The 118,563-nt window shown below is 51.5% G+C and overlaps 5 protein-coding genes and 1 long non-coding RNA gene across 30 annotated transcripts; 3 read left to right on the forward strand and 3 right to left on the reverse strand.

Moving 5' to 3' along the window:
* Positions 1 to 3,994: 3,994 nt before the first annotated feature.
* On the forward strand, positions 3,995 to 5,258 carry Npw (neuropeptide W; the record flags this gene model as incomplete). The annotated part of the gene is made up of 2 exons (XM_021644728.2): positions 3,995 to 4,629; positions 5,069 to 5,258. Coding segments are annotated over 2 exons (750 nt in total), but the record flags the coding sequence as incomplete, so codon positions are not given.
* A 7,289-nt stretch (positions 5,259 to 12,547) lies between these two features.
* On the forward strand, positions 12,548 to 23,038 carry Nherf2 (NHERF family PDZ scaffold protein 2). Of its 3 annotated transcripts, none has more exons than XM_021644779.2 (7): positions 12,548 to 12,926; positions 15,148 to 15,348; positions 20,281 to 20,460; positions 20,683 to 20,836; positions 20,901 to 20,944; positions 21,634 to 21,696; positions 21,899 to 23,038. In XM_021644779.2, exons 1-7 carry the CDS (start codon positions 12,714 to 12,716, stop codon positions 22,055 to 22,057), a joined length of 1,014 nt encoding a protein of 337 aa, XP_021500454.1. In that variant the 5' UTR covers positions 12,548 to 12,713; the 3' UTR covers positions 22,058 to 23,038. The 3 variants fall into 3 exon arrangements, with proteins under 3 accessions (XP_021500454.1, XP_060219991.1, XP_021500455.1); XM_060364008.1 differs by lacking the exon at positions 12,548 to 12,926 and adding an exon at positions 13,263 to 13,295; XM_021644780.2 differs by lacking the exons at positions 12,548 to 12,926; positions 15,148 to 15,348 and adding an exon at positions 17,657 to 17,841.
* Positions 13,272 to 14,924, reverse strand: LOC132646333 (uncharacterized). Its single transcript, XR_009584502.1, has 3 exons — positions 14,872 to 14,924; positions 14,547 to 14,642; positions 13,272 to 13,655 (listed from the first exon to the last, which is right to left on the reverse strand). It is a non-coding gene; the product is annotated as an uncharacterized LOC132646333 (long non-coding RNA).
* A 512-nt stretch (positions 23,039 to 23,550) lies between the features above and the next one.
* Nthl1 (nth like DNA glycosylase 1) lies at positions 23,551 to 29,777 on the reverse strand. 3 transcript variants are annotated; one of them, XM_021644713.2, is made up of 6 exons: positions 29,595 to 29,777; positions 28,341 to 28,576; positions 27,503 to 27,673; positions 26,568 to 26,727; positions 23,862 to 23,967; positions 23,551 to 23,783 (listed from the first exon to the last, which is right to left on the reverse strand). In XM_021644713.2, the coding sequence occupies exons 1-6, from the start codon at positions 29,695 to 29,697 to the stop codon at positions 23,660 to 23,662; spliced, it is 900 nt and encodes a 299-aa protein (XP_021500388.1). In that variant the 5' UTR covers positions 29,698 to 29,777; the 3' UTR covers positions 23,551 to 23,659. The 3 variants fall into 3 exon arrangements, with proteins under 3 accessions (XP_021500388.1, XP_021500387.1, XP_060219992.1); XM_021644712.2 differs by having other exon boundaries at positions 28,341 to 28,579; positions 29,595 to 29,776; XM_060364009.1 differs by lacking the exon at positions 29,595 to 29,777 and adding an exon at positions 29,065 to 29,459 and having other exon boundaries at positions 28,341 to 28,579.
* Positions 29,778 to 29,793: 16 nt separating this feature from the next.
* Tsc2 (TSC complex subunit 2) lies at positions 29,794 to 64,764 on the forward strand. Of its 13 annotated transcripts, none has more exons than XM_021644741.2 (42): positions 29,794 to 29,900; positions 30,379 to 30,545; positions 32,228 to 32,314; positions 33,639 to 33,749; positions 35,577 to 35,721; positions 36,534 to 36,651; positions 37,815 to 37,863; positions 38,179 to 38,304; positions 38,646 to 38,719; positions 39,731 to 39,857; positions 40,597 to 40,740; positions 41,594 to 41,731; positions 42,212 to 42,315; positions 42,601 to 42,682; positions 43,858 to 44,013; positions 44,450 to 44,566; positions 47,763 to 47,885; positions 48,421 to 48,527; positions 48,728 to 48,878; positions 49,910 to 50,032; positions 50,820 to 50,954; positions 51,685 to 51,874; positions 52,659 to 52,752; positions 52,897 to 52,999; positions 53,192 to 53,286; positions 54,403 to 54,531; positions 55,816 to 55,980; positions 56,195 to 56,347; positions 56,431 to 56,543; positions 57,628 to 57,840; positions 58,519 to 58,722; positions 59,333 to 59,401; positions 60,442 to 60,572; positions 60,923 to 61,413; positions 61,628 to 61,703; positions 61,894 to 61,980; positions 62,550 to 62,736; positions 62,912 to 63,051; positions 63,935 to 64,013; positions 64,081 to 64,172; positions 64,266 to 64,364; positions 64,462 to 64,764. In XM_021644741.2, exons 2-42 carry the CDS (start codon positions 30,408 to 30,410, stop codon positions 64,624 to 64,626), a joined length of 5,430 nt encoding a protein of 1,809 aa, XP_021500416.1. In that variant the 5' UTR covers positions 29,794 to 29,900; positions 30,379 to 30,407; the 3' UTR covers positions 64,627 to 64,764. The 13 variants fall into 13 exon arrangements, with proteins under 13 accessions (XP_021500416.1, XP_021500418.1, XP_021500419.1 ...); XM_021644743.2 differs by having other exon boundaries at positions 55,819 to 55,980; XM_021644742.2 differs by having other exon boundaries at positions 29,820 to 29,900; positions 30,384 to 30,545.
* A 4-nt stretch (positions 64,765 to 64,768) lies between these two features.
* Pkd1 (polycystin 1, transient receptor potential channel interacting) lies at positions 64,769 to 109,163 on the reverse strand. Of its 9 annotated transcripts, none has more exons than XM_060364002.1 (46): positions 108,624 to 109,163; positions 95,253 to 95,324; positions 95,070 to 95,141; positions 94,731 to 94,900; positions 93,823 to 94,494; positions 93,524 to 93,707; positions 91,980 to 92,200; positions 91,609 to 91,724; positions 90,966 to 91,092; positions 90,436 to 90,668; positions 89,243 to 89,992; positions 88,004 to 88,135; positions 87,619 to 87,794; positions 87,188 to 87,321; positions 82,969 to 86,591; positions 82,613 to 82,762; positions 81,480 to 81,623; positions 81,118 to 81,397; positions 80,837 to 81,050; positions 80,608 to 80,785; positions 80,180 to 80,332; positions 79,297 to 79,441; positions 78,592 to 79,212; positions 78,119 to 78,275; positions 77,672 to 77,924; positions 77,365 to 77,560; positions 75,596 to 75,766; positions 75,376 to 75,519; positions 75,065 to 75,275; positions 74,851 to 74,977; positions 74,140 to 74,253; positions 73,985 to 74,037; positions 73,347 to 73,531; positions 73,162 to 73,255; positions 70,217 to 70,335; positions 69,937 to 70,139; positions 69,668 to 69,862; positions 69,034 to 69,173; positions 68,298 to 68,410; positions 67,911 to 68,052; positions 67,653 to 67,778; positions 67,266 to 67,440; positions 66,883 to 67,173; positions 66,656 to 66,790; positions 66,274 to 66,579; positions 64,769 to 66,179 (listed from the first exon to the last, which is right to left on the reverse strand). In XM_060364002.1, the coding sequence occupies exons 1-46, from the start codon at positions 108,836 to 108,838 to the stop codon at positions 65,712 to 65,714; spliced, it is 12,900 nt and encodes a 4,299-aa protein (XP_060219985.1). In that variant the 5' UTR covers positions 108,839 to 109,163; the 3' UTR covers positions 64,769 to 65,711. The 9 variants fall into 9 exon arrangements, with proteins under 9 accessions (XP_060219985.1, XP_060219984.1, XP_060219983.1 ...); XM_060364001.1 differs by having other exon boundaries at positions 73,985 to 74,034; positions 90,436 to 90,671; XM_060364000.1 differs by having other exon boundaries at positions 90,436 to 90,671.
* Between the last annotated feature and the right edge of the window lie 9,400 nt (positions 109,164 to 118,563).

A 118,563-nucleotide genomic window follows, 5' to 3' on the forward strand; every position in this document is an offset into this window, starting at 1 on the left:
AGAGGAGGGAGGGGAAACTTTAGTCAGAATGTAAAATAAAATAAAACATTTTAAAGATAACGAGCTGCTTTGAAGACTTTATTTATTGTATTTGTGTGCATGTTGGGCTTCTTGCATGTATACGCACCTGGTGCGCATGTGCATATGTACCTGGCGCGCGTGGAGGCTAGAGCAGGGCACTGGATCCTAGAAGTAGAGTTACAGATGGTTGTGAACTACCATCGCTGGAAACAGTCTGGAGCCTCTGCGAGATCAGCAATTGCTCTTAACTTTGAGCCCTCTCTTTTTACATTTTTAATTTTAGAAAAGATGTTCCTAAGTTGCCCATCCCCCTGCTACAGCCTGCCTTTGCTTGGGATTACAGACCTGCTCCACCAAGCTCTTCTAGCGCCAATCCCAGGATGGAGCACACACTTGACACGTTCATATGCATCTGCATTTCCCATGCTTCCTTCAGGGGTCACCTCACACTTTCTCTGTTCCATTGCTATTCCCTGAGGTCCCTAATTTGGAGTGAGCAGCAGCACCTGGGGATCCTAGTGCCCTGGCAGTGGCCTGTGTCGTGCTGAGCCACCCACCCACCACACTCTCCAGGCCGCTCTCTCCAAGACGAGGGCTCCCATAGGAACAGGCGGTTGATGGGGGCGGCTTTCATTGACGTCTTCCTGGTCCCACAGGTCCTCATGCAGAACAGCCTGATCCCTCTATATTCTCTGCCCACTCCATGGAAGTGTTCTACCTGACAGGCCCCGGGCTGTTTCTCCTCTACAAGCACTGAGTGCCTACTGTGTGTCAGATAAGGTGCCAAGACAGACACCTTGCAGACGTGTGTGTATTTTTCATGTTTGTTTGTTTGTTTGCCATGTAGACCTGGCTAGTCTTGAATATAAACCAGATCCTCACTATATAACCCAGGCAGGCTTGGAGCTCACCATCTTCCTGCCCCAGCCTCTCAAGTGCTTGGGTGGCAGGCATATACTGCCACAGCTGGCATTTTTTATTAATGCAACAAAATAGGTGGTCACTATCACCATTCCCTCATGTGAAGGGAGGAGACAGAGAGAGGAGATTGTAGTGTATACTGACTCTCTGCCTACATGAGTATCTGATGAAGAGTCTGGGCCAGATCTGAACCCACCCATCCAGAGCCAGGGTCTCCAGGTGAGGAGGAAATCTGCTGGAACCCCTGCGACCCTGCCGTCCTCTCTCCCTTTTTAAACTCAATTTTAAATTCTTTATTCTTTTATATATATGGTTGTTTTGCCTGCATGAATGTCTTTATTCTTTGTTCATGACTGGTGCTCAAAGAGGCCAGAACAGGAACTGAGTTAAAGACTGTTGTGAGCCACCATATAGGTGCTGAGACTCAAACCTAAGTCCTCTGGAAGAGCAGCCCGTTCTCTGAGCTGCTGACCCATCTCTCTGGCCCCTACCCTACTCCTTTTATTTGAAGATGGAAATAAGTATTTCAACCTGAGAATGTTGGTGTGTATCTGTAATCCTATCATTGGAGGTTGAAACACGAGGGTCATGAGTTCAAATTCTTAGCTGCATTAGCACATTCCAGGTGATCCTGGGCTACATGAGAACCTCTCAAGAAACCAAAGCCTAGGGCGTGGAGAGATGGCTTTGTAGTTAAAAGCTCAGAATGGCTTCAATCATTGTAATCCTTCTGCCTCAGCCTCCTGAGTGCTGGGATTAAGGGTATACACCACTGTGCTCAGACAACAGCTGTGTTTTAATGGTGCTCTTTCTGAAGAGGTATAATATAGTGACCGTGCCTATCTCCCTCCAGGGGTATCCAACTCCTATGGCACCTTCTCTCTAAAATACACAATTTTTAAAAGCATAAAAATAGACAGACAGCCATGTAAGGTGGCACATGCCTTTAATCCCAGCACTTGTTAGGCAGAAGCAGGCAGATCACTGTGAGTTTGAGGACAGCCTGGTGTACAAAAGTAAGTCCAGGATAGGCGGGGCTGTTACACAGAGAAACCCTGCCTCAAAATAAATAAATTTACTTTAAATTTTATTATTTTAAATTATATGTAGGTGTGTGTGTGTGTGTGTGTGTGTGTGTGTACGTACTAGCTATGTGGACATGAGTTCAGTGCCCACTGGAGGTCAGAAGAGTCAGGCCTCTGGAGCTGGAGTTACACATAGCTGTGTACTACTTAATGTGGGTGCTGGGGATCAATCTCAGATCCTCTTGAAAAGTGAAGAGCAGCTTTTTATTAACTGATGAGCCATCTCTCCAGACCCAAAAATAAATATTAAAAAAAAAAAAGCTGGTTGGGGCTGGAGAGATGGCTCAGAGGTTAAAAACAGTAGCTGCTCTTACAGAGGTCCCTGGTTCAATTCCCAGTACCCTTCTGGCGGTTAACAACTGTCTGTAGCTCCTGTCCCAGTAAATCTGACACCCTTACACAGGTATACATGCAGGCAAAACACTGACACATGTAGAATAAAAATAAATCATTAAAAGGTACTCTATTTAAAAAAAAAAAGCTTATCTCTCTGAGTTTGAGGCCAGGCTGATCTATAAAGTGAGCTCCAGGACAGCCAGGGCTACATAGTGAGACCTTGTCTTAGGAAAACGAACAAACAAACAAGCCAAGCATTGCCAGGCAGTAGTGGCACACACCTTCAGCTTCACCACTCTGGAGGCAGAGGCAGGCAAATCTAGGTTCAAGGCCAGTCTGCTCTACAGAGTGAGTTCCAGGACAGCCAACTCAGGATCCATGCTGAGATTTTAAGAATGTGTTCCAAACTCAAGGTCTCCAAACATTTATCCACCTATGGTGGAGAATGGGTTTTGTCATAGCCAGGAAGGAGGACAACTAAAACAGAGAAACCCTGTCTTGAAAAACTAAAATTAAAAAAAAAAATTTTAAATATGAGGAGCCTGGAGAGATGGTTCTTTGGGTTAGAGTACTTGTTGCTCTTGCAGAGGACCCAGGCGTTCCCAGCAGCCACATGGTGGCTCACGACCGTCTGTAACTCCGGTTCTAAGAGTTCCAATGCCTTCTGATTTCCATAGGTACCAGCTGTGCACATAGTGGCAATACATTCATACACATAAAACTGTAAAAGATTGAAAAAAAACGATGATCTCGAGCAAAATTCCTGGTGTCAAGTATTTGAATGGTATACCAGAAATAGCTTGTTTGTTGGGTATGGGACAGTTATTAATTATGAAGAAGGATGGCTTTGGATAGTCAGGAAAGACTACATTAGGCCCGCCCCTCTTCTAGGAGGCTGGAGGAGTGAGCTGAGGAACCATCCCACCAAAGCCATTTCAGTGGAGTCTTGAAGGAGTTAAAGGAGTTTGCTGGGAAGAGAGATAAGGGAAGAATGTTCTTGTACACAAGTGATCAAGTCACCGGCTATGGGTGACCTCCTCCTAATTGAGTTTGGCTAGGGAAGAGGTCTTCTGGAGAAGCATCGTCACAGAGAAGGCTCTGGGCTTGGCTAGGGCCCAGTCAAGCCTGCTGAGGCTGAGGGTTCCAGGAGGGGCTGTCTCTTAACACTAGTCGTTGGGAAACCACGGGGATGGCTTCATGTGGCCAAACTGTCCTACCTACCTGCCTTCCTTCTTCCTTCCTTTCCCTCCTTTATTTCCTTCCTCTTCTTAGAGCCAATGTCTCCATGGCTCAGGCTGACTTGAGCTCGGGATCCATGCTGAGATGATAAGAATGTGCTCCAAACTCAAGGTCTCCAAACTTTTGTTGGAACTTAAGAGGTGTAATAGACAGGAAGAACACTCGCAGCTCCCAACTCTGCTCTCTCCTCTGTGAGTGCTCCACCTCCACCCGTAGCAACTCCTACCGGCCCATCCTTGTGTTCTGGGACCATGGTACCAAGCCTCCTTCCATGACAGTTCCCTTCCCGGGGGTGAGGGAAGGGAAAGCAAGGACCTCCCCACTAGATCTTCAAGGGCAGTCAGCTTGCGACCTACTCAGTGAGAGGCTTTTAACTGCCTGGGTTCCCTCTTCCTCCCTCTCTCCATCCTCCTCTCCCTGGGGTGAGCGTGGCAGGTGCCGCGGGGGCGAGCCGGGGCGGGGCCATTGAGAGGCTGTACTCATCGCACCAACTGACTAGTCTCCTCCATCCTCCTGAGCTCCCACGACCTAATTCCATTGCAGACACAAAACCTGTTCTTGGTTTAGCCCGCCAAGGGGGCCATCGACGGAGCGCACTGGCGCCGAGCAGAGAAGCGAGGGGCCCCGGGCCCCGGGCTCCTGTGACCCGGCTGCTGCTGCCGCTGCTGCTGCTGCTGCTCCCGCTGCCCGCGGGTGCCTGGTACAAGCACGTGGCGAGTCCCCGCTATCACACCGTGGGCCGGGCCTCGGGTCTGCTCATGGGGCTGCGCCGCTCGCCCTACCTGTGGCGCCGAGCCCTGGGCGGGGCCGCTGGAGCGCTGTCCCCCGACGCTCTGGCCCCGGGACCGGCCTCCGCTAACGCTCTCCTGCTCCCTTCGCCGGGGCAGGAGCTGTGGGAGGTGCGACGCGGGAGCTCGCGGCCAGGGCTTCCCGTCCACACTCCCCGGAGTCCCCGGGACCTGGAGCGGACCCGCCAACCCCAGCAGTCGCTAAGTCTCCGTTCCCGGCTCTCAGAGGAGTCCCCTAGGTAAGTGCCCCAGGGGAGAGGAGACAGGGGTGGCAGCCGCAAAGGGAGTTTCCAGGGGTGTCAGGCCACGTAAGACCACCAGCCCCTGGGTACTGCTGTCTGTTTGTTTGTCTTTGTAGCTCAGGCTGAGCTCCGCCTGATCCGTCAACCACCTGCCGAGTGGTAGGATCACAGGTGGGCACCACCGTGCCCGGCTTATGTGGCACTAGGAATTAAACCCAGGACTTTATGCGTGCAAGCGCTCTGCCCACTGAGCCTATCCAGCCCCACCCCCCACTCCCCAAAAGTATTCTCCCCCTTCCTCCTGGGACCCCTCTCCCTACCCATTCTGTCTCCCAGTATGTTAGGGGATTTCCCCTGAGTCCCTTCCATATCATCTTGACAGAGTGGAGAACCTTGCCCCTGTCTCCAGAGTCCCGCTCTGCTCTGTTCTTTCTAGAGCCTTCTTTGGAGAGACGCTTCGCGCCCAGCCATGGTTCCTACAGCAAATCGTCATTGCCGACCCTATCAGACTGGACGACGGTCCCAAGAAGCTATGGCGCCCCAATGCCTGACCTAGGCAGGAGCACAGCTTGTCGCTCCAGCCAGGCCTCGTGGTCTGTCAATAAAACCAGCCCGATTCCTCCGCCTCCGCCTGTGACCCTTTTCCTCTGTTGTGTACTTTGCGTCTAGCTTCAGGGCGCACATAGCCGAGCGCCTACGCCTGGCAAATGTCAAGAGCCCCCTCCCTGACCAGGCCAGCTCATCAATCTGTCCTTAGGGGCACAGTCAGGGAAGCAAGGCTGAGACACTTCCGGAGGCTTAGGTTGCTTCCTCCACAGTGTTCCCTTCCCTGTTCATGAGTGTATACACTAGTCCTGGATCTAGAATATGGTGACCCACCCTACAGACTCCTACCCAGACCAGAGCAAGACACCTCTGGGTCCTGCCTGTCCACCGAAGCATACGTGCAGGAGGGAGAAACTAGTGAGCAGTTTCAGTCTGCCCTCTGTCCAGATTGAGGAGACTGCACTGTGAGCTTTGTCTCTAGCCCAGGCAGCACATCAGGACTTTAGCCCACTTCCTGTAAAGCCTGAATTTCCTGGAATCCCTTCCCTCCCCTCTGTATCTGGAGAGTAAGCAGAAGGCGCCAGCTTCCTTTCCGACTATGCTTCCACTCTAGGAAGGAGACTCTGGAGCTCTCACACCTCACTCCTCCTTCTCTTCCTCCTCCGCTGCATCCTCAGCCATTTGCTCTGGTTTCACATGAGCAACCAGGCTGTTGTGGCACAGGCCTGTGATTCTAGTACTTGAGAGAGGGAGGCAGGATGATTGCTCTGAGTCTGAGGCCAGCCTGAGTTACGTAGTAACTTCCCGCTCCCTAGCTTGGAGCAAAACACACACACACATACCGCTTTGGGTCCCTCAAGCTTCACACAGCTGGGACCCTTCACCCTCTGCTGCCTCTTCAAAGGTCTCCAGTCTGTCTTTTCTCAGATCTGAGTGCTGGGATTACACTGTGACCTCAGGCCTCATCATCTGCTGTGGGAACGCTCCTGTAAACATGGATCTTCTAGATCCACCAGCAAAGGATCTGAGCAGGCAGATTATGCTGCCCACTCTAGCCACTCCTTCTGACCCTCTGGGTATGTCCTCCTCCCAAATGGCCCCTATGTGTCAGTGCTCCCCTCCTTTAAAAGATTAAAAAAAGGCTGGCCCTGGTAGTGCACGCCTTTCATCCCAGCACTCAGGGAGGCAGAGTTCAAGGCCATCCTGGTGTACAAAGCTACACAGAGAAACCCTGTCTGGAAAAACAAAACACATAAAAAAATGTGTGTGATGGGGTTAGGGATTTAGCTCTGGCAGAGTGCTTGCTTAGCAAGCACAAGGCCCTGGGTTTGTCCTCAGCTCTGAAAAGAAAAGAAAAAAAAATGTGCATGAGTGTTTCGCCTGCATGTCTGCAAGCATATCACAGTGCTCATGGGTGCTGGAAGAGAGCACTGGATCTCCCAGAACTTGAGAAACAGGTGGTGTGAGCCACCTGACATGGGTACTAGGAATTGAACTCAGGTCCTCTGAAAAAGTAACAAGCACACTTAGTTGCTGAGCCATATTTTTGGCCCCTAATTTTTAAAATTACATTTTATTTACTTATTTTTATTCTCTGTGTTTCTTGTGTGTGCACATACCTCTGGACAACATGCTAGAACTGGTTCTGTCCTACATGGGTCCCAGGGAAGAAAATTAGAGCATCAGACTTAGCAGAAAGTGCCATTACCCACTGAACTGTATTACCAGTTCATTAAAATTTTGTTTACATTTATTTTGTTCATTTATTCATTTATTTGGGTTTGTGGGTGTATGCTTTCCAAGGCACGTGTGTAGCTGCCAGAGGACAGCTTGCAGGAGTAGGGTCTCTTTTTTCTCTATGTGAGTTCCCAATTCTTTATTTTGTTTTGTTGTTGTTTGTTTGTTTTTGCTTTTTCAGTTAGGGTTTCCCTGGATGTCCTGGAATTTAATCTGTAGACCAGGCTGGCCTTAAACTCACAGAGATTTGCCAGCCTCGGCCTCCTGAGTGATGGGATTAACCTTTTTTGTTTTTTGTCTTGTTTTGTTTTTCCAGACAGGGTTTCTCTGTGAAGCCCTGGCTGTCCTGGAACTCACTATGGAAAACGGGCTAGCCTCATACTCAGAGTTCTTCCTGCCTCTGCCTCCCAGGTGCTGGGATTAAAGGCGTGGGACACCACACCCCAGCTCAGTCTTCCCTGTTTTTGACTGTGATTCTCAGCAAATTTAACCTGTTTGTTTGTTTGATTGTTTTTGCTTTTCAAAACAGGGTTTCTCGAAACAGCCTTGGCTGTTCTAGACTGGCTTTGTAGACCAGGTTGGCCTTGAACTCACAAAGGTCCACCTGCCTCTGCCTCCCTGAATGTTGGGAGAACAGGCACAGTGCCACCTTGCCGGACTTAGATTAACCTTTCAAAAAGTCAGTGTCCTGACCTTGTCACCCTCAGAGGTACGACACTCCTCAGGGCTTCAGGCTTCTTTAAGTGATCCTTTGGGGGCTTCTCCAGCTCTGGGCCTCTCTTGCTCAGGCCAAGGTACACAACCTCTGTCTCCTTGGGTATAAGCAGTATGAGCAATGTTTACCCAGCGCTAGCCAGTGCTGGTGGCAAACGCCAAGTAGTTGGCAAATGTTTGGTCACAAGGGCTGGGGCATTTGGTTTGGTTGCTTAGAGCTATCCCATTCTAGAGAAGGGGGCCAGGGCCAGGGTGAAGGGCTGAGGTCTATTCCCCAAGGCTCACATTCCTATACTTGGGTGTGTAACCAGCTCCAGGGGTTCAACCAAATCATAAGCCCGCAGAACTGGAACTGGTCTAAACTAGGGCAGTGAGGTCGGAGATGGACCTATCTGCCTGTTGAAGCTTGTCCCCCCTCCCTCCGTCCCTGTCCCTCCCCGCGATGGTGCAATAACACTAATTTCCACCAGGTGGCGCTATGTAGCTGCTGTTGGCAGTTCACAGCCAAGAAAGGGAGCAGAGCCAGACCGGGAAGGGGGCGGGGCGAGTCTCTGGAAGCAAGAATTCTTGAGGTGGTCAGTTTCCTGTCCCTCCTTTCCACCCTTTCTCTCCCTGCCCTGCCTCTTTTTCTCTAGATTTCTTTTTCCTTTCTTTACGCTGATCCCGCCTGCTTCAACGTGAGGCTCCAAAGAGAGGCGCGAGTGATGTCGTCTGAGGGAGAAGGCCCTAAGCGAGACCTAGTGGATGAGTGCAGAGCCATTACTATCCATTAAGATAGCAGCCTTTCCCAGAAAGATTCAACCTTTACCTGTCGGAACACTGGCTCCACCCCTGAGACAGGGATTCACAGGCCCCGCCCACACCCAGACTTTACAATGTTTAGTGAAAAACCCTCTGTCCCACCAGGGGTGCGGGGTAGCCCGGATTGCCTTAGATGATCAGAGTTGGGGAGGACTGAGAGATGGGATAAGCCAGCTATCTGTCACACAGGCGACCCAGTTAGATAGTAGGTTGTAGGGTAGGGAGCTGTATCACCCTTGCTGCCTTGACCTTCTTGGATGTCGCTGGCCTCACGGTTAGGTCTCCCCCCCCCTTGAAAAACTAGAAAAATACCGGGCACGGTGCCATACGCCTGTATCCCAGCACTCTGGGAGGCAGAGGTAGGAAGATCTCTCTGAATTCTAGGCCAGCCTGGACTACAAAGTGAGTCCAGGACAGCCAAGGCTGTCTCAAAGCCCTGTCTCGAAAAATAAATACAAAAAAAAAGAAACAAACAAAGAAAAAATAACTAGAAAAACAAAGCCCCCTGGACTCTTCAGCCCTCACTGGCCACTTACCTTCATATCCCATTCTCTGAGGTCCTACCCTCTTGGGAGGGTACACCTTCAAACCCTGTTGGTCTGTTTCTTGCCACTGTCTGCCTCAAGCCTCTGGAAGGACGAGGGACGGATTAAGTGGTCTTTGAGAGACTTGTATCACCCCCACCCATGGTGCACCAGACTTTCTACTCTTCCATTCTTCATGTCACTAATCCCTGTTTCCTCTTGAAAAATGGCCACTCCTCGTCTGTCCTGGTCATGTTCTTTTCTTTTTGAGACAGGGTCTTACCATGTAGTCCTGACTGACCTGGAACTTACAGAAATCCAATTGCCTCTGCTTCCCTAGTGTTGGGATTAGAGGCATTGGCCACTGTACCTGGTTCTTTCTATTGTTTAAATAGGCTTAGTTTGATCTGTGTGCCATGTGTATTTTAATTCTGCATATGTGTTCATGTCTGTGTGGGAATGTGTTTACATGAGTGAAGTTGCCTGCAAAGGCCGGAAGAAGGCATTGAGCCTCCATGAAGCTGGAGTTCCAGACAGTTGTTGGCTGCCATGTAGGTGCTGGGAAGCAAACCCAGGTTCTCTGCAACAACAGTGAATACTCCTGACCCCTGCGCTGTCTCTCCAACTCATTTTGTTTTGTTTCACTCTTGAGACAGAGTCTCTCTCTCTTTTTTTTTTTTTTGAGACAGGGTTTCTCTGTGTAGCCTTTGCTCTCCTGGACTTACTTTTGTAGACCAGGCTAGCCTCCAATTTACAAAGATCCCTCTGCTTCCCCAAGTGCTGGGATTAAAGGTGTGTGCCACTGCAAGACAGATTCTCATGAAGCTCAGGCTGGCCTCAGAGTCAGTCACCGTGTAGCTGAAGATGATCTTAAACTTCTCATCCTCCTGATTTTACCTCCCAAGTGTCCAAGTTACAAGCATGTACACCAGGTCTATGGAGTGCTAGAGATCCAATTCAGGTCTTCCTACATGCTGAGCAAGCACCCTTCAGCTGAGCTACGTTCTTATCCTGTGTTTGTTTTTTAGAGACAGAATCTTCCTGTAGCTTAGGCTGGACTCCCTGGAGCTGGAATCCTGAATGGTTCTGAGCTTCCATGTGGGTGCTGGGAGTCAAACCTAGGTCCTTTGCAAGAACAATAAATGCTCCAAAGACTCTTAACTGCTGAGGCATTTCTCTAGCCCTAAAGTCCCCTTTTTTATTAAATAATGGCATTCAAAACATTTTTTCTTCATTTTTTTAAAAACGATATGTATTTGTTGCTAGGCAGTGGTGGTACATGCCTTTAATCCCAGCACTCAGGAGGGAGAGGCAGGTGGTTCTCTAAATTTCAGGCCAGCCTGGCTTACACATTGACTTCCAGGACAGCCAGGGCCACACAAAGAAACCTTGTCTTGCGGTAGGGGGGGTTATTTTTGTATTTTATTAATATGGGTGCTTTGTCTGCATGTACGTATGCAGAGGAAGGTGTTGGATCCCATTATAGATGGTTGCAAGTTGCCATATGGGTGCTGGGAATCAAACCCTGGTCCTTGTCATGGCTGAGCCATCTCTCCAGCCCCATTGTTTCTTCTTGTTTTTGACACATGCTATCCAGGCTGGCCACAAACTCAGGAGCATCCCACCTCAGCCTCTAGAGTACTGGAGACTCAGAAGTGCTGGCTTCTGGCCACCTTTCTTCTTTCTTTCCTCCTTGCTCTTTCACACTGCTGGTCCAGGCTTCATTGTGGCTCAGGCCCATTGCTCATCTAAGATGCCACTGTTTCTGTCACCTGCCTTGGCACTTTCCAGCTCTTCTGCTTTGAAAACTCCTTTGCTCCTTACTATGTGACTGCTGTGCCCTGTCATCCTTGGTTCCTGGCCCCTCTGCGATCACTGTTTTCTGGTCTTATTTTGTTCTTTTCCCATATTCATTCATGGGCTGAGTCCTTGGTGGCAGAAAGCCAGTGAGGGCCCGAGGTTGAGGTGGGAATGGCCCCTCACCTTCCTCAACTCCTGGCCTGAAGATCTCCCATCTTGCCAACTCTTTCAACTCTTTACTATGACCACAAAGCTGATGTTAGCAGGTCTGGGATGTCCCTGGTTGTTATGGGATAACTTCTAAACTCCACACAGGTAGGATATACAGTGATCCCACTGATCATACACATTATTTAACAGTCTCCTTGGGCAACAGCATTAGTCTAGGCCCAGAGAAACCAATCCTCAGACAGAGAGGCAAACACCGGATAGGCAGGAAGACAGATGGGAGAGGCCAGCCAGGCAGAGCCTGTGGCAGCAGCATCTAGAATCTGAGTGAGGGCTGGGGGCAGGGAGCAACAATGCATCTTCAGCCTAAGTGCTTTTCAGGGGCAGCCACTAGGGTGTGGGTACCCAAGGGGCTGCTGCCTAGGATGCTGCTGGGAGGCGGGTCCTGGTGCTTGGGTGGGGGTAGAGAGCCACAGCTAAGGGCTCTGGAGGGAGGAGAGGCCCAGAAGAACCCTGAGCTAGGGCTGCATCTCCTATCCACATGGGGAACTGTCTGCACTGGCTATGCCTCACTCAGGGGGACCAGGTAAGTGAGGAGCTGTGGGCTATCGAGAAGCAGCCTGCGGGTGAGCCTGGATTTCAGCTGTCTTATGTGCCTGGAAAGATGCTTCAAGGTGAAAGTGCAGTCTCACAGCGCTGGGCCCCAGCAGAGGGCCTTCTCTAGGCCTCAGTTTTCTGGTCTTTAAAATGGCCTGTTTCCTCCAGGGTTGTTCTGGGAAAACCTTATAGGAATGCATAAGTAATTCTCCGTGGGACTGTTGTCCTGTTGGGGTAGATGAGAACGTGTCCAATTGTAAAAGTAAGAGCGTGTGTGGGACTAGAGACCTGGGGACGAGGGATGGGCCTACAGGGGCTTGATATGGGACAGCTGACCATCACCTGGAGCTCAGGGGCCAAAGCCATCAGCACAGTTCGCACCAGGTCAAAAGGAAGGCAGCAAACACCCTCCCATCTGTGCCAGATAGACTCTTGTTCCTGAAAAGCAGGGAACGTGGGGACAGGATGTTTAATGGATAAACACTCCTGGGAGGGGCAGGGGGTCACCTACTCACTGGCCCCAAAGGCCTAGGTTCCTGTTTCGTCTCTTTCAATTCTTATTTTTGCCTGTTGCACTTCGTGTTGGGCCAACTTCAGGGATCTAAATTCAGACAGCAAAGAAAGGGGGAGCAGGCAGAGTAGTCCGGGTGGGTAGAGGGCGGGGTGCAGCCCGAGGAAGAGCACAGCGGGCTCTGCACTTCCCCGCTGATGTCTCTGGCTGGACCCTTTCTCTAAGAGGTTCCACACGTCAGGAACCTCTCTCAGCGTAGCATATGCAGGTGTCTAAAAAAGTGGTTCCTGGAACAGACGCCAAAGGTGCTGGAGCTACGGAGGGTGTCCAAAATGGAATAAGATAGGAGTCCCGGGGACTCTGAGGGTTGCCTGACGGTGCAATCCTCACTCGATGGTCCTCCAGGGTTTCTGGGCGCCCAGGCAGGGGCCTAGCTAGCGGGGCTTGGGCTAGGGCGGGGGCAGCCAAGAGGGCGGGGAAGGGGCGGGCGCGGGGGCGGTGCTGCCGCGGGAGCAAGGGCCAGGGCCAGAGCCGAAGCCGGAGCCCGAGGCGACGCGAGCCGAGCGGGGAGCCGCGGAGGCTGCTGCCTGCTCTCCCGCCCGCGCCTCCGCCGCCTCCGCGCTCCAGCCTGCGGGTGGTGTGAGCCGTGGCCAGTCGCGGCCAGCCAGGGGGCAGCGGGTGCTATGGCCGCGCCGGAGTCGCTGCGGCCCCGCCTGTGTCGCCTGGTGCGCGGCGAGCAGGGCTACGGCTTCCACCTGCATGGCGAGAAGGGCCGCCGTGGCCAGTTCATCCGGCGCGTGGAGCCAGGCTCCCCAGCCGAGGCGGCCGCGCTGCGTGCCGGGGACCGCCTGGTTGAGGTCAACGGCGTCAACGTAGAAGGCGAGACGCATCACCAGGTGGGTCCCTGCGCTGCGCCCCGCCCCCGTTCCCTCCTTGGGGGCGCGTCCCCACAGCGCTGGCCAAGATGCCAACGACCACCCTTCTGTGTGCCCCATGGTGGGACCCGGCAAGGGTCCCACAGGGGTCTGCTGTTTGGGTGTCGAGGTGTGGGACGTGGCTGGCCAGTTGGCCTCCTGGTGAGGAAGCACAGTCCTGCACAAGCGGGGGAGGGAGGACATCCTGGTAGGGAGGGGCCCGCACTGCGGCTGCTCTGGCCAGGGCCCTGGCTGCTTCTGCTAGTTTTGGCCTCCGTGTGCCATGGAGGGGGAGGAGGTGGCTAAGGCACCTTGTGTCCTTGTGGTATATAGATGCTTTTCTGTCAGTGTGTGAGTATGTATTTGTGCTTGCATGTCTGTCTGGGGTTATCCGTATGAACGCACTACTCAAGTGTTCCCGGAGTGGATGAAAGCACACTTGTGTCAGTGCTGGAATGTGTGCCTAGGGTTTGTGTGGACACATCAGGCGTGTGTGTGTGTGTGTGTGTGTGTGTGTGTGTGTCTGTCGCGCTCGCACTCATGCTTGCCTGCCTGCTTACCTGCCCAGTTACACTATTGCACTTTTGATGGTCCCGTGTGTCTGGGTCTGGTGGAGTCAGCTCTAGCGGCAGCATATTCCTTGGTCTCAGAAAGGGCCAACCCCTGAAAGACTGCCTGGCCCTGTAGAGGTCACTGTCCAGCTCTTGCCCGCTGCAGCAGGAGGAAGGAGAGATGTTAGGGCTGTTCCTCCTGCAGGTTCCACTTCTGGGGTGTCTGTATCCTAGTGAGGGGTAGACACACCTAAGGTCCTGGCTAGAGTCCAGCCTCCCTCCACCGTTTCTGTTCTGGATCCACAGTACCAGCCTGGAGAAAGCAGAGCGGTTCTTGGCTGGGCTAAGAGCTGAGCTCCTGTCTCCCCCAGGGGCCTGCTTTCTCCCTACAGTGACCGTTGGATTTGTTTGTGTGTTGAAGAGTTTGGGAGTGGAGCCCAAAGGTTGGCCTAAAAAGCAAGGGTTAGACAGGCAGAGTCGGTGTCATCCGCCCCTAGCAGTCGCTGGAATCTGCTTGTTTATCCCAGATTTCTGGGGGGCTAATCTCTAATTTGCATAGAGCCACATTAGACCCATCTACTGTTCAGAAAGATAGGGGCAAAGCCATGACTCTCATTCTATTGGTATGTAGATATTGTTAGTAACTGGCTTGGTTCCTATGCCAGAGAGCATCAGGGTGCCGGGATCCTCCTGTTCTGTTGGTCATGGGGAGAGGGGATGGCACAAAGGGGCCAGGTGAAGATGGGCCTGGGTAGGACCTTCTCGTTGGTAATGGTATCACGTGCTAAGTGGGGTAACGCTGGAGATCCTGGTGGGGGGGGCGGGTTGTTAATACTTCCTGCCCTTCAGATGTCCAGTGGTCACTTCTCCCTTTGAACTCACACTAACACCCTGAATGAGCCATGGTGGCCCACCTGCTCTCCACCCTTCCCAGGTACCCATCCAGGCACAGAGGCCCCTGCCACACCTGTTCCATTGCTGTACCTGCTGGAGCTGAACCCTGCTTACTTGATAGATAGGAGCATCCTGGTTAGAATTCCTAGGTCCTCACCTCTTTGCAGGTCCAGCAGAATGGGTTTCCGGTCCAGGTCTGGAGGCAAATTGGAATCCTAGAGCTTTCCAGGTGTTTTAGATTCACACTGCATCTCTGAGAAAGAAAGAGGCCCAAATACTCACATTGGAGCCAGTGCTCTCTCCTACACCTAGACAAAAACCAGATTTTAAAATAGACATACTCACAAAAGCACACACATATGCATACATATGCAGATAAGTGTGTAAACACATATGCAGACTAGCCAGAAATCCAGAAATCCTCAGCTGAACGGTTTCTGACTCCCACCTGGCTGCTCCTGGCAGCTTCTTCTTGTCCTCACCTGAGCTGAGTACAAGGCCACAGGAGGATCCCGAAGTACTTGCAGCCTGGGCCTTAGCTCCAGGGAGAAGAGGGAGGGAGCTACTGGAAACTGGGGGTGGGGGGTGGAGCCCGAAGGCTCCTCAGTCCAGCTGCCCACCCCCGGCAGGCCAACCCCTGCCCCGCTGATCGTGAGTCTGGGCCTAGCCGGGAGTGGTGCCCTACCGAAGCGGTGCCCTATCCATGTGCTGCCCAGGGTACTGGCTGCTGACCAGGTCCTGCTACCCACCCATTCCAGGTGGTACAGAGGATCAAGGCTGTGGAGGGGCACACTCAGCTGCTTGTGGTGGACAAGGAGACGGATGAGGAGCTCTGCCGGAGACAACTGATCTGCACTGAAGAGATGGCCCATCGAGGGCTTCCCCCAGTCCACAGTCCCTGGGAGCCAAAGCCTGACTGGGCCTGCTCGGGCAGCCTTGGCTCTGACACCGGCCAAAAGGTATGGTGGGCTATGTCTGTGAGACAATGAGCTTTTCCAGGACTGCCCTCACTGACTCTTGATGAGAGCTTTCGCTTTGGTCACTTCTTTAAGTTTCTTCTTAGGGCTCTGTTCCTATGCAGTCCCTACTCTCTGTGCTGTTGGTGACCACCTGTGGCTACTCTTTCTGCCTTTGTTCTCTCTGCTTGAGGTTCCAGCTCTGGGAGGGGCTGCTGGATCCCCAAAGGACTGAGTGTCTGTATTAGATATCGCTTGTCCTTGTTTTTGTCCATGTTTCTGTCTGGAACATCCATGTCTCGGCTGACTGTGTGCTCTGAGGCCTTGGGTGGATTACAGCCTGCTGCAGGAATCAGTGTTGTAGTGGGGTGGGATGGGGTGGGGGAGGGGTTCCAGCACAGGTAGGAAATGGGAACAAGGATAGGGACCCCTCTGAGCTGTATGCGGACCCTCCTAAGAAGCTTCTGCTGACTCCCCTCCCCTAGGGAGCCCCTGTGTGCTGTTGTCCCATGGCTCCTGCTGGGTACCACCTCCCCTTGTTTATCTCCTTCCAGGATAGGAGACCTAGAAGAAACAAGGGAAGGTCTGTTTTACCTTCTAGGTAACCTAGGCAGAACTTGGGGCAAGGAGGAAGGGCCTGAGGCTATTTGTTCTGCTTCTTGGAAGAGGCTGGGTCTTATTGTCTCTTGTGTCTTCTAATTATTATTTGAGCCAAGGGATTCCCCACATCCAACTTTGAGAACCATTGGCTTAGGGTTGGTGGTGTGGCAGGTCTGAAGTTTCTGGATGTGTTTCAGACCTTAATATTTACCTTTGACCTTACCCAAATGTCTCCTACTTGATCTGGTTAGGCCTGTGCTGATCCCTGTAGGACCTGTCTGGAGGTTGGATGATGACATTTCCAGTGGTAAGGCCAACCTGGGGAAAGGTCTGTGCTCTGAATCTGTTGGATTCTTTTCCTTAGAGACCTGAGGGCAGGTGCCAAGCCTTAGAATCTAGATTCTGCCCTCTGGCTGTTTAAGATCAGGAGTCTTTAGAAGGAATCTTTTGGGAAGAAGATGGTGCCAGGCCCACCTTCTTCTGGCTGGGGACTAGGAGCCTCCCTTTTCCCCAAGTACCCCTTTCTCCTCCTTAGGAAGAAGCCCCCCCAACCCCCAGGCGTGTATCCATTCATTTAGAAGCAAACAGCCCAGTTCACCTTCCTGTGGAAAAATCCGCCCTGGGGCCTTATCTGGAGATGGGGTGGCCCAGGCCCCTTGGCTATGGGTGGGGCCTTCCCTGTCACAGCTATTTCAGGCTTGGAGGGGCTGCAGGAAGCCCTAGGAGGGGGCTTCCTCTGGGCGTATTTTAGAGAAACAAAAGGGGGTACAATGGGCCTGTACCATTGTAGATGGGCCAAGTCTAGGGACAAGGACTCTAGGAGGCAGAGGAGCTCAAGAGAAGGTCTTACCCTGGAAGAGCAAGGGGAGCCTCATATGACCTCTACAGACCAGGTTTAGAGAGATGCCATAGCTCAGGCTGAGTGTGGGAGTCTTAGAGGGTTATGTTTTGATGGAGGTATTGGTGGCTGGACAGACTGGCGAGGCATGCATGCCTCTACTCTGCTGCAGGGTGGGGGTGTCCACTAGGTGCCCCCAGAGGAGGTTTAGGGTCTTCTCATCCTCCCTGAACCTGGGTCCTCCGTCCCAGCCTGCAGGAGAGGGGAGGTGGGACTAGGGAGATCACTGATGTGGTCTGCCCCTCCCTTTGGGGGTGGGAAGGGCTGGTGACTCAGTCCTGGGCCGTTCAGGGCTGGGGGTGGCTGCAGCTGCAGTGAGCTGCTTCTAGCAGTGATGACAGGAACAGCCCCCAAACAGAGACCCAGCAGCTAGCAGTGCCAGGGAGAGGGAGGCAGTGATAGACCTTGCCTTTCCACCCCTTTGCTCCTGTCATGTCTGTACTTTCTGGAAGACTTGGGGGACTGAGTCAGGGCTGATCGAGCTTTGCAGGTGGTGGGTTCATGGTAGAGGATGGTTAGAACAAAGTGACAGCAGGAAAGCTTTTGGGGACTCCCCTGGTTCCTACTGTTCTTCCCCCCTTACACACACACTGTCTTCTGTTCTCCAGCCAAGGTCCCCTCCCTTGACTCTCTGTCTCCACTGCCCTGGGTCCTGGAGCAGGGCAGGGCCTCCGGCAGCTTCCTTCCTTCCTTTCTTGGGACGGAAACCTATCTGGGTGGGGGGGACGCCAGACAGGGGAGGGGGCTTAGTAACTACCCTGCTACCCGAAGTGAGTCAGTCCCTATGTCCCCACCCATCCCCAGGGAACCTGGGCCACAGTGGGAGGTAGATAAGTGGGGTGGCAGTCTCAGCTGGCCCAAGAGCTCAGGCTGCTCCAGGCTGGCCACCTGCTGCCTGCCTTTCCTAGCCACCTCTCATGGCTCGCTCCAGGAGTACCATGCTGCCTGCCTCTGCCCCAGGCGCCCCTCCACTGAACTCTCAACAGGGGCTTGTTCAGGTCAGGTGGGGGTGGGGCAGAGCTGGGACGTCAGGACCCCAGCTTTAGCTCAATCTCTGGGTAAGGGACAGGGAACTTGGGGATGTTTGTGCATGCAAGATGGACCCCAAGAAACAATGGGGGCCTTTCTCTGCTGGGGCTGGTGAGTCATTATCTGGTGGGGGGGTAGAGCCCGGCTCCCAGGGCACCCCTATATCAGCCTTTGTCTGGTTATAGGCTCAGCGGGGGTACTGAGACTTGCCCAGCTCTATGGCTGTGTGTCTCAGAGCCCGTGGGAGCCAGAGGGCCTATCTGAAAAAGGCAGGAAGTGTACTCAGGGCTAGGGCTGGGAGAAAGAATTCCAGCAATGCACCCCTCCCGCTGCTTGCTGGGCCACCCTACCCCCACTTACTTGCTCTAGCTGTCCCCCTCTATCCCACAGGCTTGGGGGTGCCTTGCAGTCCTTGTACTTGAGGGTTTTATGCCAGGCCCGGCACCACTTGGGCTCTGCTTGTGGCCAGAGACGGTTTAGGCTGTTTGGTAAGAGGAATCTTTTAACCTCTGCTGAGGTGGCTGTTCTGGATTGAGGCTGGGGGGTAGCCAGAACAGCCCCTCAGGAATGGACCCTAGTTTCATGACTACAATAGCTTGCCAAGTCCTGCTTCCTGTTTGGGAGCCCCAAGAAACCCTGCCCTGTAGGCTACCACAGAGGCCGTGGGAAAAGGCCACAGGGCCAGTGCCGTGGACATAAGTTTGCATGTGTGGGTGGCTGTGTCTACGTTGATTGTTTATGAGTGTAAGCATGGCTGTCTTGTCTCTGTGGCCACATGATGTGGCCCTGCCTCCTAGGACATGACTTTGTGCCAGGAGTGGTCACACGTTTCCTCGTACTGTTTTGGCACTGGCTTCTATCTCTACTTCTCCAGTCTCTCTCCTATGAACTAGCCTCTGGCTATCTCAAGCTGATAGTTAGGGTCTGTCAGGGCCTTGCCCCAAAGCCCTATACCCGTGCCTTCAGCTATGCCTTTGAGATTTAACAAATCTGTGCAGTGGGGTTCTGAAGATCTTTGAGACCTTACAACCCTGAATTCAGCCAACATTGCCTAGCTGAGCCCCCAGGGGCTGGGGACCAGTTTTACCTCTATAATTCTTGGTGTAATGGGGCAGATGGTGGCTGGGCACCAAGGGCCAGCAGGAGAATCCAGATGAATATCTAGCTGGGTTTTAGGATCAAGGAAGGGGTCCTGAGTGTAGGCTAGACAAAAAGAGGACATCCAGGTTGAAGGGCCATCCCATAATCCGGAAGCTAGGAGTAGCCCTGCATGGAACACTGTACTTACTCCTGCAGCTGGCTGTCACCTATGGACATGGGCAAATACCACATTTAAGGTTTGGAGCTAGCATGGTGGTTTATATGGATAATTCCCGAACTCAGAAGGTAAAACAAAAAGATCACTCTGAGTTGTGTAGTTGAGGCTAGCTGGGTTAAAATGTGGGACCTTCTCTCCAAAACACCAAAGGGGGTTGGACAGCTGGAGTGTTCAGAGATGTTCTGGGCTGGGGGAAGACACTGCCTGAGACTTAAGAGATCTGCCCTGAGACCTGAAGGATCCTCCCCGCTCTAGAGTCCCTGAGCCATCAGGCGTGAAGGGGAAGGGGTGGTAGGGGAGGGTGAGGGAAATGCCCCCAGCCAGTACCTTGTCACCTACGCTCACACCCAGAAACCTGAGCTGCCACCTGCCTGCCCACCCCAGCCACCAGGTAACTGGGCACCAGCAGCTGCTGGCCATTCGGCGGCATAGCCTCTGGCTTGGCCCCTGGCTGGGGTGGGGGTCAGCGGGCTGTTCCCGGCCTGCATAGCCTCCTGGCCCAGAGACCTACTGCAGCATGCCAGAGGTAAATCAAGGCAGCCTGGGGCAGTGGTGGGGGTTCCTTGTGGGTACCGCGAGCCCTTCCATGTTGTGGGCTAGGAAGCATCACAGGCTGGGAGTGGCCATCACCAGCCCCTTCTGGGCCACCGGGTGGGGGCAGAAGCTCCGGTTAGTATTGGAATTCTAAAGTAAACAGCTGCCACAATAGCCCAGGGAGCCTCTTGGAGGCTTTGAAGAGAAAACAAAAACAGTTCAGGCCTCCAGGGTACTGGCCCTACAGAGGGGAGGCAAGGATGGAGGGAGAGGCAAAACCTAAAGGTACAGTCTTGCCAGGTCTGTGATGGGGCAGCTCTCCCATCTGGTTCCTCCTATATCCCCAAGCTGTGCACAGTGCCCCCTGTGAATTCTTTCACTGCTCCTGCCGGCAGGCAGCTATCTCATTAGATGTTTACATGTTTGGGCACAGGCTTTGTCCCTAAGCCCACAACTAAAGTTGTGTTACAGGGCAACTTCACCTGGCATTGTTCTCTGACGGCATAGTGCTGGGAGGCTGGGGTAGAGCCTGATATCACCTCCTTTGCGTCTACAGGATCTCAATGGGCCCCCAAGAGAGCTTCGTCCCCGGCTCTGCCACTTGAGAAAGGGACCCCAGGGATATGGATTCAACCTGCATAGTGACAAGTCCCGGCCCGGCCAGTACATCCGCTCTGTGGACCCGGGCTCCCCTGCTTCCCACTCTGGCCTCCGTGCCCAGGACCGGCTCATTGAGGTACCCTGGGTCCCTGTGTTTGTATCCGCATGCCCCTGAGTGTCCATGTCTGGGCCCTGGGTCCCTGCAGGAGAAGGGGAGACAGAGGGAACTTGAGCTGGCACTCTTCCTGCTGCCTCGGCTGGTGGTGGCTTCAATGAATATTTGATGGCACACCTGGCTGGGTGGCACTGGGCCGACTGGGCCCCTCAGGCCTTTCTGACCCTATGTGGGTGGTGGCAGGTGAATGGGCAGAACGTGGAGGGGCTTCGTCATGCTGAAGTTGTTGCCAGAATCAAGGCACGGGACGATGAGGCCCGGTTGCTGGTGGTAGATCCTGAGACTGATGAGCACTTCAAGCGGCTGCGGGTCATCCCCACAGAGGAGCATGTAGAAGGTAGGCGATTACCTTAGGGGCACAGGGTAGGGTCCGTGCAGCCACTAACACGCTGTCCCCATAGGTCCACTGCCATCACCAGTCACGAACGGGACCAGCCATGCCCAGGTGAGAGGGAGGGCCCCGGCGACCATACGTGTACCTCAACCCTTGGGTCCCCCGACATGATAATGGCTGCATCCTCTGTGAGGATGTACAGTTGTGAGACCTATCTGGCCTGGTCATCTTAAAAATCTCCACTGTGCTAGCCAGGCATGATGGCCTGCATCACCTATCCCAGCACTTGGTCGGCAAAAGCAGGCAGATCTCCGAGCTCGAGGTCCTAGACAGCCAGCGCTTCACAGAGAAACCCTGTCTCAAAAGAAATGAATACCCACCATGGATCTTGTATGGGGTTAGCACGGGCTCACACACATAGTGTGGGTGGAGATTTGGGGTCCTGGGCCACCTTTCCATGCTTCGTTCCTACACGACTGCTGAGTAGTCTTCAGCCCTCACCTTCTTGAACACTATCCCTGGCTTGGCCGACAAGTGACATTCGCACAGCTGGTACCCACTGCCACAGCTGTTCTCCTCTACCATAACTGGCCAGGTTGGACTTTCCCGTGTGCTTTGAGGTGCCAGCTGTGCCCTGGCAGGGACAGATGTGTGAATGCTTACTGCTGAAAAGGAGCAGATGCAGCTGTGCTGTGTGTGGGCTCAAAAGTGATCCTGTGCATATGTGTGTGTGTGTTGTGTGTGATCTGGGTGCACCAGGATGGCCATGCTGAAACCACAACTTTCCCTTGGTTTCCTAGCTCAATGGCGGCTCTGTGTGCTCATCCCGAAGTGACCTACCAGGCTCAGACAAGGACAATGAGGTAATGCTGCTCATACCTGGGGCTTCAGAGGCCTTAGGTGGGGCTCTCTGTAGAGATTCCTACCAGGACAGTGGGGCTACCACTTCCAAGAAGCCTCTTGGGCTAGTTGCCCTAGGCCCTGGGGTGGCCTCTGGTGTGTAAGTTCCTTGGAAAGGCAGCTGCCAGGGGTATGGCTCACTGTTTGCACCTTACCTGTCCCCAGGATGGCAGTGCCTGGAAGCGAGACCCCTTCCAGGAGAGTGGCCTCCACCTGAGTCCCACAGCAGCTGAAGCCAAGGAGAAGGCTCGAGCTACTCGGGTGAACAAGCGGGCACCACAGATGGACTGGAACAGGAAGCGAGAGATCTTCAGCAACTTCTGAGCCCTTCTCTGCCTGCCCTGTGGTCTCTTCCTGCAGGACCTTGGGCCTTTGCAGAGCTCCCCAAGCCTGAGCAAGACTGGAGGGTGGTGTCACACCACCCAGAAACCAACCCATGACCCCCATGACCCCTTGTCTTGTCCTTTGGGTGCTGCAGCTGTCATAGCAAGATGAGAGAAGAGAGAAACCCAGAGGGAAGAGGGAAAGAGAGAAAGAGAGAGAGAGGGAGAGAGAGAGAGAGAGAGCCAGCTAGCCAAGAGAGACAGAGAAACAGTGAGAGAGGGAGGAGCTATGCATGGTGGTCTGCCAAGGGCCTTTGCTGTTCTGCTTTGGGCCTGCTGACTGAAAGGAATTCATGTTTTCGCTTTTTTTCCTAAAAGGTCTCCAGCTCCACATATGTTTCTAGTTAATAGTGGAGCCCCTCCCCCAACCCCCTGGGGCTCACTCTAAATAATTGCAATAAAACAAACCTTTCTCTGCAAACCCTTTCTTACCCACCCTGTCAGCAGCGCCATCCCGAGCAGAGACCAGGGGACTGCAGGGACAAGACAGCCAGGGGCCCTCAGGGCCAGCTGTGCCTGTAGGAGCTATCCCTCTGTCCCATCCCTCATGTGGGATGGTCCCTCGGCCAGGCCTCTCTGCCTAGCTAGCCCTGTGCTGCCTCCCACATGCTGGGTTCTGGAATGCAGAGCCTTGGCTCTGAGGGGCCCTGAGGATAGGTGTTCCATGACTCTTAAGAGGGCAGCCTCCTGACAAGCCCCTTACCCTGTTCTGCAGCTATAGGACCTGGAGATGGTGGGTCTGTGTGAGCCATTCCAGGTCTCATCCTGGGCCTGGCCCCTGCCTTATGCCTACCTGGCATTTGCCCTCTGCCCTTTCCTCAGTGCTCTCAACTCCCTGAACTCACTTATTGGCACTGCAGTCTGCCTCATAAGCCATAGCGCACGTGCGCACACCCTCAAATTAAACAGGCCTTCCCTTGAACTCTGGCGCCTGTGTGTTCTCTGAGTCTGCAGTTTGAGGGGTAAGGGTGAGGAATAAAGCTCATTCCAGAAGACCCTTGGGTGAGGAATGACGCCATCCCTCTCCTACTATTACTTCTCCAAGACCTGTCCTGTGAAGCCTTGTGTCCAGCAGTCCAGAGTCTGGATCTCCAGAGTTCCTCTGCTAACATGAGGGTGGGTTCCTGGCACAGACTGAGCACAAGTTCAGAAGCCAGAGGTCCCAGAGAAGTGCTGGGGCTGCAGGACAGAGTGTGAGAGTTCACAGGGATACTTCCCCCATGGGCTTCCCAGCAGCTGGCTGCAGCTGGCTCTGTTTCCTCTCCTGGGTTTATGCTCCCCTCCCATCTCTCCCTCCCTCCCTCCCTTCCCAGGATACAGTGTGTCCCCACACAGTCTCCCAGGCAACCTTGCCCCTGACCTGCGTATGCAGTGCTGCATTCACATATACACTTCTCGGCCTGATCTTAAACCAACTGGGCTAGAAGTCAATTGTGAATAAATCCCCAGCTTTATTATACACCCTGCAAACAACCCCCAAACCTTACTACCCCTCCCCACAAAGGCACTTCAGAGACACTGGCCAGAGGAAGCCCTATGACCCTTAGAAGTCCCGGGCAGCAGGGCACAGGGCCTGGTTGAGGCAGGTCTGGCAGCGAGGATGGACAGGGAGACAAGTCTGTTGGCCGAAGCCTACCAGCAGTCCATTGATTTCACTCCACAGCGCCCTGTGAGGGTAAGGGGCAAGTCAGTGTGTAAGAGAGCAGGGCCGGTCTCTCCCCCAGGCTCACCCAGCCACTCTGTACCTGGGCAGCCACTCCTCCAAGGCTGTGCGTGTCTCCTCTGGGGACTTGGTCACCTTCTTGGTCCATCTCAGTCTGTTGGCTATTCTGTGCACATGAGTGTCTACTGCTGCTTGGAGACAGGGCAGGGTGAACTAGGGCACTCTGCCAGCTGGACTGTGTCCCTATCCTTATCCCCAGTTCTAAGCAAGTGTGGCTAGGAGACAACCTAAGATCTTTCCCACCTGGGCTTCTAAACAAGATGGGAACCATGGAGCCTGAGAGAAGGTACATCATCTGCGTGGCCGAGCCCCCAATCTGGGGTGCAGGCAGCCTATTTGATTTGTTTGCTTGCTTGTTTATTTGTTTGAGACAGGGTCTTTCTTCATGGCCCTGATTATCCTGGAATTCACTATGTAGACCAGGCTTGCCTCCTGAGTGCTGGCATTAAAGGCTTGCAGGTGGCTCTCTGAGCCTGAAGCCAGCCTTCAGGACAACCAGGGCTATATAGAAAGAACCTGCCTCAAAAGACAAAGCAAAGTGTGAGGCAAGTGTGATGATTCCTATCTATAACCCCAGAACTTGAAAGGTTGATGTAAGATTGTTCTGAGTTCAAGGCTAGCTTGGCCTATGTCTTTTAAAAAAAAAAATTCAATTCTCTATCCTGGGAAAAACAAACAAAACAAACCCCAAAGTGTGTACTCTTGGTCTGCAGCCTTCCCAAGAATGAGGCCTGGATCGGGGGTGGGGGAGGTGATGCTCTGCTTCCTCTGCCCTGTCTACCTGGGTCCTAAGGCCCCTCTCAGCTCATCCACTGGCTGTGAGCACTGGGCTGGGTGGCAGCAGCTTGGCCCAGTGGGCTAGCCTGAGGTCACTGTTGCAGAGCTGGCTGGCATCTGCTACTCCAGCTTTTGGGAACAGAGTGGATAACAGGGTCAGTCTGGCTACAGCTGTGCTCCACCTGGGTTTCAATTCCTGTTCCCATCAGCTGCCATTGCAAGGATTCAACCTCATACCTTCACTGGGGCCTCCTGCCAAGCCACCTGGTCAGCCGCAGTGTCTGCCTTGCCTTTCCCAAGGTTTGCAAACAGCTAGCTAGTCCCCATGCCAGCCTCTTGACTCACTAATTGCCTGGGAAAAGACTGGGAGTTCAGGCTGAGGGGTCACATCATGGCAGCCTTAGCCAGGACCACATGTAGGAGCCTCCTGTGCTGGGCAGTCGGGCTTCCTATGCATCTGTGCTGTTAAGGAGAGCAATTACTTCACTGGCTGTGAACTCAAGTTCAGAGAGACCAAGCGTGTGCCCTAAGGTCACCCAGCTGCAAGGGTCAGGACTCCTTAGTCCCAGCTTTTCAGTCGAGAGGACCTTTTTTCCCAGCAGGCAGCCCTGGGTCTCACCGCAGGTAGGCAGGCCTGCACAGAGAAGCGGGTGGTGTTGAGACATTGTCCCGTCCACTGGAAGCACTGGACGCCTGTGTTCCTGCGGGGGCCCTTCCCCCACGGAGCCTGCCAACCACGGCACTCCCTTCTCTCAGGACACAGGCAGCTGAGGACAGTGTCTAGATAAGCTCAAGTGTCAACTAAGAGGCTGCTGGCGGCTTTGGGAGCTAAGGAGTGGAGACTGAGCTGGGGAGGCCTCACCCACTTCCTACCTGGCCAGGCTCTGCCAAGGCTTGCTCTCCTCCAGTCTCAACAGGTGGTTACCAGCTCCCAGTCAAAGCCCTGGGCCCCTAGCTGCCCTCTAACCACTGTTGGTCACTGCAACAGGGTGTCACCAGCTTACAGATCTCTAAAGGAAACCCTCCACCAGGCACACGCAGAAGCCAGAAGTTGGAGGCCCAAAGAGAGCTAAATCTCATCCTTGCCCAGGGAGTAGGTCCTCAACCTAGCTATTACAGTGGTGCTTCAAATGCTAAAAGATGATACCCAGAAGAAGGATTCCAGAAATCACCCTCCTTCCCCAATCCCACAAGACCACCCTCCTCCTCCACTGCCACCTCAGCCTCTGCCTTCCTCAATTTGTTCCACCCATTCTAGAGCTTCCTGCTTTGTTACTCAGCTTTACTGCTTCTATTCCTTCTGGCCGGGACACACTTCTACCTCTTGGTCTGGCTAACTCACCAAAAGCCCTAAACTGAAACATGACCTCAGAAGGACTTCCTGGAGTTAGGCACAGTGGAGCATGACTAATCCCAGTATGTAAGAAGCTTAGGTGCACACCTTTGATACTAGCCCTCGGGAGGCAGAGGCAGGTGGATCTCTGTGACTTTGAGACCAGCCTCAGCTACAAAGTGAGTTCCAGGACAGCCAGGGCTACACAGAGAAACCTTGTCTCAAAACCAAAAAACAAACAACAAACAAATAATTTGGAGTACCCCCCACCAAAAAAAAAAAAAAAAAAAAATCAACAAACCCAAACCCAAAAGGCCTGGGTCAGGCTCCACAGGGCTGTCACAGTCCGCACCTGTTAGCTTCCTACCCACAGGTGAAACACTCCTCATGGCTCTGCAGCATGTGAAGATCACCTGGCTTCAAGGTCCCTCCCAGAGATCAGCAAGCAGGAGGAATTTAGCAAGTTCTTGTCATCAGGGACCAACAGTGCCAGCCTGCTCAACACTGAGAACACCCTTCTGATACTCTGGCTTGAGTCACAAAAATGCTTGGGGAACCCTAACAGAAGCAAGCAAGCCCGGAGTTGACTTCTCCCTCCTTGTGGCACAAACTACTCACCTATGCCTGATATGGTCCCCCAGGCCACAGCCATGGCCAAGTGTGCCATCTTGGGCCCAACACCTGGCAAGGCTACCAGCTCCGCCACTGAAGCAGGGATGTCCCCTTCGTAGCGCTGCTGCAGGATGGTGGTTGTCTGCTTGATGAATTTTACCTTGTTCTGAAAGATGATGTAGATCAGCCTTGGGGTGAGGCCTAGCCTAATCTGGAAGGTCCCCAGGTTCTCAGAGTTGCCCATCACCTGCCTATGGCTCATGCAGATGTAACCACATGTCCTACCTCTCCAGGAGGTGAGGAGCCAAAGGCAGCAAAGAAGCTGGAAGAAGGCCCTGGCAGTGTACCTCCAATGTGGCACCTCCCCCTCATGTGGGCCAGGACCATGTGTGTGGGAACCAGCTTGGGTCCCCTGTCTCAGCATTCCCTTCAGGGGCTGAGCTGTCCCTAGGACCTAGGCTCAGTAGCACCTGGACCTTCAGGAAGGAAGGCTGGAGCCTGGGCTCCCCCAAGCAACTGCCAGACCAGCTGGGTGGTTCCCATCCTGTGCCTGAGTGGAGAGGGCTATTTAAAACCAATCTGATAGACTGTGGTGGCCCACGCAGTGCCAAGGGGAAGCGGCTCCACCCACAGAGCCACTTTCAACAGATCCACCCACCACCCAGGGTTCTGTGGAGTAGGGGAGCGCCTCTTTGGAGTGACACACTCTAGGGAGCCTAGGAGGGGAAGGGAAGAGAGGGTAGGGCATGCAGCTGGGTGGGAGGGGAGAAGAATGAAGGGCTGTAAACAGGAAAATCTCAAGAGCTTTCAGGACAGGGCTCCAGCCCCATGGTATAGGCTCCTGGTAATCGGAAGCATGAAAGGCTTCTTAGCAGAGATGCCTGCCCCTCGTCCCCAGACCAGTGCCCCGTCTTGGCCCTGTTGCCAAGGGTAAGGCTTACCCTCCAGAAGCCCACAGGGTAGATAAGCCTGCCCAGCATGTCATCATCCATCTGCAGGATACTTTCCACAGTCAAACCCCGGGCCCGTAGGCGCTGCATGGCACCTGCTGTAACCTGGTCTTTGGTCTGGCTGGAGAGCATCAGCGACAAGAGTACCTGGTACCTCCGCACCTGCTTGTACAATGACAGGGGCCAGGATGGTGACCGGTCTTAGTCAAGTCACTTACCCAGCTTTACTTGTTATTGTGGACCTCTTACTCATCAGGAAGAGCAGGGTCTGTCTTGTCACAACTAACATGGACTAATGATCTGCTGATGTCTACCAATTATCTGCTTCTACAGAGTAGTGTGAGGCTCCAATGACTTGCTTGGAACCTAGAACAGAGTGGATATTAGACAATCACTGGCTACTACTGTTACAGTGCCTGCTTGGTCTATGACAACACTGCTCATTTTCTAGACCACCAGGCCCACAGACAAGAAGTCCTCAGGTCATCCAGTATCAGAAGGTGGTTAGAGCTTAGGTTAGTCTAAGGAACTCTCCTCCTCTCACATTACTGAAATGCTCCCAAACGCCATCACTATGCATGAGGCCTCAAGCCACAGAAGTCACAGGCACTCCCCTGACATGCACAGTGAGCTTGATGAATGACAGGCGATGCATGCTGTCCAGTGCTCTAAGGCAGCAGGAGCACATCCTCTTGTGGGCAGCCTGTTGGGGATGGTGTCAGCTGAGAGAGCTGGCAGGTCTTGCTCTGTGAGGAAAGCAAGAAAGCGAGCGTCTCTTGCTTCCATGGAAGAACAAGGAATCCCCTGAGCAGGTGGAGGCTTTGCCTACCTTTGGTGGGGCACTGGCATCGTAGCAGTGCTCAGCACCTAGCTGGTCCACAGGCGCGTCCTTCTTGCTTCTCATGATGCGAATGTTAGCCAGCTGCTGCTGCCAATTCTGGGGCTCCCAAACTGGTACTTTGAGGGCCTCATCGGCCTCACCTTTCTCACCATTAGAAGCCTCATAGGCCACATGCACCTTCTGTGTCTTCTGTGGATGTTTCACAGGCCTGCGGCTTTTCCTTCCTTCTGCAAAAAGTGCCATTCAGCCTTTGGAGGGTAGGGTAAGGGGGCTGCTTACCTGATAATTCACTCCCCCCTCATTTATTTGTGCAACTGTCCATTATCTACCATGCGGTGTGTAGAAGTGTTCTGCCCTTGTCACAACAGTACAAGGTGGTCTGACAAAGTGCCTGTTAGCACGCTAAGACACTAGGGATAGCCTATAGGAGAATGAAACCTTTCCCCTTGTCTTTTGAGCTGCACGTAAGAGAACCTCTTAAAACCCAAATTGGACTGCGCCACTCCTTTTTCAGAAATTAACACTCAGGATGAGCTCCAAACTCTCTTAAAGTCAAAGCATTTGCTGCCCTAACAGTATCAACACTAGTCTTGTCTTCTTTCCCTGGCACGTGGCTCTTGCCAAGCCTCAGTCTGGGTCTCAGTGGGTCTCCATGACTGAACGGATTCTGGGACCATTGATGCCTACGCACGCTCCTGCTCTAGCCACTTACCTTCAAGTTCCAGCTGGAGACGTGCAGGTGCTTTGATAATTGTTCCCTGCGTACCACTACTTGGCACATAGTAGGTCCATGATGGCTACAGGACAAATACAATGAGTGCCATGCCCTTTCCTGTTTTCTCTCTGGGCCTGTTTTCTTTCAGAACCACCGTCCGGCTTGGGGGGAAGACTTTTGGCTGGGTGTGTTCTTGGCATACAGCCTGGTCGTACAAGAGGGAGGCAGCTCTGAGGACAGGCTGCTGTGTCCCACTGTCAGCCTGAAACAAGTAAATGCCCCCAAGCTAGGCTGGTGGACTGAAACTTTTCGCTGGCGACAAGGGTGAATGTACGGGCACATCCAGAACCCCTACAGATCCCAGCTCCACGGAAAAAGCTTGAGTGGGGGCACGCGAGACTCTAAGCGTTTGTGGACGACTGCCTACTATGCGGCGCCTAGAGTTTAGGTCAGAACCTGCGGCTCCCGGGCTGGAGCCAGTTCCTCATCTCGCCCATCCATCCAAACTCCTCCGGGCGCAGCGCTACCTGCGGCAGCCTCTCGCGGGGCGAGCTCCTCCCCACACCCTTCTGACGCGATCCTGGACACGCGGCTCCGACTGCGAGTCACCATCCGTACCCCAGAGTTCATGCCTGGGGCAGTAAATTACGCATTCCCGTGGCCCCGCCGTCCCGCCACTTGCTCAACGCGCACGCGGAACTACAAGTCCCAGGGAGCTCAACGCAGCTCTCGCCCCCGGAAGTACAGGTTGGTCTTCCGGCAGCTGCCCTGGGCCGGGGGTGTGCGCCCTTTCCTGGCTGCAGGAGGTCCTGCGCGCGGAAGGCGCGCGCGGGGTGAGTAGCCCGTGAGGCTCCGAATGCTGGTGCAGGTCGGGGTGATAGTATGGTCGCGTTGCGATGGCCTGAAGGGGAGCTTGCCCCTCTGAATCCAGGCCCCGGCTACGCCCACCGCTGACAAGTTCCAGTGCTCCAAGCCCTGCTTTGCGGGTGTGAACGGGCCTCTGCTTCTGTTGTCCTCAGAGAAAGCTCCTCCTTCATACAGGAGAAAACTAATGGCAATCATCGTGGCTGTGTGCACCCCACGGCGGTAGTCTAGGGGTAGATTATAGGCTGGATTAGGCCTCTACCTCCAGGGTTGATTTGTGGCAGAGTCCCGCCTGCATGGGGTTGAGTTGCCCCAGGGGCAGTAGGGAGGACAGGTTATTGCCTTTTCTAGACCTAGGATCCTGGCAACCGCATCAAGCGCAGGAGAACAGAGAGCCCTTCCTCAGGTGTATCAAATAATGTTTATTGTTGTTTCTTTTCTGCACAGAGCAGATCTCTAGTACTGCCCTGCCCAGCATGGCCAAACCAGCAAGCAAAGATTCAGGCTTGAAGGAGAAGTTTAAGATACTGTTGGGATTGGGAACATCAAGGCCAAATCCCAGGTGTGCAGAAGGCAAACAGACGGAGTTTATCATCACAGCCGAAATCTTGAGAGTGAGTGAGCAGCCTCTGTCTTGGCTAGCCCAGCACGAAGTGCAAGGAAGGCTGGTTTTGTCACTGGTTCTGGGGGTGACGGCTTGCTGGTGACCAGCTGCACAGGGCTGCTGTCTCCAGTTCTGTGGAGACATACATACATGTCCTTCCTCAAGATCTTGGTGACCTGCTCTAGCACACTTGCTTTAGGTGATCCATGAAAATGTATTTTGTTTACTGTCATGATGGACATTCTGTTCTCTCTCAGCACTTGGGAAGCAGAGGTAGGTGGATCTCTGAGTTCAAGGCCAGCCTGGTCTACAAAGAGTCCAGTACAGCCAAGGCTACACAGAGAAACCCTGTCTCGAAAAAACAAACCAAACCAAAAAAAGAGCTATAATCTATGTTTGTCCACCTATTTGATTTTTATTTTATGTGTATGGGTGTCTTACTTGCGTGTATGTTTTGCCCATAAATAATTGTTGAACTTTTGTACTTGAAACTCTGATACAAACCAAATGCTCATCATTTGATTAAGGTTGTAACTATCTATGGTACATCTGTATTCTGCGGGGTATGATTTATCAGGAGAAAGCATCAAGTAGTGATGCATGCCCCAACTTGAAGGATCATAGAAAGCATGTAAAGTGAAGGAAGCTGGTCATAGACAGCCTCATGGCTCATGAATCTCGTGTATCCAGTGTATGAAATGTCCAGAACAAGCAAGTTGCAGCTGAAGGAACTGTATGTGGTTCCTTTTTAGTGTGATAAACATTCTTGAAATAGTGGAGGTGATTGTGAGCCTTGTGATAATCCTAAAGTTTGCAGTTTAAAATTAGTGCAGTAGCCAGGCTGGTGGTGGTTCATGCCCATAACCCCAGCATTTGGGAGTCTGCAGCAGGAAGATCACCTTGAGCTCAGAGTCTGGGCATGAGTTCCAGGCTAGCTGGGGTCACATAAAAGGATAAATAGATGAATAAATAATATGAATAAATAAATAAAATTGTTATAATGGTATATTTTATGTTATGTAAGTTTTATCCAACAAAACTTCAATTAGGGGCATAAAGTTGCCCTTGTAGTCCAAGAGCTGGAGCAGTAAGCTCTTCCATGAATTCTGATGTACAGCTAGTCAGGTTTGGTGGTGCATGCTTTTAATCCTGAAAGCAGAGGCAGTTAGATCTTTGTGGGTTTGAAGCCAGACTTATCTACACAGTGAGTTCCGGGCCACTTAGGGCTACATACTCATCAAAAACAAAACAAAAAGTTCTATAGTTGGATAAGGTGGCTTCTCCTTGTAGTCCAGTACTTGTGAGGTTGAGACAGGAGAATTATCATATATTTGAGCCTGGCCTTGGGCTATAATGTGAATTCAAGGACAGCCTGGGATTCATAGCAAAACCTCATCTCAGGGAAAACACATCAGCCTAGGGGGCTGGTGCATGCCTTTAATCCCAGCACTCAGGAGGCAAAGGCAGGTGGATCTCTGTGAGGCCAGTCTGGTCTACAGAGCAAGTTCCAGGACAGCTAAGGCTATGCAGAGAAACCCAGTCTGAAAACAGAACAAAACAAAAACCGAAAGAAAGGGGAAAAAAAACCACATTGGTTTATAGGTAAAATGTAGAACAACTTATAGGTGGTTTATGACTGGCAGTTAAGGAGACCTTTTAAGCATGCCCCTTTTCCTTTTTTCTTTTCTCTAGGAACTTAGCGGTGAATGTGGCCTCAACAATCGCATCCGAATGATAGGGCAGATCTGTGATGTGGCAAAAACTAAGAAACTTGAAGAGGTAGGTTTGCCTCAGTTATACTGCTGGAGTTTTGCATGCCAGTTCCAGGTTGTTTGGATCCTTCAATTTGCTGTTTGCTCTTTTGAGCTTTTTTCTTTTTCTTTTCTCTTTTCTTTTCTTTTGAGAATTGCTATGTAGTCCGAGCCAGCCTAGTATTTATTGTATAGTTCAGGCTGACCTTGAACTTGATATGGTTTTCTTTCCTCGGCTTCTTCAGTATAGGATGGGATTACAGGTGTATGTCAGACACCTGGCTTTGTAATGGTTCAATTTTTACCATTTTAGAGAAATTTAGCTTTCATCTCAGTGATGTGGAAGCTTCTAGAAATGCCTGTGTACAATCCTGAGAGACTTGTCTTGGCGGCAGCAAAAGGAATGGGCTTCCCCTGAATTTCAAAAGGGGTTATGGATATGCGTGTCTGCTTATCCTCTTTTTGGTGGTCACTGGGGGTGGAGATTGAGACAGGGACTCACTGTGTAGCCCTCACTCACCTACAACTCACTATGTAGACCAGGCTGGCCTCAAACTCAAAGAATCACCTGCCTCTGTCTCCAGAGTGCTGGGATAAAAGGCTTGGGCCACCACTATCTGGGTTCGGAGTGAATTCTTAACATTTAGTAGGGTTGACTCCTGCAGGAACACTTTGGAGTAAGGTTTCTGGGGCAGGTGCATGTGCAGGGCTCATCTGCTGCAGATTCTGAGCGACTCAATGCTCTGAACCTGAGGAGAGCTACTAGGGACTTCCCTGGCAGTCTTGGGGAAGCCAGAATTGCTTCCCTGTCCTGCCTGTTCTCCCTTTCCTCGACTGTGACCTGGGGCCCATTAAAGAAACTTGGCCAGATGTCAGTTGTGGTGGCACACACCTTTAATCCCAACACTCAGGAGGTAGAGATAGACAGAGCTCTGTGAGTTTGAGGCCAGCCTCATCTACAAAGTGAATTTCAGGACAGCCAAGGCTATCCTGATACAGAGAAACCCTGTCTCAGGAAAAGAAAAAAAAGTTACATTTAATCCCAGCACTTGGGAGGCAGAGGCAGGTGGATCTTTGACTTCGAGGCCAGCCTGAGCTATACAGAGAAACTCTTTCTCAGAAAACCAGGAGACAGAGAGAGGTGGGGGAGGGAGGGAGAGAAAGACAGAGAGAGAGACTTGGGTTTGAAATGGTCCGAACGTCTGTTGTCACCGTGAACATCAGAAAGTACTCAAAATAAAGGCTCTCGTAGAGCTAGTGTTAAGTCAGAAGACCCTATTCTGTTCTTTGATCGAGGAGCTCAGGATTTTGGCGATCACACCCTTATCACTGTCTGCTCTTTGTTATGGCAGCATGCAGTGGAAGCACTTTGGAAGGCTGTCGCAGACTTGCTGCAGCCAGAGCGGCCACCGGAGGCCCGACATGCAGTTCTTGCCTTGTTGAAGGCCATTGTGCAGGGACAGGTAAGGGCAGAGCTGGGTGACTATGGGATGAATGCAGACCATCACTGTTTGCACTCTTGTCTTTGGTGGTCTGTTAGGGGCAGGGTCTAGTGGATAACAGGCTCTGGAGCCTAACTGGGTGTGGGGACGTGCTGGTATTACAGCTCATGTCTGGTGATCTTGGCCAGTCACTGCAGCTCCCTGAGCCTCCATCTTATCTGAGAATAGAGAATGTCAGCTGTATCTTCTTCTGGGGATGGCACAAGTAGTTTGTACAGGTTGTCTAGAGTATGGCCATTGTTAGCTTGCTCTTACTGACGAGTTTTCCCGTTATGGTCACTCCCTCTGCTTTTCATTCTCTAGCCACTTAGATTTCAGCTGACCCATCAATCCCTATAGTCCCTCTGCTCATTCCTGGAAGGGTCTTCCTCTAGGCCACTCTCTTTCCTGATAGTCTGGCCTCTTAGAGAGATTTTTCCTTACTCTTACTGCACTCAGCACTCAGGCTATGGTGTCTTTCCTAAGGGTTATAGCACCTCCTCTGGGGCTAGATCTTTATTCTCACAATATGAGTACACGTTTGTCTGTCCCGACTCTAGAGTTAGGCCAGAAGCAGGAGCTTTATTGTCACTACTGTGTGCCTGTCCCCAGCCATGTTCAAAGCTTGATACAATAAGTATTGTGTAACCATGTGTTTTTTCTATGCCCAGTCTTGCTCTGAATGACACAGAGACCGTTTATATTTATTAGAAGCTTAGGGCATATAGATAGACAGATATTCAGCTATTCTATCCCAGTAATACTGGCCTGGCCTACATCTTACCACATGGCCCGTTACCTGCCATCTTAGTCTCATTCTGGCACCTGCTTTTTCATCTGTGTTCCACTGGTGACTCTTCTAGCTCCCCACCTGAGACTCTCACTGGGCCCAGAAGTCCCGCCTTTTCCTCTCTTGTCCAACTATTGGTTGTTCAGCTCTTTATTTGACCAATCAGAAGGTGATGGAGAACCATGTTTACAAAATACTAAGACTATCAAAATACTAAGACTCTAAGTGCTAGTTTTTCAAACTGTATTTTATTTGTGGGTTCCTTAGAACTTATACCTCCCTTCCAACCTCCCAACCCCAGGGGGAAAAAGATTGTAAGGGAAAGGGGACATAGCTCTCTTTACTTCTTGCTGGGTAGGGTCATAGGATACTTTTGGGGGCATCAGGAAATCCAGAAGTCCAGGTAGACAGCAAACACAGCAGCAGGACAAACCAGCAGCAAGCAGTTCTCCTCCAACTCCTCCAAGCAACCTCACTTTTTTCTTCTGAGGTATCATATGTATACCCCTGAAAGTCCTCAGTCCAGCTAGCAGACCACGCTTCACACAAGGCAGTTAACAGGTATGGACAAACTAAAATTCCCCACTTGGGATTATAACAAAAACATGTTTACATATCATAAACCAAAATGTCCACAACATAAGACAGTGGATGCTTCATAATAATGACAATACCATAGTCCAGCTGTAATCAGATCTCTGACTATAAGCAGATCTCTGCCAGAACAGAAATCAGCGTTTGAATAATACAAGGACAGTCTTCACACAATGCACAAAAAGATTATCCCTAAGGTGGTATAATTATCCCTAAGATGGCATGCCAGTCAGCTGTTGTCCAGTGCCTCTGTTCCCTCCCCCCATCTGAGCCCCATAATATTGCTGACCTGCCATTCATAAGGTGCTTCTAGAGGAAGAAGAGGTCATGACTGGAGTTGTGGGACCTGATATACTACTTGCCTTTTTGATAGCTGTATGGCAAATGCTGGAAAGGCTCTATTGACCTCATGATTTTGTCTTTAGGGTGAGCGTTTGGGGGTTCTCAGAGCCCTCTTCTTCAAAGTGATCAAGGATTACCCCTCCAATGAAGATCTCCATGAAAGGCTAGAAGTTTTTAAGGCCCTCACAGATAATGGAAGGCACATTACCTACTTGGAAGAAGAACTGGGTAGGTATCACACAGAGTATGAGGTTTCTCTGGCCTTGGGAATCAGAGATCCCTGGGGTGAGAGAGGCCTCCCTGTGAGTCTGGAAGGGTGCTGCAGTTCATGAGGTGGCCTGCAGGAAGCTCAGGACCATATTGCCGTTTGTATCAGAGCTTACAGATGCCGCAATAGGATTCACTGCAGAGCTGCTGCTTGAAGTCTTTGGCTAGCAGGGCCCAGAGGTGTTTTTGAAATGGGGGTGCTTTTGTTTTTGGAGAGGGTGCTGAGTGCCTTCGTCCTGTCCTCCTTGTCATCTGGATCTGTGTTGTCACTGCCACATTAGTGTTACTTGACATCCCACCTGGTTTCTGCCCTTCCTCCTGTCAAATGCAGGAAGAGGCTTCAGGAAGCTTTAAGGCTTCATTTCGCTTCGGTGGGGAAAGAAGGAAAGACTGGGGAGGAAGTCAGCTTGGGACTATGCCGTTCTGCCTCTGGGACAGGTGCTGTTACGCTTTGCCCTCAGATTTCCTAAGGCTGTGTGGCCTGCAGCCTTGCCTATGTCTTTCCCTGAGATTCTTGTGGGGTTGGGAATTTCCAAAGAACCTGCCTCCTGAGCAAGAATTATAATGTCTGTGTCCCCTGCAGTGGAGTCAAGCCTTGAATGGAATGCATGCTGCTCCTGTCAGCTCGGCTCCAACACCCACGCAGAGCAAGTATCTGTGCAGGGCTTGCTCAGACTCTTGCTGAGCCTCCTTGGGTCCAGTGTGCTACAGTAATAGGCTACAGGCTAATTTCCCTGGGGAGGAGGAGTATAGCCTCAGCTTTTCTCCTACAGCGGAGTTTGTCCTGCAATGGATGGATGTCGGCTTGTCCTCAGAATTCCTTCTGGTACTCGTGAACCTGGTCAAATTCAACAGCTGTTACCTTGATGAATACATTGCATCAATGGTTCAGTAAGTGAAAGCTAATTAAGCGTTGAGGTGCAGCTGAGAGGTGGAACTGTTGTTAGCATGCAATACCCTGGTTTCCACCCACAGCTCCAAAAGAAAAAAAGCAAAACAAAACTTTAGTGGTCCTTTGCCAGTATCTCCATTGGCTTGAGTCTTAAGCTTAGGTCTGCAGAGTGAATAAAGTCGGTGAAACCTTTTGTGCCTCCAAATAAATGAGGTTGGCAGTGGACATAACACATTTTTTTTTTTTTTCTGAGATAGGGTTTCTTTGTAAACTCTGTAGAGCCCTGGCTGTCCTGGAACTCACCTTGTAGGCCCAGCTAGCCTCCTACTCACAGAGATCTGCCTGCCTCAACTTCCTGAGTGCTGGGATTAAAAGTGTGCACCACCACCAGTTGGCATGACCACATATTTTTATTTTTATCTTTTACTGTGTTTTCATGTGTCCCATGGCACACGTGTGGAGGTCGGAGAACAACTTTGTGGAGTCTGTTTTCTCCTTCCTACCTTTATGTTTGTTCTGAGAGTACAACTCAGGTTTCTAGGTTTATGCAGTGAGTACTTCATTTTCTATGTTTTAGACAGGCTCTCACCATATCGTCCTGGCTGCCCTGGAACTCACTGCGTAGACCAGGCTGAGCTTTCAGCTCAGACAGGTCCACCCACCTCAGCCTCCTGAGGGCTGGGATGAAAATTATATGCCACCATACCCAGCTTTTTTCATCATTATTTTTACTTTATTTTAAATAACTTATTCATGTACGTAGGTATTTTGCTTTCATTTATGTCTGTGTACTGTATGTATGTGCACTGCCTGCAAAGACCAAAAGGCATCACAGATGCCATACTCTGGTCCTGGAGTTAAAGATGGTTGACAGCCACTATTTGGGTGCTGGGAATTGAACCTGGGTCCTCCAGAAGAGCAGACTATGCTCTTAACTACTGAGCCATCTCTCCAGCCCTATTTTTTTTGAAATTATCTTGTATATATCCATTAAAGCAAAGGTTTTGTTTTATTTACACCATGTACTCAACTCTGGGTATGTGGTTTGCATAGAACAGGCACCGTAAGGACAAACCATTCAAATAACCGTGCATTGAACAAGAAATGAAGAGTCTTCTGGGAAACACTATTTGAACTGACTTGAGTGTTTTTTTTTCTCTAGCATGATTTGTCTGTTATGCATCCAGACAGTGTCCTCTGTGGACATTGAGGTCAGTAACTCCCAGCTTTATTTGTGGGAGGCTAGGGCATTGGGTCAAGCCCTATTACCGTTCTCTGGCTGTGTGGATTCTGGAGGCTGCTCAGCTTTTCTGAGCTGTAGGAGTATGCTCTGTCAGGACAGTTGGGTGATCTGCATCATGGAATAATAGCTCAGGACGGGAAGTAGCAGGATGGTAGGTAACAGCGCCTCCCAAGTACACACTTACTCTTGCTCACTTGCACTGTGGTTCCTACAGAGGCTGTTTGGGCGGGAGAGAGGAGGGCAAGAGTTGGGAGCACCATGATGATGCTCAGTCCTCCTTCAGGTGTCCTTGCAAGTGCTGGATGCTGTGGTCTGCTACAACTGCCTGCCAGCTGAGAGCCTGCCTCTGTTCATTATCACCCTCTGCCGTACCATCAATGTCAAGGAGCTGTGTGAGCCTTGCTGGAAGGTGGGCATCTCCCAGGCTGTTTCTGGGAGCTCCTTCCTCAGGACAAGGTCTGCTGCGAGCACCTGATAGGACAGCGAATGCTGCCATAGCTGTGGAATCACCAGGCAGTGACCCATTGAGGGTATTCCTGGCCATTTCCTAGTAGGTGGTTGAGCTGAGGCCCAGGTTTTGGAAATGTTTTGAGGCCCCTGTAATCTTTTGTATTTGGAAGGAGGACACAGTGAGCTAGCAGCATGGCGGGGCTGCAGGGCAATGTCCATGTAAGGCAGGCTGAGGCTGGGCCTTCCCCTTGAGCCAGGGCTTACATCGCTAACCGTTAGGGTGTATGTGTTCTGTCTCAGCTGATGCGTAACCTTCTAGGCACCCACCTGGGTCACAGTGCCATCTACAACATGTGCCGAATCATGGAAGACAGGTGAGTGTGACCATGCTGGTGCGGTGCCTGCTGAGGATGGGTGGCTAGGATCCAGAGGAGGCTTTAGATGCTTGGCTGGTGTTGGTGAGGTTGGGGTTTTCCTGTTTTTCTTTTCGGGTAGCTGTTCCGCGTTTTGCATATGACATCCCACCTTTTGCTTCTACCAGTCCAGTCAGGATGTTCACATCCCAACCCTGATGGTCAGGGTGTGGCCCCTTCCCACCCTGCCTCAAATCTACACTTACGGCACTAACCTGATGTCCTCACCTTCACCTATAGCCAAGGCATCGCCAGTCCTGGTGCTTTTATCCCAAGGGGTGACTCAGGTTTGCCCACGTCTGGGAGACACCGACATCAGAACTCCCCCTTTGCTGCTCCCTGACCTCCACCATTGCCTCTTGAAGTATACTGTTGTAGAGCAGCCAAACAGGGATTCTCTTACACAGATCTCACCATTCTAGACTTCACTTGAGGTCGTAATGGTCTTTCCTATGAAACAGACCCAGTGGTAGTCTTACCTCCATTTTAGCCCCGTAAACCTCTTGCCTTTTCCTTCTTGGATCTTTACGTATACCCTTTATTCCTGGTAAAATGTTCTTCTCACCTTTCTGAGTCCTGAATGTCCTGTGAGGTCCTGAGATGGTGGTTAGCTGCTTGGCTCCCGAGAATAGTTTTTACTATGTCCATGGCTTCTCAGCTGTGGTTTCAGGTTCAGCCTCTGCTCTTGTGGGATTCTTGAGTCTCTGTCTTCCGCCAGGCTGTTAGCACCATGAAGCTCAGGGTATTGTCACTCCTGTGTCTAATGTGAACCATAACCCATAGTGATCAGTAGTGACTGGCTGAACGAATTGCATAGGAATCATAATTGCTGCTAGTTTCTTTGCTCCCTGCCCACTTCCCCAGTTGTATTTCTGAACCATAAGTGCAAGGTGCCTCTTGGGAACACTGCTAGAGGGTTCCATACTGAGCTGGGACTCTGTTCACATCTGTCTTTCTGGGGAACATTTTCAGATCCTACATGGAAGATGCCCCATTGCTGAGAGGAGCCGTGTTCTTTGTAGGGATGGCACTCTGGGGAGCTCACCGACTCTATTCTCTCAAGAACTCCCCCACATCTGTGTTGCCATCTTTTTATGAGGTAAGGCGTTTTCTATACCACAGTGGGTCTGGGGCTTATGGGGTAGAACTGAGCAGCTATTTCCAGTTAGTTGCTTTTTAACTGTAGATGAGATTTAGGGTTATAAGAGGTTTTATTCTCAAGAAAGTGTTTTATGAGTTTTGTCTCCTGCCCACTCAGTGTTGCCCCTGGGGATAGCGTTCCCCCACTCAGTGTTGGTTTCATTTGTCAAGTAGTGATCTTTCCAGCTCTTCCCCCACAGCATTGCTTTTGTTCTGTGACGTTCAGAGAACTTCCCGGGTATGCTTGTATTTAGTTCTCATGGCTTCCTGGTGAGCTGGGGTCCTCATTTTGCAGCATAGTTTCAGACGAACTGCCTTTCATTTGGTTGCACAGTCTCCTGACCTGCAGGGGTCTTGTGAGTGCTGGTGCAGGGTGTGGTCTTGCTCATTGCATTGCTTACACCAGAACTTAGCACCTGTTAGCTTGTGCGTTGACAGTACTCCTGGTCTGGATTTGAAGTTTACTGACTCCCCAGTTTAGGCCTTTTGGAGGTGAAGGCTTTGGGCCTTGGGCCTTGGGCCTTGGGCCTTACATAACAGATACCTTTCTGAGTGCCACACATGAACTGTGGGCATGTGTGGTAAGTGCTGCCAACCCATGCATTTTCTACTCACCCCTAAGACAGGCTGGGAGGGACCGTTCTTCTGTGAGAGCAAAAAGCAGCTGGTCCTCTATGCTCCTTGGCACTGTGTTTTAGGCTATGACCTGTCCTAATGAGGTGGTGTCATATGAGATTGTTCTGTCCATAACAAGACTCATCAAGAAGTATAGGAAGGAGCTCCAGGCTGTGACTTGGGATATTCTGCTGGACATTATTGAACGACTGCTTCAGCAACTCCAGGTAAGGCAGAAATGCTGGGAAGGAATGAGATCCCAGACAGGCTGCTTGTCCCTGATGGAAGTTGTACATGCACTCTTCTGTGAATGTGGCCTTTCCTGGGGTCTGTTTGCTGGTGGTTCTGTTTGGAGGTGGCAAGTTGTCTTCTATTGAGGAATAGATCTTGTTTTTCCAAGCGTGTTGCATTTTGGCTTTAGACAGGAATATGCAGTAGGTGAGCAAGGGCTGAACTAGTTGTCCAAGGCAGACCAAGTGACAGGACAAGTCACCTCCATGGTTTGAGTAGGCCCTGGAGCAATTTACAGAGCATCTATGCTGCATCTACACCGGAGGATAGTGTCAGTGAGTGTCGACCACAGTGTAAAGAAAACACCAGTGCCACACATTCACTGATGGCTGGGCTGTGGGAGATGAGGTTGGCATCTAGCATGAGCTCAGCCTGGGGCTGAAAAGGGGGCGGCCCAATGGTAACAAAAACTGAGACCTGGTAAGACCCAAGTTGAGTTGTGACTGGTCAAGTGGACTAGCCAGGAGGTACTTTGGGCTTGGTAGAGGAGGTAGGAGGCCACACTCTTGAAACTGAAGGCACTGGAACCTGGGAGAAGCATGCAAAGCTTGAAGTTGTAGTATTTTCATCTCCTGTTTGCTCTCCCTTCCAGACCAGGTTTCATAGGCTCAGCCTCCATTCCTGTAGTAAGAAATGGGTGATAACAGTGATTTCCATCTCTCTCAGATGGTCTAGCTGAAGTATGTAAGTGTGGGGGGTGTTGTGTGTGGTATGTGGGGGTGTTTGTAAGTAGCTCCTCTCAAGCTGGGTAAAGGAGATTAGTTTATATTTTGTGTCTTGGTACCACAGAACCTGGACAGCCCAGAACTCAGGACCATCGTCCATGACTTGCTGACCACTGTGGAGGAGCTGTGTGACCAGAATGAGTTCCATGGCTCTCAGGAAAGATACTATGAGCTGGTGGAGACCTATGCAGACCAGAGACCTGTAAGGACCCCGTTCTGCTGGGGCTGTGTGGAATGGTTCCCATGGAACCATGGTTTCTGATTTTCAAGTAAAAGACGGACATGCACCTGTGTTTCTAGATCTGCGCTTCAGCAGGAAGCCTGGCAGGCATCAGCTAGCAGGATTGTGTGGGTTTGTTAAAAAGCTTTGTGCTAGCCTAAGCATCAATTTCCTCCCACCAAAGTGGAGGAACATTCTGAGCTGGTTCTACAGAAACCAGTTCTCCCAGGGGGCACCAGTCATTTTGCCAGAATTACTTGGTTTACTGCCATCCTATTCAACCGATTTGACATGAATTTCTCACTTCCAGGAGACATTTGTTCTTGCTAATTCCTCACCGGGCTTTGATGTAGCTAATTTCTGAGCAAACTGGACTCTCCCGGGTCGGCAGCCTAGTGGCAAGTTGGTACACCTGTAGAGGGCAGATGGCTCACTGACTGCAGAACTGTTTTCCTTTGACAGGAATCCTCTCTCTTAAACTTGATATCCTACAGAGCCCAGTCCATCCACCCGGCCAAGGATGGCTGGATCCAGAACTTGCAGTTGTTGATGGAGAGGTTCTTCAGGTAGGGGAGCCTCTGTGATCCCTTTGTCTCAGGGACCTGTCCAAGACCTCAGGGGTTTGGGCTTTCCTTTCTGACCCATGAGTGTCCTCTGGGCCCACATGTTGGTCCATAAAGCTGATTCTCAGAATGCAGCCCTTTTACCTGGTCTTGGTATGGGTCTCAGTGGAGTTCATGAGAGTAGTCCAAAGTTGAGCCTCCCTGCCCACCGTGAGGCTGGGCCCAGTGCACATGTGCTGGGGGTTCAAGTGGTCTTAGCCAGCTGCAGCAAGTCTGTTCCTCTCCCAGGAATGAGTGCCGAAGTGCCGTGCGCATCAAGGTGCTGGATGTGCTGTCCTTCGTGCTGCTCATTAACAGGCAGTTCTATGAGGTGAGTATTCAGAGTTAAAGGCTGCGGTGTGATTGTGCTGGGGCTGGGCTGGCTCTGGGTTCCACCCCCATCTGGGTTTCGTACATGTTCCAGCAGAATTGGGGTCTGCTGGTGGTCCTAGTGGCTTCCCTTTGTGGCATGCTGTCAGCTGCCTTTGCGCCTCCCTGTTCACTCAGTATTTATATTGTGATGTTCTGCTCAGACCTGTGCTGGGCCTGGAGGCTGCCGAGAAGCGAGGTAGGTAGGTACTTGTCCTTGTGGAGCTCTGGCCTAAGCCCCGCTCAGAACCCAGGAATGTCTTTACTTTGACTTCAGAAGTCTGCTTCTGTGTGTGTTGTTCTGGGGAAGAACCCCAGGTCCCACACCTGTTGGGAAGGTGCTCAGCCGCTGAGCTGTCCTTGCCCGCTCCCCGGCAGTCTGGTGGGTGGCGGTTGTTTCTGTAATCCTTTCCCTGTCATCATCCCCATTACCAGCTGCAGCCTGCCGTAGGTCCTACTAAGCTGTCTTCTTGCTGTACCTTCCCCTCCCTCCCTCCTTCCTCGAGTCTGTGGGGTTCTTGCTTTGGGGAGCACTGTTAGTGCTTGACGTTCTGTGTGGCCCTTTTTGCACCTTAGATCTTTCTCCTTTTGAATGCCCCTCAGGCAGCCTGACTTCCCCGCTTCCTCAGTTTCTCCTCTCTCCCCTCCCAGCCTTTCTGTGCCCCATATTGCACTCTGCTTATCTCTATTACAATCCCATCCATCCTCGCTCGGGGTGGAGTGGGAAGCCCTTTCAGGAAGGCCTTCTGGATTCTCTGTTCTCTCTTACCAGAGCCGGTCTTTATCTGCTCTCTTCCTGTTGTTTTTAACCAGTTCTGTGAAAGCTCTCATAACAATGTCCTTGTCACAGTAGTTTCTTTGTTGCCAGCGTTTCCCTTTGCCCAGCACATGCTCACTCACACACTAATACATGGCCGTCCACTGAGGAGGCTTCTTTGTGTATGTGTGTGTTGGAGATGGAACCCAGCTTCTCACAAAGGCTAAAGGAAGTACCCTTCATTGTCCAGCCTCGCTGCAGCCTTGTGTGATACGTGGCTGCCTTGGGTCTGTCCTGAGGGAGTCACAGTGTGACTGAAATGTACCCCCTGCCCACTGTGGGACCAGAAGCTCAACTTCTCCAGTTTGTGCTCAATGCAGGAGGAACTGATTAACTCGGTGGTCATCTCACAACTCTCCCACATCCCTGAGGATAAAGACCACCAGGTCCGAAAGCTGGCCACCCAGCTGCTGGTGGACCTGGCAGAAGGCTGCCACACCCACCACTTCAACAGTCTGCTGGACATCATTGAAAAGGTGAGAGCCACTTAGAGGGCTGGGCTGGCATGGACAACACCCTGTGGACAGAGCATCCCCCGGACTCTGCTCCATTTTTACCATTGTGACTGGTGTCTGTCGCCATGGGCAGGGCTTTCTTCCCAGCCGAGATGTGTGGTGTGGTTGTGCTGAGCCACCTTGATACTTTGCCAGTGTCCGACCTGCAACACTTTGCAAATGAGTATTTTGTCACTCTCAGGAATCTGGGCTGGACATCTGGAGAAAAGCACAGAGCTGGATACAGGATAGCCACTTGTCCTTTTAGTTTTGAAATGTAGTTTGTGAACAGTCACTTGTGTAAAAATGTGTCTTTCCTCCTGAGAAGTACAAGGGAAGGTATTTGTGGTAGAGTTAGGTCTGTGGGTAACTGCCTGGGAGCCTTGAATTTGGAACTGACCTGCTGGTCTTTTGGAAGGTCATGGCACGGTCACTTTCTCCACCCCTGGAGCTGGAAGAAAGGGATGTGGCTGCATCCTCGGCCTCCCTGGAGGATGTGAAGACTGCAGTCCTGGGACTCCTGGTCATCCTTCAGGTGGGTGCTCAGGAAGGGTGCACAGACCAGCTTTGTCCACTCTTGCTGGAAGCTTCTCCGGGAAGATCCAGCTCTCACAGGTTTAGCTCTCAGGGTGCTAAAAATGGGCAGCGCTGTGAAGATGTGCCCAAGTTGTGAGAGGCCTGCAGTGTGCAGTGGGGGAGTCCTTACTGTGTGACAGCTCTTCAGTCTGTGCTGCCCAGAGCTGCCGCTGTGTTCTGTCAGTACTTGTGCCTGCTACAGCTACTGAGTAGAAAAAGCCCATTCTTGCTCTGTAGCTATTTTAATTTGGGGAGAGCTCTGTTGGGATTACTTCACACATCGTACAGTTCCTTCCATTTACAATGAACAGCTCATTGGTTGCAAATATGTTCACAAGGCTGTGTAGCTATCCCACAATAAATTTTATTTAATTTTTTAATTTTAATTTTTTGAGAGAGGGTCTCACTATGTAGCCCAGTCTGGCCTTGAACTTCAGACAGTCTTCTCTGCTCAGCCTCCCGAGTGCTAGAATTATAAGACGGGGATACCATACCCAATTACAATCAGTTAGCCTGGATTTGTGACTCTTGCTCCCCATTTTCTCCTCCCAAGGACCTGGTAGCTCTTGATGCGCTATTTGCTTCCATGAAGACGTTTTCCGTTCTAGATGTCTCACACACATGGACTCACATATGTGGTCGTTTGTGGTTGGCTTTCACCAGCCGTCACGTTTCAGGGTTTGTCTCTCTTGTTGCATGTCTCAGTGCTTCGTTATTTTCAAGATGTTGATTGTGTACATGGTTCCCACTTTGTAGTCTGTTGGTGGACACAGGCTGTTTCTGCCTTCTGTTCCTTTGCTATTGTTGTACAGTGTTGTGTAGATACCATTACCTTTTTCCAGTGTGTGTACCTAGGAAGAATTGCTGAGTCATATGTTGAGTCTGTTTAGCTTTTGAGAAGCTAAACATCTGAGAAGCTTTCACAGTTTTTTGGGTTTTTTTTTTTTTTCAGTGTTCATGTGTGTGCATGCATGTGTTTGTGTGTGTAAGTATAGACACACTCTTGCCACAATGTGCCCTTGGAGGTTAGAGAACAATGCTACGTGTTAGTCTTCTTTGTCCACCTTATTTGAGACAGTTTCTCATTGTTTGCTGTTGAGTACTCCAGGCTAGCTGGCCTAGCAGCTTTTAGGGATTCTGCTGCCTCTGCGTCAGTCCCTCCCTGGGAGCACTGGAGTACAGATGTGTGCTACCACATCCTTCTGTGTGTAGGTTCTGGAAATCCAAATGCTCATCCTTATGTTCACATCTCCACAGCCTCCCCCACCCCCGTTGTGTGTACTTTTTAATCTATTTTATTTGGGGTTCTTATGCCTCTACCTTCCTTCAAACCCCCCAACACCAAGTAGGAGAGAAAGAAGGTTAGTGGGGAGAGAGGTGGAAGTTCTCTTTAGCTACTTGCTGCTAGTTACGGGCATTGGGTTCTTTGGGGCAAGTCCAATCATCATTTCAGGATATCTGCAACTTCATCTCATCCACCTCCATCATCATCCCAGGAGGAGCAGGGAAGGAGCAGCAGCCTCCTCCTTTCTTGGAGCCACTCCCTTTCCCCCTGGGCTCTGGCATTTATTCCCTCTCCAGAGTCCTTGGAATGAAAATATCTGCAGCTGGCAAAGAGCCCGTCTCAGTGACCCCAGCAGGCAAATAGTTTGCTGTTGTGGACAGTCTGAAGGAGCCCCATATCCCACACCTGGGATTAAGACAAAAACTTGTTTACACAGCGTAACTGAGTTTTTAAAGACACCAAAACCTTCATTACAGTTATACTTAGTGGCATGACTTTAGCTACAAAGCCAATTCTTCACTTTTTTTTTTTTTTTGAGTGACAGTATCTCTATGTAGCCCTGGCTGTCCCGGAACTCACTATGTAGACCAGGCTGACCTCAAACTCACAGTGATCTGCCTGCCTCTGCCTCCCAAGTGTTAGAATTAAAGTCATGAGCTACCATACCTGGCTCTCTCTAGCTTTTGAAGCAGGATCCTGTTGTATAGTTTAGGCTGGCATACTCCTGAAGATCCTCCAGCCTCTGTCTTAGGAGGTTATGGTCATGGGCCACCACACCCAACTGGCACGTACATTATCAGTGGCTTGATATTCCCTGGGATCTTCTTGGGGTTTCCTCCATAAGAGCTCCATGTTCTTTGCCTCGCTGCTCTGTTGGAAAGGAGTGGTTACCATGTACCACGTGGTCTGGTTGCAGTGGGAGGGGAATTTCTTAAGGTGTTTCTTGTTCTAGCTCGGAAGTCTAGCTATGACACCAAGTTCCTGGCTATAGGCTGAGCAGCGTTCCATCGGAGGCAAAGTCTTGACTTGGTCATTTCCTTATACTGTAAATGACGTAGCCCCACCTGGCTCAACATGTAGACTCCCCCAGAGTGGTTAGATTCTCTGCCAGCAGTCAATGTCTGAGGCCCCATGTGTCCTTTCCCAAATTGTCCATTGTGGGTGTGGTTCGTGTTAAATTTATCACCTCAAGTCGTCTAGGGCAGGACTTTGAATGATGTGTTCTGAGACTAGGGAAAAATAGTTATTGTCAGTTGTCTTTAAAAGAACAGTAGAATGTGGCACACACCTTTAATCCCAGCACTCTGGAGGAAGAGGCAAGCGGATCTCCTGAGTTCAAGAGAATTCCAGGCCAGCCAGGAAAATAAAACAAACAATCAAAACCCAAACCAAAGCTAAACTGCTCACCTACAAGGCTCAGAGACCATGGAGACTCCTCAGGTTCCCCAGGGCTATAGGCAGCATTGAGTCCTTTCTCTTGGGTTTTCCTGTCACCTGCCAGGAAGGGTCAGAGCCTTGTTGGGATGGGGTGGGAAGAGGGGTAGTCTAGTGGCCCTTCCAGTGGGATAACGACTCTCACAATGCATTTGTTCCACCCAGGCTACTCTTGTTGACTTCACTTAGTCTTGGAGGACTAAAAACCCCTTTATGGCCCATGAGGAGTGGATCAGTGCTGTGCAGTAATCACTAAGATGTGTTTCCTGATTTGCTACCTAATGCCCTGCTGATAAGATGGGCACTGAGGGGTATAGAGAAAACATGGCGCTGTTGTTAGACTGTCTTTGGAGAAGTGATGTTGTTTCGTCTCCCTGGATCAGAGGTACCATCTCCCTGGCTGCAGTCACAGGCTTGGTGCACTCTTTCTCTGCAGACCAAACTATACACCCTGCCTGCCAGCCACGCTACCCGGGTGTATGAGACACTCATCAGCCACATCCAGCTCCACTATAAGCACGGCTACTCCCTGCCCATTGCCAGCAGCATCCGGCTCCAGGTGAGATCACCAGGCAGGTGGCTACTTCTTGGGGACCTAGCATGCTGCCTTGGGCTTGGGGATGTGGCATAACATTCTAGAGAGACAGTTGGTGGTCTAGGAAGGGTCCTGTGCATGACACTTTCCTCCTCAGCGTCTGCTCTGTCTGTTTTGCCAAGGACTTTGCCTTTCCTTGGCCTCTACTCCTCAGTTGTCCAGGATAGAGCCACATTGGCCTCTAGGATTGAAACATAGTCCCAGTGCTCCTGGTGCTGAGAGTCTCTCAGTAACCTGTGGCCTGAGCTCCCTGGATGGAGCTGGTAGGGAGAGGGGAGGGGAGGGCAGGGCTGGGCAGGGCTTGACAGCTGCCGACAGCTTGTCACCCTGATTCCTCTGCTGAGTATTGGTGACTAAGAAGGAAGCTCTGAGGACTCCCAGGCTCAGTGGGTAGGCTGTTCTTTAAGGGTCCAGCTTACAACTTCAGCTGTCTTTAGGGTGCTAAGTGAGTGGGATTTCTCTGCCTGGCGTGACTGAATGGCCATTTTGTTCCTGGCAGGCCTTTGACTTCCTGCTCCTACTGCGGGCTGATTCATTGCATCGCCTGGGCCTGCCCAATAAGGACGGGGTCGTGAGATTCAGCCCTTACTGCCTCTGTGACTGCACGTATGTGTGTGTGTGGCATTGCCTCTCTCATCTGTTCATTAGATGAAACTGGGTAGAACCTGCCCCACTTGGGTTGTTTCATGTAAGAAGAAATGTCCCGAAGGGCTGCTAGTAGCAAGCTGGGGTCAGGAGGGACCATGTCTGTTCTGACTGGCACAGTGTGGTAACGCCTCAGTTGCTTGTCCAATCTACTTCCATAGGGAACTGGATAGGGCCTCTGAGAAGAAGGCCAGTGGGCCCCTTTCACCTCCAACTGGGCCACCTAGCCCTGTTCCTACAGGCCCTGCTGTGCGGCTCGGCCACCTACCCTACTCCCTGCTCTTCCGTGTCCTGTTGCAGTGCTTGAAGCAGGTGAGATGGGACCACTCCTCCGCCCTGTTAGCGAAGACTGATACTAAGTGTATCAAAGTCTGGAGACCAACTCAACTCTTCACCATTATGTGACTGAAGTTTTGCAACAGGACTTAGATATGTAGCCAGATAACAGTAACCCTAGATCAGCATGCACCCCATGGGGAGGACACAAGTGTTGTAGGGGGATCTACTAGGTAAGCTGAGGTCAGGCTTAAGAAGTAAGGAAGGTCACAGAGACAGGAGTCAGCAAAGCCTAGAAGTGGGTAGTATGTTTGTATGCACTGGACGGGCTAGAAGGCCCAAGTGTCCCTAGAGATGCTAGAGCTGGAAGTCTGTTTCTTAGGAATACCCATGCCTCCTGTCACAGAGTGTCGATGGTCAGGACTGCTTATGATTTGGCTGTGGGAGTGGGCCATCCCTGATGGAGGGATAACCAGGCAGAAGTCAGCCGTGGCTCACATCCTCCCCGTGGGTGGCTGTCTGTGGTTCTAGGCTGACCCCGGCTGTCAGCCAGCGGTCTTGGCCTAGGAGTTGTTATGCTCCCTTCCACCCTCAGCCACGATTCAGCTTTTCTTCTGCCACAGTATCGGTATAGGCGCTTAGCTGGTGCAGAGGGAGTTCAAGCACGGGTATCTATTGGGACCCCCCACACCCTGTATAGTTCCAAGGCAGGAAGTCACCAGGCCATCCCTGGGCAGGTGAGGGAGGACAGAGCCAGAGCTGGGGAAGCTCTAAGTTGTACTAAGATGGGGGAGGCATTAGCTCTCTGCTGGGTCTCTACTCAGCCTGGTTCTGATGGTAGCTGCCACTGCCCAAGGTACTGTCCAATGTCTGAGGCTCTCTTTGAGCAGTGACTGCTAATACACTTGAGGGACAGAGGTCAAGGCTCAGTAAATACACTGTGGGCGAGGGAGCAGAAATCTGTAGACTTGTAGCTGTATAGTAGCACATAGCTTCAGTACTGATGGAGTCTTCTGTTACCAAGGTCTAGAGAGCCTTGCCGCCCTAACCAAGTACCCTCCTCCTAGGAGACCGACTGGAAGGTGCTGAAGCTGGTGCTCAGCAAGCTGCCTGAGTCTCTGCGCTACAAAGTCCTCATTTTCACTTCCCCCTGCAATGTTGACCAGCTGTCTTCTGCCCTCTGCTCCATGGTAATGCCCACCACAGCTCCTGTGACAGCTCCTGTTGTGTCATTTGTGGTGGGCCTTTGCAGTAGGCTATAGTCTAGCCTTTCTCCTCCAAAATATAGGATGTTCCTCACAGATACGTTACCACCACTACCTAGCTGGGATCTTGTGTCTTTCAGAATGAGCCTTGATGGTGCTCCTGGGCTAGCAGAGGCTACAATGCCAAAACTGCCCTAGGGATCCCATTCCATCCCAGATATGTATATTGGAGGTCCCTGGTCAAGGACTGTCTTAGGGATTGAGTGGTGTGCAGAGGCATACACGATGGCCACTGCAGCTCTTATAAAGGAAAGCACTTAATTAGGGCTGGCTCACAGTTCAGAGGTTTAGGCCATTATCATGGCGGGAAGCATGGTGGCATGCAGGCAGACATGGTGCTGGAGAGGGAGCTGAGAGTTCCACATCCAGATCAGCAGGCAGCAGGAAAAGACATTGAACCACTGTGGTCCCCCCCCCCCCCGCAACCCACCCCAGACACACTTTCTCCATCAAGGGCACATATACTCTAACGAGACCACACCTCTGGTCGTGCCATCCCGAGTCTACAGAGGTCATTTTCATTCAGGCCACCACAGACCTGTTGCTGAGTGAACATGCCTCAAGACTCTTCTAGACTAGAGCACCTGTGATGGTGGGATCATACTTTGGCTACATTGTTACAAGAGGAGAGTTTCCTCAAAGACCTCTGCCTTCTGGGCTCCGGAGGAGCACTGCTGTGGAACAGAGGTTTCAGGGCAGTGTCTTATATTAGCTTTCAGCCCCAAAGACCCTTGAGCGGCTCCGAGGTACTCCAGAAGGCTTCTCGAGAACTGATTTGCACTTGGCTGTGGTTCCTGTGCTGACAGCGTTAATATCTTACCACAACTATTTGGACAAGACCAGACAGGTGAGACATGGAAAAAGGGACAGTGGGACAAAGGGGCACTCTATGAGCTGGCCAGGGTGAGGTCAGCTGGCTTTGTTCAGTGCTACAGGCCACTGCCTGTCAGCCAACCAGGGACTGTGGGCAGCTGGGTCCCAGGCGCAGAACTTGTGAGCTCTCTTCAGGCTCTGGGCCTTCTGTGACCTTTGGCTGTGCCCATCGCCCTCCCCCGTCTCAGAAGCACTTCTGTTAGCTTTGGAGGCCAGTGACCAGACCAGCTCTAAGAAGTGTGGTGGGTTGGTCAGGACCCCTGGCTGTCACTTCTTTTGTCGTCACGGCAGTGCTCATTTCTGTCCTGTGCTGCTGCCTGCCATCCTCCCTGTGTCCCCTAGATCCTGCTATGTCTCCATAACAAAATGGAGCTTTTGGTGAGTTGGTGCCTCACCTCAAGGCTAGTTCTTTGAAATGCCCAGAATGATGGGGGTTATGAGCCCAGGACAGCTGGTTTCATCCTATGGGCCATAGGGTAGGGTACCATCTGTGAGGGTGGGCTTACTTAGGCATTGCAGAGCATTTCTAAGACTTGCTTCTACTGTCTTCCAAGAAGCATCTCAAAGTGTGCAAAAGAAGGAAATAAGGCCTGGGAAAGTACCTGGTATACCAGAGCAGCTTGGCCCTCCTGGGCAGAGGGCAGGGGTACCGTGCCAGCTTGGGGCAGGCAGACCCATTATGTCTTACATCTTGCTTCCCTTAGCGTGAGATGGTTTACTGCTTGGAGCAAGGCCTTATCTACCGCTGTGCCAGCCAGTGCGTGGTGGCTTTGGCCATCTGCAGTGTAGAGATGCCTGACATCATCATCAAGGCACTACCTGTCCTGGTGGTGAAGCTGACACACATTTCCGCCACAGCCAGCATGGCCATCCCCCTCCTGGAGTTCTTGTCTAGTGAGTCTGTGTGTCTCTGCTTGTGTATGCCTGCATATAGGTATCTGTGGGGTGGGACCCTTGAATTTAGGCCTGTGACAACACCCTTCGACTTCTCCGTCCCTCCTGACTGCATACAGGTTGGCCTTCCTGGGGAACCTGCATCTTGGCACTTGTGCTGCCTCAGGCCTTGGCCTTCCTCCCAGCTTCCCCAGTGTTTTGCTGTCTGCTCTAGGACAGCCCATTCCTTTCCCATCTGCTCATTAGCCTGCCTGTCATCCTTAGTTCTGCCTCATACCCAGACTGCTTTTTTTAAGCCTCCTTTCTGTCCTTACAGCACTGGGATTTTGCCAATCTTACCTGCTTTATCCTTCCCTTGCCAGAACTTCCAGAAGTTCAGGGCATTGTGCTGATCCCCTTTTTTCTACCTCCTGTGTATCTGGAGCAGCAGCCTCAGACCCTGAGACCCTGGGTCAGCACTTGGCAAGAAGGCCCAGAGTGGAAAGTTGATACTTAGTGGGCCTCACAGTGCTTGTTTTGCTTACTAACCTATAAAAATGCTCAAAATCTTTGCAGCCCATGGATCATATAGCTTCAGGTTGTGGGCTAGATTTGATGCAGAAACCGTAAGTTGCTTGTCTCTGGGATGGAGAGCTGAGGCCTGGATCAGGAAGGTTAGGTTTAGGTTTCTGTGGGTAGCTGCCCTGACTTTTGGAAATAAAGTGCAGGGTGTTGGCGTCGGTCACTGCAGCTGTGGTCCTTGCTGGCTGGCCTGGGCGTGGCTGATGGCTGTTATCTGTCACAGCTCTGGCCAGGCTGCCCCACCTCTATAGAAACTTCGCTGCAGAGCAGTACGCGAGTGTGTTTGCCATCTCCCTGCCCTACACCAACCCCTCCAAGTAAGTCTGGTTGCCCTGGGTTCCCCTTCCCAGCCATGGCCCAGTCCGAGCCTCTTGAAGTGCAGAGTCAAGCTGAGTTCCAAGCTTGAGAGTTCCCTGAAGTGGTAAGAGGGAGACTAGAGGTTCTGTGTGTTCTCCCGCCAGGTTCAATCAGTACATCGTGTGTCTGGCCCATCACGTCATAGCTATGTGGTTCATTAGGTGCCGACTGCCGTTCCGGAAGGATTTTGTCCCTTATATCACTAAGGTTAGCCCAGGGGCTGTGGATGGAGTGGGGCATAAGTAATGCACAGGGTCATAGATGGAGGTGGCAACTGGTTGAGGCTCTGACATGCAGGAGCTGGCTCACTAGGGTCAACCTCACTAGGTGTGGGGAGAGAACTGCTGATTTGCTCTCCCATGGCCCCTCTCATGGCTTATGTCTCTACCCTTACTCTAGGGCCTGCGTTCCAATGTCCTCCTGTCTTTTGATGATACCCCTGAGAAGGACAGTTTCAGAGCACGGAGCACCAGTCTTAATGAAAGACCCAAAAGGTTCGGGGTCTGCTGAGGCTATGCCTGATCTCAAGTGGGGTGGGACCCTGGGCTGTGACTCGTGATTACTGACCTCTAGGCCAGTGAACATGGGACTAGGAATAAGGGGTGTCACTGTACGCGGTGGCATGAGGCTAAGATGCCCTTGGGCAGGACCTGGAAAAGTTGCTAGTACCTCCCGTTTGCTAGGCTGGCTTATAGTCTCCATCCCTGTGGAGCCCGTATGCCAGTGGCTTGGCTTCTCTAGGCCAGGATTCCAGATTGTTGTGTTGGAAGTCAAGATGTACAGGGCTGGGTCTCGCTGCGCTGGAAGAGGAGTAAAAGAATGTATCATGGCAGCTGTGACTTGGGCCTGGCCAGGGAGAACCCAGAGTCATCTCCTGCCTGGTCCCATGGTCTTGGGCTAGCCCAGCCTCCAGCCAGAGCCACCCCTCTTCCTCCAGAGCTTGCTCATCAGGGACACGCTCTTCACCATCACAGCCGCTTGTGCCAAATCTGAAAGCAGAGCTGTGCGAGTCCTCATTGTTCTTGTTTGCACCTCATTGCCCTGCTGCCCTGCCTGCCCCGCTTCCTGCGGGCTGTCTCAGCTCTCTTTGGGTGGGATACGGCACTTTCCAGTGCAGCCTGTACTCAGGCCCCATTGCTGGGGCTGAAGAATGTCAGTTTGACCTTCCTTGGCCAGAGCCGCCTTCTCTTAGGGGCTTTTGGGCCTTGTGTTGAGAACTAGCCTCTTTCCACAGTGAGTTCCAGGGCCTGGCCTCAAGGCCTGTCTGTGGGGTAAGCAGGGATGGATGTCTGATCAGCATAGCCTGGAATCTGCCGTGCGGGGCGATCCACACATTTAATTTGCACTAATGTCTTTTGTTTCGGTACCATGCGTGAAAGCTTACATTTTCTCAGTCGCGTTTACAAGCTGTATTTTCATGCATTTTTGTTTTCTGTTTCTTCCCTGCTCACTGTCCTTTGGCATGGTTCTTTTGTTCATCTCACCCGCGGGACCTCTCCACCTTGACCCTGTGGCCTGGGACCTTTCCTCCTCACCCCTCCAATGGCTTGTTCTCCCATTCCCGGGAGCTGGGCTCTCTGGGGCTTGGGGCTTCCTTCCTCGCCCGGTAGTTTGAGGATAGCCAGAGCCCCCAAACAAGGCCTGAATAACTCTCCACCTGTGAAAGAATTCAAAGAGAGCTGTGCAGCCGAGGCCTTCCGGTGCCGCAGCATCAGTGTGTCTGAACATGTGGTCCGCAGGTAGTGGGGCTGTGTCGGGCGGGGGGCACAGACCCTGGAGCTTGGCCCCGTGAGCACCCGGGTGGTGGTGCATGGGGCTGCATGCATGACCTCCTCGCCTGCTGGCGGCTCTCCCTGACCAGAGCTGGAGGACAACCTGGCCCCAGCCTAGCAGAGCCTGGTGGCGAAGGGTGGGAAGGTTGCATTCTGTCCAAGCCCTGTACAAACACAGTTGGCTGCGCAGCCTCCTCAGAGATCCTCCTCCAAGCTAGATGGCTAGGGTCCTGGCTAGAGCTAGGGTAGCTGCTCCGAGAAAACTGGGAGGCTAGCGAGGCTAGCGCCAGCCCCCACAGGTTTGTACCTGAAAGACAAGGGCAAGAGCTTTGTAAATGCACGTTGCACCTGTGCAGGTTGGCAGACACACACTCCTGAGTTTGGCATCACATTCTGTAGGGCCAATTTTCTCCGTGGGCTTCACTCTTGGAGGAAATGGAGGCTTTTGTGTAGGGGTCTGGAGTAGAGGCCAGCCTGGGAGGGGAGGCTGCCGCGTAGTTAGGTGCTAGCATTTTCCTGTGAGTTGTGCCTGCACTGGTGTTAGGGCATCTCTCCCTTACCTTCCATACCTTTGTGGATGTGGCTTCTCCCACCCTGAGACCCAGCCCCTTGCTGCCGCCTGCCTTGGGCTTCTACCTCAGTGTGGCCTCCGAGCTGGGGACAGTGAGGTGCTTAGTAGTAACCCCTGTCGATTCTTTTTCTGGCAGATTCCTTGTAAGTGGCTGAAGAGCTATGACATTCACATTAGAGTCCAACCTACAAAAGGCCTTCCTCTGGTCCTTGGGTCATGAGTGACGCTTTAACAGTCACCCCAGTTCACATAGCACAAGCTCTACATAAAGCTTAGCCACTCCCCGTCCTTGACAGGAGGTGGCCCTGTGGGCAGAATGCAATCTTGCTCTGTCCTCCTGTGGTCTCTAAGTCTGCATGACTAAGCTGTGTGCTGCAGCCATGGCTAACTCCTATATGCTTTGGGGAGAGGGATGTTCGGTCTTGGTAGACTCTCAGCTGTGCTCCACACAGAGGGGCTTGGCTGTGAGGCTCCTACCTCCCTTTCTCTCTGGGAGACATGGTCCACATGGCTTGTGAGGTTGTAGCTTCACTGGCCGCTGCACCCTGGGCCTGGTGAGCTTTCTAAGCAAGGCCATCTCGGCCATGCATGCATTGAGCTTTGGCTCCTGGTGGTAGGTGACCCAGCATGGTCTTTCCCTTGATCCTGACCCCTGACCTGGGCATGGTTTCTCCCTCTAGCAGAATACAGACATCCCTCACCAGCGCTAGCCTGGGGTCTGCAGATGAGAACTCTATGGCCCAGGCTGATGACAACCTGAAAAATCTCCACTTGGAGCTCACAGAAACATGTCTGGACATGATGGCCCGATACGTGTTCTCCAATTTCACTGCGGTTCCCAAGAGGTGTGAGGACCTACAGGTCTGGGGTACTGAAGGTGGGAGGGGCAGCTGTCTAGTTGGTCCTCTGTAGCTGAACTGGAGGCCCATGGTGGCAGCTGCTCTGGGCTCCAGGACGGCTCCTGAGGTCCTGGTGGCCTTCAGGAGCTGCGATTCCCTGCCTGGAGTTCCCTTTGACCCTGCACTTACAAGCTGGAGGTGGACACTCTTATTCTTTTAGGTCCCCGGTGGGAGAGTTCCTCCTGGCAGGAGGTAGGACCAAAACCTGGCTGGTTGGAAATAAGCTTGTCACTGTGACAACAAGTGTGGGAACTGGCACCCGATCATTGCTGGGCCTGGACTCCGGGGATCTGCAGGGTGGCCCAGAGTCAAGGTGACTGGCCCTTCCTTCTGTGTACACTGTGGTCCTAGAAACTCTGAGGGACTGTGTTGACTCTGTATGGGCACTTTCCGTAGCTCTGATCCTGGCACACACGTGAGGCAGACAAAGGAAGCACCAGCAAAACTGGAGTCCCAGGCTGGGCAGCAGGTGTCCCGTGGGGCCCGGGACCGGGTTCGCTCCATGTCAGGTAAGACTCTACTCCAGCCCTCTCCTGACCGGGCCCATCATCCCTCGGCTACCTCTCAGTCTGGCCCAGTGTGCAGAAGAGCTGAGGGACTGCTGGCCGCCTTTGAGTGCCCGCTTCCTCGTGGCTCCTGGGTATGGTCCTTATGGCATACTTACCACAGTGTGTGTATGGCATGGCACCTCTGCTCATCAGTGGAGTGAGGCTCCTGCAGCCGAAGGGCCTGAAGCCCAGCTCCCCCAGCACTTCCTCTGCTACAGTCTAATGACCTGCACTTCAGTGGGCAGGCGCTGGCTGTCTTTTGCTGATCTCAGCTCAGGAGGCCACCACTCTTCTTTTTTTTCCTTCCTGTTTTTTTTGTTTGTTTTGTTTTATTTTGTTTTTTTTTGTTTTTCAAGACAGGGTTTCTCCATGTAGCCCTGGCTATTCTGGAATTTGCTCTTTAGACCAGGCTGGCCTCGAACTCACAAAGATCTGCCTGCCTGTCTTCTCCAGTGCTGGGATTAAAGATGTACACCACCACTGCTCAGTCTGCTCAGTCTGTCTGTTTGTTTGCTTGTTTGTTTGTTTAGATTTTTAGTATTTTATGTACATTGGTGTTCTGTCTGCATGTATGTCTGTGTGAAGGTGTCAGATGCCCTGAAACTAAAATTACAGATAGTTGTGAGCCACCACATAGGTGCTAGGAGTTGAACCCAGGTCCTCTGGAAGAGCAGTGGATGCTCTTAACTGCTGAGCCATCTCTCTGAGGCTACTGCTCTTTTGGGGGTAGGGTGGGGGAGGTATCCTGAGACAGGTTTTTTTGTGTTTTGTTTTGTTTTTTCTGGCTGTCCTGAAACTGGATCTATAGACCAGCCTGGCCTTGTACTCAGAGAACTGCCTGACTCTGGAGTGCTGGGATTAAAGGCATGCCCCCCTCCCTCAGCTAGAGGCTACTGCTCTTAAAGGGCCCAAACCCAGGAGCTGGACTGTCCTGCTCTGTCTTTCCTTGGGCATGGGTCAGGTGCTTCCAGGCTGGCTGGACTCAGTGTCTAAGGATCTGCTGTGTCCTGGGTAAGTGATGGTCACCAGTTCTCAACACCCTTAGGGGGACACGGTCTTCGAGTTGGTGCTCTGGACACTTCAGCCCCCCATACCCCAGCTGGCACTGCTTCTCTGGGACCACAAAGTGCAACAGCAGCAAAGCCTGAGAAGGCCTCTTCAGGAACGCAGCTTCCAGCAGCAGAGAAGACGAATCTGGCGGCCTACGTGCCTTTGCTGACGCAGGGCTGGGCAGAAATCTTGGTCCGCAGACCCACAGGTACTGAGAAAGCGCTGAGCGTACCGTATTCTTCTGGCTGTAGACCCAGAGCAACAAATAGGGACATGGAGGCATTCCCTCTAAGGCTGGTTTTCAGATGTGGGTGGTGACTGAGGCGCTTGCAAAGTGCTCAACGGGGCAGTTTGTCCTTCCGCTGTTTGGTCTTCCAAGGTAGAGACCAGAAGATGAGACTAGATGTGGGCAGGGCTGAGGCCTCTCCTGAGCTTGCAAGTGGCCGCCTTCTCTCTTTGTCCTTATGGTTGAGCCCAAATCCTTCATTATGTGGACAGTCATTAGAGAGTACATGGCCCACCCACGCACTCTCACCTGACTTTGTTCATTTCCACCATGTCCACGCAGTCACTTTCTGAGGTCCGCCTGCAACAGGGGCATGTCAGTCGTGGGGAGGGGCTTAACAAAGACCTCAAGCCCAGGAGCAGTCCTGCATACTGTGGGGATGCGGTACAAGGAGAAGGCGATAGCTCTGGGCTGCCCGGCTCTCTCAGGAGCCCCTGCCCCGGTGGGTGTCTGAACCTGGGCTGCCTGGCCTCAGTGCAGAGCTCTCATCTGGAGCAACACAGAGGGTATTGGTGGGTACAGGCTGTTGGAGATGGTACCAGGAGTACGGTGTGACTGTGACAAGTACGGCCTAAGACTTGAGCTACCACCCACCCCCAGGGAACACCAGCTGGCTGATGAGCTTGGAGAACCCGCTCAGCCCCTTCTCCTCAGACATCAACAACATGCCCCTGCAAGAGCTGTCCAATGCCCTCATGGCTGCTGAGCGCTTCAAGGAACACCGGGACACAGCCCTGTACAAGTCATTGTCAGTGCCAGCAGCTGGCACGGCCAAGCCCCCTCCTCTCCCACGCTCTAATACAGGTGAGCACAGGCATGGACAATGCTAGGCCACGGACACCTTGTCTGATGGCAGCGTGGTTTCCTCCACCGAGGCCTCCCACGCATAATTTTCAGAGTCTTTGGGGGAGATACCAGATGCTCTGGTCCCTAAACCCAAACACTCTTCCTTGGGTACTGGTGCTTCCTGCAACCATCAGGATGCTGCTGAAGTTGGCAGTGTCTGGGTGGAGCTCTCTGGAGCCTTTGCCAACACTTCCATGGGCATGGCCCTGGGTGAGGAGGCACTGCGGGCAGCTGAGCATCCCCCCGGGTCTGGGGTGGGATGCCTGAGCCTGCCTGCCTGCCTGCCTGCCTGGGTGCTCCCAGCCTGTCAACCCTGCCCAGCTAGGCCCTTGGTCATATGTGGCCATAGATGGTACGCGTGAGGATGTCCACGTGTCAGCAGCTGGCCAGCACTGGCCTCCCAAAGGCTGTGCATGCTGTTTGGAGAGCTGGGAGCCCTGTGTGCCGGCCCTGGCCGCCGCTGGCCCTCCCCTCTCTCCTCTCCAGGCCCGGGGCTATGCCCATCCTCTCTGCTCGGCCTTGTGCAGTCTCTGCCGCTGACGAGGCTATTCGCGTGGTTACCTTGCAGTGGCTTCTTTCTCCTCCCTGTACCAGTCCAGCTGCCAAGGACAGCTGCACAGGAGCGTTTCCTGGGCAGGTATTGGCACGTCCCTGTGAGGAAGCCATGTGGTCTGCAGAGCACCACTCTGCCTCATAGATGCTCTTCTCATCGTCCCTCATCTGGTCACCCCTCCATGGCTGGCTGAGCCATTCATCGCCCTTGGGGAGCAGGGTCCTGGCTGACATGAGGACATCTGTGTAGGACACCTGTGCTTAGTCCATGGGAACCCTTTGACACATGTCCTTCTGAGCTGAGCTTTGCTTCTGAGCTGTCTGTGGCCTCTGGCTGCCAGGTTGGGTAGGTCTCCTTTTTCCCTGTGGGTGGCAGCTGTTGGCCCTAGGGCTCCATTGTGCTGCTCTTTTCCTGGCTACTGTGATCTGATTGTTTTGTGCATTTCCCTTTCATCATAGCTGGTCAAAGACTTGGGTGACAAGGCCCCCAGCTCCTTGCCTCTGGCTCTCAAAGCTTGCCCAGCAGCTTCCCTCACGTGTGTAGGAGCTAGTTTTGGAAGGGCCGTGTATACATGGCTGCTGGAGTGTGGGCAAGGGCTGGGGGGGGGGGTGTCACAGGCTGCGCTGACCCTTGACTGCTCTTACCCACACCCTGCCCTGGGAAGTGGTGTCTGCGGACTTCATCCCTTCCCTCAAGTACCAGACTTGAAGCCTCTGTCCTCAGGGAGAGTTGCAAGTCTGCATATGGGGGCACCCTGTCAGCTTCTTCCTCAGGTCCAAGCAGTGGAGAAACTAGGCCTCTTAGTCTCTGAGCTGGCTTCAAACACTGCCTCTCCTAAGCCGGAGCCCTTCTTGAGTGGGGATCCTTATCCTGTTCTCCCACCTGCCTTGCTAGTGATGTGGGGGTGGCCAGAGCTGCTGCCCACTGGCCTGCTTGAGGTACTCGAGCCAGGGCTCCCCAGGCCTTCCGAGTACATCTCCAGCCTGCTCCCGTGGCAGCTGCAGGCAGAGGGTGGAAACTCCTCAGGGTGCTGCCCTTCTGGCAGGGAGAAGCTGGTGTTCTGAGGCCACGTGAGCATCGGCCTGCCCAGCACACAGCAAGCAGCTCTGTCTGTGTCCTCCCAGACTCCGCCGTGGTTCTGGAGGAGGGAAGTCCAGGAGAGGCTCAGGTGCCAGGGGAGCCCCCTGAACTGGAGGACTTCGAAGCAGCGTTAGGTACAGACAGGCACTGCCAGCGGCCTGACACCTATAGCAGGGTGAGTGCCATGGGAAGCCATTGGGAAAGCCAGGGCAAGTGGCACAGCTTCCATCTCAGACCTCCTGGCTCTGTTCTAACTTGCTGTCTGAGCATGATAGATCCTCTCCTTGACTAAGAAATGTCTAGTTCTTTCCCCCCCCATGTCTCTGCTCAAACCATGTGAGTTTCATCCTCCATCTGGGTGGCATTTATTGTGGGTCTTTTTCAGTCTGTGGGACTCTTGGGCGTCTCTGCTCAGGAGAAGGGCCCAGAAAAGGTGGCAAGCGTGGCCAGAGGATGGGAGGGAAGCCAGAGGAGCCTGGTACCTGAGTGCCTTCTAAGAGTGCTTCTTCCAAATTGTCTTTGCAGTCATCCTCAGCGTCTAGCCAGGAAGAAAAGTCCCACTTGGAGGAGCTGGCTGCAGGGGCTATCCCCATTGAGCGGGCCATCTCCTCTGAGGGGGCTCGGCCTGCAGTTGACCTCTCCTTCCAACCCTCGCAGCCTTTAAGCAAGTCCAGCTCTTCTCCTGAGCTGCAGACCTTGCAGGACCTCCTTGGAGACCTAGGGGACAAGGCTGACATTGGACGGCTGAGTCCCGAGGCTAAGGTCCGGTCCCAGTCGGGGATACTGGATGGGGAAGCGGCCACCTGGTCAGCTCCAGGCGAAGAAAACCGCATCATAGCCCCACCTGAAGGTCCCCTGCCTTCCAGTTCTCCCCGCTCCCCCAGTGGCCTCCGGCCCCGAGGCTACACCATCTCTGATTCAGCTCCATCACGAAGGGGGAAGAGGGTAGAGAGGGATTCCTTCAAGAGCAGAGCTGCAGCCTCCAGTGCTGAGAAAGTGCCAGGCATCAACCCTAGGTAGGCACAAATCCCAAACTGCCACCAACTCTAGGGGATACAATTTTCTTCGTGGCTGGAGCTCCCAGACACTGCCTGGGACAGCAGGCAGATGTGGATTCTTATGTCCTCCCTGTGGCTGCTGGGAGGGTGGGTCCTTGGCCAGAGTTTAGACCCGGCTACTCTGCAGGTGGTTCTCCTCCTGGCCCTGCTCTGACCAACGCTTTCTCTGCAGCTTTGTGTTCCTACAGCTCTACCATTCACCCTTTTTTGGTGATGAGTCCAATAAGCCCATCCTGTTGCCCAATGAGGTAGGCCTGCCTTACCTCTCCCACTGTAGGGTGTGGTCGCAAGAGGATCTAGCCCCTCGTGGCAGAGACTGCAGTCTGTTGGGCAGTCATCCTGAGGACTGGTGCTAGGTCGGCTGTCTGGGTTGGTGGCTGGTGGCTGGTGGCAGGGTGGTCTATGCCCTGAACTCACATAGGCTCTGTGTGCCTGCAGTCCTTCGAGCGGTCAGTGCAGCTCCTTGACCAGATCCCGTCCTATGACACCCACAAGATTGCTGTCCTATATGTGGGAGAAGGCCAGGTAAGGCCCTGGGGTCAGCATAGGACCAGTGGGTCTCAACAGTGGGTCTAGGTCTCTCGCATCTCAGAGTTCAGTCTCTGGTTCTTTGAAGCTCCGGAGGACTGGGAGCTTATTGAGCCCTGAACCAGAAGCACAGCCTTGAGGTGACAGAGCGCCATCACGGACAGTTTTTAGCCCAATAAATGAGCATGGGCCGTACTTTTCTTCTGAGTGAGGTGGGGACTCTGGACTACTTTGAGCCAAGAAGTCACCATTAACGCCAGCATTTTGAAAGTCTCCCTCTGGCTGCTGTGTAGAGCCTTGATGAAAATAGGTGATCACCATCCAAGTGAGAAAAACAGGCTTGGGCTTGGTTGCAGGGTTGCTAGCAGTGCTAGGGTATGTTGATTTTGCTAGCTGCATGGGAGGGGTAGCCAGGTGACACCAATGTATATAGACTGGACAGCTATAAGCATGAAAGTACTGAGTGGGAGATGGTGACAGCCACTCTGGCTTTCCATCAGTGCTGAATCAGCGAGACTCATGATTGTTGAACTGGTGCTACTCTCGTCTCCTGGCTTTTTCCACAGAGCAGTAGTGAGCTGGCCATCCTATCAAATGAGCATGGCTCCTACAGGTACACAGAGTTCCTGACGGGCCTGGGTCGGCTTATTGAGCTCAAGGACTGCCAGCCAGACAAGGTGTACCTGGGTGGATTGGATGTGTGTGGCGAGGACGGCCAGTTCACCTACTGCTGGCATGATGATATCATGCAAGGTGTGTACTGCTCTGGGTGGGCCTGCCTCCAAGCCTTGCCCTCTGGGAGAGGAGCCACGAGCTGCTGGGACAAACAAGGGCAATCTGGGGTGATGCAGAGGTCTCCACCTGGGCCCTTAAGCCCGGCACTGGCCGTCCTGTCCTAGAACCCAGCCCACTGTCACCCATTCTACAGCTGTTTTCCACATCGCCACCCTGATGCCCACCAAGGATGTGGACAAGCATCGCTGTGACAAGAAACGGCACCTGGGCAACGACTTTGTTTCTATCATCTACAATGACTCTGGTGAGGACTTCAAGCTGGGCACCATTAAGGTGAGTGAGATCTCCATGTGCTGGCTACCTAGCCATAGCCAAGCTCTGCCACCTCCATCACCAAACTGATCAGCAGCCCAGGCCGCCTGCAAAAATGTATGCTGGTATCTCTTGAAGTGGCCTTCAGTGTCTTGAGAGGGTAGCTGCTCTTGGGAGCCCCATGCACTGGGACAGGAGACACGATCACAAAACCTCCTTCTTCATGTATGAGCTGTGGCACTCATGAGGAGTGGCTGGGGAGTATGTGCCTACTGGGGTGTACAGTGCCCGAGAGGAGCGTAGTGCCTGCTTAGAGTGGTTTCCAGGGCTCCTTGCTGGAACGTCTCAGCACCCTTGGGTTGCACCGTATCACCTGTGGATAGGACTTGTATGTCAGAGAGAACCAGGTACAGCTCAAGCTGGCAGGATGCCCAGAAGCATAGCAGAGTGCTCAGAAGCCATAAGAGGACACAGCATGGCCTCGGGAGGGGGAATCTGGGAGGACTGTCGTCCCTGTGGATGTCTGGTGTCCAGGACAATTGAGGGAAGAAGAGTCAGTGCTCTGGAAAAGCCCTGGTGCCCACGGGCAGTGTCATCCTGAGAGAACAGCCTCAGTGGATAGTATGGCAGAGTGGAAGCCAGGTCTGGAAGCTCTGCCTCTGTGTATATGGACTGTGTGTGCGTGTTGGGGTGGACACAGACACGTTAAGAGTGCAGGCTGTATGCTGTAAGTTAACACAAAAGCAAATCCGTGTCAGGGCCCAGATGCAGAGTAGGTTGTGTTTAGCCAGAGATGAAGATGAAGGCAGGTGGCCAGTGCTGCCTGTGGAGGTGATAGCCTCTGACACAGCAGCAAAGCAGACAGCATGTGCTTGTGCCAGGATGACTGTCTTCATCTGGGCAGGGCCAGTTCAACTTTGTCCATGTGATCATCACACCGCTGGACTACAAGTGCAACCTCTTGACCCTGCAGTGCAGGAAAGGTGAGGCTTGGGCTGGGTAGGGTGGTAGTTTTGGCCTGAGTCAGGTCTGAGCACTGTGTCTCCACAGACATGGAAGGCCTTGTGGACACCAGTGTAGCCAAGATTGTGTCTGACCGCAACCTGTCCTTCGTGGCCCGACAGATGGCCCTGCATGCAAATGTGAGTGGTTGGCTGCAGCCTAGGGCCAGTGGGGAGATGGTTGTATTAATGGTTCCTGGATGGCAGTTCATCATCCTGCTTTGGTGTCTCCAGATGGCTTCACAGGTACACCACAGCCGGTCCAACCCCACTGACATCTATCCCTCCAAGTGGATCGCCAGGCTCCGCCACATTAAGCGTCTCCGCCAGCGGGTAGGGAGGACAAAGCTTCAGAGCTGTGACAGCTTAATCTGGTGGGAGCACAGCTTCTGGGCTCCCTGCCAAAAGCCTTCTCTCTCTCCCTCTCCAGATCCGCGAAGAGGTGCACTATTCAAACCCAAGCTTGCCTCTGATACACCCTCCGGCCCACACCAAAGCCCCAGCTCAAGCCCCCGTGGAGCCCGCACCCACCTACGAGACAGGCCAGCGGAAACGCCTCATCTCCTCCGTGGATGACTTCACAGAGTTTGTGTGAAGCCCTCGGACCATGACCAGAGTTCTGCAGCTAGCCATGCAGCTTCCCTTCCCTGTCCAACACCACCTGGCGTATGTACTCTTACATGAAATAAACTGGCCATGCCAGTCTGGCCCTGGAAGTTCAGAGAGAAGCACAGACAGCAGTCAGACAGCTTCTTTATTTGACTTTGTCTTGTCTTTTTGGGGTGGGGCAGAATGAAGGCTAGAGCTGCAGCTGAGCCCACAGGAGGAGGCAGGCGCCACCACACATTCTTTCCCCGCCTCTGGGGGCCAGCCCCAGTGGGGGTCTTGTCCAGTCACTTCTTGGCATCTCTCAACCCGTAACGGGCCTGCCCTCGCTCAGACCTGAAACCAGCAGATCTGGGTGCTGCCTGGCTCCAGACAAGGGAGGAAACGAGGCCATGGTGGCCCCAGTACTGCCCAGCACCTGCCCAAGGCCAGACTCGGATCCAGTAATAGCTGCAGCTTTCCTGCACTCCTACCCTGGGTAACAGTGGCCCCATCCTCAGCCACCAGGCCCTTCAGCCCAAGTGGGAATAGTGACATACAAAAATATATACATTTTAACCCCATATAAATTATTGCTGGTGGACATACAAAGGGGATGGTGGCTAGAGGCAAGTATGCTGCAGAACATCAAGAGAGGCAATAACTTAGGGACGGATAAGGAAGGAGTGTAGCTTAGCCCTCCCTCTAGCTTGGATCCTTAGCGAGGGGAGACGGCTGCCTAGGCATAGAGCCGGGGCACAGCCCGCTGTACCTGAGGACTCTGAGGACTCGGGAAATAAATTAAGCATCTTGGAGGCTGGGTACTCACTTGGTCCAATACTGCTGTGTCCTCCTGTGGGGAGGGGACCCTAGGTCCTGGCTGGCCACACAGCCTTTTTAAAGTGCTGAAGCCCCTAGTCAGACAGGTAAGGAAGGCCACAGTGCCTGCCTAAAGAACGCACATGCAGCCTTTCTGCCTGGCCCAACCTTGAGGGCAGCAGAAGGTAATACTGAGTGGTGTCCACCCCTGGCTCTGAGAGGCCAGTGTGAAGCCACGGCCCTTCCCAGAAAGGGAGTGGCCAGGACTCCTAGGGCCTAAGTGCTGCTGGGGTAGACCTTGTTTTTAGACCATAGGGACACCCTGCTGGGGCCTATAGTCTGATCTAGCCCCTGACTGGCCCGAGCAAGGCGGCTGGGCAAAGCTGACTGAGGGCCTGGGAAGCAGCCAGGGGAAGGAGAGGGAGGAGGTCCACTGTGCCCGTGGCCTCGAAGGCTCTGGAGTTGTTGCTCCAGCTGGTAGACATCCTCTGTGGCCTGGTTGAGTCGGTCAAACTGGACAAGCAGAGTTTCAAACACAGCATGTAGGCGTGAGGGCTCTGGTTCCAGCCTCAGTGCCGAGCGGCTTGCGCCTGCACTTAGCCCGTCTGGCTGGCTGGAGGAGGTGGAAGGGTGTGAAGCGTCTGAGCCTGCGCTGGGTGGAGGCACCACTGGAGATGACTTGGAGCCCCTGGATGAGCGGGAAGGCAGTGGCTCCATTCCTTCAAATCGAACTTTGTGGCGGAACTGGGGGCGGCACAGGGGCTCGGTCAGTCCGGCTGCACCCTGGGCTCGCGAGACCCAGGGTGTATCCCTCTCCCCCCCACTGGGCCGTACCCACCTCCTTGACCTTGCTGAAGCCCATCCAGAGCCGAAGCCTACGCAGGAAAAGCTCCACCATCTCATAGTCCTGGGGCTCCCACGCTGGGCGGTAGAGCTCCCCACGCAGGGCATGGTACCGCCAGCGCAGAAGGACAGCCCCTAACCTCAGGGCACCCCACACTCGCAGAGCCCAGAGCCCCACACACAGCAGAGGGGACAGGTACCAGGACTCAGAAGGGCACAGAGTGGGGACCCTGGCCCCAGGGCACAGCACCAGGAAGGCTCGGGCCATGTTGTGGAGAGTATCAGCACCGGAGGATATAAGCTATGGGAAAGAGACAAAGGTAAAGGCTCACTCTGGCTGAAGCCCTTCCCTGGCACACCCCAGAACGGCAACCTACCAGAACAGCCATCTGTGCATAGGCCACACCAAGCACCACCAGGCCCAAAGTGGCTCCCATGAGCTCTGGTAGGGCCCGGCACAATGTCTTGCCAAAAACGGACCACTGGCGCACAAACCGCAGCTGCTGGGCAGCCTGTGGATAGCAGGCAGTTTGTCAGCTTTCACCAGGCCATGGAGTCTGAGCCTAGTCATGGGAAGGCCTTACACCAGCCCTTTGGCCCTCACCTTAACTAAGAGCAGGAAGAGTAGTGAGGCTGCCAGTCCTCGGGCCACAGAGCCCAGCTGAGCCACTTGGTCGAAGCTAATGAAGTGGCGTGGATGGTCGTGTACAAAATGGGTCCACTGGCGGTCAGCAATGCCCAGCTGCGCCAGGCGTACCAGGCCTGTGGCTGCCGTCAGCATCACCAGGAGCCACCGTGCCCAGGCATCAGGCCTTGCTGTGCGTGCACACCCCTCTCTGCGCCAGGTGTGCACCTCGGCCACGGAGAAGTACAGGGCAAATAGCAGCAGGCACACCTGGGGGGGGAGAAGGTATGTGAGGGGTATGGTCAGAGTCCTGTGGGGCGTGATCAGGACCCTGAGGACAGAAGTCAAGTGGAAGGGCATACCGAGGTGAGCAGTGGCAGAGATAGGCCGGTGCTGAGTCTCCGTAATGCAAATGGGCGCACACTGAAGGCAGCCAGTGCATGGCCGGCTACAGGGAACTCAAGGCGCAGTGTAACAGCAGCATGCAGCCCCACGGCAGGGCTGTAGCGGGTGAGTTCCACAAACACTGCGCGGCTCCTGCATGGAAGGTGCTGTCAGCAGGAGGGACCATGTGTGCAGGAGTCCAGGGTGCAGGATGGGAAGTGGCTACTGTATTTGGTCAGTTATGTAGGGAGGGAGGGCCCCAGGGGATTCAGGGCTGGGCATGGGGACACCTGGCTAGAAGTGAGGCTCAGAGGCCTGTCCAGGGAGCAGCCGGTTTCCTGCTCAAGTTCTCCCTCAGCACCCACCTGCTATCTAGCCAGTTGTGCAGCTGCAGGAAGCCCAGCCGTGCACGGCTCTCCTCAAGACTCAGTCCTAACTCCTGTATGTAGCCCCCGCTGTCATACACTGCACAGTAGCCCCAGTACCAGGCGCTGTGGAGACAGGACAGTGTTGGAAATTCCCTAGTCCTGAGAGCACCAGACAGGCATGTCCCCAATGAGGCCAGAAGATCCTCTGGAGAACTTTCCTCGCCTGTGTGGGCCTTAGGCCCTTGTTCTACTTACCCCAACAGGTCGGGTGCAGAGTAGGCCCATGTCTCAGAGCCATTTTGCACCACACTCTGCCAGCCAATGCCATAGTCACTGGTGCTCAAGCTTCCTGTGGCTGAACACATGTGCTCCGAGCTAGAAGGGTCTGGGCAGAATGCTAGAAAGCAGAGGCCAGGGCTCAGGACATACTGTAACTCACTGTTCGACTCAGCTGAGCTCCCGTGCTGTGACCTCCCTGAATCCTCCAGCCACCCATAAAGTAAACATTACTATGTTATAGAAAGGCAATGGAAGAAAACTAAAGAAGAGGACAAAGGTCATACAGTTACACAGAGTTCACAAAGCTCAGCAGCTGCTATGAAGGAGCAGGGTAATAGGCATGGACCACCCCCACCAGCTTACCTTCCTGCAGCCGCACCTGCCGTAGCCGCGGAGGCCCCAGCTCGGGGCTAGACTGGTTCCCATGGACATAGGGCAAGAGTACATGTGACATCCATGGCCAGAACTCATCAGACCTGTCAGCAATAGTCAGCCACTGGGGTCAAGGCTGTCAGGGCCCAAGATGTGCTGCTATAGCAGCCTGAAGGGCTAATGCTGGACCCACGGTCTTACTCTTGGACTGCTGGCATTTGGGGTAGGCAATTCTATGCGCTGCCTACACAGAAGACTAAGTAGGGTCTCTACCCACTGGATGCCCCAGCATGTACTTTGGTCCTGACAACTAAAACAAGTATCTAGAACAGGGGTGTCCAACCTTTTGCTTATCTGAGACACACGGGTTTCTAATCCACAGCCTAGAGGTTTCAAGAGCATTACATGGATTCCTTTTATATAACATTGTGACATGTTGTCCACAAAGGTCATGACTGAGAACTGTACAACTGATAAAAATAAATAAACAGAAACAATGAAAAAACAAACATAAAACACCTTGTGTTTAAATAGCAAATTTAAGATTTTGTGCTGGAACTCATTCACAGCTACTCTGAGTTGCATGTGGCTCATGAAATGAAGACAGCCTTCATTTCAGACGCTTCCAGATGTACCCTACAAGACAGGGCAGACTAAGACCAAACAAAAACGGGCCTTGGGTATCAGTGCCACCTAGCCCAAAGCACAGATGTGTCAGGGTCCCTACCGAGTGATGGCCAGAAAGGCTTGGCTGTCCAGCTCCTGCTTGATGGCACTCTGCAGGCGGTAGGCGTGGCCGTGGCAAGAAGCATCCCCATAGTTGGCCAGCAGCGTCACCAGTAAGAAAAGCATGTACACCAAGAGGCTCTGGGGGAACAGGAATAGTTGGCTCTCATCAGCTGATCCCATCCCACAGGGCCAGAACAGGGTTTTAAGACTACCCTGTGGGCTACAGGGATGGCTCAGAGGTTGAGAGCACTGGCTGTTCTTCCAATGGTCCTGAGCTGAGGTCCCAGCAACCACACGGTAGCTCATGACCATGAATGAGATCTGATGCCTTCTTCTGGCCTGCAGTCATGCATGCAGGCAGAATACAGTATAAATAATAAATAAATCTAAAAAAAAAAAAAAAGACTACCCTTGTCAGGGTGTCTGTACTAAGGAACAGCAGCAGAGTCCTCTTGGGAAAGACACATAGGCCGTGAGAACCAAACCAGCTGTGCCTAACACCCACAAGGCTAGGTGGGAGCACGAACACAGATGGGGCAGCAAGTGATGGGAGGACAGGAGCTGCAAAGCCCTGACTGCCCACTGGAGGTCACTGGAGGTCAGGAGTGGGGCCGCCTGTGGCCAGAGCTCACCTTCAACATGTCATGGAGCCTCTTGACTTTGCGGGCTTCCTCCTTTGCCAAGAAGAGGGCAAACCCATGCGGGGGCCGCACACGGGGCACACGCTCGCTCACAGGTGTTACAGCTGGGCTTTCCACCAGAGTGTCATCTTCGTCCGGGTGCAGTCGCTTGGCTACCAGTGAGAAGTACAGGGCTTCCAGCAGGACCTGCAGTAGCAGTGGAATCAGCTGGCAAGCATGGGACTGGCAATCCCCTCCCCACCCCCCAGGAGCCCTCTCACCTTAAGGGGCTCCCAGCCAAGAAATGAGGCCAGAAAGCTAAAGCTGCTTGAGAGAAGCCACATTACACTCACGCTGGGAGGGAAGCTGGCACCAATCCACCCTGAAACCGCTACGGCCACAGCTACCAAGAGTAGGCTGAGCCCATGGGCCAGGGGGGCACACCAGGCAGGCAGCAATCGCTTCCGAAAACCTTCCGCCAGTCCTGGAGACACACAGACAGAGGCATGGCTGGCAGCCCGGGAAGGTCTGGGAGGGACATCCTGCTCTGTGTGACTGTACCTGTCCTGGAGAGTCCTGTCACCGGAGGCTGTTCCCATGTCAGACCCGTGCTAGGCAGCCTTTTCTCCCCCAGTGTCTGCAGCAGCAGTGTTTCCGTTTTCTCCCCAGGAACACTGGACCTGGGCACAGGAAAGGGCCAATGAGTTTTGAGCATCTTCCCAGGAAGGAGAGGCAGTGGTATCATTGACCTGGGAGCAGTTTCTTCAGTATCTTAGAGTCCTGAACAAGGCGGATGTGCTGCTGAGATTATATGACATCATGGTCATTCTCCTTGCATCCTGTATATACGTTCACTGCCCAGGGTCCAACTAAGGGACTACTAAGTCCGTATATTAGATGTTCAGTCCTGGCTCAACCCAGAGGTCCTTCTCCAGCCTTATACCAGCCACACAGGCCTGTTTTCCAAGCCGTGAATGCACTCCTCAAGCCCTGCCCTGTGAATGCTAAAGAGACGCACACTTCTGTACGGTTGTGCTTTTAAAAAAGGCCAGCCTGGTCTACATAGTGAGCTCCAGACCAGCCAAGTACACAGTGAGACCCTGCCTCAAAAACAAACAGGCAAACAAAAACAGAAGCAAGGCTCTGAGGGCAAAAAGAAGACATGAGATGCCATGCTGTCTGAGGAAAGTTCCTATACTTGCTGTATTTCTGTACCCAGGGGTTCTTAATTAACTGCATGGTCCAAACCACATTCACCTGCCACTGAGCTTTGCAAATTCCTCTGGGTCCGTGTCACTTAAATGAGCAGACATACGAGCTCATCAAGATAAGCACTCACACAGTAGCAAATGACTAGAAATAATGTTTCTTTTTCCTTTAAACTGACTGCTGAACATAAAAGTAATAAAGTATTCAGCTAAGGGTTTAAAAACTGTGGGCCCTGAATATCAGCATCCCCTCCAATGAGAACAGGCACATTAACAGGCACAGTACTTTTTACTGGTCATCTAATATGTGGCTGTCTACAGAGTACATATGGAGACAAACACTGTTAAGAAACAAAGCACACGCTGGGCGTGATGGCACACGTCTGTAATCCCAGCACTCAGGGAGGCAGAGGCAGGTGGATCTCTTTGTGAATTTGAGGCTGACTGATCTACAAATAGTCACAGACAGCCAAAGCTACACATAGAAAGCCTGTCTTGAAAAAACAAACAAAGATACAGAGCACCAGGTTTTCATCAGACTCAGCTGCATGAGCAAGCTGTGCCTGTCACTGTATGATCAGTTACTAGGTATGGATCCATTCTCAACTGGATGCCAGACACTGCTGGAGATGTTGAGTGTGCAATGGTGAAAAGAACAAAGCGTCTACACTCTGCACACGGCATGCTGAGTGGTGGGGCATCAGGATTGCAGCAGTGTGGGAGGCCACCTTTAAGATGGCCCCAACAATGCTTCCCCTGGCACTATGCCCTGTGTAGTCTCCTTTCAGAGTAACTGAGAGGGTACTAGAGACCCAACAGTGCTACTAACAGGGCTGGTAACAAAAGATGCGGCCTCTACCCTGCACTGGCAGACGACAGACCACATACTCCTGGGGGATATTGCCTAGCACTGGCCATCAGCCCTCCTATGAGGCTCATATGAGGGTAACTGAGTCTGCCAGGGTACCTATTGTCCTTTTAAGCACTGAATTCAAGGTCATGTGTGATACAGCAAGAAAATGAGGGAGCCAGGAAAGTAGGGCAGAAAACTACAGAGGTGTTACAGAGAGCCCATAGAGCAGGCCCTAGGGATGATCCTGGCAGAAAAGAGCATGGGATAGAAGGAACAGCTGGGAACATAGGTACAGCTGAGTCCCTGCATTTGCGAGGAAGCTCAGAGAAGTTGTTAAAGAATAATGGCAAAGAGGGTCATGATGCACAGACTTCATCTCAGTTCCTAGAGGCAGTAGGGACAGAGTACCTCTGGAAGACCCAGCCCTGAATCCCTGAGGAGCACAGCTGTGGGAGAGCTTCAGGTGGGGAGCTGGTAGCAATGACCAGAAATTCCCTATGTCACTGGTTTCTCCAGGAAGCCCTTTGTGCCACGGTCAAGTAATTCGTACAATTCTTCCTTTCTACGTTCTGGTATAGATCATGCATCACTGATTTCTGGCTGTTGGAAATTTAGAATGAATCAGGCGATGGTGGTGCACCCCTTTAATCCCAGCACAGAGGAGTCAAAGACAGGTGGCTCTCTGTGAGTTGGAGGCCAGCCTAGTCTACATAGTGAGTTCCAGGACAGCCAGGGCTACACAGAGAAACCCTGTTTCAAAACACAAAAACAAACAAAACTTTAGAGTGAAAATGTAGATACTGAATCAGATACAGATAAGAAAAAGAATATATAAATCTATGCAAACTCTTGTCACTGAATTGGGAAAACCAAGAAACTTGATCTTTTGTTTTGTTTTGAAGACAGCGTTTCTCTGTGTAGCCCTGGCTGTCCTAGACTCACTTTATAGACCAGGCTGGCCTTCAACTCACAGAGATCTGCCTGCCTCTGCCTCCCCAAGTACTGGGATTACAGGCGTGTGCCACTGCACCCAGCTAAACTTATTACTGCTTGTTAATTCTTAAAGCATTCAAATAATCAAAGCACTTTCAAAGTGAAAATGAGATATTTAAAAACTTTCCCATGATTTTTCTGTTTTGACTTCAAAATCAAAATTCCTTCATGGCTATGCAGTAAGATTCTGCCTCAAAACACAAAACAAAATATCTCCTCAGACCAGGCCCCTGGGGTACATGCTGATCGCCTCTCCACTTGTCAAATGCCTTGAGCTGGGTGCCTCAGGACCCCGTCAACTCCCCTCTACAGAGCACCCAAGCAACATAGGCATCGTCCCGCACTGGTTACAGGGCCGCTAGGACAGCCTCAGCTTCCCAAGGCAGGCACAGAGCCCTACAACAGAGCTACCCCAAACACCCTGCCTCCTTCCAACCATGTCAGGCACTCACAGGCTAGTAAGCAGCTCTGCTTCCTTAAGAGCATCCTGGGGAGGAACCAGGTTGCTGGCTCCATCAGCTAGTACCTGCTGGATCAGGTCTTCATCTAGAGAAAACAAAGTGTTAAAGGGGCATGACAACTGGGACCTTGCATCCTCCTAAAGCTTGGAAGCCATTCCTTCCCACCTCTGGCTCACCTGATGCTGACAAGTATTTAGCGGGCAAGGAAGGGCTAACCAGAGATGCACCATCTTCCTCTGAGCCCAATATGCATCCAGGCCTGCCCTGGGCCAATTGCTGCAGTGTGCTGCTCACAACAGATGGGTCACTGAGCAGGTCTGGCCAACTAAGAGTGCCCTCGCTGGACGGCCAGCACACCAGGCTGTGGGCAACATAGACATTGCTTTTTTTGATATCTTTATTTTATTTCTTTATCTATTAATTTTGTGTATATAAGTGCTCTATCTGCATGTACACCTGAATGCCGGAAGAGGGCATCAATTCACTGTATAGATGCTTGTGAGCCACCCTGTGGCTGCTGGAAATTAAACTCAGGACCTCTGGAAAAGCGGATAGTGGTCTTAACCACTAAGCCATCTCTCAGCCCAACACAGACATTGTTACATGTACCTGACCCAAGCCTAGCCACACAAGCACAGGAAGCATCATGCACAAGGACATAACAGCTTCTGAGCAGCTCCACTCCTGGGACAAAATGTAACAACACCCAGAGACTGCCAAAACAGGATGAAGACACAGAGCCCAACACCCCAACATGGTCTTCCAGACCCTGTTGACTTAGGCCAAAGTTCACAGCATCTCTAGGCAGCCTCACCTTTTAGCATCTTCCAGAAACAGGTCATTCTTCACTTGGCCAGCAAAGGCCTGCTGAAAAGAGGAAAGCATATCAGTATGGTCTACAGCAGCAGAAATGACAGCCCAGGAAGCCCTAACCAGCTGAGCCTGCCCTAAGCCCCGGGGAGCCTTCACCTCTGTGAGGCCAGAAAGTGTGAGGAGGGATCTGTCTAGCACAGATGGGTTCAGGTAGCTGTCAACATCTAGGGCCTGCTGCCCTGTGGGTGTGGGGTTTTGGTCCCCAGACACCTGTGAGGAAAGAACAGTCATATTAGTCTTCAATGTCTGGTAGAACTGGGCAGGAAGCCACTGGTCTGGCTTGTCTTTTAGGAAGATTCTGAGCGACTTGGGCTCTTTATTTGCTCTAGGGATACTTGAGGAACATTTTTTTGTTTGTTTGTTTTGTTTTGTTTTGTTTCAAGACAGGGTTTCTCTGTGTAGCCTTGGCTGTCCTGGAAGTTGCTCTGTAGACCAGGCTGGCCTCTGAACACAGAGATCTGCCTACCTCTGAGACTAAAGGTGTGTGCTACCATCGCCCTGCTACTTGAGTTCTTTTTAAACTGGTTTTGGCAGTTTGTATCTTTCTAGCAATCAACAGTTTATTCTAGGTCCCTTAATCTCATGGAATTTGCTTCCAAGCCCCATCTATTTCTCTAGAAGGAGTTATCTCCTCTAATTTATGCCCTGGTAATTTGAATCTCTTTTTGGTCATCTAACTGATGGCTTGTCAGTTCTGTCTACTCTTTCAAAGAATCACTTTTGGTTTCTAGATTTTCCCTCTGGCTGCCACAGCAAACAACACAAGCATGCTCCACCTCAGAACTCTGAGGCCCTCGCTCAGCCCACCTTACTCCGAGACATCCGGAAGAGGAACAGGACGGCCAAGTAGACAGGGTAGACTACAACACTGGACACAAGACCAACAGCAACTGTGTCAACACTTGGTGGGAGCAGACTAGACACAGGGCCCGTGCTGAGGTGAGAAAGAAAAAAAAAGATGCATTAGGGAGAAGAACAGGAGGAAGTCAGCCAGTAGACCACCAAACCTCATGGGACCCACCTGTAGGTGGTGTCTCCCACGACCCCATACCACACGGCATTGGCAGCCAGGAAGAGGCAGAGGAGGAGGACACAGCAGGTAACTCTCTGGACTCTGGTGAAGCGGCTGCGAGGTGGTCTATCCCAGATGGAGAGCCAGATGTGCTTGTCAAAGAAGCCTCTCTGCAGCTCGGCCACCAGGAGGCGCTGGAACTGCCACAAGGCAGCTTCATCTGGAAAGATTTAGGATGGTTACAGCAGGGATGTATGGGCAGCCATCCCTCATTGTCACCCCCTCCTCTCTGTCTCCATCACCTCAGACAGTAGCCTTACTTGCTGCAAGGACCTCCTTCTCCACTAGGCCCCCATTGGCCTCAGTCTCCACAGATAGCCAGTCGTTGACCAGAAAGAAGGTGCTGCGGGCACTCTGCAGGTCCCGGACAATGATGTGCTGCAGGAACCAGGCAGGGCTGAGTCCTGTGGAAGAAGGGACCCCAGTGAGGACTAAAGCAGGCTGACAGGAGACAGGGGTGGCAACAGCTCTCACCCAGACCTTTGTTGTCATGCCACACTCGGATCTTCCATACACTGCCCAGGCTGTGCGGAGTGGCAATCTGGAAGATGTCCAGGCTGTTTCGATGAAAGGCTCTGTCACCGTCTAAGTGCCGGTGGCCACTACGGTTGTCCTCTCCGTACAGCATGATGCCTACATGAGCCGTGGTGCCTGAAGAGCAGAGAACTCTGGGTTTGCTATTCATTCCATACAGAACTCGTGAGTCATCCTGTCTGCCAGCAATACAGGTGGTCCTTAGCTTTGAACAGGTGTTTTCATTTTTACTTTTATAGTAATTCCGATTGAACCCAGGGCGATATGTACAACAGGCAAGTGCCCCATCTCTGAGTTTATCCCTACTCATTTTTTGTTTTTTTTTTTTTTTTGTTTTTAAAACGGGGTTTCTCTGTGTAGCCCTGGCTGTCCTGGACTCGCTTTGTAGACCAGGCTGGCCTCAAACTCACAGAGAGCTGCCTGCCTTTACCTCCCCTAGTGCTGGGATTACAGGTGTGCACCACCACGCCTGGCTAAACTTTTTTTCCCCCTAGACAGTTCTATACATAGCCTTGCCTGTCCTGGCCTCAAACTCACAGAGAGCTGCTTGCCTCTGCTTCCCTGAGTGCTGGGACTACAGGCGTGCGCCACAGTACCTGGCTACCCTACCCATTTAAAAACAAACAAACAAACAAAAACAAACAAAAAACAAAAAAAAAAACAACCAATTAATTTTAACACAGAATCTTACTAAGTTGCTCAAACTAGCCTTGAACTTGCCCTCATTTGTCCTCATTCGTGATCCCCCTGCCTCAGCCTTCCAAGTAGCTGGAATCACAGGCCTGTTCAAACAGACACAAATCCCAGTTTCCTCAGTTTGTTAACAAACACCAAGCTCAGAGCAGCATAGGTAGCCAGGGTCATAAGCCTGGCCAGCCTCTCATGTGACAGGCTCCATATCATGCAGTGACCAGGCACCCTAACAGTTCAGTCACACAGACAACAGCTATATGGCTAGGTAGGTTCTTTTATTTATTTTTTAAATATTTATTTATTATGTATACAATGTTCTGCCTGCATGCACACCTGTACACCAGAAGAGGGCACCAGATCTCATTACAGATGGTTGTGAGGCACCATGTGGTTGCTGGGAATTGAACTCATGACCTCTAGAAGAGCAGCCAGTGCTCTTCACCTCTGAGGCATCTCTCTGGCACTGACCCCCCCCCATTAGTGAGTTTTAATGTTAATAATAATATCAGCTGTAAATGGTGGCACACACCTTTACCTTTAATCACAGTAGTCGAGAGGCAGAAGCAGGTGGGTATTTGTGATGCCAGCCTTGTCTACATAGGGAGTTCCAGGCCAGGCAGAGCTACACAATGAGACTGCCCCTTCCACTCAATTAATGAACAAGCACAGGGAAGGGTGCGGAGCAGCTGCAATAGCACAGTTTGAACTTGTACGTGAGGTCACTCTGCACAGTGAGGAGTACCATCTTGACTCTTGTCTTTCTCAGGAAAGACAAATGAACATAAGCTTCTCTTCGTATCTGTGCAGTGCTGTGGGTGAAACCCAGGCCTTGTGCATCCTGGGTAAGTGTTCTGCCACTGAGCTACACCCCCAATCTCCATGTTTATTGTTTTCTTGTCTCTGAGTTAAGTCCTTATTTACATTTGAGCACTGAGCTAATCACCAGACAAGGCCCAGGATTGAGGCTGAAGGGTCTAGACCAGGGTAGACGCTATGTCCCCCCCAAACATCCCTCTCCTTACCCGAGCCTCGGCTCCAGCCAGTCTTGACCAGTATTTCATATTTGAAGCGGCCCCTCTTCCCACAAAATGGGATGACACGGACCCGGCTAACGTCCAGCTGGTCTAGCTTGCGCAGGATTACAGCCATGACCACGTAGGTCACCAGGCATATGGCACACGTCAGCAGGACAATGTAGTTAATACTTGCAGATGGTTCCTAGGGAAAGGAGTCATCAGGTACAAGGGGTTTCAGCTCAAGTATTTTAGTTTCTAAGGATGGACCAAGATGCCCTAGGCCCTCTCAATATGGAACGGGGGCATCACTCACAGGAAAGATGAATTGGACATGGCTGGGAGGCACAAAAAGACTGGCGCCAAAGGCAGTGAGGTGGCGGGTGAGGCAGACAGCCTGACTGGGTGAGGTCTCCTCCAGGGGTACAATCCCCTCAGTTCTCCACATCATCATCTCCTCGCTGAAGTACTGGCACAGGGATGTGTATAGACCCACAGACACCTCCAGCGTAGACCAGTGAAAATGGCTGGTCAGGTTCAGGTAGTAACTCCTGCCCAGGGCCCCAGTCCTACAAGAGACAGAGCAGCGTGATAGGCACACCCCAAGGTTCTGAGGACCAGGTGCATGGCCAGCCTTCCTGTTGCCCTGGCTCCATAAAGCCCACCTACCTGTGGCTAATGCGGGCCAAGTTACATCCGCCCTTCTCCCACCTCCCTCCCCTCCGCAGCCCCCATTTCTGTGGCCCTGGTGGGAGGCACTCACCCTGGGGCAATGAAGAAGGTGTAGGGCCTGTGATCAGCACCCTCGAGCACCTCCAGGCTGATCTTCCTACTGGCCGAGCAGTTGTGCTCATTGGGCTGGGACACCGAATGCAAGTACACAGCCAGATAGGGCTCAGGTTCCTCAGACAGGTAGCGCTCTGGGGGCAGTATACATGGTATCAAACACCCACCAAAGAGCTTATCACCCTGAGGACACTCTGCAAGTTGTTGCTATGGGGCTTACGGGCCATGTAAGCAGAGGATTGTAAGAACCTCCACATGGAAGTCAACACATGCTTCTCTATGGCCACAGTATGTGGGCTCTATGGAACCACGGCAGCAGGAAAACTGAGTGTTAGTCAGACCCCCAGGGACCAGTGACTACACACTGAATGCTATCTGCATAAACACCCACCCTCCCCAGGGACAAGGATGGCAGAAGCGAGGCAGGTCATGTGCCCACCCGACACCCACCATTAAGCACTGTGTAAGTGATCCTTAGATGCAGCCCCGCTTGAGGGTTGCTGTTGTCTGCGGTGACCACAGCGCTGACTGAGGCCTGGGGCTGGACAATGGTAGCGCCTGCAGGGTTGTGGAAGCCCTGGGCAGCCTGGTCTGAGTTGTTTGGCACCGTCACTGTGATGGCACGTTCTGTAGCCAGCTGCTCAATAGGGATCTGGGTACCAGTCTGTGTCTGGAATGCCATAGACGCCACTTTGGTGGAGACAGTGTAGTTGCTAATGTAGCCAAAGGGAAAGGGGTTGGAATCCACAAGGAAGATGAGCTGCACCACATCACTGAGGTTGGACAGGGCCCCACTGAAGGCCTCAGGAATGGAGAAGTGGCAGCTGGGCCCCAAGGTTTTGCCGTAACACAGAAGGCTGAGGGGGTCTGAGCGCTTGCCCAGGGCCACAATCTCCTCGCCGGCAAGGGTCAGAGGTTCCTCATTGAGCACTCGGGAACGCATAAGGATGCACATGAGGGCTGATGAGAGGTTGTAGGCCTTGGACGCCACCATCAGGGAGGGCGGCTCAGCCCCCAGCTCCAAGGACTGTGGGCCCTGCATGTCCAAGCTGGCCAGGTGGATGAGGTCACCTGGGACAGGCAGAGGAAAGAAGGGATGTTGAGAAGGGGTGGCAGGAGCTGGAGGGAAGGCCAGAGGCGGGCGAGCTTGTGCACCTGTAATATTGAGGATGCTGTCAGCAATGGCTGTGGGTGTCACCGTGCCCTCAGTGGTTTCAGCTTGCAAGATGCGCATCATGCCCTCCAGCTTCTGCAGCATCTTCTTCAGGCATGAGCGGCACATGAGCTCCCTGCTGGACACCTGCAAAGGAGATCAGCATGGCCTCCAGACCATCCACACGACACAGGTTCACATCCATGGGCCCCACCCCCACAAAACAGAATGGCTCTGCCTCCTTCTACTGGCTGGGACTCCGAGGCAGCTCCCTGCCTCTAACCTTTCACTGGGCACCTGCCTGGGTGACTTCTAGACCTTCCCTACTAAGACTTCTATGGCTCCTCCCAACCCTAGGATGCAGCCAAGTTCTCCTGTGGCCCACACACTGGTCACCCCAGCTATCTGTTTCCATAGCTAAAAGCAAGGCAGATGTCAAGGCCCTGGCTACAGTTCAACCCAGATATTCAAGGGCACAGAAACCCACCATGATCAGTGGTTTCTACCCAGAGCTCTCTGAATCTTTGTCCTCTGAGGACTTGACTGTTCTCCTGGCCTCTATGTATCGACCCCTACCCTGACAGAGTGCCTTCCCATCAGATATGGCTCACTCAGCTGACAAGCCTACAGCTTGGAAAATGGATACCTCATAGGTCAGTAAGACCATGTCAGGCACGCCTAATTAAATGGGGCACGCCTACAGGCCTGATGAGAGGGCACACATGCCTAGACTACGCTTTCCATCCAGGGACACCCTATAGTCATCAGAAGAGCATGTGGGCTGTGGAAAAATGGCACACACCAGAAGAGCTCCCAGTCCAGAAGCCCTACCCAAGCTGCACAGGGCCTGTGCACAGTGCAGAAGGGTGCACCTAAGTGTCTTACCATGCACTGGGCCAATGCAGCAGTGATCTGCTGGATGTCATCCACAGTGTTGACCCGCAGGGAGATCAGGGTCTCTGTGATGTTCTTGCGCATTTGGGCTCTCAGCTGCTGCTCATGGTTGGGCTCTGACACAATATCTGGGGCCTGCTCATACTGGAGGAGGGAATATACAAGAACCGTAAGAGGACAAGGTGCTAGAATACAGTTATTTATAGAGTACAGGGATTAAAGATCAAGGATAATTCATGTATAGGGTTCAGGGTATCAGAGGGTGCTGTGGGTAAGCTGACCTTGGGAAGGGCCCAGTATGTGGTAGGGATAGGAATTGGTATCCCAAGATATTAGGAAACTTTATTGGTTTGAGGTGCATGGTTCTAGCCCAATCATGGAATATACTGAGGGACCCTTTTCAATTCGTATGCACTGACCTCATTGAGCACAGTAATGAGGGCTAAAGAGTACTCGATGACATGCTGGGGGTCAGCCTGCTTCAGTAGCCCAGGCAGCACACTGGCAGTCAGGCTGTGCAGCCAGGGTATGAGGTCTGCAGGATTACCACTGGGTTCTGGCAGGACAATGGTCAGAGACCTGGAGGGTGAAAACAGACTGTAAGCAGTTGGTGATCGGCTTGCGTTCCCTCCCCAGGGTTCAGCTCACCTGTTGAGTGCAACAACAGCAGCACCCAGCTGATCTTGCACAACCACAGTCAGGCCCACCACAAAAAGGGGCCGGAATCCAGGCGGAAGGACAGCCCCATAGGTGGAGAGACTACCCTTATAGATGCAGAAATCCTCGCAGTAGCTCTGGCGACAGCGCCTCAGCAATAGGGCATACACCAGTGGGGCTCCTCCATCCTCTGCATCACGCCAGCCTGTGGACACACAGCATCAGTGCAGGGTCCAGGCCCACACCAGCCTCTCCAGCTACCCCACACTCACCTGTGCATTCGAAGTGCACCTTAGTGGTGAGGCCATGTACAGCATCCAGTGGGAACAGGCGACAGGAGCCTCCAAGTGGAGGACGGTTGGGTGAGAGGCGGATGGAGGCACAGCCCTCCTCCTCGCCTGAGTGGCCCAGCACAGTGAGTGTGAAGATGTAGCCCTCGCCATCGCGCAGCGCACCCCGCCGCACCACCAGGTGCATGCCAGTGCTCCCCGTGGACGTGGTCCTCTCATCCAGCACCAGAGTCTTGTTGCTGAACGTGCGCGCTGCCCAGCGCTGCGTGATGGAAGCATGAAGGACATGGTGGGTGGTGCCCTGGGCACCGTCCCAGGAGACTTGCCACCTAACGGCTACTCACCCCTTGCTTGGAGCCACTGCTGCAGTTGTGGCAGTGACCCTCCAAGTACACATAGGAACTGCGGCTCACTTCATACACTGCCTGTGCCTTGCAGGACACACACTCAAGGGACACAATGGGCACCCGCCCACTTCGGATCAGCACCTGGAAGGAGTAAGAGTGTAACAAAGTGGTTCCAAGCCCTGTGTGTGCTGGGAAAGCTACCTGGATCAGGCCACTTTTGTTTGGCCCAAATTCCAAGTTGTACATCTATGCTGGAGTGGAGTGAGTGAGCTAGTGAGCAAAATCCAGATGTACATGCCAAGGCTATTAGTCCAGGGCCTTGCTAGTCTGGCAGTAGAAGCACGGGAACCCACTGATAGGAGCAAGGCACCCACAAAGGTAAGGCTAGTTGTATTTTTTTACATAGCTCTGTCCCAGAGATGCTGGCTGACTTGACTGTGGCCTGGGTCAGCTCAGGTAGGCCAGACCTACTAGTGTCCTCTTCCCCAGAAGACTTTACTTTGTAGTACCATCTCCAGGTAGGTGACCTAAGGCCTAGTGTTGGGGAGACAAACCCCATCTGAGGCACCAGAATTTCCCAGCACCCCTCCACACATCCCACAGCAACAGAAGTGGTCCTCACCTTTATGGGAAGTCCACAGAAGTTTGAGAGCAAACTGTTTGAGGGCTCACTGTCCCCAGAAGGGCATAATATGAGGACAGCTGCTGATACCTACGTAGGCAAGGGCCTTGACCGCTCACTATTTGCCTTTCATGCTGGTAGCACCAAGTTTATTTTTTTACAAACCAGGGAGCTTGTATGATTTAAGACTTTGTTTGGGTTTTTAGACGCAGATTATCACTGTGTTGGTGGTGAGATTAGAACTCTTGATCTTCCTGTCTCTACTCTTAAAGTGCTGGGATTATACAAGTGCCATCATGCCTACCTGTCCATTGAAATTTCACACTACTAAGCTGTGTCCTATATTTTCAGTTAGAAGCAATGCTGAGTTTGACAATATACCAAAATTAGCACTAGGCTGCAGCGAATTCCCAGTCCCAGTGCTACACAGCTAGGAAGGACAGAAACCGGGTTGAGCAAGTTCTGTCCTCATATCAGGGCATACTGGAAGGGTCGGGGTACAACCCACCGTCTGGTTGGTGGCTTCTTCCTTCCGGCCTGCTTTCCACACTATGAGGTTGAAGGTATATTCCACGCCAGCTTCTAAGCGCTCCAAGGGGATGGTGACCACACTGCTGCCACGGGGCCCGAAGTTCAGCACACAGCCACCTGTCTCACTCTGTGACAGCAAATAAGGGAAATGGGGTACAAGATATTGAACCAGCTTAAAAGCAGAGCCTAGCTTAGAATACCTTTTCCTAAACTGGGGCTAAGACCTACCCCAGGAATGAATAATCCAAGTGCTAGGCACTTACTGGACATGAAGCATGAGAGAGAGAGAGAGAGAGAGAGAGAGAGAGAGAGAGAAGAGTCCCCAGGGCTGACCTGTGTTGAAGCCACGCAGGCCCAGTGGAAGTTGAGTGGTGTCTGATCACCATCCTCCAGATTAGGGTCATAGGACTTGCTCCCATCCAGCACCAGGTCCTGTGTGTCTGACCATACCCGGTATGAGCCACCTTCAATGATGGGTACAAGACGCTCAGCAGCTACTGTCACGTTGGCCTGGATGCTCCGTGCCAATGGTGTGTCCCCAAATGAAACCACAAACACAAAGCAGTAGTGGCCCACAGGCAGTGCCAGCCGTGGCACCACCAGCTGGGGCCGGCTCACATCCACACCAGGCAGTACCATTTGAACCATACGTCCTGGCCGTTGGCAGCTGGCAGTACGATATATCTCCCATCGGTACTCGGTCTGGTAGGAGACACAGTTGCGTAGATCAACATGGGCCTCCAGGTAGTTGCGCTGGGAGCGTCGCATCAGTACCTGCAGAGGCAGTGCTACCTCCACTTCAGGCTCCCTGCAGGCCAGCACCTGCACAGTCACTGTGGTCTGTGCCACAAAGAAGCTCACTAGGTTTGTGGCATTCACCTCTACACGGTAGTCCCCAGGATGCAGGTAGTAGTGGTCAGCCCAGGACTCATCCGTATCCTGTACTGGAGTCCCATCCCCAAAGTCCCAGTGGTAAGCTACACGCCGGGGACTGGGGCTTGTAGCAGCCTCAAACCTGGCTGAGCGGTTGGTAAAGCAGTGGCCACTTTGAAGTGTTACGTACTGGATGATGTCCTGGACTTCCATCATGAGTGTGAGGTTCACACCACCCAGTTCATTGAAGGCACGAACATGGACCTCCAGTAACCCTGCAGCCACAGGCGTGTAGGTGACATCACGGCCAGATAAAATGACTAATGAGTCACCCTGAACCTTTTGCAAGGAAAAGTACCAGGCATAGGCGACTCGGGAGCCCCGCTGCACCCGGGCGGTGAAGTTCTTCTCGGTGCCTGTGGCTATGCCTGGCTCACAGCAGTTGGGTACCTGCAGCCCAACAACAGCCTCCAGCACTAAGATGCGAACCTGTGCCTGGGCACGGCTCACGTGGTTCTCAGCCTGCACGCTCACCATATGGTCTCCAACCCGAAAGAAACTCCGCAAGAAGTGGGGACTAGGAAGCACTTCAGGGACAGACCCACCAGCCTGAAGTCGGAAAGTAACAGCAGAGCCAGCTGCCAACAAGATCTGAAAGTGGACTGGCTGCCCAGGTGGCACCACCTTGCGGCTGGCCCACAGCACTAGGCCCACAATGGGCTCCTCTACTGTGAGATTATACATGGCTGAGACCCAACTGACTGCATTGGAAGCGTTAAGCTGCAGAGAGACGTTGCCAGCAGTGGGGAGGCGCAAGGCAATGTACTGGCTGTACTTACTGCCACCTGGCAAGGTCCAGCACCAACTCACATTGGTACCTTCAGCCAGCTGACCCCAGAAGGGTACGGTGGAGCCAGCTGCCACAAAGATGCTATCTGGCTCACTGGTTCTGATGCTCAGGCCACCCACAGGCATCTGTATGGCCACTTCAATCGTGGCATTGACAGAGCCCAACTGGTTCTCAGCTGTGACTCTGACCAAGTGCAGGCCAGCTGTAGCAAAGGTATGGGTGGTGGATGGCGTGGAAGTCTCCCAACTCAGTCCTTCCTCCAGATACCAAGTATAAACAACACCACTGCCACCAGCCAATTCAGCACCAAGGGTGAGGCTTGCGTTGACAGCAGCTGGATTGGGGGATGCAGATAGAGTCAGACACTCCACAGGCTCCACAAAATCTACAGTACGGTTGGCTGAGGCACTGCCCAACATGTTGGTGGCCCTGAGATGGATATAGTAGGTGCTCGCCTTGAGTGCAGTGAGAGAAAAGCTCTTCCCACTGCCAACGAGGATGAGGCCCCCATCCTGCTGAGCTGTCCAGCTGTAGGAGATGTTGGTGCCATCCCTAACTGCAGCTTGCAGCTGTAGTGTGTAGTTGGTAGGGAAGCAGCAGCTGCCACCGCCCCCCAACACCTGCAGTCCCTCGATGAGCTGCAGGACATAGATGAAGATGCTGTCCTGGGCAGAACCCACCTCATTCTCAGCTGTGACAATAATGTTGAAGGTGCCCACTGAGCGGAAGGTGTAGGAAATAGTGGGGCCGCCTGGGATGGGTGTACATCTGTCACAGAGCACCCAGGAGTAGTGCACATCACTACCCACCTCCAACAAGGTGCTAAAGCTCACACTGCCATTCAGGGGCACCACTGTGCGGCTGGCATTGATGGTGAGGCCCCGTACTCGCTGCTTTACTGTGATGTTGAGTTGGGCCTCGCTGCGGCTCACCTCGTTCCAGCCAGACACTCTGACAGTGAAGTCACCAGTGCTGTTGTAGATATGCATGACCTCTGGGCCTTCATGCTGGCTGCCATCTCCCAGTTCCCACAGGTAGGTGGCAGGGCTCCCATTGCCCACAGCTGAGAACAGATAAGGCTGCTGCAGCTCTAGCACATTGGACCCATTGATCCTGATGCCAGTGACTAACACAGGCTCCTGAACTTCAACAAAAGCTGAATCATTGCTAGCAGAGATGTTGTTGGATGCAGTGACTATCACCAAGTAGGAGCCTGGTTCTCGGTAGGTAACTGTCACTTCAGAGCCCCCAGTTTGGGTGTGCGTAGCATCTTCAGTGCCAAAGTCCCACGTATAGTGGTAGGGAAATGGGGGCCAAGAGTAGGCAACCAACCAGGCTTCATCCCCAAGCTTCACAAACTGACTCCCAGGCTGCAGGGTGACGTTCCGTATCTCAGGTTCTACACAGATGCTGGTATAGTAATGTGCCTTGTTCACGTGGCTTGACAGGACCAATGACAGTGGGAATATGCCACTCCGGGTGAAGTTGTGTGTCACTACTGGATACCCATGGACAGTCACGTTGGAGGAGCCGTCCCCAAAGGTCCAATCGAAGAGGTAATGGGAAGGGTCCCCAGTAACATGGGCTGTAAGCTGGGCGCTGGGCTGTGTGGGGATGCAGGCAGAGGGCTCTATGCGCAACACCTCCAGGACAAACACCTGCACGTGCAGGCTCTGGGACAGGTGACCAGCAGGGCTGGCTGCTCCTACTGTCACTGTGAAGTTCTGGGCCCGAAGGTACACATGCTGCACTGTAGCCTCAGGGCCCGTGTGCACTGTGCTATCTCCCATGTCAAATGTCCATGTAATGTTGTCACCCGACTCCACAGAAGCACTGACTACCATGGGAGCTCCCTGCTCCACAGATGGGCTCAAACGCACAGTCAGGCCATGCAACTCCTGGAAGACATGGATGTCTGCATGTGCTGTCACACTGCTCACTGTGTTGTTAACCTCCAAGATGACTCTGTAGGTGCCCGTCACGGTGTAGGTGTGGTTGAGTGCTGGCTGACTCTGTATTATAACAGGGGAGCCATCCCCAAAGTCCCATGTGTATACAACACCATTGGCTGAGGGCAGCGGGCGTGGGCAAAAGGTGATGGGTCGGCCGGCCACCAGAACGTTGCTGCTCATGCCAATAGCCACATTGGGGAGCATAGGGCGCACACTCACTGGCACCTGCTGCGTCAGATTCTCATAGGTATTGGACACAAGGATGGTCAGGTTGTACTCACCTGTGGAGACAGGCCCACAAGGGGCTTCTTACTCACAGAATCCCCACCTTGCACCTGTTGCCACATGGGGACAGTCTTTCTGAGAGCCTGATCAGCTATGCCCTGGGACCAGGCCCAGAAGGTGTTCATACTCAGGCCATGAAGAGGGAAAAGCTCCCAAGAGTCCATAATGAGCAAGAAAATGGACAGGACCATCTCTTAAGTGCAAATTGCATATGGGTAAATATGGTAGCAAGTATCAGCACAAGCAAGAGTGAGTGCATGGCATGAGCATCCCACGCCAAGTGGTGAAGTGGGGCTATTATAGTATTCAGCCTCGGCAGTTTTTAAAATAATTAAACAATGACTCCATCTTTCTCTCCCCAAAAGGCTGAAAGTTGGAGACTAGAGGACCCAGTTCCTGGAGAATGTAAATTGAGGCCTCAGGGACCCTGTCATTCCCCCACTATTCAAATGTGTCGATCTCTCTCCCTTACCCAAGTAAGGGCCTTACTCCATCAACCCAGGTGGGTCAAAATGAGAGTGAGATGGGCTTTCATACCCAAAGGTAGGCTGTCCAAGCTCAGGACCTAAAAGGCAATGACCCCACTCCTCACCTGGGGTGCTGTAAATATGCGTAGTATTGTGTTCCACCAGAACCTGGGCCACTGTGGGGTCCGGGACCTGGAAGGACTCATCATACGGAGGCTTGAACTGGTGGAGTACCTGCTCTCCATCCCCAAAGTTCCACCTGCCAGGGCAGCAGGCAGACCGTGAGCAGGGAAGATGAGTACACAGGGTGCCCCCGGCTCTGCAAGTAACTTCTACAATCATTCTTTCCTGATTCAAGGTACAACCTTGGCTGTACTATACCAGGACCTCTGGCCCTCACATGGTCCCACCAGTACTCCCAATAGAGGAGGAAACTGTAGCTCTGCGCTAGGATTCCAGGACAAATGCTAGGAGCTGAAATAGGAATCTGATGCCAGCCCCAACCCAGGCTCTGTTCCATTAAACACTCCCCATCTCTAGGCCCATAGGCACTCACAGGAAGGCCACCTCCACAGCTGAGTCCACCAGCACACCACCTGTCAGTACCAGTGTGGCATTGGGGGGTAACACAGCCGGCACTGCCGATACCCACAGCCCCTGCATCTTGTTCATCGGCTCCACAGTGACATTGTAGTTCACGGTGATGTTGCTCACATGGTTAGAGGCTGTCAGCTGAGGAGACAGGCATCAGTGGGTATGGCCCAGAGGCAGCAAGGACAGACCAATGGGTGAAAGGCCTCGAGCCCCAACTCAGCAGCCTCCCCACACTCACCCACAGCTGCAGCAGGGTCCTCAAGAGCAAAGCAAAGCAGAACAGAAGGCAAAAGTGAGCACCCAGATGTCCCAGGACCCCGTGCCTCCCTCCACTGGCCCCTGCCTACCGAGAGCTTGAAGATGGCAGCACTCTGGTAGATTACATTGAAGACAGTGTTGTAGAAAGTCAGAGACTGCTTGTCATCAATGGTCCACCGGAAGGCCACATCTGAGCCAGCTTCCACCATGGGGCTGTACCGCTAGGGAAAGGCCATGACATAGACCGAACCTATGATTTCTGCCCCAGGCTAAAGCTGACTCTGCCCATGACCTCATCTGTCTCCCTCTGACATATGGGAGAATTCTGTGTGTGGTGCAGGGTGGACAATGGGGTCTATCAACTGAGCCCTAACTGCAAGACACCCATGTAAAGGAGGACAGGAAAGTAACCAGGATGATCTTGGCTTAGGAGCTATGTAGTAAGAGAAGCCAAGCCTGGGTACTGAGAGCTAGCATCAAGGACACCTCTCTTGTCTATAGCCAAGTGGTCTTGATAACACCTTGACCTCTTTCCCTCAGTCCCTGCATCTGTCAAGTGGACCTAGCATCAGCAACAAAGAGTCACCCTGACCAGCCAGTTCTCAAAAACTTCCTTCTCAGGTGGATAATCTTTTAGGAAAACACTTGAATCTCAATGGGCCTCAGTCTTGGATGTTGACATAGGTCAATGCGGAGCAGGTGTATCCACAGGGGAAGCCATAGTATTCGAGTATAGACAAGTCATGAGAGATAGAGAAAAATGGCCCTTCAATGACTACTGGTGCTAGGGTGGGCATGCCTGAAATGAGGACATTGCCATCCCCCTAGGGTACTATGATAAGCAGCAGTTACCCTCTGAGCTTGCGATCCCATTTCAACAGGCACATGCATCTGATAGCTACAAAAACCACATAGAGCCCAGAAACGCATGGGGACTCACAGAAGCTCAGGGAACAGTAGGGGCAAGTGTAATAAAGTATTTCATAAAATTTGAAGAGTTAAAAAAAAAAAACCTTGAAGAGTAGAAAAAATTGTTTATAGAGCAGCTGCTGTAAGCTGTGACCTTCAGTAACTTAAAAATTGCAAAATGGGGCTCTGGTGCAGCCCACAACAATAAACTGCCTACCATGCACGGGTCCTTAGGTTCCATTCCCAGCACCACCAAGGACAGAAATAACACTAAGCAGACAAGGGTTCCCCAACAGGCCACACTGAACACCATGTAATAGACACTGTCGTCCCTGGAGAACAGCTGAAGGCTTCCTTCCTCAACGGGGAAGAGGCATCCTGTTTCTACCATTTAGAGGGCTGGGTTGTAGGACACTTACCACCAGGATGCCCTGCAGCACTCGGGCCTCGGGGCTTGGCACAGCACGGAGGCCACAGATGGGTTCCTCGGCTGTTACCCTCAGGCTGAGGTTGGCCTGGCTGGCTCCATTCTGTGCCACGATCTCCAATGAATGATCCCCCTCCTTAAGCCTGGGCAGCACCAACACTGAGAATAGGGTGCCATTGGCCTCTTCAGTGCAATCTTGCTTGAGAAAATCCACCTCAGAAGGGCAGGCATCCTCAAAGGGAGCACTAATATTGCCCCCACACCAATGAGCTGTGGCAGTGGCATTAGTGCCAGAGTCCACTTGAAGCACCAAGACGGAGCCATTGTTTGGCACATAGATGTGGCCATCCAGGGGAATGGGGTAAATGACTCTCAGCCCAGATACTGGGGAGACCACACTGAAGCTGCAGGACAGGTTGTGCCTGGACACACTGTTGCCCACTGTAGCCCGGACCTCATAGTGCCCAGAATGATGTAGTCCAGGATTAGACCCAAGGCCCAGAAGTGGGGTGAGCCGCTCTGTGACCAAAAGCAGCTGTAGGGAGCAGGCAGGGCCAGCCCAAGCTTCTTCCAGATGGACAGGCAGGTTGGTCAGCCAATCTGAGGCATTGCTGGAAAAGTACAGGGCTTGGCCAGGACAGCTGGAAGCCAGGGGACAGTGTAGAAGGGCACCTGGGCCAGCATCATGCTGTAAGCCAATGAGGTCACCAGGGAGCACAGCATCCTGGCTGTGGAGGGTGACCTAGAGAAGAAGGAGGCAGTGTTGTGTCATCTACTCATAATAAAGACTATAGGGAGCACTGAAAGAGAGTGGATAGGACACACATCTCAGGTCTCAGCATCAATGCTGCTTCATGGATCCCTGGCCCAAGGCACTCATGGCTGAGACAAACAGGATATTAACACAGGAGACACGCACAAGGAAGATGTAGTGAGAGTGACTGTCACAACAGAAAGCAGGTAGCTGCTCCAAGGGACAGCAGGAATTTCCCCTTAGAAGACACAGGACAGAGGACCCAAGGAAGAGATGAGTCAGGGCACTGCAGCAGGGTGCAGGGCAGGACTATTGCACAAACATAGAAGCCTGCAAGGCATCTGGTGAGAGACCAGGATCTTGGGCAGATAGGGGAGGTGGCCTCAAGAATAATAAGTCAGAGAGATAAAGGCCCACACCAGGACACATACCAAGTACTGTGTGGGAGGCCCTGGAGGCACAGAAAAGAGGAACTCCTTCCATAGTGTGTATCTGGCCCTAGGAAGTCCCAGCCCTGACACGGACCCATTGATGCAGCCATGAGGGTTGCAGGCAACATCAAAAGGTACACAGGCATTGGCTACAGGACACCAGCGTTCCTCGGGCACGCACTTAGGGGCCAGCTCTGTTCTGTTGTCAAATTCACTGCTGCCTTCTAGGGCCACTGCTGGGAGAAGAAGGATGATGTCAGGAGCCTGATTCACTAACAAGCTATTATTAGAGATGCCCCACTTACCCACTATAAAACCAGATTGGATAGGCAGTAGCTCAGTCTCCATCATCACTCCCCTGCCACTAGACTATGCCCAAGCAGGCACCACCCAATCTGTCTTTATGATAAGGGAACAGGAGTTGGTTACTCTGTAGAACCTGCCATCACTCTACCGTGAGGCTGGGATCAGAGGCATGAGAGAATTCAGACAGCCTAAACCTCCAATTCCTATCCCTTAGAGAGCCCCACCTGCTTCTCTTGAGGGCCTGTACACCTGCAGACGCAGCTGGACAGGACGTTCAAGCTCCTGGGTCTCAAACTCTGCTGCAGTGAGAAAGGCTTCACGGCTAGGGCTCAGGCCAGGGAACACCATGACCTGGAGGAGATGAGACAGTCTCAGCTCAAAAGATCTAACCATTGTGTTGTGAGTATAACCCTCTCAAGGCCACCATGGACTTCATTTCATGTCACTTGGGAAGGAAAACTAGATCAAAGCCATCTGTGAACAACAGGAAGGCTGAAGCAGGAAGATTGTGAGCTCGGGCTACATAGAAGACTTTGTACACACATAAAAATTTACCTGAGCAAAGATTCAGGAGAAGCAGAATTCTTCAGATGGAACTAGATACTTTTCATTTCTGCACTCTGAGTATTTTTCTAAATGTTACATTAGGGACACTAACAATTTTAACAAGTTCTACCAAAACCAACTTGAGGTTTTTGTTTTTTTGATTTTTGTTTTTTGTTTGTTTTGTTTTTTGTAGGGCTAGGGTGCTAGGAACTGAACCCAGATCCTCACTAACCCCCAGCCCCCAACTTGATTATTAGCAACAGAGCAGAAGAGTAATGCAAGGCTTCTGAGCTGCAAAAGCTCCAGAACACAAAAGCCTACCTCCACATGCTGCAGGGGGGCCTGCAGCACTTCCTGCTGTGCCAGTGGATGCAGGGGTCCAGACAGGCCTCCACCAGACACTCCCAGGAGAAAGTTCTCAGTGTCCCACACAGGCCCTAGGAGTGGTAAATATGCTTTGAGATGCCAGAGCCAAGCAGAGGTAACACTGGGAAAACATCCAGGTTTGGGCTGGACCCAGGACTAAGCCACCTAGCAGAACCATCTGGCCCTCTCATCTTGTTCCCTTTGTATTTCTTCTAGTTCAGCCCCAACCCAGACACAAGAACAAACATTCAGCAAACACATGGTCGGTACTAAGCCTGAGAAGACAAGCACAGGAAAGTTGGCTCCTGCCACCCAGCAGTCCATACCTCCGGGCCGCAGCTCGCAGACATAACTATGTGGTGCTGAACACAGGTCTGTGTTGCACTGCCCAGCTGGCCCCAGCCTCACACAATGCTCTGCTGTGGCTGGGTGTGGCTCCCCAGGCAGCCAGTTCTGGCAGCTTTCCAGGCTGAAGGCCTCACCCTGGGGATCTAGGCCTTCCTCTGTCCCCTCCACAGATGAGAAGCCAATCCACACATCCAGGCTCCTAGAGGCAGATTCAAGGAAGGGCCAGGCCATCAGGGGACAGCTCTGCCCTACCCCTGGGGACACTCTCCACACAACACCCTAGTAAATGGGCCATATCAGTCTCATTTTCCAAGTGGTAATAAAACAACCTCAGAAACATTACCCAGCAAGGGCCACAAACCCAAGCTCATGGCCACATTCATCCAGAATCACGTCTATGGGACCAGCTTTCCTTGGGGACCCACCACAGATTTAGTCAAGGATCATGGACCACCAGACCTTATCCTGAAGGGAAACTCTGAGGATTGCAGCAAAGGACCAAGACTGTCTCTACCGATGGGTGTTACTATCAATGCAGAAAGGCCGTTCTAGAGACAGGCTTTAGAAGTCCATGGCCCAGCTTGGGCACAGGTACATACACAGGAACATATATGCACAAAGGTACATGCTCAGGTGTGGGCACAAGCCTGGACATATACACTGGAAGGGAGTCATAATGGTGCCCTAGTTCCATGTAAGGGCACTATTAACCACTAACTGGATGATTCTGGAGCAGATCCTTAACCACTCTGGACTTTTATTTCTGATTTTCAATACAGACAATGTGACTACCCACAAGACAGGAGTTCCTGGCAGGGTGAAGTGATACACACATGTAATCCCAGCATTTGGGGAGGAAGAGGCAGGTGGAACTCTGTGAGTTCGAGGCCAGCCTGGTTTACAAAGGGAATCCAGGACAGTCAAGGCTACACAGAGAAACCCTGTCTGGAGGGTCAGGGGGAAGATAGGTGTTCCCACCCCACTCAGGGAGCAGACACCTGAGAGAGCTGGAGTGTACCCTTACCACCCAGCCCAGACACAGAGGATTGTAGGGCCTCAGAATAGGTCAATACAAGCCTGGGCAGGGCATAGGAGCCCGACAGACTTTCCACAGATGGACAGCATGTCGCAGTGTGTGTGTGTGTGTGTGTGTGTGTGTGTGTGTGCGCGCGCGCAGAAGGGTGATGAGCATAGGAATACAGGAGGAAGCACAGACAGTGGTGACCAAGAACTAGTCCTATCAGCAGGACCCAGGGCCTTCCCTTATAGGGACAAGAAGACTGGGGGCCTAGACCCAGCTCTACCTGTGACACTTTCCAGAAATGTTTAGCGAAGCTGTCCCCACCCACATCTGCCTTTACATATGCAGAGCTGCCAGCAAATGCCTCCTGTGGGGCAGGACACAAGGTCCAGCTGCCCCAGCTCTCCTCCTGCGCCTCTACAGGCTTCAGGCTCTGCCCACACCCAGAATTCTGAGCAGCATCCACCCGCTTTAGTCTGTCCAGGGCTTGGAGACAGATACCTGGTAACCTGGGAGACCAGAAAGTGCTGGATGGCAGGACTGTCCACCATGGCCAAAGCAGCCCCGGCCCAGGTCCGACACTGCTCCTGGGCTTGCAGCCAGGGTGCCTTCTCTGCCACCAAGCGGTAGCAGTGCCCATTTCCAGGAAAGATCTCTGTGTCCGAGGGGCAGAGTGGGTGCACCACTAGAGGACGGTAAGCAAAGAACAAGACATCAAGGTATGCCTGAGGCTGGAGCACCAGGCTCCACCCTAACCCAGCTTAGAAGAGGAAGCAGGAGGGCTGAACCATGGTAGGCACCTTGGGCAGGCTCTTTATCCAAGGCCAGGATGCTATAGGTGACCTCGAGGGCTGAGCCTCCACGGTGCCGTATGCCAAGTTCAAGGCTCTCGTCACTGTGTACAGAGGATGGGCACACAAGCTCCAGGACAGTGGGTGCCGCTTCTACCTGTACCTCTGTCTCCAGCAGAGCTGAGCCCGCTCCCAAGACCAACACAGCTGTCACGTGATAGCTCCCAGGTAGTACATAGTAATGGGTGGCATTAGGGCCAGCCATGTCCATCTCAGGGGAGTCATCTCCAAAGTTCCAGCGTGTGGAGCTAATGGGCAAGGGGGAAGTGATGTAGAAGTCTGCTGGCTGGCCAGAGGCCAGGGGTCCATGGAGCCCCACCAGGGCAGCCCCTGGGGAGGCAGGAAAGATGTGCTGGAGCAAGGTGGGGCCCCGACAGGCAGAGTTGAGGGACAGCAAGATGCTGGAACACCAGGATAAGCAGGCTGCAGAAGTGTTGGAGGGCTGGCCTGACCCACAGAGGCATTGGTTCTCTTCTGATAGGGCTGCAAGGCTCTCGCCAGCTGAGAAGCAGAAAGCACTGCAGGCCTCAGGCTCCAGTGGTCCCTCATGGGCAAAGAAGAAGGGTACTGCTGCCACAGCACCTGAGCTGTTGTCAGGGAGGCAGGCGACATACTCCTCACCTGGGGACAGACAGATACACTGATCCCAGGGGTTTATCTTTTCCTGGCTCCATCTTCTTCCCTCACCAACTCTCTTTAAACTCCATGTCAGAGCTCCCACCCCCAAAAGAGACCTTCTAGACCCTATCCTCCCATGCATGCCTTTCCCTGGGCCGCATCTGCCACCAGGTTAGTAGCTCTACCCAATAACAACAAATATCATCCCTGCCTTCTTGCCCCATGGCCCCTGTACTCACCACAGGCATTGTCCAATAAGGGGATACTGAAGACAGGTTGGCCAGCCAGTGGAATGGGCCCCCTGCATGTGGTTGCCTCAGACTGTAGCACATGCACCTGCCGTTCCTTTGCCCAGCGTGGCAACCACGCCAGAGCACAGCTGCACTCAAATGGATTCCCACTCAGGTTTCTGCAGGGGAGGGGCAGGTACAGGACACCAGACCAACAGGGGTGCAGTTTAGCCTCCCACTGTCCACAGCTCTCAGAACTGAGAGTAGGTGGGGAACAGGGCAGGAAGACAGGAGGTGTTGGGGACAGGCGTCCAGTTACTGACACCCAGTAAAAACAAAGAAACTTACATTTCACTTAAATTAAATAAATTATCAAACACGCCTTCTTCTAATGTAGAAATCCTATTGTTGCTTATGTCCCTGCAAGAAAGGAGGAGGGGGCGCGATGTGAGCCTTTGGTGACAGGTAGCTCTTCCTGCTTGCGTGGAGTAATTTCTAGTGTGACAGGCATATCAAGAAGGGTATACTCACAGCTCCACTAGTGCTGAAAGGTTCACCAGGAGCCCAATGTCCAGCGTCTGGAGTAGGTTGTGGGACAGGTCTCTGAGGAACAAGTGATCATGGTCAGAATAGGCGCTCTGGGCCGGTTGAGGGCATACCTCGTTCTCACCAGGATCTCCCAGCAATCAAAGCTATGCTTCTCACTCACAAGCCACCGCACCCCATTCCCATGGGCCACAAGAGGGCTGTTCTCATGAAAGATGTGAGAAACTGAGGTAGAAGAGCTACAGACTTCAGAAATCTACAAACACTTCAGCCCTGCACCGAGGACTACATAGCAGGGCCACACAGAATAACTGACCTAATAACAATTCCATGTGGCCCCCACAGCCCTTCTCCCAAAGGAGAGCTAGGGCTGCCTCCGGTACAACAGAAGGGTCCCACATAATCAGGAACTGGCTCCTTACACCTTTTACATAAGATTCAGGGTTCCCCAGGGCTGGGGAACCCAGCTGGTAGTAGAAGAAGGTCCTCAAGATGTTCCCCATATGCAGTGGGGGCACAAAGATAATACGAATGATAATACCCCATACCACAATGCTGATGATTTACATACAATTATCAAAAACCCGGAATTCAGAATTGTTAGAGCACTTACCTCAGAAGCAAGAGAACTGAAGTTCAGATCCCCAGACCTCTCAGAAATGCTGGCTACTAAGACTAGCCATATTGTCAAGCACTGGATTTAATTGAGAGATCTTGCCTCAAAGGATAAGTTGGAAGAGTGACCAAGGAAAATTCCCAACATCAACCTTGGGCTTTTCTACATGCCTCTGTACATATATGCAAACATGCAAATACACACAAACACACCAAATACATATGAAAACAGGTAAAGAAAGGCATCCCAGACTTCAAAAACTGTGCTATGAAGGTTTCTCTAGTGAGAAGAACTAAGAAATGCTGGACCGGAACGTGGGAAGATAGCTCAGTCTGTAAAGTGCTTGCTGGGGACCTGAGTTTGGTCCCCCAGACTCTGCAATTAAAAAGCCAGTTTTGGTAGCGCATATCTATAATCCAGTAATTGCCTTAATTATGCAAGCTGCAGACTAATGAGAGCCCCTGCCTTAAAATATGGTGGATGGCATCCCTTGTTTTGTTCTGTTGTTGTTTTTTGAGCAGGGTCTCAATATGTAGCTCACTATGTTGTCCTGCAACTCACTACAAAGACCAGGCTGACCTCAAACTCAGAGATCCACCACTCTTGAGTGTTGAGATTAAAGGTATGTGCCATCATACCCGGCTGCTGGACAGTATTCCTAAGGAGGGACAACTAAAGTTGTCCTTTGCTCCCATACATAGAGAAAGACAGACAGAAAGACAGACAGACAGACAGAGACAGAGACAAGCCTTGTAACTCAAGCCATCTGTAACCTGTGATGGAGCCAGCACATGCTGTCACTGGGACAGACATGTATTTGCAAAGCATGAACCTGTGAAATCACAGAAATAAAGCAACAAGACAAGAAACATGGTATTGAAAAAATGACTCAGCAGCTAGAAAATTTGCTGCTCTTCAAGAGAACCCATAGTGGGTTCCCAGCACCCACATTGGATAGCTCACAAACTCTAGCCCTCCTCTAGGTTCCTGCACATACATGGCAGAGTCACACAAAACACAAATAAACAAATTAATAATTTTAAAATCAGTTTTTTTAAAGACCAAACATAGCCAGGTCTGGTAGCACACATACTTGGAAGCTGAGGCAGGAAAACTGCTACAAGTTCTAGAATAGTGGGAGCTATAGAGTGAGATTCCCTCTCAAAACAAAATAAAAAAAAAAAAATCAACAGACCCAACTACATTCCAAAACAAGCAACCTCTACACAAAAGATCACAGATAAAATAACAAAACAAACTGCAGGCTATAGCAAACATTTGGAGTGACAGCTGCACGGGTGGCTGAGGCAGTGAGCCTAGGAAGGACTTCCGGGAATGTAGTAGTGAGAGGCCTCAAAACAGTAACAAAACCCTAGGCCTGGAACTACAACAGTACTTCATCCAACCCACTAACCACAGGCCAATCACAGCTCGCTGCAAACCCTGTGAATAAGCTATTCAGCAAATGCCAAGGACTCCTTTTAAGCTAGTGATGCAGCTCAATAGCTAACAACTCCAATCAAAAGGAAAACTTAAAGAAACTTTCATTACAACTTGACAACTTCTGATGAGAACAATGCAATCATGCTTTTCATCTTACTAAATCTGTTACTGTGTTAATGTCAGAAGTCTAGGCCCCAACTCTAATAATAAGGCTCCACCCATGAAACTAAGTAACAATGGAACTGCTGGGCCCTTTTAGGTCTTTCCAGTGTCAAGGTCTACCCAACAACCTGCCTACTCTCTAGCTCCAGATTCTCGGTAACCCTCAGCCACCCACCTCTTAGGCTCTCTGTACCTACTTACTCTAATGTTCACTGAGGCTTCAGGGACAGAAGACTCTGTATCACCCTGACTCAGTGGACACTTCTGGGCCCCTTCAGGTCTATGCACCACTCTACAGTCTCTACTTCATGCGACCCACATTCCCCACAAGAATGTCGTTCTTGATCCCCTTCATCCCATTCAGAACTGGAGAAAACCTAAGAGGAAGCTCCTTGTCAGAAGTGGTGCAGAGCGTTAACCCCAGCACTTGGGAGGCAGAGGCAGGTGGATCTCAGGGTTGGAGGCCACCCTGGTCTACCGAACTAGTTCTAGGACAGCCAGAGCTATAGAGAAAGTCTGTTTCAAAAATAAACAAAATTAAAAAAAAAAACAACATAAGCAGCTAGTACAGAGCTCCAATTCCTACTTTATGGGATATGAAATGTCCAGGATGCTATAAAGGCCACGCACACATGGCAATCTTGTGTATCGGCTACCCCACTGTCCTTTGACAGCCTACAAGAGGAAAAGCAAGTTGTCCAGAAGGGTGTTCCTTCCTTCATATGGAAGCAGCACTCAAAAGATCAACAGGAACCATCCCAATGAACAGAGTTTAGATTGACATAGAAAGGACTGAACTTGATGCCATGACCATCCAGTTGCTGAGACAGAGGCCAGGATCTTCCTTGTCTGGCCTCCATCCCTAAGTATGTTTCCAGATACCACTCTGACCCATTGCTAGACTCATCTTACCTCCACTATCCAAGCCACATGGGAGGCAATGGTTACGCTAGGGGAATCATCCGTTAGACCGAAGCAAAGCCTTTCCAGTGGATACCATGATAACAACAGAAAAACCTAAATTTTTACTTCCTAAAAATTTATATCCTAAACCAGGATATAGACTAAGCAGCAGTGATCCTAGAAAGGCTGGTGAGGCAGGAACAGAGGCTAACATAGGTAGGCTCTTACATTTGCCCCTAACATGGAAGCTTTCTAGCACAGCCTCCAAGATTAGAGGAGGAAGAGGAAAGCTAGTATCTCCAAATTTCATTCTCTCAGAAAGCCACACTGGGTGTTAGTTGCTAGGGCCGCCTAAGAAATCAGGTGAGGGCATCAGCCTCAGGGTACAGACACCCCTCCTCACTTAAGAACACTTCAACACCTCATCCAACTAGGTCCTCCACTGAGACCAAGCTCAGTGAAACCATTGAGGCTCCTTTGCCAAAAGGCTGCTTTGTTTTTGGTTCTTTTTTAGATTTATTTATTCATTATGTACACAATGTTCTGCACACCTGCACACGAGAAGAGGGCACCAGATCTCATAATAGATGGTTGTGAGCCACCATGTGGTTGCTGAGAATTGAACTCAGGACCTCTGGAAGAGCAGCCAGTGCTCTTAACCTCTGAGCCATCCCTTCAGCCCAAGAGGCTGCTCTGTGATACTTCTCCCCAACCCTCACCTGGACTTGGGCTACAGCCCAGAAAACAAACAGGACCATAGGGATTCTGTTCACCCAAGCTCCCCAAACGCAGGGTAGTTAACAAGCCATCTTGGGTAGGACTTTAACTCATACTCCTGGGGTTGGAGAGCAGCACCAACAGACACGGTGGTATGAGGGGATGTGAAGAACAGTGAAGAGACACACAAGGTCCCTGCCCAGAGGTCCTGAACAGAAATTTTCCATGTCTCCATCTGTTGTTGCCATCACTGCTCTAAGAGTATGGCCAAGACCTGACTAGCCCCATCTTCGAAGGCTTGACTTCCTGCCAGATGATGTCACCATAATCTGATGCCCAGGAACCATATTTGGAGTCCTTGTAAGGATCTGAGACAAGACAAAGGCAGGCACAAGGTATCCTGACAGAAGGCACACAGAAGCTAGGGGCAGCATCATTGGCCCCTTACCTGCCACGAGGAGGTGAACCAGTAGCTTAGCTAGAACACCCTGAGAGGACATGGGCCAACTGAGTACTCCGGTCGCTCTAAGACCTAAGCAAACAACTTACAGAAGCCCCCATAGTCAAGGCTAGAGGGGACCTGAGCTGGGATTATACACTGGAGTGACAGGCAAATGCCCATATGATCTCAGTCTGGCAGGCCATCCTCATACTGCCTGTACTACCGGGACGGACAGAACCTGAGTTTCCACACAGATGTGGAGTACATCCAGCTTGCCCTATCTGCTGCCCCTCTCCTGTTCCACAATGGGTGACTACGTTGAGAATGCTGAAGAAGGACTTTCTATACCCCATACAAGAGGGCACCCTGCCTTCCAGATCAGATACTCTGGTACGACAAGGGGCCAAGGACAACTTATATCCCAATACCGCCACCTCTGTGTGGCTACTTGGCCCAATAAGAGGGAACCCAGCTTCCCCAAGTGTATCATGGGCTCTCACACCCTACAAGAGACATCTTGTTTCTGACTCTCAACTTTCCTCTAATAGAGAGGAACATGGAACAACCTGAACCTCCACACACAGGCTACACAAGTTGGGGTAATGCTGTGAAACAGGGAAAGCAGGTAATCTCAGGCAACTCTCTGCAAAAAGGACAGCAAGAGTATAAAGGCAAGTGTGCAGGTCTATGCAAAGGTGAAGATCAAGGAGGGTCACTGTAGACACTGCACGCCCTTAGAAGATGGGCCAGCTATGAGGAGCACTGCTGAAGCGCTGTTCCAGAGCTGCAACAGGAGGCCCTCAACAGGCTGCAACCCAGACCAACAGCCAAGCAGCCTCGGTTTCCTCCTCTGCTGTCAGGAGTGGCCTAGGTGCCCGCTCCTCAGTCTAGATGTAAGGGGTAGGGGGGATGTAAGGCCAGCTAGAGCCCCAAAGGAAACATCTGCACATTCCAGACGCATGTGGTCAACAGGCGGGTGAGTGCCAGCCACCACCCCCCAGCCCATTGCTGGCCGCCATGCTGGAAACAGGGCTCAGGGGGAACAGCTCTGAGGGGCCGCCTGTGGATGTTATGTAACCCATTCCACAGGAGCCAGCTGCCTCCTCCTTCTGGCAGGCTAGTCCAGCATGGTAAGGAGGAAGGCCCCAGTCCTTCTCCAAGACCCAGCTTCATCCTCTCTGGGAGAACAGAGTCCCCTCGACCAGCAAGGATGACTCCCGTAAACATCCCCAACCAGAGCTAGGGTAGAAGGAAATAGAAACCACCGTGAGGGCGCAGTCTTAGGTCTGGGCGGAGGGACAAAGCTCCTCGGCTGGCCTCACTCTGGGTGCCTCTCAGCACTAATGGGCCTTTCGTAGCCTAGCAGCAGAGCCAGTTAAGTCTAATATCCTCACTCTGTTTTTGTTCTCTTTGCTTTTTGTTCCCTTCTATTTATGGCAAGCAAGGCTGGCTTCCAGGGCCGGAAATGATGTTTAAATTAATGAATTCAAGTTTAAGAGAGAGAGTTGAAAAAAGGCACTTCAGCACACAGGCGGCGATATGGGCAGGGGACAGTCTCTGGACTATACCAATTTTTTTTCCAGGGAGATGATGGGTCAGAGAGGCCAGCCATACCTACCATCACTCTGCATGCACCTTGAGACCTAGCTCACCTGGCTCCAAACCAGGACTAGGCACACAGGAAGGAGCTCAGTCTCAGAGAGAAGAGAAAAAGGATACCAGGATTCAGGCAATGAAAATGCCCGTGTTAAGAGCCCCTCAGCCAGGCTGAAGGACCTCACAGTCCCAGGGCCCGGGGAGTAGAAGAGGCCCCACATTGTTACAAGATGTTCTGTAGAATTTTTTTCATCCTTACAGAACCCTTTGTCACAAGTACTGAGTCCTTCTACAACTAAAATATCACCATAATGAGATGTTAGGGGTGACATGACCTGCCTAAGATTTTTCGTGGGACTTAGGCATGGACAGGAATCAAAGATTCAGACCCCAAAACTAGAAGAAATGTGCTAGGCAGTGGGCCCTCCTCATATTGAGGGAACAGCCCAACTTAGCCCAAGAAATAGCTGTTCCAAGAGCTGGCCGCTGTCCCCGTGTTAACACGACCAGTTGGATGGAAGGTTTGCTCACCTCCATATGTATGGGGCACGGAGGCTACTCAATACCCCAGCAATGAAGCAATACAGGGGCTCAGGACCTTTGAGCCCTCTCTACTCCTACAGCAGCAAGGCCCTTTACTGTGACTCTCACCCTAAAGGCTGCAACCAGTAGAAACTGGCTTCTGCCAGTGCCAGAGGTTAAGCTCTTCCCAAGGAGGCCCCACAGGACCCAACCTGCACTAGGGTTACCACATTTTGCCAGGATTTTTAACCCAAAGGAGAGTCAGAGAGAGGAAGCACTGCCTACCTTGACCCTCAAGTACACCCCTCTCCTTGGCAACTAGTGCCTGGGCATCACAAGGGCTCTTTATGAAGAAGATTCCTGCCAAGCCAAAAAGAACGAGGTGTTCCGAGAAAAGACATGAGCTGCATTTTCCAGCTGTATCTCGTCCTTCAAAGAGACTGCTCACGCCCTGTGGCACCCACACCAGGCCAGCTGGAGCCACACGGACAGCTGAGGCAGGCCAGGCCTAAGCATGGAACCCAGACAGCCAACACCCCAGACGGCAGCAGGAGAAGTAGGGTGTTTTCATTCCAGAGCACTAGGCGGGCCGGCTGTCTGGGCTCCTGCTGCTGATGTTGGCCACCGCAATGTTCCGGAAAGGAAAATGTGTCTCCATCCAAAATGGCTTCCTCAGTTGAAACTCAACTCCAGCCAGGCTTTCCCTCAGGAGCCAGGGTTGCTATGTTCCCCTCCCTCTCAGCAGAGATACCTTGGGATAGAATATAAAGGAGGCAGCAGAATGGCCCCTTATGTCCCGGCAAAGTTTAGTGAGGTCAGGCATAATTCAGTGAGAGACATAAAATGGCAGTCAAGGATGGCAGAAGAAGGCTACACAGGCAGCCCACATGGAGACACTCTGTTTGCCCATTGTTGGATGGAGAAACCAGAGTGCTTTTAAAGAACCCAGAAGGGGAAGCCCAGCATGGTAACCCATGTATTGGGACACTGAGCAGGAAAACTGATGCCAAGCTCAAAGCCACATAGGCATATCTAATGAGACTCTGCCTCAAAACAAAAACAGGAAGGGGAAACTGAGGCTTACATACATTTTGATTTTCCTAAAATCTCCCAAGAGCCCAGCACTGGGCACATAAAACAGAATGCAGGGCAGCATCACATAATCACCCAAATTAGAGAATAAGGAATACCAAGACAGCAGATGCCACAGCGTGCTATCTCAGCACAGCCTTACTGCTTCACATCTGCTCTTCCAGAGGTACTGAGTTCAATTCCGGGCAACCACACGGTGGCTCACAACCATCTATACTGGGATCTGATGCCCTCTTTTGGCATGCAGGTAGGGCACTCATATACCTAAAGTAAATAAATAAATCTTTAAAAATAAATAAATAAATAATAAAGTCTAGAGTTGAGTGTGGTGGCAAATGCCTTTAATCCCAGCACTCAGAAGGTAGAAGCAGGCAGATCTCTGGGTTCGAGGTCAGCCTGGTCTACAAAGCAAGTTCCAGAACAGCAGTGAAACCCTGTCTCCAAAACCAATAAATAAATAAAAGTATTAAATTAAAATAAAATAATATTTTAAAGCAAATATAAATTTAAAAGCAAAACAAAGAAACTGGGTGTAATGGCTTATACTTGTAACCTCAGCACTCAGGAGGCTGAGACAGCTTCACAGCAAGCTCTAGGCCAGCCAGAGCTACATAATAAGAACTTGCCTCAAAAAACTAAACAAAAACTAGAGAGAGCCCAGCATCCTTGGTGCATGCCTATAGCCCCAAAATGTGGTAGGCTGAGCCAAGAGGATTTCTTGGGGCCATTCAAGACCAGCCTGGGCAATGGAGCACGAACCTCGTCACACACATACTACCACACCACACATGCCCGACACCCCACAGAGAGGGGAGAGCGTATTGGGCTAGGGGTAGATCTCATGAATCCTCCTAGTGTTAAAGGCATCTTTGAGGTCAAACTTCTGGCCTCCTTGATCTAGATGTTGAGTTATGAGCAGGAATCTGCCTGCTCTCAGTGGCCTGTGCTTCTTCTATCTGTACAGCATCTGGCCTGAGCACACTTTCCATACTCAGGCTCTCATGTTCGGTCTGCAGCACAGCAGGACAGTCTTCAGGTACATTTCCTGGTAGCTGGTACTTAAGGACAGGAGAATAGCCAGCCAGAAATCATGGAGAAGGGGACCTACTTCTGTAGCGTTAATATTGGCTCCAGAACACAAGCCTGACCACGCACCACAAATCCTCACCTCTGAGGCCCCACAACCCACTCTAAGGTAGGATCCCTTAAGGTGCTTACTTTATTTACAGGGAAGAAATTTGAGATTCAAGGCTGAGCCGCTGAGCAAGGTCACACGGGAAGTGAAAGGGCTGGGACATGAGCCCGAGTCCCCATGCTTCCCTCCAGAAAAAGGGAACTGGGGTAGGGGGACAAGCATGGGAACCCCCAGGGAGCACATACTGGTGAGAAGGCACAGTGGTGTTTTCCTTTAATCCCAGCACTCAAGAGGCAGAGGCAGGTGGACCTCTGAGTTCAAGGCCAACCTGGTCTACAGAGTGGGTTCCAGGACAGTCAGGGCTACATAGTGAGACCCTGTCTCCAGAAACAAACAAAAAATAAAAATAAAAAGTAATAAAGAAAAGAAAAAGAAACAAACAAACTAGAGAGAAAGGACCTTAACAACCTATCAATCCCCTGGTGAATATGTCAACTGTCCCTGGGCCCACAAGAGAGGAGGCCCTATCATTCCCACTCCTTGCCATCTATTAACCAGCCTGTGTGCAGTCTTGGGGGATAGCCATAAAACATCCTGACCACATCACTTCTTTGGCAACACACCAGATATGAATCTAAAAAGCACTTTAACATCTGGGATCCTCAGGTTCCTAGTCAATACAAAGAAACCAAGAGACTCCATCCCACAGCCCCATGGGAAGGACAACAATGACAGAGAAGACACAAAACCCATCACAAGCCTGTGAAGGAGCAGAGGAGGAGTGTATCTCCTGGAGAGTTTCCTCAAAGGTTTTTTTGGTTTGAGGTTGTTTGTTCGTTTGTGTCTCTCAAGATGGAAGTGAGGAGTGTATCCTTATATAAACCAAGCTGGACCCAAATTTATAGCAATCCTCCTGCATTTGCCTCCCAAGTATTGGGATGGTAGGGATGTGCTACCACACCTGACCCAATGACCAAACTCTTTACTTCTTTATATAAATTTATTAGTTGGTGGAATTAAAATTTATTTTCATCAACAGCAAAATTCATACTATGAATTTTGTAGAATTCAAGTATGGCAGAAGCAAGTGGATCTTCTATGCAAAAATGCATACTATGAAGTTCACATTTCAAAACTTACAACTTGATGATTTTTAGTATCTTCACAAGCCTGTGTAACATCAGTGATAACCTCATAATGTTTTCATCATTCCAATAAAAAGCCCACAGTCCTTAGCCATCTACCCTCACCAGCCTGCTAATCTTTTCTGTCTCAATAGATTTACCTATTCATAATTCTTTTACGTTTAGAGTTTTTTAAATATATATGTATGTATGTAATGTATGTATGTATATTTCTGTATATGGCCCAGGCTGACCTCAAATCCAAAATCTTCCTGCCACAATTTCCCCAGTGTTGAGACTACAAGCATAAGCTATCATACTACTTGCCCTTCTTAACTTTTTTTTTTTTTTTTTTGAGACAGGGTCTTTCTACATAGCCCTAGTTGTCCTGGAACTTACTATGCAGACCAGGCTGGCCTCGAACTCAAAATTTTTAAATGTGCAGCAGTCACCCAGAAATGATATCTAAAACAACCACATCTGAAGACAAAAAAGTTTATACCTAGTACCAGGTGGATGTTCCAGAGAGCTTTCTTCAATACAGAATGTCCTGCCTTGTAGTCATGGCCACAAAGGCACCAGAGACCTGATAGAGGTGTGGCCCTCCATAACTGAGCTGGAGACATCAAGGCTGACATGCAAGAGCTCTACAGTCACAGCTCAGTCAGTCAAATACCTAATGATGCAGGAGTTAGTTTTTCCACAAGTTAAAAGCAGAAAAAGAGAACTGGGTGAAGTCTAACTATTAGCTAGATTCTGGCCATCAACTAGTTGTACTGTGTAGACCTTATCTGAACCCTAATTTAAACTACCAAAACTCCAGAGCCAGACCTGGTGGAAGACATCTGTAATTCCAGCACTAAGAACACTGGGCCGGCTGGGTGTGGTAGCTCATGCCTGTAATTCAAAAGAAAAGAAGAAAAAAAGAAGACAACAACTGGGGTAGAAGAATCAAAGATCTGAAGGTTCAAGGCCAGCCTGGGCTATAAGAGACTCTGTCTCAAAAAAGTACAAAAACAAACAAACAAAAACATCCCAAGCAGCTGGGCACAGTGGCACACAGCCTTAGTCCCAGAATTTGACTGGCAGAAGCAAGTGGATCTTCGTGAGTTCTAGGCCAACCTTGTCTACACAGCAGTTCCAAGACAGCCAGGAATATACAGAGAAACCTCATCTCAAAAAAAGCAAAGCAAAACAAAACAAAAAACAGACACACACGCCTAAAACAAAACAAACTTTAAAAAGAGAGATAAACAAAAAATATACACAATAGACATCCAATCCCACCAAGGAGGCATTCCCTATTTCAGGTGTGTTTTGGATGTTATGATAGACTCAAAACATTCACAAATAAAAGAATAAGATGCTGGTCTTTGGCTCAAAGTATAAGGCAGAAATGACAGGCAAAAAAAGGGTAAGATTCATTACCCTATTCTTTCTTTCTTTTTTTTTTTTTTTGAGAAAGGGTTTCTCTTTGTAGCCCTATCTGTCCTGTAACTCACACTGTAGACCAGGCTGGCCTTGAACCCACAGAGGCCCACCTAAATCTTTCTTCTGAATGCTGGGATTAAAGGCATGCACCACTACCACTAGGCCAATTACTCTTGTTTTCCATACTTTTCACAATAACAAAGTTTTAAATACTCCACAGTAAAGCTCAAAGCCAGTCAAGCAGCAGTAATCTACCAGTAATATCACCTTTCTTAAGCAGCAGCATGGTTTTAGGCCAAGAAACGCTAGGAAGCTTTACTCTCAGAAGACCAGCTGTCCTGTTTCCAGGATACAACTGTCCTGCCAAGGAGCCACACACATACAGAAGGGCCTGATGATGGTGAGAAAGAAGGCAATGTTCACTGGGCACCTAAACACTGGCCTGAAGGCTGCTGTCAGTGTCCTTTGTCCTCAGAGAAAATCATCTGTCTATCTGATCTCCAGTAGCCTACAGCATGGACAACCTATGGGACACAAACTGGCCTCCAGAACCAGCAGGGGGAACTCAACACCTGCCCCTGAGGAGTCAGCTTCCTATCTGCTGGGTCTCACAGCTCAATAAACCACTTAGAAGCAGTGCTGGGGAAGAAAAATGTGGAGTCTTCATCCAGCAGTCTACATGTGGTCATTCTGATGTTTCCTCACACAATGTGAGGAACAAACATCTTAAGAACCCTATGAGGTCAGGTCGGGCCAGGCTATCAGCTCTCAGAAAACCCTTTGTACCAGAACCCAGGGTAACAGCTCAAGCCTCACTACTGCACAAAGAGCCAACGGATCTGTAGACCCTCATCTTGCATGTCCTAGACTGCTCCTCTGACCACCAGAGATGCCAGCCAGCAAAGAAAGAGAGGTGCCCTCATTCATAGTATCCATAAATAAAAGGTGAGGCATATGATGCAGTTCTGTGGATTCTGCTAGACACCAAGAGGGGATCCATCTCCAGAGATAGCTGCACTACAAATGCTGCAGTGGCTAAGGAGCACAATGATAGGCTGGGTGAGTCACTCAAGAGCGTTACAAAACCCAGTGAAAGGGCCCAGTTCTACTTTAATGGCTCCAGGCATCTAAAAAGCTCCTGAAGGGATTCCAGCAGGGACTACTGTGGCTAGCTAGCGTATCCAGGAAATCTAAGAGGCTGGAATCATCAGGCCCTGAGACAAACAACCCTGCTCTCCTCGCCCTTCTTGATTCAACCCTGGTCCCCAGCACTGCAAAAGGCCCAAACCACAGGCGATCATGTCTAGGATGTGATACCTTGAATGTATTACATCACGTCTCCAAGCCTGTTTCATCACCTGTAAAACAAGGGTCTAGCTCTACCATCCTCCAGGGAATTAGACTAAGAATTAAGTGTGATGATCTATAAAAAGAGCCTAGTTAAGCCTGGTTCAAAGCGATCTCTCAGTGAAATTTGCCTGTTAGTTCCAGAATGCAAAACTGGGGAGGTCTCAAATGTTTTAACCCCTCCTGGAAATTTCCTTCCTTAAGTTCCTAAAAATACGAAGCCCTACCTGCGGCCCACTCCCACCATGCCCTCCACTCCCCACTTCTCCAGCAGTCATCCACGGCCAAGACCAGCCTGCAGGCCCCTGAACCCATCTTCTTGTCCCTTAAGCATGAACACATCCATCAAATCCCTGTCTAGACTCCTCCCCTAGATGCCAGTTCTGAACCCCACAGAAATTCCCAACCCGGGGATGCATCTTAATTAGTCTCTAATTAACGTTTATTCCGAAACTTCCTACCATGCCCCAAGCGCTGATGCAGCCCCTGTCTGAGGAGCTCAGCAACGTAAGACGTCAGTCTTCATAGAAACCGGGATTTTTGGCTACCCTTCTGGGTCACGCCGGCTGAGGTCCAAGGTTTTCCTTATTTAGTCGGGCCCGACATCCCTGCTGGAGCCTCGCCCTGGGAGCGGCCAGGCCCCGCTGCGTCTTGCGGCCCGAACTCGGGACCGCGCCCACGCCCTGCGGCCGACAGCCCTGCAACGGTCTAGAAGGACTCTACCTCAGCCCCACTCCCGCCGGACCCAGCGGTGATGCTCTAGCCAGGCCGCCCGCCGCCATGGCAACCGCCTGCCCGCCTGCACTGCTTCGGCGCAGCTACTCACAGCGCGGTGGCGTCAGCCGGGATGCGCAGACTCGGCCCCAGCGTCTGCAGCCAGCGGCCGGAGCAATTGACGCGGCAGGCGGCGTCGGGCGCCGGGCCGCAAAAGCAGGGGAGCGGGCAAGGCCCGCAGCCGCGCCCAGGGTCTCCAGCCAGCGCTCCGAGCCACAGGCCCAGGCCTAGGGCCAGCGCCAGGCGAGCGGGCGCGCCGGGCGGCATCGTCAGCGCAGCCCGCGCATGGCCCCGGCTCCCCGAGGCCCCGTGCGCCGGCAGCCGCAGTTCAGGAGGGGCCCGCGGACCTCATGGTGTGGCCCGGGAACGGGTGCCGCGGCGGCCGTGGCCTGTCTGCGGTGCGACAGCTGCTCAGCGCTCTGGGACAGGCCGCACCTCAGGGCCTTGGCCGCCAGCTCGCGCATTCGCGCTGCACTGCAGACCCAGCGCCGGCTCCTCCTCCTACCCAACCCCCGGCGCGGCGCGGGGCGGTGCGTCCTCAGGCCCCGCCCCTGCGCTTCCAAGTTGGCCGTAGTCCGGGGGCCTGAGGGAAGAGCAGGCCTGCTCAAGCTCCGCCCCCTTCACTGCAGATCCTGCGGTGGGCGGGGCCTGGAGGGAGGGCCCCGCCTGGGCTCCGCCCACACGCCCGCCCTTGGCTAGTGGGGCCTCATGGGAGGGTTGGCCTTCACAGGCCCCGCCCTCTGATCTGCTGGGCAAGAGCCTTGAGGGTGGAGGAGGCTCCGCCCCCTCCACTGCGGCGTTACGAGGCCCCACCCACGCTGCAGAGCGAGCCGCGGCCCGCGTAGGCGGCGTACTAGAAGCGTCTGTCAGCAGCCCACTGCGTTGGTGTGAGATTAGTGGGCCTCTGACTAGTCACTCCGCCTTCCCGAGCTCCCCAGTGAGGTTCTCTGGCTGTTGGGGCCTCCTCGGAGTCAGTAGGTGTCTTCGCTCCCAGCCTCCTGCAAGCCACAGTCACAGCACTGAAAACACCAATAGGCGCGGAAGAGATGGCTCAGCACCCGGCAGTGGTGGTGCAGAGGCAGGTGGATCTCCCGAGTTCCAGGACGGCCAAGGATATACGGAGAGAGGGGAAGAGACAGAAGGGGGTGGGGAGAGGAAGAGAGAGGAGAGATGGAGAGATCAGCGGCAAAAGGAGCTTGCCGCGCAAAGCCTGTTTACCTGAGTTCGGTCCTGGAACCCACGTAAAAATGTACTTGCAAAGTTGTCCTCTGGCCGCTACATCCTCGCCATAGCACGCACCCTTCACTAATAATAAATTAAAGAAAAAAGAAAAAAAAAAGCCTGCAGCCTACAGTTTCTGGATGTCCGCAGTGCTAGCTTCCACTCCGCAAGTCTCCTCTGCCCCAGGAGAGTACCGCCGACCTGAGTCAATAAATACTCGCTGCGTCATCTCATGGCCCTCTGCCGGAGGATGCTGCAGAGGCTCGGAAGCGATGCGCTCACTCTGGGTGAAGCTCGGCGCGGTGTGCTCCAACCCCACCAGCAGCCCGCCCTGCAGCTGCTGAGGTGCAGGGAAGATGTCCTTCCCTTCCCGCGGGCGGCTCCACGCTTCAGGCACGCTACAGTTCCTCCTGCGCAGGAGCTAAGGACAAAATTAACGTGACGGACTCCGAACACAGTACTGGAGAACACGCTTAGATGCCGAATGCCGAGAATTAATTACATGTGTTTCTGTTTACAGGAGGGATTCAAAATAAAAGTCAAATAGTGATCATAAATTTTTAAAAAGTTCACAGACAATTTGTTGAGTGACTGTCCCAAGGCTGGAGGAAAGGGAGTGAGGGTTTCATTGGGGCCAATAAGCTTGTTTGTTCTGGAATTAGAACAAGTGATTGAACGGCCTTATTAAATATATTAAAACGGCTATATGGCCAAGGCTCTATAGTCTCAACAAATATTTTTTAACTCAGCATGTGTGTGTGTGTGTGTGTGTGTGTGTGTGTGTGTGTTTGTGCATGTACAAGCATGTGCTCACATGTGGAAATCAGGGAACAACTTTATGGAGTTGGTTCTCCCCCGTCTATTTTGATATGGATTAAAACCTTTACCACTGAGCTATCTCATTGACCTTCAGCTTCAATTTTTTTTGTTTGTTTGGTTGGTTGGTTTTTCAAGACTAGGTTTCTCTGGGTAGTCTTGGACTGTCTTGGAACTCTATCAATCAGAAATCCACCTGCCTCCGCCTCTCAAGTGCTGGGACTAAAGGCATGCGCCGTCATGCCCAGCTTCTGCTTCAAAATAATAAATATGTTGTTGGCCCTGCTGTTGAGCCAGGAACTGGCCAGAGCACCCTGGCTCACGAGCGCCTCTTCCTGGAGCATTGACAGGACCTGAACACTCACTGCCCGAAGGGTAACTGAAGATGCTCAGGCCCCTGCCAGCCACTGAACTTCGATCCTCACTGCACACTATAATTCCCACCACTCTGCCTCAGCTGACTGGACATGGCTCACTCCAGATAGCCTGACCTCAGTTGCCGCTGACTGGGGCCATGAGCCACCTGAAGCCCTGCAACTCCTCTGGAGACAAGCGGGAACCTCCATCCTTCTGTGGAAAACGGGATGCAGTACAGGCAGTCCCAAACAAGAACAAGCAGCTACCTACCACAAAGGCAGAAGGCAGAGAAGAATGAACAGGAAGCAAATAACAGGTAAACAAGATGCCTCCACCCAGAAGTGTCAACCAAGGGAGGGATGTAGTCCATTTTCTTTTTTTTTTTTAAGTTTTTATTTATTATTTATACAACATTCTACCTACGCACCAGATCTTACTATAGATGGTTATTAGCCACCATGTGGTTGCTGGGAATTGAACTCAGGACCTTTAGGAAGGACGGTGAGTGTTCTCAACCTCTGAGCCATCTCTCCAACCCCGATGTAGTCCATTTTCAAGGGCAACTTCCTTGCCAGATGTAAGGAAGGAGTTAATGTAAGGAGCAACTCAAACTAACGACAATTTCAAATCTAGAAATTAGGCGGGGGGTGGTCCACACTTTCAATCCCAGCACTCGGGAGGCAGAGGCAGGCAGATCTCTGAGTTCAAAGCCAGCCTGGTCTACAGAGCAAGTTCCAGGACAGCCAGGTATACACAGAGAAACCCTGTCTCAAACAAACAAACAAAACAAAAAAGAAAGAAAAGAAAAGAAAATCTACAAACTGATACTGAATTGTAGGTGGGGAATGTTCCAGGAACAGTTTGAAACCATTGGCATGAGAAGGATAGGACACATATTTACCAGCCATCTACTGTACAGTACAGTCTGTCAGCACCCCAGAAGTTCTCCAAGGTCATCCCAGCCCTTGCCATGTCACCTGTGCATTGCTAAAGGAACGGTGTTAGCAAGTGACCTTTGTAGAAGGCATTTTGAATGGAAGACTTGGCAGGAAGCCACCAACCAAGCCAGCAGGTTGGTTGGCATGTAAGGACTGTAAACACAGCCGATGGTCAGCTGTCTCAAAAAGCCTCGCTGTGCAGGGAAGATCAGCCAAAAGGAGGGGAGGACAGAGTAAAACCAAGTCTTTTTCTTAACGTGGGAAAGGCGTTACAGGTTCGGGGAAGCATGGCAGCGGAGAGGACAGTGAGGACATCTTGAGAGATGGAAGAAAAAGGCCCCACATCACACACTTCCTCACTCAGTCCTTTATTGATGTATCCTACTGAATTTCAAGAGCTTTAGCAACTCAGACTACTGAGGTTCCTTTATGAAATGAGATTACTGGAGGGACAGAGAAGTCAAGAAATGTTCTGGGCCACACAGCAGGTAAATAGCAGGTTTAACATTATATTCAAAGTTCAAGGTTTTCTGCAGACAGATGACAGATTTTTAAGATTTTAGGACTCAAAGCACAGAAAGATACACTTGCAAGAAAACAATGAAGCTGGGCAGTGGTGGTGCATATCCTTAGTCCCAGCACTAAGGAGGCAGAGGGAGTCCGGTCTCAAGGCCAGCCTGGTCTAAAGAGTGAGTTCTAGACCAGCCAAGGCTACATAATGAGATCCTGTATTGTGGACATTTTGGTTTGGAATATATAAACATGCTTTTGTTATAATCCCAAGTGGGGGGGGGTTAGTTTGTCCACACCTATTAATTGTCCCATGTGGAGGCAGCTGGCATTAGTTGAATTCTGAGGACTTTGAGGGGTATAACTGTGATCGTCCCAAGGAAAACAGTGCAGTCACTTGGAGGAGTCAGAGGAAGACTGCTGCTGCTGGTTTGTCCTGCTGCTGTGTTTGCTGTTTGCTGGTCACCTGGACTTCTGGATTTCCTAAGACAGGCGTTGGCATTGCCCCCCCCCCAAGAATCCTAGGGCCCTACCCAGCAGGAAGAAGTAAAGAGGGTTATGCACCCTTTCCCTTACAACCTTCTTTTTCCCCTACGTGGGGTTGGGAGGGGGTTGGAAGAGAGATATAAGCTTTAAGGAACCCCCAAATAAACTAGCACCTACAATCCTGTCTCAAAAAAGAAAGAAAGAGAAAGAACAAAAACAGTAAGTAAAATGAATTAGCTCTGCATTTTTAAAAAATATATTTTTATTACTTTCATTTATGTGTATGCATGTGTCTATGTGAGCACATTCTACTGTGCCCAGGTACCTGTGAGGCCAGAAGAAGACGTAGCATCCCCTGGAGCTAGAGTTGCACCTGACGTGGGTGCAGATAACTAAATTGGGGCCATCTGGACAGAGAGTACACACTCTTTTTAAGAGTTATTTATTTATTTTATATATAGCCACACATACTAAGGTATATGTAGTTTCAAATTTTCAAAAGGCTTTTTTTTTTTAAGACAGGGGTTTCTTTTAGTAGCCCTGGCTGTCCTGGAACTTGCTCTATAGACCAGGCTGGACTCCAACTCAGAGATCTGCCTGCCTCTGCCGCTTGCCTGAGTGCTGGGACTAAAGGTGTGCACCATCACACCTGGCTTTCAAAAGAATTTTTTTAAATTTCAAATGAAAAACAATGCTTTTTCTGTTGCCAAACAAAGAAACAAACAAACAAAAAAAACAAACCAAAAACAAACAAACAAACAAGTTTTGTTGGTCACATGTGCAGTGGCACAATCCTGTAATCCAAGCACGCAGGGAGACAGAAAGAGGTGGATGTGGATTTCTGTGAGTTCAAAGCCAGCCTGGCCTACAGAGCAAGTTCAAAATAGCTAAGGCTATACAGAGAAAACTTGTCTCAAAAAAAAAAAAAACAAAAACAAAAACAAAAACAAAAAAAACAAAAAGGGGCTGGAGAGATGGCTCAGCTTTTAAGAGCACTGCTCTTCCAGACATCCTGAGTTCAATTCCTGGCAACCACATGGTGGCTCACAATCATCTATAATGTGGTCTGATGCCCTCTTCTGTCATGCAGGTAGAGCACTCACACATATACAAGTAAGTAAATAAATAAATTTTGCCGTAGGGAAGATAAAGCCTGCCAAAAAAAAAAACAAAACAAAACTAGAGTCAGGGCTGGGGCAGGGTTTTGTTTTGTTTTTAACCTTTCCAGGAAAGTAAAAGCATTCAACTAAGGAGTCTGAGACCACTGGACAAGTGAGTAAAACGTCTGAAGAAAAAGGACCATCAAGAGAAAATATCCCAAGAAAAACGAGTAAATTGGCCAAGTAGTATCACCTACCTCCAGCTGACCAGTCTACAATCTGGACTCAGAGCCCTGGACTAGTGCTGGCACCCATGCCACCATCCTGCCAGAACAGACACCCCTTCCTGCAGGACGACTACCAGATGAAGGCCAGGGCCGGGGCTGCGCAGCAGGAGCTCCCTGCTGTCTGCCCACTCACTTCCTGCCCACTTCCTGCCCAAATGCTTGCCTCTGCTGCCCTCTACCGACATAATGGCAAATGATCTTTTTGTGGTCCCAATTCAATTAAAAAATTAAAGCTAGCTCTCTCCTTCTCTAAACTCACACATGCTCGTTAAAGGAAAGTCTAAAATCTCTGTCTCATATCAGAAGAGCCACCTGGTATGGGACAGAGGAAAATAAAGAAATAAGGGACTATTCTATTGTCACTAATCTCATAATATCTTGGTTTTCATTCAACTCGATAAAACTTTTCTTAAGGTATAAAAATCTTATAGGTTTTTATAATTTTTAAAATCTTATATCTATAAGATTTTTATACCAAGATTTTTATACCAAACAGTGGACAGCTTTGGGGTGGCTGCTGCGTTCTACTTAGCCAGTACTGCCTCTAAGCTGACAAACACCACCCAAAGATCAGCCTCAGACTACAGTCTGCTCAGGACATTCAAATTGCTGAGTTCATGTGAGACTGGCAAGGACGTTCTACAGAATGTTGAACCCAAAAAATACTTTATCCTAAAACTGCCAAAAACACCCAGGCTGAACATCGTGGAAGGCAGAAATAGCTTCATTATTGTAAATAGTTTTCATTGAGTTACAGTCTTTCTTTCTTATTTAGACAAAAAGGGGGAAATGTTGCGGGGTATTTGATTGCACTGTGAACCCCAAGACTGTGTGATTTACTGGAAAAAAAAAACTTTCTATTTGTGTGGCTCAACCCCCGCACTCCTTTCAACTGAGAGCGTTCTGCTTGAATATTGTAAACAGGAGCAAATAAAGCCAACCACAGGCCAAGAGGCAGAGCAAGCAACTGGCTGACAAGCAGTGAACACAGGTTATTCTTTAATTATTTATTTATTATGTATACAGAGTTCTGCCTGCATGTACACCTGCACCACACAAGAGGACACCAGATCTCACTATAGATGGTTGTGAGCCACCATGTGGTTGCTGGGAGTTGAACTCCTTTGGACCTTTGGAACAGCAGTCAGTGCTCTTAACCTCTGAGCCATCTCTCCAGCCTGAACACAGGATTATTAAGGAAAAACAAACAAACAAACAAACAAACATAGAACTGGGCATGGTGGCACAGGCCTGTAATCCCAGAACTCAGGGAGGCAAAGGCAGGGGATCCCTGTGAGTTCAAGGCCAGTTTAGTCTACAAACCTAGTCCAGGACAGCCAAGGCTACACAGAGAAACTCTGTCTCAAAAAACTGAGAAAAACAAACAAACATAGAGATAGAGGAGTTGTCTGGCTGTCCTGCACTCACTATGTAGACCAGGATGGCTTTGATTTCACGGAGATGTCTGCTTCTGCCTCCCAAGTGCTGGGATTAAAGGCGCGTGCCATGCAGCCCCAGACTAATCATCTCTAAATGAAATCGGCTGTTGCTGGATGTGCTGGTACATGCCTTTATCCCGTTTCCAGACAATATTTTAATTCGTTATTTTTATTTGTGTGTGTGTGTGTGTGCGCGCGTGCGTGTGCGTGCACACGCGCGCACGCGCGCCTGTTGTATATACATGTACCGCATGTGTGCTCAGACCTCAGCATGCCCTGAGTTGTCCACCTGGAACCGGAGCCACAGAGAACTGTGGGTCACAGCCCACAGGAGCTGAACTCAGAAGAGCAGCCACTGCTTCTTCACTTTTTATTTTTTGAGACACGGTTTCTCTGTGTGATCCTGGCTGTCCTGGAACTCACGCTGTAGACCAGGCTGGCCTCTAACTCAGAGATTCACTTGCCTCTGCCTTCTGAGTGCCAGGATTAAAAGTGTGCTCCACCACAACCTGGCTGGCTACAATCAGCACTCTCAACTGCCAAGCCATCTCTCTGTTCCCTACATTTTTTAAAAGATCTATTGATATCTGTATATGTGTATGTAACTTTATGTGCATCACATAAATTTCTTGTGGAAATGGAATTCTAGCTGTCTGTGAACTACGTGATGTGAGTTCTGGGAACCAAACCTGACTCCCAGGCAAGGGCAGTAAGTGCTTTTAACCACTGAGCCATCTCTGTAGCCTAACGTGTGTGTGTGTGTGTGTGTGTGTGTGTGTGTGTGTGTGTGTTTCAGGACAGGATTTCTCTGTGTAGCCTTGGCTGTCCTGGAACTCTCTCTGTAGACCAGGGGTGGCCTTGAACTCAGAGATCTGCCTGCCTCTGCCTTCCAAGTGCTGGCATTAAAGGCATGTGCACCACCACCCAGCTATAAATTAAAAACAAACAAACAAACAAACAAAAAATGTGTCTTTTAGGGCCTACAGGATGGCTCAGGAGGTAAAGGCATTTGCTTCTCAAAGCCTGGTGACCTGAGTTTGATCCCTAGGACCCACATAAAGGTAAGAGGACAGAACTGACTCCACAAAGCTGTCCTCTGACCTCCACATCTGTACTGTGGCACAAATACCCATAAACATACATCATATACACTCACACACACAATAATAACAGTAAAATGAAAAAGAAATGAGATTTAGCCTGCAGTGGCAGCACCCTTAGCAGGCAGAGGTAGACGGGTCTCTGTGAGTTCCAGGACAGTCAGAATTATATAGTGAGATGTCGTCTTGAAAACAAAACAAAATAAACAAACAAACCAGTATGTCTTGGGGGCTGGAGAGAAGGTCCAGAGTTTAAGAGGACTAGGGGCTGGAGAGATGGCTCAGCTGTTAAGAGCACTGCCCGGAATTCCAGAGGTCCTTCCCATTAACTATATGGTAACTACCATCTATAATGAGATCTGGTGCCCTCTGCTGGTGTTCAGGCATATATGCAGGCAGAACACTATACATCATAAACAAATCAGAAAGAAAGAAAGAAAGAAGGAAGGAAGGAAGGAAGGAAGGAAGGAAGGAAGGAAGGAAGGAAGGAAGGAAGGAAGGAAAGAGAGAATTGACTGTTCTTTCAGAGTACCTGATTCAATTCCCAGAAACCATGTGATTGCTCACAACCATTTGTAACTCCAGTTCCAAGGAATACAATGCCCTCTTCTAGCCTCCCTCGGCACTGGCACACAAATGGTACAGATATTCATGTAGGCAAAACACCCATACACATCAAAAAATACAAATACATTTGTCTTTTGTGTTCTAAATTTTTTCCAAACAGGCCGGGCATGGTGGGACAACACCTGTGATCCCAGCACTCTGGGAGGCAGAGTCTGAGAGTCTGAGGCCAGCCTAGTCTACAAAGGCTATACATAGAAACCCTGTCTGTAAAAAAAAAAAAAAAAAAAAAAAAAAAAAAAAAAAAAACCAAAAAATCCAAACAATTACATTTTTTTACATAAATACTTTCAGTTCTGTTTTGTATTCATATAAGATTTCTCTGTGTAGCTCTGGCTGTCCTGGAACTAGTTCTGTAGACAAGGCTGGCTCAAACAGAGATCCACCTGCCTTTGCCTCCAAAGTGCTTAGATTGTAGGCATAGGATACTAGGCCCAGCTTCTTTGATTTTTTTAATTTATTGTTGATGTTGGCTTTTTGAAATTTTATTTATTTATTTTATAAATTACAGTTTACTCACATTGTATCCCAGCTGTAGCCCCTTCCCTTGTCCCTTCCCAAACCACTTTCCCTCTCTGTCATTGGCTTTTTGAGACAGAGCTTCCCTGTGTAGCCTTGGCTGTCCTGGAACTCACTCTGGCCTTTATCTCAGAGATCTACCTGTCTCTGACTCCTGAGTTCTGGGATTAAAAGTGTGCACCACCACAGCTGGCTAATTTTTTTTAAAAACAGAGGTTCACTCTGGAGCTCAATCTGTACTTGCAGCAATCCTCCTGCCTCAGCCTCCTGAGTTCTTGGATTACAGGCATGTGCAGCCATACTCAATACATAGTTTAAAAAAGAAACACAATGGTTAACTTTTTTTGTTCCAGTTTTTATTATTATTATTATTAATGGTTAACTATTAATATAAAGAAACCAGAAAACTAGAAAGGGAGAAACTTTCTAAAAAGAGAAAGAGAGAAGAAAACCTGATCAGCTCAGGAAAGAACCACAACTAGAAATAACAGTGTGGGCTCAAGGCCAGCCAAGGCTTGAGTGAGCCCCTGCCTTAAAAAAGAAAGATCAGATCAGTAGGTTCATCAAAACACACAAGATGAGTGGCTGGCAAGAT

Source organism: Meriones unguiculatus, chromosome 11 (genome assembly GCF_030254825.1).
Source record: "Meriones unguiculatus strain TT.TT164.6M chromosome 11, Bangor_MerUng_6.1, whole genome shotgun sequence".
NCBI classification, from domain to species: domain Eukaryota; kingdom Metazoa; phylum Chordata; class Mammalia; order Rodentia; family Muridae; genus Meriones; species Meriones unguiculatus.

Excerpts from the sequence above, each read along its gene's own strand:
- Nherf2 (XM_021644779.2), top strand. The coding sequence starts at position 12,714 with ATGGCCGCGCCGGAGTCGCTGCGGCCCCGCCTGTGTCGCCTGGTGCGC. Across the intron at positions 15,349-20,280 it reads GCTCTGACACCGGCCAAAAG|GATCTCAATGGGCCCCCAAG; the intron begins GTATGGTGGGCT and ends TTGCGTCTACAG. Across the intron at positions 20,837-20,900 it reads CACAGAGGAGCATGTAGAAG|GTCCACTGCCATCACCAGTC; the intron begins GTAGGCGATTAC and ends CTGTCCCCATAG.
- Nthl1 (XM_021644712.2), bottom strand. The coding sequence starts at position 29,697 with ATGAACTCTGGGGTACGGATGGTGACTCGCAGTCGGAGCCGCGTGTCC. Across the intron at positions 28,580-29,594 it reads CCCGCGAGAGGCTGCCGCAG|AAGGAAGGAAAAGCCGCAGG; the intron begins GTAGCGCTGCGC and ends CACTTTTTGCAG. Across the intron at positions 26,728-27,502 it reads ACCCTGTGGGCTTCTGGAGG|AACAAGGTAAAATTCATCAA; the intron begins GTAAGCCTTACC and ends ATCATCTTTCAG.
- Tsc2 (XM_021644741.2), top strand. The coding sequence starts at position 30,408 with ATGGCCAAACCAGCAAGCAAAGATTCAGGCTTGAAGGAGAAGTTTAAG. Across the intron at positions 35,722-36,533 it reads CTACTTGGAAGAAGAACTGG|CGGAGTTTGTCCTGCAATGG; the intron begins GTAGGTATCACA and ends TTTCTCCTACAG. Across the intron at positions 53,287-54,402 it reads CTTAATGAAAGACCCAAAAG|TTTGAGGATAGCCAGAGCCC; the intron begins GTTCGGGGTCTG and ends CTCGCCCGGTAG.
- Pkd1 (XM_060364000.1), bottom strand. The coding sequence starts at position 108,838 with ATGCCGCCCGGCGCGCCCGCTCGCCTGGCGCTGGCCCTAGGCCTGGGC. Across the intron at positions 81,398-81,479 it reads GCAGTGGCTCCAAGCAAGGG|CGCTGGGCAGCGCGCACGTT; the intron begins GTGAGTAGCCGT and ends TCCATCACGCAG. Across the intron at positions 74,254-74,850 it reads TCCGGATGTCTCGGAGTAAG|GTGTCTGGGGACCAAAACCC; the intron begins GTGGGCTGAGCG and ends CTTTCCTCACAG.